The sequence below is a fragment of the Microtus pennsylvanicus genome, chromosome 3 (genome assembly GCF_037038515.1).
Source record: "Microtus pennsylvanicus isolate mMicPen1 chromosome 3, mMicPen1.hap1, whole genome shotgun sequence".
Lineage (NCBI taxonomy): Eukaryota > Metazoa > Chordata > Mammalia > Rodentia > Cricetidae > Microtus > Microtus pennsylvanicus.
This window is the reverse complement of record NC_134581.1, coordinates 117,793,598-117,937,776: the sequence shown is the minus strand read 5'-3', so window position 1 is coordinate 117,937,776 and position 144,179 is coordinate 117,793,598. Positions and strand designations below refer to the sequence as shown.

The 144,179-nt window shown below is 40.4% G+C and overlaps 1 protein-coding gene across 3 annotated transcripts; it reads right to left on the bottom strand.

Annotated features, from left to right (window-relative positions):
• Window positions 1-32,950: 32,950 nt before the first annotated feature.
• Slc26a7 (solute carrier family 26 member 7) lies at window positions 32,951-142,404 on the bottom strand. 3 transcript variants are annotated; one of them, XM_075966933.1, is made up of 20 exons: window positions 142,284-142,404; window positions 141,812-142,035; window positions 117,026-117,136; window positions 112,531-112,703; window positions 88,562-88,726; window positions 75,310-75,462; window positions 71,909-71,991; window positions 69,738-69,885; window positions 67,709-67,822; window positions 61,277-61,354; window positions 60,288-60,383; window positions 54,628-54,734; window positions 53,410-53,476; window positions 52,202-52,309; window positions 50,195-50,332; window positions 48,656-48,704; window positions 42,449-42,549; window positions 38,408-38,462; window positions 38,223-38,326; window positions 32,951-36,870 (listed from the first exon to the last, which is right to left on the bottom strand). In XM_075966933.1, exons 2-20 carry the CDS (start codon window positions 142,002-142,004, stop codon window positions 36,835-36,837), a joined length of 2,079 nt encoding a protein of 692 aa, XP_075823048.1. In that variant the 5' UTR covers window positions 142,005-142,035; window positions 142,284-142,404; the 3' UTR covers window positions 32,951-36,834. The 3 variants fall into 3 exon arrangements, with proteins under 3 accessions (XP_075823048.1, XP_075823049.1, XP_075823050.1); XM_075966934.1 differs by having other exon boundaries at window positions 141,812-142,032; window positions 142,284-142,398; XM_075966935.1 differs by lacking the exon at window positions 52,202-52,309.
• Between the last annotated feature and the right edge of the window lie 1,775 nt (window positions 142,405-144,179).

Sequence of the window (144,179 nt, the reverse complement as noted above, 5' to 3'; positions counted from 1 at the left end):
AGATTTTAAAATTAGGATGGACAATTTTTAATGTAGCTCTAAATTCATTGTAAGAAGTTGTTTTAATTCAAAGAACACATTAGAACTGCATTGGGAGAGTATTATATGAACACAGAAAGATGTTCTGATATTTTCTAAAGCAATAAGGGACAAAATTTATACCAAGAGCTGTTCTGATTGCTATCAATAGCAATTTAGCATTGAAATAACAGGCAACAAGCACGGTGTTATTTTTTGCCTTTATTGCCTCTTCCCCCATCAGACATTATGTGAATTAGAATTAAGTCACTAAAAGCTAATTCAGCAATATGCTCTTGATAGTTATTTCTTTTAAACTGAATACCAACTGCTGGCTTCCTAATTTATATAAAATTTCACAGCAGAGGAAGAAACTTGGAAATGAGATACACTAAGGAAGGAATGTGTTCCGGGTATTCAAGTGTAACAATCCCAAGACATAGTCTAAGCTCTTTTTATTCAGGGTTCATTTGATCAACTCTGCTGTAATAACAGTCTACTAGAGTCGAGAACAAAAACTATGGCAGCAAATGGGAACCTGACGTCCACATTCAGAAGCATAAAAATGAGGCTTAGAAATTTCCTATCAATGCTAAGGATCCAAAGTTCTAGCATGTTCTCTATATAACATTGTCAGTAAAGATAATATCTAAAAAATTTTACGGTTTGACACTGTAAAACCTGGATCCACTGTCAAGCACTGGGCTGAGTGCTGGGAATTGAAAGAGAGAGGAAGGATATGAACATTGGGAGGCCTCAAGATCACGATGGGGAAAACCACAGAGATAGCTGACCCTAAGTGGGAACTCAGGGACTCTGGACTGAAAGCTGGGGAACCTGCATGGGACTAAACTAGGTCCTCTAAATGTGGGTGAAAATTATGTGTTGCGGGGGCAAGGTGCCTGGAAGTGGTACCAGGACTTATCCCAGGTACATGAACTGGCTTTTTGGAGCGCATTCCCTATGGTGGGATACTGTGCTCAGCCTTGATACGGGGGGAAGAGCTTGGTAATAATAAAACATATTCAAAGAATACAGAGGGGAATCCCACATCATCTCCCCTTTTTCTGTCTAAATAAAAAAGAAGGTTTTAATTTTAACATAGTAAAATTACATATAAGAAAACAGGTATCAAGAGAGAATTGTAGTTACAATGTTTAACCTATTTGTATCTTAAGTTTTATATCTAATTCATCTTTTATCATAACTAATGAAAACTATAATTGTCTTCAACTCCATCAAAGACTCCAGAAGGATATAATATTACCTAAGTAAACAGGAAGGATATTGTAAGAAACTTCCAAACCTCTAGAATTGATAGAGAGATCTTGCTGCCTGGACAATCACCTAAAGTTCTTTTGTAACATTGGGGCATCCATCTTCAGCCCACAGGCCCATAGTATCCAGCAAATTTTCCCAAGAAGCAGGAAATTTGATAGACTGTTTAGCCTATATTGACAGTTTGTCAGTCACTTTTTTGTGTGTCCTGCAGAATGTCTGGCAGACTCTTTCACAAAGCAAAAACACTGAAGAACTGTCTCATCTTCTTTAGGCAAGTTTATCAATCCTTTTTCTGTGAGTCTTGCATGTCCAGTCTATATAGCACTATATCCCCCTTATTTTTATTTATTGTTTTTTAGTAATTGACTGTGACCATTAATAATTTATAATCAACCCCCTTTAAATAAAAACAGACATTTATAAACAATCACTTTTGGAGTTTTGGCATAGGTTTTTCCAAACTACTTCCTACTGTTAGTTGGGTGAAGTATCTTTAGGGTTCATGGAGACCTTTCGTGGGGGTCTTGTTCCACAAAACCACATTAACTTGGAAGAAATCCATACATTCTTATCTTCTGTGGAAACAAAAAAGCAGAACCTCTTTTCCAAAGTAATATATCCTTAGACTCATGTTGGGACTAATGAGTCCTGGCCTTCAGCTGCCCTTCCCTCCTAGAACCTTCTAATTGAAGTTATTAGAAGCTGTGCCTAGCTTAGAGGATCAGAGGATGGGATTATCACCTGTTGGCCATTGACTGCAGTGTATTTAAACCTCCATGGTGCTATTAAAAAAGGGCTTTTGGTATCAGTGTTGGAAGGTCTGTTTGTCAGTCTGTCTCTGCGTGAGTATTCTCAACCTCCAGCCCCTTTCCCAAAGCTTGCTAACTGGGGTCTAGCACATAGACTGCAGACTGGGGCTGCCGTGCACAGCAGATTCAAATTTTGAGGTCAAAATACCTTTAAAATATGTATATCAATTTAACTTAGCAGAATCAAATGTCTTTCTTCAGTCAAAAAATTCAAAGTAAATACAATAATATAAATAATTTAGACTCTCTGTGTATATTCTATCCTTATGTGGCTTATTTTTTTACTCCTTCAATCTATGACTGTCTGTACTCTTTTATATTACTTTCATTGTCTCTTTAAAGATTTTGTTTTATTTTTTAAAACTATCTCTTTTTATAACTGTCTATACTCCTTTTTTTTTCTCTCCTCCAAGCCTATGTAGATTTCTTAAACATACTGTGACCCATTCAGAGGTTTATTTTTGTCTGAATCTGTCTTTATTGTGTATCTGTAATCATTTTCTGACCAGAGGTACCTTTTGTGTAAATGCTAAGCTGGTATGACTAGGACCAATTCCATGGCCCTGCCTGTTGGCTCCAACCCATCTAACATGGCAGATGGATGTTCATCACCTCTGAAAGCCATGCTCACTGCTCCAGCTCCAGGGATGCAGCAGGTCTATGCTGCCGTTAACCAACTAGTAGCACACTAGTCACAAACTCCATTTAAATACAGGAACTCTCCCAAAGAACCAGAGTTCATGCTTCCAGCATGAACCAAAAAGTTTAACTCAGTTTTTGTTGCTAATACTGAATCAGGAAGCCTTTTCATAAAGGAGCTGCCTCTCTGGTCACTACTGGCAAACAGGGCCTATATGAAAAAAAAAACGTGTAAAGCTTGTTTGGAGCTTGTTTTCTTCTCTAGCAAAACTGACCTTTGGGCAAAAAACTGCCCCTGCCTCAACCACTAGCAAAGAGCACAGTGTCTAGACCAGACAAACAGGATACAAGAAAAAATAATGCCAAACTTTGCCAAGATAGGGTAAGACATTTTTGAAAACTTTTCTGCCTCTGCAAATGGTCTGTCAGATACTCTAGGCCTTAACCAAAGTCTTTAGTCCAATGTTGCAAATGAGATTTTGGGTGATTGCCCAGGTAGCCAGTTGTCTCTGTCATTTCTTGTACCTTTTGGAAGTTGCTTGGTTGTTCTTCCTGTTTACTTAAGTAATATTGCTTCCATTCTCAGGTCTTTGATGGGGTTGAAGACTAGATAGTCATAGTTACTTTCCTCTCATGATTCAGCCAAGCCATTTTAAATATAAACACATGCATAAAACTTTAAAACGAAAAATAGTCACAGTTCATGATGGAGGAGGGAGAAACTGATGAGGCCCTGCCCCTCCCAGTAGGTAAGCACAGTTTGGCATATCTGTTGAGTCCTGTAATAGGAAGAAAATTCTGAGCCGTTCAATTGCCTGGTGAAGCTTGAAAACATGGAAGGTAAGTAACATATCCTGGCTCGCCTACTTACAATGTTGACTTGGTAAATATTGCCTATCTCCATTGGTGGTATGAGATACCTAGAGTAGCCAGATTCATAGAGCAGAAAGTACACAGATATTTTCTCAGAGTTAGGATTCAGAGAGTGGAGCATTATCTAAATGAGACTCTTGTTTCAGTTAAGAGTACCCAAATTTCTGGAGATGCCTGATAGTGATATTTACATAACAGTGTGCATATTTACAGGACACTTAGGGATGGTTAAGGCTAAACTTTATGTCATGTATGCATTATTTCAGAAAATATGTGGGGTTTAAAGTAGATAGCATGCATGGAACTACTAGCTCAAAAATGTCACTCATGAAACAGAGCTCAAGACCTACATTGGGTATCCTTGTGCTAGGTCCATTGTCATTCAGAGAAACAGAACACTTGATACTATAGGCTGTATACTAATACTGATGCTATAAAATCTTGTATAGTGTGACAAGGCAGACAAGAGCAAGTGCCACTTGCTGGGTGACTGATAAATTTTCTCACAGTTCAGGATACTAGAAGGCCAAGATGAAGAAGTTCGGAGAGTTGGTCAAGGGACATCTTCTGTACTTGAGTTTTTCTCTTTGTCTGCTTAGCTGATCTTTTTTCTATGCATGCAGTCTCCTAATCTCTCTCTTTTTCTTTTAACAATGCCTGTCCTATTTGATTAGAGGCATATCCTTACAACTCTATTTAACATTATTTCGTTTCTTGAAAGTCTTATCTCTAAATAGAGTCACTTTGTTGGTTAGGAGCTTTGTGGTGAGGGGAGCACAACTCAGTCTCTAGCAGACAAAGATTGACTGTTGCAAATCACTCCGCAGCCCCGTATTAGACAACCACTGACCAAATTCTAAAAATTCATATGCAATCAATACCACAAAATTCTGTTTGGATAATGAAGGAACCAAGATTATACTGCCAAGTGAATAGAAGGTTTGAATATAGTAAATTAGTTGAAGACATGGCATACAGTGGTTCTCTGGGGAAAAGTGCAAGCTCAATTATTCAATAAGAAAGCAGATCATGGCACCTTTGCACAGAGCCTCATCCATCAGATGAGATAATTGCATCTTCATCCATCACTTGGTATAGCAGAAATAAAATTGTTGGAACAGAACATCAATGTGGGCTGCTTTGGAGAAAAATGCATCATTTCAGTAAGTGCCTTGGCTACTGTTATTATTTCATCCTGTGATGTACTAATATTAGATGTGGTCCAATTGTTAATATTTCATCCTGTGATGTACTAATATTAAATGTGGTCCACTTGCTATGTTGCTCATATGCTTCATTAATAAGTTTTAAGAACATTAGATTGGGTAAGATAAGAGCTTCCACACATCTGTAGACTGTACATTTCAATATATACAGCTCCTGACTTATAGTACAGCTTTCAAAAGGTGATTAGTTTTGTTTTGTTTTGCTTGCTGGCCACATTGTGTCTTTTCTGATCCATGTTGACCCAAGATCCACAGACATTAATGTGTTCTTATCCCTTAGGATCTGTCCAGTTTTTTTGTTTTGTTTTTTATTTCAATATATTTCAATGCTTAAGGGCTGTTATGAACCTAGTATACACATTATTTGTCGTTATACTATCCGAAAAAAACCAGAACTTTCAAGCTTTTTATATTAAGAAGTCAAAGCTTGGCTGCTGGAATGGCACAAAGGATAAAGGTTCTTGCTCCAAAGGCTGACAACCCAAGATAGATACTGGAATTCTGTGATGGATGGAGGCAGCTGACCTCTCAACGACACCCTCTGGCCTGCACATGCACACACTAGCGTGAGTGCACACGGGCTGTCCTCTCTCTCTCTCTCTCTCTCTCTCTCTCTCTCTCTCTCTCTCTCTCACACACACACACACACACACACACATACACATGCATGCACACACACATATGTATGCATGCACAAATAAATGTAAAATTAAACAAAGAAAAAATTGTGAACTTACTTATGGAAAAAATACAGTGTGGGAAATGCATTTATCTTACATATTTAATGAACAAAGTAAATGGGTGACTATTACCTAAAATACACATTACTCTTTTATCAAAATTTAGGTTGTTGTAACAGATGCTCGTTGGTTTGAGCACTATTTCATTCAGTTGTTTTCTGTTAGGAACGCCTCTTCCCTCAGGTACCTAATAAGATGTGTGCATTACAATGGCAGGTAGATTCAAAGTATTCAATAGAAGGTAACAATTATAATAAAATAATGATTACATTTATATTTCCTTTATTTTGTTCCATGATTAAGATTCAAATAAAGGTGATTTCCATATGAAATGGGTGTAATTCCCATCTTCAAAGAGATATCAACAACTGTTGAATACTAACAATCTGCAAATCTCATAAGTTACTGTTTTGTTATGTTTTTGAGACAGATTTTCCTGTTTAGGCCTAGCCGTCCTGGTCCTCATTTTGTAGACCAGGCTGGCCTTGACCACAGAGATCTATCTACCTCTGACTTCTGAGTGGGATTAAAGGTGTGCACCATCATGTTTGGCTCATAAATTATTCCTATAATGCATTTCTGCATCAGATAGTAGTTTAGAAATGGCTAGTAAGAAAAAATAAAACATAGTTTACTATTCACACATTCATGCCATTGGATTTTTCTTCCGTACAGCATAAACCCATTTGCATCACTTACAGTTGTAGTATTTTAAGGTTTCTCTTTCTCCATTCAGTGTCCCAGGATCACCCCTTAGATCACGTTATCACAGTGTCTGCCTCTTCCTGTGTACTCATACCATACTGGTGTGCTAAGTGTGACAACTATATGTCAACTTGACACAAGCTAGAGTAACCTGAAAGGAGAGAATATCAATTGAGAGAAAGTACCTCCAAAAGATCTGGCTGTAGGGCATTTTCTCAACTGATTGATGGTTCATTAAGAACCACTGGTGGTTCATTAAGAAAACAGGCTGAGCAAGCCATGGAGAACAAGCTAGCAAGCAGTATTCCTCAGTGGCCTCTTCATCTGTCCTGCCTGCTGATTCCAGTCCTCCCTGAGTTCCTGCTGTCCAGACTTCTTTCATTGATGGACTACAATATAAACCAAATAAACCCTTTTCTTCCCAGCTTGCTTTTGGTCATGGTGTTTCATCACAGCAATAGTAACCCTAACTAGGACAACTGGCAACCTAAGGAAAGAGATCTGTTGTTGGTTTCCTACTGCTCTTCAGTTTGTCTCACTGGTTTTTTATCCACTCTTCCTGAACCTCCTAAGAGAGAAGAATGCGAGGAATTACTAAGTTAGGGAGGAGTTGTGATCATTGTGGGTTTTTTAAAGGATCAGCGGACTTTCACATACATGAAAAATGGGTCAAAAAGGAAAGGAAAAATTAAGTTCAAATCCACCCTTCCTGTAAGCTGTGATATCCAGTTTCTCCTTCCATCCACCACAACAGGGTTTGAAATCAGGGCTTTCTGCATGTTACACAAACCTCCTACCACTGAGCATATCTTTTCAGGACACAAAGACAGTTTGAATTTTATCCCATAGGTTAAGGAAAGTAAAGGGAAATTTGAACAGAAAACTCATAAATCCTACTTCCTATAAATATTCCTAAACCCTATAAATATTTATAGTCCACAGGGGATGATAAAGCAAAGAGAGAAATCAGAACAACCAGTTGATCTTGAAGAGGTTATAATATCTATGTGTGAAATATTGATGGCTTGATATAGAGCAATAATTACAGTAGCTTAGGAGAAATATAAGAGAATAAATAGAAATTAATATTCACTGGCTACAGGTGGTTGAAAGAAAAAATTATATAGAAAGATTATAAGTTTCTGACTTTGTAGGCTACACAATGGTATTATTAAGTGTGAAATTATGCAAAGACAAGAAATGAATTCATTTTCAGAGACATTTGGGAGTCATATTAGATAGATCCAGCAAATAAATGTATATCTATAGCTCATGAGATAAATTAGCTAAACTTCATGTATAGAGTTGGAGAAAATTCACAAGAAGGTGGTGGTTAAACCCATGAGGCAGCTCAGGCATCCAGAAGAATGTGAACAAGGAGAAAGTAAGTTCACAAACTCTAGACTTCATGAGGGTGTGTGATGGTTTTCAAATATGTCCAGTAGTCTAGGGCTGAACTATATCTTCTTCACTATTCTCCTTCTTTCTGGTGTGCTCTAAGGTTGAGCTGGAGTCTCTTATTAGAGTTGAAGGGAAGAAAGGAGGTGACCCCATTTGGAAATACTCAACGTTGTAATAATCCCTAGCTTAACTCGGGGAGGGGGTGCTTACCCATGTCCTATTTGCTTTTAGTGTCCTTGACTCTTGGACCAGCTGTGTGTGTGTGTGTGTGTGTGTGTGTGTGTGTGTGTGTGTGTGTGTTAAGATTCAGAATGAAGCGGCCAAGTTTTTGCAGGAGATGTTTACTATTAACATCAAGGAAACAAAAGACTTGGATGGAGCCCATGTTGGGAGAGTTTCAGTTCTTTGCTCTTGGGGTTTATAGTTAAGATTAATCTGACAGGAAACAAATTTCTGGATACATCTATGACATAATTTCTAGGTTGGTTTAATTGAGATGAGGAATCCAAATCTAAATACGGGTGGCACATTTTATCCTCCAAGTTTTCTGACTGAGCATATGACTTGAACAACTACCATAAGCTCCTGGACCACTCATTCCTTATGAGGCAAACAATGCCCTCAAACTGTGAGCTGAAATAGACTCTCCCTCCCTTAATCACTCCCTGAAGATGTTTGTAACAGCAGCAGGTGAAGCCACTGATGCAGAGGGCAAGCTTGCAGCCTTCCTTCCCCGAAAGCTGCCTCTCACTTTCATGTCCCAGTATTAGACACAAAGACACTTAGTGGATGCAATGGATTCCAAAATACAATTCTGTAGTCAGTAGATATGTTGATTACAGTGCATATCACACACACACAAACATACACACACACCACACACATACACACACACCACACACATACACACACCACACATATATACACACATACATACACACATATATACATACATGCATACATACATATACACACATATATATACACACATACACACCACACACACATGCAAAATGCATACGCACCACACACAGGCACACACACACACAAACACACACAAAAAACATGTACAACTCTTGTTATTCTTGTGTTTGAATTTTGGTTGTTTTCTGGGGGTCAGTGAAGATCAGAAACAAAGGTGTGTCCTTTAACAGTGGAGAAGGAATGGTTTGCAACTGCCACGGATACCTTGCAAAAGGAGAACTTGACAAGGGCTGCAGAGAAACTCACTGAATACAACCCAAAGCCGTCTGTTTGTACTTAGCAATTATGACAGTGGCTGATATCTACTCAAATTATGGCAGAGGAATAACTGGAGAGGGAGCCAATTAAATGGGGCTTAAATAACACATTTAGAAATAGTGAGAAAATTTTACACTAATCTTACAAAAAACTGTGAAGAAGTTAGATTGAGTAGTTCCAGGATTATGTTAGAGTTTTTTTTGTGTATTTGTTGACTTATTCATTCATACCGTGGTCAAAAACATATCACACAAAATTACCCTCTGAATAATTTTTAGTATAGTGTAGTGTAACTATATGCACAGTATATAAAAGGTCTCTAGAAAGTATGTCTTGAACATCTGAAATTCTATGCCACTAAAGACCTAGTAAGCTTTTTGCCCTCCCTCTAAGCCCCTTAGTAGCTATGATTCTGACTTCCTACAGTTTTGTCACTGTAGAAATCTCATACAAATAAAGTCACATATATATATATGGTCACTGTCTTTTGTGACCACCTTTGCTCACTTATTATGATATTCTCAAGTCTGTATTTCCTTCTTTTCAAAGACTGAATGAAATTCTGTACTATGCATATATTAAAATGATATATTCTTTGTTCATTTTTCTGCTGATGGACATATAAATTGCCTCCACCTCTTGGGGCCATTGGAAGAAATGTTGCAACAAACACAGAAATACAAAAACATCTTTGAAATTTTATTTTCAGTTCTTTTGAATATGTAGTTAGAAGTAAGATTGCTAGACCAGATAGCAATTCTAGTTTTAACTCTTGTGGAACAGACATCCTGTTTCACATAGCAACTACTTCATTTATATTATTGCCAACCATATCCACACCGGTGTTTTGATGTACACATGTAAATATATACATATATGTGCATGTTTACATATATATGATATTCTAATCGTTTATAAGTAATATTACATTACAGTATGTCTTTACTCTACCTTTATATAATGAGAGAATCTGCATAGTTTTCATCTGTTAACCGTTTCTGTCTGTTTTGAGAAATGTTATCAAATCCACTGCCCACTTTTTAAAAATAGTTGACTTCTGTGCTTTTGGGTCCCAGGAGTCCTGGAATAGTTCAGGCACTGGTCCCTTAGAGATATGGTTGGAAAATCAGTTTGAAAGCTTTCTTTTTAACATTTTTGATGTTTTCTTTGCTGTATGAGAGTTTTAAAGTTTGATCCAATCCAATTAATTTTTATCTTATTTTTACTATGCAGGTATCATGTAAAGGTCATTGCCAGCACCAGGATCATTTCCTTCTAGAATTTTAGCATTTCAGACAACACAAGTTCCTCAACATCACATTCAGGAAGGATGGCATTTTCTCCTTTTTGTTGCCTGGGGAATTTCATTGTATTTAATTTGGCCACACGCGTGAAGGTTTATTTATGGATTTTTATTCATCTAAATAACTGATTTTTCTGCCAGTGTCACGTAACTGTGACTCTGTAATCTTATAAGACAGTAACTTATTCTACAAAAATGACAAGGACAGAGCAGGAACTTAGACAGTGGTCTCCTAATCTCGTCTGAGAGACTGAGAGCTGTGTTTGTGAGATGCTGAACGGATTAGGTGGTGCCTGGCAAAGAGATCCAACATTCTGCAATGTTTTAAAACTCTGTGCTTCCCTGAACTGTTTTGTGGATAATTTGTCACCACTGTTAGGTTGTGTTGCCATAAAGGAGAGTATACTAGCTAAAATATAAAGATTTGACTTACTCTTATTTTATTTTTAATTTCTCAATGTAAATTAACAAATACACTAGAATTTGTATTGATATACTGATTTAAAGAATTAGTTTTCTGGTCAGATGTGGTGGTGCACACCTTTAATCCCAGCACTCAGAAGGCAAAAGCAGTAAGATCTCTGTGAGTTCAAGGCAACCCTGGTCTACAGAACAAGTCTCAGAACAGCTAAGGCCACACAGAGAAATCCAGTCTCAAACAAACAAACAAACAGAATTTGTTCTCTTGTGCAGAGACCTACACCGAAACTGTATGTGCTCCTCTGGGAACCCCAGGAAAGAAGGGATTGTGGGGAGGGGGGGGGGGACACCAAGAGAATTAACCAAGATCCCACAGAACTAAGAAGGGCTCATGGGGCTCCCAGACACTGCAGAGCAATCCAGGAGCCTTCATGGATTTACACTAGGCCCTCTGCATACATGCTGTGGTTCTTTAACTTGGGGTTTTTCTTGGACTCCTAACAGAGAGATTAGGATGTCTCTCCCTCTTTCACCTGCTCTTGGGACCTTTTCCTCCTACTGAGTTGCCTCTTTAGCCTTGATATGAGGATTTGTGCCTAGTTTTATTGTAACTTATTTTGTCATATTTAGTTGATATTCCTGGGGGGACCTGCTCTTAGCAGAAAGCAAATGGAGAAGCAGTGGATCTGGGCACTAGGGGAAGAGGGGGATGAGGAGGTTTGGGGGGAAGATGAGACTGCAATGGGGATGTATTGCATGGGAGTAGAATAAACAAAAATAAGACATAATAAAGAATATCATTATCTAAAAAAATCATTTTTTTCTCAAATCAAATACAGATGCTAATGCTCTCATATATAAATCCACACAATTTCACAGTGGATTTAGAGCTCTGAGGGACTGCCTTCAGTACCAACCTATGAGCCCCTCTAGAGGAACTTTTCTTCTTTAGCCGAGCTAGTTACAGATCAGTGTCTGCTGAATGAATGTGCACATACACAAAAGGCTAGCCAAGAGCTTTAAATGATGTCCTATTGTACAGTTCAACAACATGGATTATATTATGAAGATTGCAAACTTCTTTGAGGCAAAAATATTTGAAACCAAATACATGCAATCAATCAGACGGAATAAATGTAATCTTCATGTTACTTTGGAAACATTTTTGCAAATTCTTGATTATTTTAAAAAGAATTCTCATAAAAGTTTAGAAGGTGAGAGGCTAGAGAGGTGCTCAGTAGTTAAGAACATTTGACTATTACACAGAAGACTGGAGTTCAGTTTCCAGCAACCATGTAGTGACTCATAACTGTCTGTAACTTCAATTCAAGATGTGATTTTCTTCTCTGGTCTCTGCTAGGATGAAGCATGCACATGGTACATATTGATGCATGAAAGGCAAATAATAGATAAATAGATACTTAAATATTTTGAATAAATATTTAAAAATAAATAGATCCGTTTTTTTTTAAATAACAATCAAATGTACTCCTTGCTGTGCTCTTATCACAGTATTGTACCAAAACAGATTAGGGAGGAGGGTCATACAGGTGCCCTCTAGACATTCATGGTCTCTGAGCAGTTAGAGAGAATTGTGAATTTACAGACTGATTCCTTAACCTGGGCTGGTAGGGGTTTGATTGAATTCAAATCAACAAAAAGTTTATTACTTCTACAATTTTTATCCTCTACAAAAGAAGTGTTGGTTACTAGCTTTTCTTTAGAACTTGTTGTGCTTTTCTTAAGTGCTTGTTACATTTCAGAGTGGAAAGAGGTGAGACCTGGGAGCAAAGCAAATGATGACCCACTTAACGAGTTAGCTTCCTGAAGTTACAAATCCACAAAGAATTTCTTAACCTTTCAAAAGAACAATAGGGAAAAGTGGCTTGTGCGATGTAATCTATTTCATATTCCCCATGTTCAATGCAAAACCCGTATTAACTAAGATTATGGCTGCATTTGCCAACTCTTAAAAGGAAACTTAAGTACATACATATTATAGAAACCTTGGTCTACTTGGATTAAAGAAAATATATAGACCAGGCTATCTAAATTTCTCTGGTTTAGTTAGGGTACCCGAAGCAAGATGGAACAGCTGAGTTAATCACAAGCTTCAGCTAATTCTTTTTGCATCCTTATTAATCAGGTTAGGGTTTCTCCCTCTATTAATGTAAACAGAGAAAGGTCAGAAATTTCACTGGGGGCATGTTCCAGGGCATGGGAATTAAGCGAAAAGTCATCCTTCATCCCTCGCAGGACTGAGAACAGTCCCAGTCCTCCGTTCTGAGCATTAGATCATGTGAATGTGCTGAACTCACAGGGCGTATGGTTTCTGTGCAACAATGAAGGTCATTTATTACAGGATTGCCGTCCAAGTTTGCAATGATTCTTTGATTAGTGAAAAGTGGTTATGCATGCTATGCCTTGGGATATTTTTTTACTATTTTTTTTCTCCAAGAGGATTTTGTGGATTGCACTAATGCTCCACAGGAGAATTTTCAGCCTGAGCTTTGTTACTTGTTGTGCCAAAGGTGGTTAACAATGAGCAGATAGCTTAAATTAATTTAGACAGATTTTGTTTTTGTCTCTAAGGAAAAAGCTGGGCTGATCCTTTAGACTCTCTCATAAAAGAAGGCAGAAGATGCTGTGTGGAAAACTCTTCTTCGTTGTTAAAGTTTAACTGTGTAATGACTTAGGAGAAACGTGCCATCATAAGTGAGGTTTTGTCCTTTGCGCTTCTGCTACTCCAACCTCCCTGGCCATAAGCCAGCCTGCTATCTTGTGACACCCAAACACCAGAGACGGCTCAGTACTGCAGAATCAGCCAAAGGAATTTTAAGTGAACACACTCCGCACCTCCTCACCACCGCACCTCTGCCAAGGTGTTAGGCAAACTGCTTCATTGGGTCAAACAAATGAATGTGAACATTAAGAAACAATCTCTCTCTTCTCAGCTATTCCCTTTTAATTTTTTAATCTTTTGCTATCCAATTCCCTGATGGTTTGGGCATTTAGCGGGTCTCAAGAAGAGGAGACCATACCTAAGGCCACCTAGGACATTTGGTGATCACCGTTCTCCTCTGTTGTCATGGTCTTGACGAACCAAACATTGAATCAGTGTTTACTGAGTCCTTCTTCATACTAGCCATTGTGTTTTAGATTTGAGGTAAGGGTGTTTGAAGGAATGGGTGCGAATACAACACACATATTGGCCCTACCCCCTTGATGAAGTGTATGGATTAGCAGGTCCATGAATATAACCTAGCCCAAAGGTTTCTGGGATACTTTTATCCAGGAAGCCTTAAGCTCCCTCAGATCCAGTTGGTTACCTAAGTCATGCCAAAAACATATCTTGATATCTCCCAAACCGATGACCACATGTCAATAGGACTGGCTGCTACTGTCTTTTGAAGATGGGCTCTTTGCAGCTACAGGTATGTGAGACCCCAGATACAGGGCTTTCTGGCAGCTTTTTGGTACTCTGTAGGCTCAGGCCCAAGGACAAAGGAACCACAGATAGTCAACCGTTCGTTGAGCTGCAGCTGCTGAAAAAAAAATAAAAACAAGAAAGAAAAGAAAAGAAAGAAAGAAAAATTCCTAGCAGAGCCAAAACCCTGGCTGAATGAAGCTGAAGCTATGAGCTGCCCACAGGGGTCACCGGCACAGATAGAAAAGTTTACCAGTTCCCCTACTTTTGCAGGAGAGAGATGTGTGCACCTGACTGGACATAGAGCGTGTTTTTGGTGTTCCAAAGACGGGTGGTGGGGCACTTCTCCAATTCCCCACATCTCCTCTGGTGTGACAGCTCTTCTCCGATTGGTCCCTCCCCCCTTTTTTAACTTTCCAAAGTCAGCCAATCAAGGCCCAGCAGACAGCTCCATAAATTCTGTTGTGCTGCAGCTGCAGTGTTTAAAGGTGCTGAGGAGCCCGGCGGTGGTGGCGCACGCCTTTAATCTCAGCCCTTGGGAGACAGAGGCAGGTGGATCTCTGTGAGTTCGAGGCAAGCCTGGTCTACAAGAGCTAGTTCCAGGATTGAATTTCCAATTCAAAAGCTACAGAGAAACCTTGTCTCAAAAAATCAAAAATAAAAATATGAATTTTTAAAAAAGAGGGTGCTGAGGGAGCCAAGAAAGGAAGAGAAAGAAGTTTGGAAAGAATCAGCCTCCACGGGGCTTCTGCTCTCTGGGAGAAAGAGATGCTTACACATTGCAGGGCTTCTCACCTGGGTCTGCTCACCGGAACTGAAGGTTCTGGCCCTGGCAGGGAGCTCAGGTGTCTGAATTCCAGTGGTGATGGGCAGATATCACTCACCCGCTTGCCTCAGGGGAATGAAGCTTTGCATTCCGCTGGTCTGTGGGAAGGAATTCTCCTTTGCAGCTGTTTGTAGCCTCCAACAGCCATGTTTCTGAGATGAGAGGCCCCAGACTTCCAACCCTACACTCGCAGAGACCCTCAAAATCTAGCCTTTAAGGCCCGTTTAATGAGTGGCACTGGTTTCCATGAACGATTCCTTTGCCCACGTTTTGTGACATTTCCTGGGGTGACACCAGCAAATGCCTTTTCACCCCTGATAGGCACCAACAGTGAACCAAAGACACAATTCCGTCCAAGTCTAGCGTCATGTAGTTTCCTGAGGTCACAGCAGTTCAGCCTATGTGCAACTTTCGGGATCCCTGTGAATTTTGTTTCAGAAACTTCCTAGGATTGGTTGTCTACTTTCTGAGCCCTGTACCTTTCATCTACTTCTTCAGGGTTGGATGTTTCTACTCAGAAGAGCTTGCTACACAACTGTAGGGTAGATAACTACTAGAATCTTTATCTGGAAAGGGAAATGGACCTAAGATTTCAAACTATGTCGCTTTTCTGCTTGGGCTGCCCTGAAGACTCAAGGCTGTGGCTAATCCTTGTCACTTCCATCCCTCAAACCTGAAACAGAAATAGTGAATATACACTTGGTTTCTTTGAAAAAAATACAATTAATTAAAAAATACTTATACATTTTTAAAAGTTACCTTTTAATCCAACCAATGTGAATCATGACAAAGATAACAGAACACTAGAATACAGCAAGGATGTCAACAAAAAAAAACTAGTCATAGCCATATGTCACTCAAGGGTCTTTCAAGTATTATTGCTCAAGAAAATGTAAAATGCTTTGAAATGCCTCAGCCAGTTTATGCACACAGTTTGGTGGAGGGTTTTTCAACTTTAATGACACCCTACATTTCCCATCGATTCTTCCCATAAATTTTCCATAGATCCTTCTCCCATACAATACATCCTGACCACAGTTTCTCCTCCCTCCTCTCCTCCCAGCCCCTCCCACCTCCCCTCTCCCCAAGATCCTCTCCCAGTCCATTTCCTCTTTAGAAAAGAGAAAGCCTCCAAGAGATAACAACCAAACAGGACAAAACAAGGTACAATAAGAAAAGACACAAGCCTTCCTTTTCACATGACGCCACATGCAAACTGTAAACTTAACAGACTTTAAAATTACCAATACAAAAATTTATTTTATGTGAAATCCTGTTAAAGGAAGTAATTAATTTTCTCACCTCTCCTCTTCAAAACTGTTATATGGTTGTTAGCATATGGAGAGGGCTCTAGAATAAGCAGAAAGGTGCTGAGAAAGATGCCATGAATTAAATCTGGAGCTTTAATTAATTTGAAGCAATGCTACTTTTTCTGGGGGTGTTTGTGTGGCATTTTTCACCTTTTTTAAATGTAATGTTATTTTTTATTCATCCTAAATAATAATTTATCTACCTAATTCACCATTTCTTCTTTCTTTCTTTCTTTTGGCTTTTACTTTTTTAATTTAGAAAGTTTGGGGGTTATTGTTGGTTGGAACAAATTTCCAGTATGAAGCTCAGACTGGTTTAAAACCGTCTCTGCCTCTTCAGTGATGGGATTACAAACCTACACCACTCCCCACCCCCTCACACACACACACATGCTTGTCTGAGATCATCCCCAGCATTCCAGAGCCCACACCTATTTGCCTTCACCCTAGTACCTTGCTTAACGAGCAAGGCTAACTGGGGTACCTTAGCTCCCACACAGTAAGCTTTTATTTTAAATAACTAGAAACCATTCTCTTTCTTTAGGCACTAGCTGGGGACTTGGAGTTACTCAGACTTTTGGTTTTTTCCACACAGAAGTTTAGAGACGCTCCACACCACAGCATGGTGGAACCTTGTTGGTTCCGGGGACCCTACGCTGCTGTTTCCTAAACACATTTCACTGTCTGTTTTGAGCAAAACTTTAGCTTATAGACTACAGGGCCACAATAAATGTTTAATGGTATTGTTTTCATAAATGTAAAATATTTGAAAGCAAATAAAGCTTTATTAACTTAATCAGAGGAACAGAAGTGCCAGCTGTTTCTGCTTTACTTTCTGTAATTAAGTTATTGTGGCCAGTCCAGATAGTGGTATTTGATTTAGAAAGCACTCCCTGAACCTAAGATACATGCCCAATAGGACTATTCTCCCATTGACCTCAGGCAATCACATCCCCGTGAAGCCTAGATAATATTCATTCATCTATTTCATTAAGGAGTCTGGCAATACTAGCTTCTACTGCATAAAAAAGTAAAGCAAATTAAACAATCATGAATAGTTTATTTAAAACAATTCCAGGCTTTTGGGTTGTCTAGTCATTGATTAATATGAACAACCAAACTTACATACAAACTTCCTACATCTTATTCGACCTTTTAGAAATGGCCCATGTTTCAAGATATTCAAGCAAGACACAAATATGACTTAAAATTCAAAGCTTCTTCTAAATGCTAGTCTTACAAATTCATTGTCCTAGTGTCTTAGAAGGAAAGGAAGGGGAGACCTACGTTTGCAGGTGGCAGTGCATACTCAAAAAAGCAAATGTTCTAGACATAAAGTTCACATCAATATAAAACTAACGCTAAAATTTTAAAGCAGTCATTGGTCAGGAGAAGAACAGCTTAGGCAATGATTTGGATTTGGAACCAGGATGACCTGTGTTCATCTGACCTGATGAAGTTATTAAGGCAGGTAAGCCTTTGTTAGTGTCCCCATGTGTGCAAATAATTTTCTCATTAACATCACTGAGATGATAAACAAGAAAAAAAATGTAAGCAATAGGTAAAATTAGAACAATAAATTTTAAAATAAATGTTATACGTATATACTGTTATATGGAAAACACATTCCATTGTTTACTGTGCTTTGACAAGATACAGTATTTAACTGATTGGGTCAAAATAAATTTTTAGGTCTTTCAAAATGCCTTTGCTATGGATTAGCTCCAATAGTACTGGAGAGCGGAAGAAATAAGCCGCTACCATTTGTAGATGCCACGTGCATGCTAATAGCAATCACCAGAGCTTCAATACAGTGGTGCTGGGTCCTAGCTATTGGATAAGCAGCAAACAGACTTCTTCACAAGCAGTAATGATCCATTTGTGGTCATGATGTTGTGTAAAAGTCCCTTGGCTATCCCAAAGACCACGCAGCATCAGGAAACACATTTTCATATATATATGGAGAAATATCTAGGGTTGTTCTGGGCTAAGAAGAACCACTTCCCTTAGCAGTACTGATTCCAATAAGCAAAAGTCTTCCTTTGAAGCTGAGAAAAACTTTCTTGTATTATTCGATGACTCTGGTAGCAGCTCTGGAACTATTTCTTCATACTGCTTACCCGGGGTCACCTAATTAGTCTTTACAGTGAATTATGGTATTTCAAACTGGAATCAAATTAAATACTATACTCTTCCACTCCGAAGCAAATATTTTATTTGGTTATCATATGCATATTCACATGGACACGCTTTTGTTTTATCTCTTTTGGTCTCCTGCATACCCACAGGAGGACATGCTAACAGATAATACTCCATAGAAAACCCAGTAACAATCTGCAAGGAATTAGTAACTCAGAAACGGGTGTTTTGGTCTTGGGTTCTCTCACAACCTCAGCTTCAGAAAGTTGTTGACAATCAAAAAAGACACTAATTTCCTGCAAACTGATCGCTAAGACTCGGCAGCCTTTTAAGCATCGAAAATGCAAAAGATAAAAAGAGTATGTGAGATTATGCTAAACACCATTTAACACCATAGGGTTTCAAAAGATCAGCTGCCTGATACGACGTTAAATATAGCTGGATGTGGTCCCACATCTCTGCGCGGCTTTGCCAAGTTTCCATCGGATGCAATTTACAACAAGCAAGATATTAAACCCCCATAAATAGTCATTCTAATGTAAACACTGAACACTCCTTATTACAGCCATGGAGGCAGCCTCTCCAAAATGCATAAAACTGAAAACAAATCCTTGAATTTCATCTCAGGGCAGAAGGTGGATTTGAATTTGAAGATGTGCCAAATGGGAATTTGGGGCACAAATATTTCAGACAAAACTGCTCTACCAAGAGTAATAACAGCATATGCTAGCTTCTAAATCAGTCTGCGTATGTCACAGGAAACACACCCAATTAATATGGGAGGCCATTTACACTTCAGCAAAGTTACTACCAGTAAATCATAAGCAAGTAGGTGTGCTCACGTGACACACACGATGTGAAGCATCCATGGAAATCTGGCATGGTAATAGTTAAAGAGGACTGTCTGAGAATTAAATCTGAAAATTAACTTTCTGTGTCCTTCCCCTTCTTTTACTAGCCCACTATTATTTCTGTTTTCTTTCGCACGGGTAGATTCTGCAGCTCCTCATAGTCACCCTTCAGCTAACTAGGCTTGTAAGCATTAAAGAAGACATTTGGCCTTTACGGTTTTCTGTGACTGAATGTGTATGTCCTGAGGAAAAAAAATGAACCACGCAAGAAGCTATTAGGCACCAATGAGCAATCACAAGGAACACTTGAATTATGTTCACCAAAACAGATGTTGTGTCCCAGAATTCCCGGAGCTGCCTCGGGCTTTTGCTGGTGTCAACCCTGTGGTAAATGGATTTTCATAATGAATTTACCATTAATTCCCTCTCACACACAAACCATTAGAATTGCATTAAATCGCTGAATAAATGCCACCAAGGAAGGCTCAGAGCATGACTGTCTTTTGTTCATTTGAAGAAGTTCAGAAGAGTCCAGAATCTCAAATTAATAACTCATTATAATTTGAGAGGTCAACAGACTGCCCATTGACTGGAGAGGGCAGGTCCTGCGAGAGACTCAGAATTCCATTCATAAGGGTGGAGATTCTGTCATTTCCCAGAAAACCACATGAAGATTATTGCTTTTAATTCCAGATACACGGTATCTTACTGAACTAACCCCATTGTAAAGTCATTGCATTGGGACATTCCAGTTTTTAAATTAAAAATGAGATTTTTTACTAAATTAGCAAAAATTGTTTGAAATAAATGATGTGAATGTCATCAAGAAGTCTATATTCTGTATGAGATGCCAAGCACATATCGCTTACAGGCTAGCCAGCTTAGTTCTGGGGTTCAAAGGCAGGCATAAAACCCAGTGAAGACAGTAACAGAAGCACCCATGTAGTAGGACTTTATCTGAAGGAGACAACATAAGTATCATCTGCTTCTCAGATGACACCCATGGTACTGGTACCTTGACAACCAAGGCAAAGGTCGATCCTATTAGCTGAACATACAGTGTGTTTCAATCACTGGGGCATTTTTCTCCAATCTCATCTTCTCTCTTACAAATAAGAATTGTTTCCTCTTCCTTACACTGTAAACAGATCTGGCACCATTTATAATGCTTCAACTATGACAAACTCTGTTCTTGCCCCTATAGCTACTTTCCCAAGCCATACAGTGAGTGATCTTTTGACATTTGAACACCTGAGCTATTTACAGTTTTTGAGACTTGGTGCATGAAATTTCCTCCCCTTCAGTTCTGTCTTACTGTGTCCCCATATCAGTCCTGCTTTGTGTGGGTGTTTGGGAGTGGGATTATAAGTGTGTATGTGTATAGTCATACGTGTAAGGCCAGAGGACAACACTGAAGATCTGCCTTGATCACGTGCCGCTTCAGCTTCTGCGACATGCTCTCTCACTCTTCCATGTTGGAAGCCTTGAGCTCCAGGCATCCTCCTGTGTCTACCCCTGTGATGCTGGGAATGCAGGCGCATGCCAGTGCACACAGTTATACCTGAGCCCTAGGGATTTGTACTCTGGTCCTCTTGCTTATTTAAAAAAGATATCACCGACGAAAGCGTCTCCTCAGTTCTCACTCTTGCTTTTTTTCTTGAGTATTTTCTTGTTGCTTGCCACATCACACTTTAAAATGTTCTTCAAGAAGATTTTCTGAGTTTCTTATTCTAATGGTATGAATGAGAATGGCCCTCATTGACTCATATATTTAATACTTGATCCCTACTTGGTGGAACTGATTGTGAAGGATTAGGAGGTGTGGCCTTGTTGAAATAGGTGTGTCACTCTGAGTGGCCTTGGAGATCTCAAAAGGTTGCACAATTCACTGTTAGCTCCTTTCCTTCCTACTTTTGGATAAGGTCTCAGATACTGCTCCTGTGCCTTGCCTACCTGCCAACTACCATGCTCGCTGTCATGATGGTCATGGACTCTAATTCTATGGAACCATGAACACTGACAAACATTTTCTTTTATAAATTATACTGGTCATGGTGTTTTCTCATGGCAATAGAAAAGTAACTAAAACACTACCTAGAGGAGTCTCCACTCTCTCACCCAAGCACTCCTCTACCTCTGGAATATTTTCTACCACAATGGTGCTCAAGGACTTTCCCAGTTATGATATGTACAAGGTATATACACATAAATGCATACATACATACATATATGGAATATTCATGTGTGCCTTTGTTACTAAAGTATCACAAATTCAAAAAATATAGTTCCTTTTCATTTGCCAATATATATCAAACATAAGGCAAAGTACCTGGTACATAATAGGTACTCAATAAATTATTTTTGAATTATATATTTGAAGCCATTTACATAGATTGAATTCTTTTAATATGTTTAATGTCTTGTCACTCTCAAGATTCTTGGCTGGATGTACATATATGTGCTATGTGTGTGAGTGGGGGCTGCTGATGTATTGTGTAATAATTTCTCCAAGATTAAAGCCTTTGATCTTGGAGGGAAAGCTCCTTAAGATATAGGATTTCAAAGGGGAGGTGGAGCATTCCATCTCAAATGAAAATGTCTTGACCCCAGGAAGTAAACAACACAATACTTTCAGGAAATCAATGAAACTGACCAGATTCACTAGTCACCTTCTTCTAAGCTTATATAAGCAATAATGACTGCTACGAGGCATTTTCTGACAAGCCAAGCTGCCAGAGAAAGGTTCAGACCAACTGAACTTCCTGGAAAGGACACTCCCATCCCCACCCCCAAATTCTAGAGCTGCCTGCGGGTTGTTCACCGCTCTTCAGGTTCACAGGTTTCATGAGCTATCAACCTGGGGTACACTTTTGGTGAGGCAGCCGATGCTGAGTTATTTACCTCCTGAAAATAACACGTCACCAGTATTCCTGTAACTAACTCCAATCTCATTGGCTCACCAAGTTGGAATTTGGTGGTTTCCTTGCTTTGTTATGGCTTTGGTTCCTTATCCAGGATGAGTGAAACCTGGCCATGTTTCCCCAGGTATAGTGGTATCACACAACATGCATAAGAGGGTGGGGGAGAGAGAGGGAAGGGATGGAAGGGAGGGAGAGAGAGAACGAGAGAGAGAGAGAGAGAGAGAGGGAGAGAGAGAGAGAGAGAGAGAGAGAGAGAGAGAGAGAGAGAGAGAGAGATTAACAGTAAAACAAAGATGTGTAAATCATTGTGGATATCCTAGCCAAAGATTTGACTAATATATTTTTGAGCTAGGACCAGCACAACTAATTGTTAATGTCACAGATTGGGAAGAAGAAGGAGAGAAAAAGAGGCTCCTGAGTAGCATGGTGTGCAGGCACTGGAACAAAGGCTCTGGCAGTCCCTCCTCCCTGTTTGATGATGACACAATGTGGTTCCTTCCTGCTCCGCCGCATCTCAGTGACTGGAGTTGGCTGAATGAGAGGGTTAAGTCTGAATTGCTAAGCCACATCTGGATGTCGGGACGCTCTGTGTCTACATCTAAATCATCGCTTTTGCAACACACGTCAGTGGCCAGCTGCTGCGCGCCACAAGCCCCTGTTCTAAGAACTGGAGCTCAAGTCTTGGGTAGAGCCGTTCTGTTCGGGCGGAACTTACTTTGTAACATAAGAGACACAGGATACGGGTAAATAAGCGGTGCATGCAGATAAACTAAGGGTGAAACCCACAAATTATGTGATTAGTAATATCCCGCCATGTAATCAGTGTACTTAAAGATCAAGAAAACGGGAAGAGAAATGCCCTGTAGGACTTTTTTTTTTAATTTGTTTATTTATTAAGGATTTCTGCCTCCTCCCCGCAACCGCCTCCCATTTCCCTCCCCCTCCCCCGATCAAGTCCCCCTCCCTCATCTGCTCAAAGAGCAATCAGGGTTCCCTGACCTGTGGGAAGCCCAAGGACAGCCCACCTCTATCCAGGTCTAGTAAGGTGAGCATCCAAACTGCCTAGGCTCTCCCAAAGGCAGTAAGTGCAGTAGGATCAAAAACCCACTGCAATTGTTCTTGAGTTCTCAGTATTCTTCATTGTCCACTATGTTCAGCTAGTCCGGATTTATCCCATGCTTTTTCAGACCCAGGCCAGCTGGCCTTGGTGAGTGCCCAGTAGAATATCCCCATTGTCTCAGTGTGTGGGTGCACCCCTGGCAATCCTGAGTTCCTTGCTCGTGCTCTGTCTCCTTCTGCTCCTGATTTGGACCTTGAGATTTCTGTCCAGTGCTCCAATGTGTCTCTGTCTCTGTCTCCTTTCATCGCCTGATGAAGGTTAATATTCATGAGGATGCCTATGTGTTTGTCTTTGGATTCACCTTCTTATTTAGCTTCTCTAGGAACATGAATTATAAGCTCAATGTCCTTTATTTATGGCTAGAAACCAAATATGAGTGAGTACATCCCATGTTCCTCTTTTTGGGTCTGGCTTACCTCACTCAGGATAGTGTTATATAGTGTGGTGCATAGAGCCTCCTCTGTCCAAATGACAAGAAGGAGCCCGACTAGAGAGGGAGAGCAAGCCTTAGAACTCCAGGAAAAAGTTTCCCTCAGCTCTGAAGTAGGTATTTTCATGAAAGAGAAATAAAATTCACTTGGTTAAGCCACACTTTGCCTGTGGCAGAAAAGAAGGGGTCTCTTAATTGTACCTAACTAACAGAATACCTCTTTCCACCCCTGAGTCTACAGCAGACAATATTTACCCGCCACATGACTTCACACAGAGTACTGGGTTAAAACATGTCACAATAAAGTTCAGCTTTGTTATATTTAATACTTAGTTTGAAATGTCACTTGATTTGGCTTATAAAATATGTCAGAGAGTGGTATATCCTGTGAGCTCTAGAGCCTTGGCCCCCAAACGTTCCTCAGTTTCTCTTCTTACACAACACCTAGGCTTTGTGGTGATTTGTTCATAGAAATAACTTATTACTAATGAGTTTAGAGATACAATTACTGAGACTGCCAAGCAGTATTGAAACTGTTACTGGGAATTTTGTTTCGTTTATTTTGTTGCCATTGATAAATAAGAAGAGATGAGCTGACAGGGAATAAATTAGTTAAGTTTGGGTGAAGTAGAGAAGAGCTAGCAATCACTATGCCGAAAAATAAAATGTATTCCCAGTTTCATCCTGAAGAGGTTTCTTAATGTGAGAAATTACCACAGGATATGGGCCTAAGGATGTATCTACCTACCAAACCCTTTTAGATATAAGAGAGGCATGAAGTAAGTGGAAGCTGGCCAGGGGACAGAACATAAGCTTCTAAAACTCAACATTGCGTGCTTGTCCTGCAGTCCTCTGCCCAAAATAGGCAGAGGCCAGTGCACAGAAGAATTATGGGTATCAATCACTTTTGAAGCATGGCATTGATCCAGTGCATTTCCCAACAGATTCAAGAAAATGGTGAAGACATAAGCTGTGCTCTCTTTGGACCAAAAAGAGCACAAAGAGAAAACAAAAGCCTTGGGGCCTTCCGCTTCCTATGAAAATGAAGCAGCTGAGATTCATCAGTAGCAACAGCTACTTCTGATCAAATGTGAAGCCATTTTAGAGAAAGCCGAAAGGGCCTTTGGTGGAACTGAAGTGCAAGGGAAATGGGCTCACTAGTCACTGAGAATTGTAGAACTATTCAAGGAATACCCCTTACCCACAAGGCAAAGGGGTTAGATTTGGACACATGTCCTTTTGTTTTTCAGTATTGCTACATAATCAGGGTTGCCACGTTTCCCATTCTGACTTTTAAAGTTAAATTTTGTGATTTCTATATTTACTGAAAATCCACAGATACGGGCTTCTCATATACTCCCAATTTCATTACCCTTAACGCAATTCTCTCATAGTCTTCCAGTCTGGCTATATTCTGTCAAGTCGATGACTGAAAACAGCTTTATTCATTAAACACACACACACACACACACACACACACACACACACACACACACACATACTGGAGATACACAGAGATAAAAGGCCAGAAGGAAAGCAAGGTCAAATGAAGGTATTTCAAAAGAAACAACAAGATAACCTGTTTCAATAGACAATCACTACCTACACTCTTAAAAAAGAGAGCAAACAAACTGGGAAAAAAGGGGGGGAGAGAAGTTTTTATTTACAAAGTTAAAAGTGATGGATTCCAGAGTGAACTTTGTATCAGTGCACTTGCCCAGCCTATTGGACATCTTAGGTTGGATTTTCAATATTGTGGAAAAGTGAGGAAAATAGGAACCTAATGAGTGAGGGTGGAGAAAACTGATTTGAACTTATTAAGAGAAAGGACAATTCAATCAGTGATGCTCAACTAATACAAATCTTTTTCTAAAACCATGTGTGTGTATGCATGAGGACATGTGTGTATGTTAATTATAATTCAAAATAAATTATAGAAAAATTGGAAGAATTAAAATGCATAAATGTTTCCTAAAGATGAAGGCAATGTTACTTGTGGAGAACAATCAAAAGCAAGTTTTAAGAAGCACACATACATACCACAGAGAGAAGGGAAAGAGGAGGAAAGAAAAGAGAGGGGAGATCAAGTATTTGATTATTGATTAGAATACTAGAAATAGAAATGGTGAATCAAGGATCGAAAAGATACTCCACTATTAAGAGCACTTGTTGCTCTTCCAAAAGACCATAGTTTGGTTCCCAGCACTCACAGCAGGTAGGCTATAATCACTTCCTGTAACACCACACACACGTGTGTTACACAGACATACATAAATAAAACAAAATCTGAAAATATATATATATATAAAGCTGGGGATCCATAGAGTGGAAAGAAGTGAAATCCTTTGTAAGACAACATTGCAGGTTCACTTCTGCACAAATGTGTGGATTCCAATTTATTGACAGTCTGTATATAGCACAACACTTGTAATCCAGGACCTAATAGTCACAAAGAGCATACATGTCTCCACTTTGATTCGTGCTCCAAATAGTTTTCCTATTATATTCAGTTTTACTTTCTTCCACATATAGTCCATAAAGTCTTTAATCTGGGTGATGAAGGGCAATGTGTAACATGTATAATAGGCTTTTATCCTGGACCTCTTTGAAACTTGGGCTGCATTCCTTGTGGAACAATTTCTGACTTGGTTTTTGGACTCGGAGATGGAACTCATGTGCATATTTTATTAAATTTTGAATCTGTTGGACATTTAATACATTTAAATCCATTATTGCATTACCCAAAGCAATCAGTTAGAAGGCAAATAAAGAATAAACCAGAGCAAGCATAATCCATAAAATAAAAGTTGAAGGCACATATTCCCACATCTGGCAGTGATTAATATGTGAATATCATTTTCTCTCTAGCTGTGAGAGTTTACATCAGCCTTAATCGCCGAACAGAAAGTAGCTGAGTAATAGTGTTGACACCATCTCTTTATTCCAGCACCATATGTGTGGAAGAAAAGGTTCAGCTATAATTCACTCTGATACCATTGCCCAGGGAATTACAATGAAGGTGTTGAAGGAAAATAATTACATCTGTAGCCTTGGGCTATAAGAGAACCTCCTTCCTTTTACATTGGGCTTTTAAAGGAGATATGTGGAAGCAATCCAGAGGACGGGATCGTTATCTTCTGCGGCCGCAGTAATATATTAGGGATGGTACAGGTTCATAAAATTTCCATGATGGAACATACTAAGTACAAGTTGAAGTGTTAGAATAATTATAGAAATTAGCCCATAAAACATTTGTAGATTTCACGTGTTTTCTGGTACTGGAAGACTCATTTCTAGTGATATCCGTGGTCATGATGAGAACATGAACACCATATGATGCATTCCTTTTCATTGCGAAGTAACTACACAATCACATGACATAACGACACAGTCAAATTCTGTTCCCTAAGAATAATAGAAGGGGCATCTGCAGAGCCACAATTCATTGCGGCTGACCCATAAACTGAAAAAGAGCAAGAGCTGAAAGTGAGGAGCTAAGAAATATCAGACTGAAGGAAGTCTTTGTGATTATGATCCTAAGCTTTAAAACCCCCTTTGTTTCTAACTACTCATAGGAGCCTGATTGCTTGGGCCCTGTGTGGGCTGTCTGAAGGTGGATGCTTGGTAAATCCTACAGCAATTCTTGTGTAGGTATATTATAAAACTTACATTTCCATTATTTAAAAAAAATGTGCAAGCATCAATTTAGTTCTTAATTCTATTAAGTAAACAGGTGATATTTCTATATTTTCATGACATGTGAATAAAGGAAATGGAAAATGGAGGGAACAGCTGAAACAAGAATCCTAGATCAACTGATTTTGGCAGCCACACTGCTTTTCTCAAATTTTAATTCCATAATCAAAGCAAAGAACACAGATTCAAAGATCAGACAATGTTCCTACATAAGAGGATTATATTCTACGGCGTGAGCTTCAGTTTCAACATGTCTATGTAGCTAAGTTGGGGGTGAAAATACAACCTGTTGCCCATGAATGTCAGGGACATGACTCATCCCTTGTCCTGCCTTATGACCAGCTTGCCACCAAGATCACATTACCTTTCTCAGCTCTGCTCTAAGCAGGACCCGGACATCCTCAGTCATCTTTCCTCAGCAATGTGTATGCTCTGCTTTGTTCTTTAGGTGATAATGTCTTTCGAGCTATTTAGATCAATTATTCTTCAGGAGACCAATATACCAGACTAGTTTCTGTGTGCATTTTATTTCTTATCCTACTTACTCCACCCCAGATAAATGATGAAAACGTTAGGCTAATGGTGAGAAGAACTTCAGGCCAGGGAAGTAGATACCTTGACTGGGAGAGTATTTAGACAGTCTGGAAATCCTACAACGATACATTCAGTCATCCAACCAACTTCCTCTTTGGAGTGCTTCAGTCTTTCTGCCTGTGGCCTTGATCTTCACATCCTTCTGACCATCCAGACTTCATGAGCTTAAAGAAAGGCACAAGGCCCTCTTGCTAAAACAGCAAATTCCTCCTAACTTTTTAAGAATATGGGAAGCTCGGAAACTTGTGCAAGGCAGAGGGGAAGGAACATGGAGTGTGGAAGCTTGAAACCAAGCGGGAGTGGAAGAGAAGACCCATTAACCCCTCCTCCCCCATTTCACAAAACCATAAATTGCATTAAAACTAAGAATTTGGAAAAAGCCAAAATTATAGGTGAAGGAAATAACAACAGAATTCCAGTTTTATGTCTTTATTGACTGATTCTAAAGGCAGAACATCTCTACCAGGTTCCTCCTCATGGAGCTGAGAAACCCCCACAGAACAGGGAAGAAAGAATCATAGGAACCAGAGGAGTTGAAGACACCAGGAGAACACAATCCATAGAATCAACTACGTGGGGCTCGTATGGGGCTCAAAGAGACTGAAGCGGTAAACATGGAACCTGCATGTGTCTACACTAGGTCCTCTGCGTGTATGTTATGGTTGTGTAACCTGGTATTCTTGTGGGACTCCTAACAGTGGGACTGGAGGGTGACTGACTCTTTAGCCTGTACTTTGGACTCTGTTCCTCCTACTGGGTTGCCTTGTCCAACCTTTATATGAGGGTTTGTGCCTGGTCTTATTGTATCTTGATATCCCTGGGAGACCTGTTCTTTTCTCAAGGGAAATGGAGGAGCAGTAGATCTGGGGAACAGAGGAGGTGGGGGGTTGGGAGGAGTGGGGGAGGGGAAAATGCAGTCAGGATGTACTGTATGAGAGAAGAATAAACAATAATAATAATAAGACAAAAGCAGAGCAACTGCCCTTCTCAAGTATGAATTCTCAAAGTATAAACTAAGTACCCATTTTCCTGGAAAAGCCAGAGGCTTCAGATAGAAAAAACACACTGGACAGCTTCCTATACTTATACAGAATAACCACTTTTTGCTAGCAAATCAATAGAAAACAACTTTGGATTTTCAAGTACTAGATATTTTGGAATAGATTTAGAATGCTTAACTATTTAGTGCTAACTTAACCTTTCCTGAAAGCACAGAACACACCACAAAGCAAAATACATACATACATACTTAAATAAATAAATACCCCAACTATGGTGGAAATTTTTTAAGATTCTGTTATGTAGCTGCCTCTGTCATTGGTGAAACTGTCTAGAATAGTTGAGGAAACGTTAGTCTACCTTCGTTAGATCAGTCATCATTACAGCCATTGCCAGAATATGGCATCTAGCTTCCAAGTCATTGGTCTATTATGAACCCAGTTCTGACAACCTGACTTTATTCCATAATCCAGCCACGTCAGATTAGCTAAGAACAGCTAGTCATGTCTGTGCTACTCTGCCGAGTAGCAGGTTAGTTGATAGGTGGGTCGCTTGATTTTACAGCACAGAGGACTGGACCTAGGCCTTCTGCTACTAAGCATCTGTCACTGTGTACTTTATAGGTTCTCTCTATCATCTCTCTATCTTTATTTTTCCTTTACAGTTTATATATCCTAGGAAATCTTTTAAGAAACATAAAAATGACATGGCTATGTTCTATTTTCCAAGTGAATGATTATAATGAATACAGGTGAAAAGCAACAGGCTTCCCATCTCCCTGACATGATTAAACAGTCTATGTATTGCAGGTGAAAAACGATTATCCCCAAGAGCTCACATTCATTTGTGTCCAAGCAATTTATTATTGATGAACAAAGTGTCAGCAAGCAAGGCATTTTTCTCAGCCATTTCTTTTACTGGCAGGCTGCATTTTGCCGTTATAAAGAAAGGATCAGTCACTTTATTATTTATCTCAAAAGGTAATATTATAAAAAAATCTTAAAAACTTTCATATATGATAAACAATCAGCTCTACTTTAAATCCTCAGTGTGCATAGCCACTCACCAACCGTTCTTTTTTTCAAATTAACTATTTATTGATTTTTTAAAATGGATTTTATATCACTGTTTACTTTTTTTGAGCAAGGAGTCAAGAAGTTGCCGTGAATGGACGTGAAGTCATTCTATAGCTCAGGCAGGCTTTGAACTTCTAATTCTCATACCAGAATGTTTTGAGTACACCCCCAGGATCAACTATTGTATTCTTATATAAAATAATATAGATGGAAGTAACCCATTTTCTTTGTGTTTAATTAACATATATTAGTTATGTACGATAGTGTTTCCTTGTGAGATTTTCATACAATGTATGTAATATATTTTGGATTTTAGATTTTCCAGCCCTCTTGCTTCCGCTGGCCCTTCCCTCTTTATTACTAGTCATCCTATTTCATGTCTTTCTAACTTTTTTTTGATAACCTAATGAATTTTATTAGAAGTGCTTATAGGAGCATGGAGAGGAGGTTATTTACAGGAGTAAGGGCAACTCACCAGTGACTAATAACTCTGTGTTTTGTTGGCATGAAAAAGGGAAATTAGTAATGTGTAGAAAATGTGTAAGTCTTTGCTGTGGACTAAGTTTTCTTCTTTCAAAGCTCATATGTGGAAATCCAGCCCTTTAGTGTGTCTATATATGGACAAGATCGTACCAGGTCGTGAGTTCGAGTCCCCAATCTCAGAAAATTAGTGTACATATGAGAAAATCTAGTACATAAGAATCAGGTCTTACACCATGATAGGCGCTCAGAGAAAGCATTTTCTGTGGACCAAGAGAAAAGCACTCACCAGAAATCAAGCTGGCCTGCACCTTAACTGTGTCTTTCTAGCATCGAAACACTGAGAGCTGAATCTAGCAGTCAGAAGCTGTAAGTAACCTGCAAATTTGCCTCAATAACCAGGGATGGAAACTTTCCCTGGAGTTCCCTACCCGGACAAAGACCTCTGGGTCTGACTGTTAACTTAGCAATTTTTGATAATTCTGCTTTCCCTGCTTCCTCCTATGCCCAGCTTTTGAGACCCTGCCTGTCACCATTTTCACCTCATTTACATACCGACATTCAGCCAATCACTTGAAGCTTCTGCCCTGGGTTGGGAGCTCCACCCAGATGCCTGGACCCCACTCGCAGGTGCAGAAAGAGGGAATTCTTCCTGCCCCAGCCAACAAAAATCCTCCTTGAAGATCGGAAACCATACTGCAGGAGGGAGCTTGTCCCCACAGCTGCCTCTACGAACCATGGCTTCTGAGAGTGGAAGCCCAGGTTTTTCTGCTAATGCCTGCAAACTCCTGTGCAAAGGACCACTTTTAGTCTGGGTGCTCTCAAGCCCTCAGTGCTTTTGAGGCGTAATGCTTCTCAGAGCTACAGCAGCTCTTGGCTAGCATGCTGCTGCTGCTCCAACTTCAAACCTGTCTCACTTAAGTCCCAAGTGGAAATCAGTTTTAAGGTGTTTCATTCTGTTTAGAAGTTGTTGATCCTAAGCTGACAACAAAGCAATCCCCTGTTTGTACTCCTCGCTGTCTGTCCAATCCGTTCTTGGAGGAAGTGGCACAAAAACCTGATGGGGACATAAAATGGCCACCACTGATTGTTTTGTTGTGAAGTTAATCCATCACCTCAGCAGGAGTAGAAACTGAGTCACACCAATGCCCACACCGCCAGTGTGAACTGCAAGAGACAGTGATGGTTCAATTGGAGCTGTGGAACTATGTTTTGATAGTTTGTAGAGTCACGGGGTTTGGGAGCAAGTCTGGAGATTTGGAGGCAAGGTTTCCACTCTAGAGCATCCAGAATGTGGAGAATCAGTGGACTATAGAGGATAATTTTCACGATTTAAGATTTACTGCATCTGGGATGCAAACAAATGGCTGGATGGATAAAGATCCTTGCTGTGTAGACTAACAACCTGAATTCAATCCCTGCAATCCTCATGGCAGGAAGAAAAGAACCAACTCCCCAAACCTGTCTGTCTGTCTGTTTCTGCCTCTCTTGTGCATGCATGCTCTCTTACACACTTGAATATATACACATGCGCACACAGTTGATAAGTGAATAAATATTTAAAAAAAATTAATGAACCTGAATCTAGAGCACTTGGCATGCTGGGTTTTTTTCTTGGTTGGTGCCTATTGTTCCCTTCTTTCATTTACGTTCTTTAGACAAGATCTTCCTTCTTCTGCTTGTCCTTTTACTGTATTTCGGAGGCGGGGGTTAGAGCTTGCATTTAGCACAGGTTTGTGCTAAATAGAGAACTTTGGTGTAGAAATAAATCACACTTTGAATTCTGAGCCACATATGACTAAGATAACATTTCAATAAAATTTGGGGTGTCAGAGTTTAGAATTAGTGCTAAACAGAGGTAAGACCTCTGGGTCACAGAGTTTTAATGAATTCATTTTTAAATTCGAGGGGAAAACAAATACAGGAGATGTCAAAAGAATAAAGCTATGCATTGAATTCTACTTGGAAACAATATCTATAAGGACTGAAGTAAAGTTAACCTCGGTGTCATGAGGGTGGATCCTTATACAAAGAAATGCTGAAGGCTTTTCCCCTTTTCACTGTCCCCAATAGTGAGAAGGCACAGCCTACAAGGGAAGAAAGATCTAATAGAACTCATATCAGCTACCTCCATCCTGGATGTTCCACCTCAGGTACTGTAAGGAAGACCAGACAGTGTCTAAGCCTGTCAGCCTGGTCACAGTAATCTACCCTGACTGTTTAGACACTCCCATTTGTATTGCTATCCACCTACGGAGAGTGTCTAACCTCAGGATGTACATTTAATTGATTTTCTTTATCATGTTCTTGGCATATAATTCAACTCGCAATAGAAATGTTGTAAACACATCCTGTTTATTTTCTGAAGCCCTGGTTAGAATGCAAACACTGGAGGGCAGGGATGTTTTTGTTTTTCTGTTTTTATTCTCTACTATATCTCCAATGAATAAGGAAACAAGGCTTTATTTTCTTGTTTTTGAACAGTCTCCATTAAAGTTAAACTCAGCCTCAGAACCCAGGAAGGACAAAAACACATAGCAAAGAACACAAGCAGAGAATAAAAAGACAGATACCAATTAAAATTAGAACAAAAAAAAAGAAGCCTGGCACAACAATGTTATGCAATTACAGTACTAGCAAAAACAAAACAAAAAAAAAAAACTAAAACCAAAGGAAGAAACAACAGAAAAAACATGTCCCTTTCAGTGGTACATAAATCAAGACACTGACATTTGTAGACCCAGGCTGAAACTTTGTAAGAACAAATTGCTAGGAATAAGGAACACTTCCAAGAATTTCCAACACATTCTATTCTGCGGTCAGAGCAAAAAAGCAATATGTACAATTTGCTTTGCAGGGGAGTACTCTGAAATGATAGACACAAACCCACAAAAAATTGTACTTATCATATTTCAATTTATTTCCACGTAAATTGGTTGCTACATGCTGAGTTAGTACAAATAATTATAAAAAACAATAATTAAGTGCATGGAAAAATATAAAAATAAGCGCAGCATATTGGACTACATGATTTTTAACTACGTCTTTGGAATGAGAAAGCACCACTTAACTCCCTCTTTGAAATCTATCTGGCAACAAACTCACTGTCAAAGGCATATTTGGTACTGAATTGGATCAACCCACAGAACATAAAATTGGCATTTCAGAGTTGTCTGTATGTTCAGCAACATACCAACATATTTCAACGAACATTAAATGTCAGGCGTTACTCATATGTGATATTAACACATTAATGTTTTCATTAAAAAAGAAAGATCTCTCTCCTCATCACACTGCATGGGAGATCTGTCAAATAAATTATTGCAAAGTAGTTTAAGCTAAACTTTATGATGTTGAAATTATATAATTGAGGGCAAATAACCTTTAAAATGGAAGACAAATGGCAAAATTTAAGGGCATTTAATTTGCATAAATGTTAACATCTTTTCCTGGTTACATATTTCATATCTGCCATATTAGTCTCACAACACCTGTATAGGTCAGTTTTGTTTTTTAATGCTATTTTATTATATCAGGTACTATGGGAAGAGTTCATCATGTAAAAATGAGATAGCCCATTAGAACAGGTCGGTGTGCTGACGGAAGCATTGCAACAGTGGAGGGGTCTTGTGGCTTCTCTGTTTTCTGCTTCTTTTTTGAAATAGACACTTGTATGTCTAAAACTTATATTCAGCTTTTGGACTCTCAGAACTTAATTCAAGAGACTTTCTTTGGGCAAACAGTCATCGTGGTCTTGGAATAAACTATAGCACAGTGGACTTAACACAGTGTGTGATTTGATCTTCTTTGCCTTTGAATATAACATTAATATTTGACACTGAAATTAATGGTGTCAACTTTGTATGCATCAAACTTATACTATAAATACTTAAATGTACTCACACGCAATTTCCTAGACAATACTATCTCAATACTATAACAACAGAGAACAAATCATCCAACAATTAGCTGTGATGGTTTTAATGTCAGCCATGGCCCATAGTCTACAACAAATTTAAAATGCCTATAATTCATGAGCTCAATTATAGGCCAAACTTTTATAGTAAAATATCAATTTATATGTACCATAACATATTTATTTTTTCGGCTTTTCATGGCTCATGATTATATGGCAGGGATCAATGGACTGAAGATAGAGAATATCACCACCATGCACCTTTACAATAATGCAAATGGATGACGCAGAATAAAACTCCTTTTAATAAGGAAGCTATTTATAGCTCTCCCTCGATCTCCACTTGGAACCCTATATGATAAGCAGTGCTCACCTGCCTTGTTACTAACCAGATTGACAATGAAGAGACGGTGGCTTTGGGAACCAATACTGCTCTGTTCGGTTTGTATCGGTAAAAATTAAAATGACCATGAAAATTTGGAACACTATTTTCGGTATTTTAATTTTATTATTTCATCTTACCAAAAACTGAGGTGCTAAAATTAGGGATCATATGAATGCTTACCACACACTTGCTGAGTCATATTTCAATATGTCACTTGGATAGGAATTAGGTTTTGTTCATACAGATGCCCTTGAGTGGTGTGGGATTCCCCTCTGTATGCTGCGAATACCATTGGTTAATAAAGAAACGGTTTTAGGCCTGTGGTAGGGTATAGTAGAGCTAGGTGGGGAAAACTAAACTGAATGCTGGAAGAAAGGAGGCAAAGCCAGAGAGAAGCCGTGTAGTCCTGCTGGAGACAGACACCAGGACTTTACTTGGTAAGCCACAGTCTTGTGGCGACACACAGTGTTAATTTAAGATATGAGTTAGCCAGAAATATGCTTAAGCTATTGGCCAAACAGTATGGCAAATAATATGGTTTATATGTGATTATTTCAGGACTGAGCAGCTGGGAATAAACGAGTGGCCTCCCTACAACACTTATAGGTGGTCAATTTTTAATTTCTATTTTTAACTTGATTTTCAAACTCCCTGGCTTTTTTTGATAGTGTTACTCTCTAGAATAATTCAATCGCCATTAAGAATAAAGCATAATTGTAATCTATGACTTCTTATGAAAGATAATTTGTTAGAAAATTGTGAATCAAACACTTGTATATAATTAAAAATAAAATATACAAGCATAAAAATGCCTACACTTCTATCCTGCTCTTAGTGTTGCCAATTATCCTGTTATTTCGGTAAATTTACAGAAAAATCAAATCCAAGTTTATCTCTAACAAAAGAAAGTGGAAATATACAAGGGAGACCCATCTGCCATCTGTCTGTCTGTCATCTATCTATCTATCTATCTATCTATCTATCTATCTATCTATCTATCATGTATCTATGTATGTATCCATCTATCTACCTATCTATCCATCTATCTATCTTGGCAAAGATAAATAAACGATTAAATTTTATTGACTTGGTGTCTCTCAAATAGAAAATTCACAATTTCAAAAGATAATCTTGTATAAAAACAGCATAAAACCACTCAACTCATGATACTTTGTCATCTAAAAGAGCCTATCTGAAAAATATTAGATGCTAAATTCTCATAGTCTCTGATTGCAGTAAAAAAAGGCTGCAGGCAGAACGTCTTCCATGTGCCACTGCAGAGAGGAGAGCTATCCAACAGGACACCCGAAAGGCTTCCAGTACTCACAATGAGGCAGACTAATGGCAAGAACTCAGTTTTGCTAAAACAGCAGTTTTCTGCCACACACAAAGCATCGGTGAACACAAGAACATTGCCAGAGTGATGGTGTGGATGAGTATTGGCGTCACTGTCTTCTAGTTTGTCTTTTGTTCCAATGGCTTTATTTCTGTGAATTTCATTCTTCACTGCAGATGGCAATACTTTACCTTACTGATGTTTGAATATCTTTGGAGTAAAAACTATGGGAAATGGCACATTTGCTAACTTCTTTTTATGGATTAGTTACATGATCTTATTTTTTTTTTTTACAGATGGCTTATAAATAGTCCAAACCACTTCTGATCAAAGTGTTCCTCCATTTGTTAGCTTACAACAAAATAGAAATAAGACCATACAAAATACTCTCATAAAAGGAAATAAATGCATCTTTACTATTTAGTAAACTAAAGCTGCATGCATATTGTTCTCTATATAAAATAACTAAATGAATCTGTTTATTAAGAAAGATTAGAAAAATAAAGGGCCAGCAAGTCCTGGTCACTGACAATGCAGTTGCTAACTCTTATCATTCTCATTGGAATAGAGGTCGTATACAACATCCATAACCAATATTTGTGCAAAATGTCAACATCCAGCCCCTTCAGGGCAGTTGCTGAGGATGAGATGTGTACTTCATCGCGTGGGCCTCAGACTTCGCTATGATCGCTGGCCTTGCTCAGATTCTGAAAGAGGAAGAAATAAGCACCCATCACTCACAAATCTCCTAATCATAACTACACTGGAAGACAGGCAGTAGCAGAAGGCAGCCACAGGTCGTGGTACGAAAGTGGACATCTCAGAGGTGTAGGAGCACAGCAGTGTGGGAGGAAGCCCCAAGCCCAAGAGCCATGACTGACTATCACAAGCTAAATGGAGTGACCTCCTTTGTACTTGGTATTCCTTGTTGGTGGAAGCTGCTTGCTCATTCCCAGCTGCCGAGACTAGAAATAACCACATAGAAACTGTATTAATTAAATCACTGCCTGGCCTATTAGCTCTAGCTTCTTATTGGCTAGCTCTTATATCCTAAACTAACCCATTTCTATTAATCTCTGTATCACCACATGGCTGTGACTTACTGGGTAAGATTCTGGCAGGTGTCTGTCTCTGGTGGAGGCTACATGGCTTCTCTAGACTCCACCTTCCTTCTCCAAGCATTCGTTTTAGTTTTCCTGCCTACCTCTGTTCTGCTAAGCCACTGGCCAAAAAAGATTTATACATTAACCAATAAAAGAAACACATAGAGAAGGACTTACCACACCATTTCCTAGTTCTAAAAATTGGCTAAATGAGAGTATCTACCTCATACGCAGTGGCAAATTTACTTAATTAATATGAGCGAGGCATTTAGACTGTTCTAGAACACAGTAGGTAATACATGCTAATAATGGCAGTTATTATTTGGGAACTGCATATTGTTCTGACTGAAAATGACAAAGCTCACTGGAGGAAGCACTAATGTCACCCTGGGTAAGAAGAAGGCAAAATGATACAAAAGTTGTAGGAAAATTGCAGGAAACCACAGCTCTGGGATTCATTGTAAAACTAAACCCAAAGGCCCAATACCCCACAGTAATTTGTCTTCTTGAAGTCATGTGACCACTAGACTCTGTAAAGGATATTTTTAAAAATAACAACATAAATGATCATAATGACAAGACTATCTAAATATAAAAATATATTTAAATATCTATATTTAGTATTTCTGCACTGGAGAAAGCCAAGATCAGCTTTCTGGACAGTGGATCTTGAAAGGCCATTAAAGCAAAGAATCTGCACTTGATAGGTGACATCAAAATCTCTAATCCACGACAGCATTAAAAGGTCCCAATTATTTAACAATTGTTCATAACTTGTCTACAAAGTGGAATAGACTCATTCCTTTACTTACAGTAAACTGTCAGACGCAAAAGGAAGGAATATTCATGGATTTTTTTGGTACCAGTGGGAAGGGAACCACTATAATATTCCAAAACCCTTGATTGTGTAGGCTAGTTTTCCTTACAGTGCGTGCTTGCTAGCTTAGCCAACTCACCTTATTTGCCTGGATGATACTTATTGCAGCAGGTACTGAGTCAAAAAAGATTGGCCTCTCAGTGTCTAGGTCTCCACAGTATGTCATCGCTTTGATCAAGGATGCTGCAGGGAAGCACGAGATGTGTGAAGACAGGTAGGACATCCAAGGCCGTCACTTGGTGTCAGCCGACGACACACTCTTACCTGTGCAGTTGGCTAAGAACATATCGATACCCCTGCTCTTGCAATCCAGGTAAAGCTGGAAGAAGTAAAGGAACATGCTCATAGTTAGTTCAGGGCAGCAGACTGCAGGGAGGAACTAGGTTTGGGCAGGGAAGGATAATTCCCAGGGAAGACAAATGATAAAAAACAGTGTCTCTGAAGTCAAACCACCAGAGGGAGGCATTGTTACACAGTTAAGGCCATGTCCAGTAAGCTCCAGAAGATTCATACAGTGAAACATGTATTCTGCAGAGACTAAATGTAGCTGCTCATATCATCATTTCTTTAGAAAAATGAAAACAGTTTTTTTCTCCCCTGTAGGAATGATTAATAAAATGCTGTCAACATCTTTACGGAAAGTCAAGGACCAATCTGTGGAAGTGATAAGGGTGCTAGCCCGCTAACTTTAATAATTTAGGAATATTTCATTGACTCAGTAAAACCCAGCTATTAAACCTCATTATAACCTGAACCAAATTTCCCTGCTTTAAAAGTCCATTAAGGTGAAAAAGTTTAACTAACACTTGAGTGCACTAAGGCCTTAACACCTAACTCCTAGACACCTCAACCAGAATCAGTTTATGAACTACTGGTCTTAAATTCATCAAAAGCAAAATAAGACCATGAAGTTTGCCTAATGTGCATGCAAAGGTTCATTTACAGCTGGAACTGGTCATGTGAGAGTGATGCATCTTATATGGAAGACATGTCAGCAGCACTTACAATACAATCTAGACTGTATTGTAACCATATGCATTATAGATACATAATTCCTTTCCATCAGTAAGTCATTCCTTCAAAACGAGAATAGTAGATTAATCAGAGTTGTTTCAATTTGAGTATAAATTAAAGAACACGAAAAAATAAAACGTGGGCTCTGACTTTGTCATTGAATGAATGACTCCTGCTTCTGTAAGTTAATGTGATTAATTCAAGGTGACCTCTCAGTGTTTGACTTTCTCTAAAGCCCAATGGAGCACAAGCACAATGCTATTTTGGGTGACTTGTTGATGTTGATAAATACAATCTCCATTTCACCAAACTGCACCCCACTCCCCATCCCTTACCCCTGTTCCCAGTGAAAAAATAAATAGAAGTCACTTAGTTCCTTTCACTGCAGAACCCCAGGATCACATCAGTGCTCTTCATGATGAAGTAACTAAACAATCCAAAGGGTTGGTCAAACGCAGGGAAGCTGACATGGCTGGAGGGACCCCGCTGTTCTTGTCTCTAGACTCAGCCCCGGAGTAGTTGAAACTAAGAAATAATCTTGCTTGCAAATATATTATTTTCACTTTAAGAAATGGTTTTAAAACTTTTAAATATATGTATATGTATACCCATATACATCTAAACACACACACACACACACACACACACACACACACACATATATATATATATATATAGTACTACTGTGTGTATGTTTGTGCCACCCACAAGCACACAACAGTGATGGAGATTTAAAAAATCTGTGGAATCAGTTCATTCTTTCTATGTTTATGCTGTTCTGGAGATCAACTCAACATGTCAGGCTTCTGGCAAGCACCTTTACCTACCGAGGCAACTCACTAGCTCAAGAAGTGACTTTTTAAAGTGAGAAAAGTAATACTAAATGTTGGCATTTCTGAGTGTTCCCTAACTATGCTGGCCACTTCTTTACTGAGTATTTCCTGTATCATACTTCATCTCTGAGCTCACAGTGTGATGAGCTGGAGCACTCTACTTCTAGTGTATAGAAGAGCAAACAAATGGGAGCCAGGGAGCTGGCTCAGTAGGTAAAGCACTGGTCACACATGCACCAACACCTGAGGTTGACGCCTTAGAAGAGACATAAAGAAAGGTGGATGCCATAGGCAGGACAGTCCACGGCTCCTGAGAGATGGGAGGCAGAGACAGGAAAAGTCCCTGTAACTCCCACATCAGCTACTCCGCATATGACAAAGAAATACTATCCCAAACAAGGTGGAAAGCAAGGGCTGAAGCCTGAAGCTGACCTTTGACATCCACATGTATCATTCATGTGTTCACACACATATGACACACATACAGGGGAAGAGAAAGAATGAAAATAAATTTTATCTCCAAGCACAGAACTAGTATTGGGGGGATGAGACTCCAGAATTTTTCTGTTCTTAAAGCCAGTGTTCTTTACACACATTATAATGTAGCCATGATGCAACAAACCAAACAGTAACATGGTCAAAAAAAATAGAAGCAGGTACAAAACTGACAGCCTTGTATATACAAGGAAAAATACCATGTCAAGTGCAAGTATATTTTCCTGCCAATTTAAAAATAAATTGTATCAATTGTCTTAATCCAGCATATATAATCTTTAATCCATTACCATGGTTCCAAAAAAAAAAAAGCCCTTTATATATTAGCATGCCCAGTGTCTGGATTGCTTGATTCATCTTAACTGTCAGCCTTCAACCCTGAGCTCAAGGGCAGTAGGTAACTTTTTGTCTTCTTCACCGATTCTAAGAAGTGTTTTCAAACATCTAGAGAAGGCAACTAACAATCTCAGCCACAAATTTAAATGCAATTCAACAATGACAAATCCACACACAGGCCTAACTGATCGAGTCCAAACAACATTTCTTTCCATGGTCCGCAGACCACCTGCAGGAGTCTCCTATAAGAGTTTAAAAGGAAGACTTGGGACCATAGCCAGGCCTCAGAAATTAGATTTTAAGTGAGTTCCCAGGAGTTTAACTGCCAGACTCAGACAATACAGAGAAAAGCAAAATACCAGCCACAAAAGGTCTTCCAGTGAAGAAAGACTAGGTACTTAAATGATGTGGGATTCTGCTCTGTATGCTGTGACTACCATTGATGAATAAAGAAACTGCCTTGGCCTGTTGATTGGGCAGAATTTAGGTAGGTGGGGAAAACTAAATGAAATGCTGGGAGAAGAAAGGCAGAGTCAGAGAGGAGCCATGGAGCTGCTGCTGGAGATAGACATGCTGAAACTTTGCTGGTAGGCCACGACCTTATGGTGATTCACAAATTAAAAGAGATGGGTTAAATTAAGATGTAAAAGTTAGCAAATAAGAAGCTAAAGCTAGTGGGCCAACTGGTGATTTAATAAATATAGTTTCTGAGTGGTTATTTTGAAGCTGAGCAGCTGGAAACCAACAAGTGGGCTCTTTCAATACTTAAACCTTGATTTGTGCCATTTTTTCCACAAAGGAATTAACAGATTTCAACCAATGGATGATTCCCCAGCACATAGCTGGTGTGTGACAGATCTAGCCGGATACCCAGGTTTTCGGGATAAGCAGTGTCCTTCTAAGCACTCACCTTTGTGCTTCTTGGACAAGAGATACCCAATGGTGAGAAATTTCAAAGTCAATTTAAAATGCAAATGAAGAGATACAAAAGTATATAGGATCTCAGTCTAAATTCACAGTGTGAAGCTGTATCAAGCAGATTAACCTGAACTCCATTGATCCATTTTTCTGTTTATGTATTTATATATTTATTCAGGGGAGTGAACCCGAGGCTTTGATTGCTAGTCAGCGCTCTGTCATTAAACCAGAGTCCCAGAGCTAACACAACAACCAAACAAAACAAAACATCAGGTAGACAGAAATAAAAAGAGGGCACCTCTGTGTGAGTTGAACTTCCATTACAGTTCCCAGCCACAGCATGAAAAGGGGAGTGAATGCAGCGGTTTCAGGGAGTGGAGCAGGCAGAAGCGGAGACCAGGAGGATTAGCTGGGTGGTGCAACCCTGAGGCGGCTTTTCTTCATCGCAGAAGCATTGAAAACTCACTTCCTGGCAGATATTATGCCTGATACCACTCCAATCTCAGCCTTCTCGCTCCTACGACTTTGACCCCCTAACCTGTAGGTCTAGAATCCAGATGGATCTTCTGAAACAACCCTACTGTAGCATGAGGTGCACTGTCCTATGTCCCCTGTGAGAAAGGGGCTTCGACTCTGTCACTGAGATGGTTGAGGAGAACCCCTGCTACTGAAGGGAAGGAATCAGGGCTGACCCAGGCCACGTAGATACCTCAACAAGTGTAGAGACTCCCGTGTAGTCAAAAAAGGTCAAGCCGTTGCAATCCAGGACCAAAGAACACTTCTCACCAGGGCAGGGCTGGGAAGCTTCCTCTGTAAGAGAGACAGAAACCTTAGTTAGAATTTGCATTTCTTCTGTTGCTGCCTTGGTTGAACGGTAACAAAGGAACGGCAGCCTCACGGCGAACAGTAATTCTGAACTTTCATTCTTAAAATTTCGGTTAGTTACCAATGATTTCTGAGCTCTGCTTTTGTTTGTTGTTTTTATTAGATGGACAGGAGAACTCTAAATGAATCTGAAAGGATATCCAGCAAGCTATCTCTAAGCACAGTGCAAACATTCTGAATGGTGCCCTATCCTAATCTACTGCTTCTTTGGCTGGTAGGTGATGTGGGATTCCCCTCTGTATGCTGTGACTATGTTTTATGACCACTGTTTAATAGAGAAGCTGCTTTGGCTAATGGAAGGTCAGAATAGAGTTAAGTGTGAAAAACTAAACTGAATGCAGAGAGAAAGAAAGTGGAGTCAGAGATGCCATGTAGCTGCCAGAGAAGAAAGACTCCAGAACCTTACCAGTAGGACACAGCCTTGGTGATACAGAGATTAATAGAAATGAGTTAATTTAAGATATAGATGCTAGGTAGGAATACACCTGAGCCATCAGCCAAAGCAGCTTCTTTAATGGCCAATGGTAATGAAATATATTCACAAGATACAGAGGGGAATTCCCCCATCAGATAGATCCAGAGTAAGGGCTAACATTAATTTGCAGTTAATTCACAGTGAATCTGCATTTGCTGTGTCCCAAGTTCCCCCAACCCTATAAAAACCAACAGCAACCAACTAAACAGCATGAGCCTGCTGTATAGATATGAAAACAGGTGATCAGGAAATATGAAGCATACTGAAAGTTGTTACATAAGAGTTATCACCCAGAAAATACTACAAAGTGCCTGGTGTATTTGAAAAGTCTTGTCCCAATAAAGGATTTGTTTCCGACTTACAAGTTCACTTTAACCAGTTGACTAAACTAACTGCAGAGAATGTAATATGTTTGAGAAATCTTTAAATATGTTGCAGGTAATAACAAGCATTAGCCAGAGCCTATTCCTTTCTTCAAGGAGCTAATAAATTGGATAGAACTGATATAGACATGATCTAAAATTAAATTAAAAATATGATAAGCAATAGGAATTTATAAAATAGGGGAAATATCCTTGGAGTGATCAAAGAAAGTTTCCTTCACTGGCAGCCTTGATAGAAATGTCTGTTCTAGCCACAGGAGGCACTTTAACACGTGAACACCCAAGATCCCCTGCTCCTCCAGCTCCTGTTTCCCTGTTCTCCCAGAAAAAGAATGCAAAGCGTTCTTGGAGACTTCCACTGTCCCTTCATTGCCTAAGACATTCATCAGCACCTCAAACAATACAGAAAGCAGCTACAACTTAGGTCCTCCTGAGTAGGTGTCTTTGTTGTCAATATTAGCCTAACCGTGATCTCCACACCACAGGGATTCTTGTTTATTCTGTCCCATCACTGTGCTCCTGGTTCAGAGATGGGAAACAATTGAGAAGCAGGGAAAGTGATAATGTTCATTCCAAGTAAAGAATATTCATTCCACTTCACAGTGGAATGTTGATGTGATCATAAATACATCTACACAATATAGAAACTTTTTATACTCTCAAAACATAAAAGTCTCTAATAATTAAGTATCAAGTAATTAAAAATAAATAAGTGTGTGGCACACATGATATATGTGTGTGTGTGTACATATATTTACTAAGTTAGATACTAAACTTTTATCAGGACTAATGTTCACAGCATACACTGGAATTCCGTATTTGAGGGTTTCCTATAAAAATTTTGTTGAGCATAATGTTTTTAGAGAATAAAATTATATGTATCTTGTTTACGGTAGCAGTATGCTAGAAACAGCTCATCCCATTGGGTATGCATCTCCTCAGCTCCTCTCTTGGTGAGAGAAAGAGAGACACACACACACACACAGAGAGAGAGAGAGAGAGAGAGAGAGAGAGAGAGAGAGAGAGAGAGAGAGAGAGACTGAGAAGAAGAACCTAGGAGTGTGATCTTGCCAGCAGACTTGGAGTAAGTCAGATATGCCGTAATTGGAAGAGGTAGCTGAGCCATGTGGTAGAACATAGATTGAAAAAATATGGGTTAATTAAGTTATAAGAACTAGTTGAGAAAAGCCTAAACTAAGACCAAGCTTTTAAAATGAATATTAAGTCTCTGGGTAATTATTTGCAGGCTGACAAAGATGGTCCAAAGACAGTCCAACAAGGAAGCTTGCTACATTTATTGCCCAACATGGGGACATAAATCCACATAAAGACTGAAAAAGTTGTAAATGTCCCAGACACCGAGCCTGCTGCTCATGGAGTACAGAGGCCCCTTTAAAAGGTCCTAACTTGCAACAACACATCGACTGTCAGTGCACTAGGTAAAAATGCCTGCCACGTTGTGGCCACAACAGCTGCCCAGAGTTGCAATGGTTAGGTGCGGCTGAGACAGTTAGGAGCAGCTCCTGCTAGTGTCCACTAACCCGGAGGGGGAGGAGTCAGCCACCAGTGGCATGTGCTAGGCAGAGCCACTCAGCCGTAGTCTGGTCTTTTCAGGATCATCTCATGCAGTCACAAAAGCACTGCAGATGCACAGAAAGTCGGGTCCAAGTTTAGAAAACCTTTGAGAAGATATAATATGGTTAAATGTGCTTAGATGCTGAAGAAAGAAAAGAAAATGGGTATAGACAGTCATAGAAGAATAACAGTTTAAAATAATAGTCTTTAGAGAAAGAGTAGAGAAATATAAAAGAAATACACCACCTAAGGATGAGAAATACCATATTACAGGGCATGTGGACCATATTAGTGCTTTGTTAACTTTTTATTTTTTTAATTAATTAATTAATTTATTTATTATGTTTTAATGTTAATAAGCAAGAAGTGGCAGATGCTGAGAAAGAAGGATTTCAGAAGGGTAGAAGTTTGCTTAAACTTTGGGGTTCATGACAACAGAAGCCAGGTCTACTTTCTTAATCACTGAATATATAGCACCTCTTACTATTCCTAAAATCAAGAACTCTTAAGAAAATATGTGCAAATGGATGGAAATAGAAAACACTGAGTGAGGTATCCCAGACCCAAAAAGAAGAACATGGGATGTACTCACTCATAATTGGTTTCTAGCCATAAATAGGGGTCACAGAATCTACAATTGGTGAACCTAAAGAAGCTAAGTAAGAAGGTGAACACAAGGAAAAACATATCGTTATCCTCTTGGATAAGAACTTTCATCTGGTGATGGATGGAGATAGAGACAGAGACCCACACTGGAGCACTGGACTGAGCTCCCAAGGTCCCAATGAGGAGCAGAAGGAGGGAGAACATGAGCAAAGAAGTCGGGACCACGAGGGGTGCACCCACCCACTGAGACAGTGGAGCTGATCTACTGGGAGCTCACCAAGGCCAGCTGAACTATTACCAAAAAAAGCATGGGATAAAACTGAACTCTCTGATCATGACGAACAATGAGAGCTGATGAGACGCCAAGGACAATGGCACGCAGTTTTGATCCTATGCAATCTGCTGGCTTGGTGGGAGCCTAGCCAGTTTGGATGTTCACCTTCCTAGATATGGACGGAGGGGGGAGGACCTAGGACTTACCACAGGGCAGGGAACCCTGACTGCTCTTTGGACTGGAGAGGGAGGGGGAGAGGAGTGGGGGGAAGGGGAGAGGGGTGGGAGGAGGGGGAGAAGAGTGGGAGGAGGGGGAGAAGAGTGGGAGGAGGGGGAGGGAAAGGGGAGGCTGGGAGGAGGTGGAAATTTGTTTTTTTTTCCTTTATTCTTTTATCAATAAAAAAAAATAATAAAAAAAAATATGTGAAATTTTCGCCATGTGAATAATGATATGAGAACTGAATGAACGACAAGAAGCAAGAGTTATATGAGTAGAGACCAGGAGGGAACCTTGAGGTTTCCTTAAGTGGGTAGAAGACGACCATGTGGAAGTTCACCATGGCAACAGACACTCTACAGAGCTCCTGTAAACTTTATCACCAGATGACCTAAAATACTAAAAATACTTTTAAAAGATCTGCTTACAAGTAAACAATTATAGTTTTCATTCAGAGAAAAATGCTATGGCTTCCATCTTCTAATAATATAGATGGTTTTATAGGTTTGTTTACTCTGTTGTATGTCAACCATGCATCTGCAAAGGCTGTTGGAGAAAGGGAATTTCTGACTCTTTTCTCTTACCCAGTGCTTTTCTTGCTCCATGTCTCACTTTGGTTGAGCCTCTTTGGTTCCTTTTTTTTATCCCTTAAACCAGCTGAATGTCTCCTAGGTGGCTGCTTATCACATTTAACTTACCATCCTGTAATTTAAACACAGCTACCTTTACGAACACACATGGAGTCCATTGTTCCCTGTTTGAAAGTTTTTACCTTTAGCGCCATCATTTGTCTCACAAAAGAATAAAGCAAACTGAGAGTCATGCTGATTCATTTTGAATGAGACTGAGGACAGGGGGTCACAGAAATGACACCATAAGGTAGTGAGCCCAAGAAAAGGTTTAGTGATGAAACTGGGAACAGGACTATCCACAGAAGGCTTAGAAAAATGAGGGCAGAATCCTGTAGCTAAATAAGAGGGGCGAGGAGGACAAAGGGAAAAGGAGGAACAGCTGATGATGATTTGAGGATAAATTGGAGTCGCCAAAGAAAGGAGAGAATGAATATGGTGAGTGAGTAGGGTGGGTGAGTTTTCTACCAGTACCATATAATTTTATGTGTATTTTCTTATAATCTACCTTCTTTGTTTCCTACTATGACTTCTTCTTAAGATAATTATAATTACAAGGACTATCTACTAATTTCCAAATACCATGAGACTCTTGGGTTATTTTCTCATTCTAAATTTCTTTCTATTAAAAACTTACAGCCTAGGAGCAGAAGTCTTAGTGGTTAAGAGCCTGTACTAGTCCTCAGACAGGACCTAGGCCTGGTTCTTAGAAGCCCTGAGAGGGTGGTTCACAACTGCCTCTAAGTCCAGGTCTAGGGATTCAGTGTTGTCTTCTAATCCATGCAGGTACCTGTATTCATGTGCACATGCCTCACCCTCAACCTCCCCACACACATACCCATAATTAAAAATAAAATGAATACATCTTTAAGTGATTTAGATATTCATTGCATATTAGCAAGTAAATCTGCATACATAATTTCCATTATTTGAAACATATTGAAAATTATTTTATAGTCCCAGTTTATGATCACCAGAGAAAGAGCCAGAGAGACCTCAAATCATGCCTGTGAATCATGCCCACATTCACTGCAACAGACTTTTACAATTTTATCCCTCCCATTGTTCTTTTTCTTTCTCACCAACTAATTATACTGAAATCATGTAATGTATAATTTCACATCAGTTTATTGAGAATTGAGTCCTCTGACTAGATGTGATTTGGGTCTTATGAATTCTATCTTTTATCACGTGGCTGCTCTAGGCGCTTACTGCTCTGTGGTGTCACTCATTCTCCCCTGCGCATACTGCACAGTTGTGCATCACTGCCTCCTGTGTCTTTCCTTGTCTATACATTGAAGGAAAGTCAACTCACCTCATACTTTTATAGGAGAATGAAGTTCTAGAGAATAAATATTGACCTGGACATTTTATCAAGGACATATAATCAACATTGTTGCTGTCACCTGACATTTATCCTAGGAAAGCGTGAGCCTGTAATTGATTTAGTTGTGAGAAGCAGAAATCTAAAATATATGAGAAAATATTTGGGGGAAAGGTTGATCTATATTAAGACTATATATAGTTGAGATATTGAGTTTAAGGAGAAGGAAAAGGAGATCGATAGAGGCAAGAACAGGGGAAGGGGAAAGAAGTGGGAGGTGAAAAGAGATGGAAAAAAGATGGGGAGAGGGAAAACATTGAGAAGGGGGAAGAAGTGTGAGGAGAGAGGCAGAGGAATGAAAAGGAGAAGGAAGAATGAGGGAAATGAAAGGGGAAGATGGAGAAGGAGAAAGAAATAGGGAAAATGAGGAGATTTTAGCTGAAGAACAAGGAAACCCCTGAGGCCAAGAGAGAAGGAAAGGAGAAGGGGATTTTGGTCCTCTGTGCAAACTCAAGACGTTGAGACCACTTTTGCTTAAAGCAAACTCACCATTGCAATTGCCATTGGACAGGGGACTGAGCAAGGTGTTCTGTTCACACTGAAAGAAAAATAGATGGAAAGCGTGAAAATGCTGTGGAGCTATAGAGCTAACACTGAACACGCCCCCATTCCTTCCATTCCTTTCTCCACCATGAGTGACAACAACGAGCGCCTTCAGATGTGTTTCTCAAGGCTTGTTTCAGATGCTGTGTTCACTGGACCAGGAAATGAAGAAACAATAATGGTCTGGAAGTAAGTATACATGAGTTCAGTGGGGACTTTGCTCACTGAATCAGATGTGAGAACATTTTTTTGAAAGACAAAATTTGTTATGATCTGAGGTCACAAATTATTTCATACACATGAGCCTCATGAAGATGCCCGAGAAACATTTATGAGTTGATAGATGTCAAGGAGTGAAAACAAAGCGGTTCTGTACCATGGAGCTCAGCTTCGCTAACAGTGAGGCCTCAGAAATGGCAGCTATCTGTTTATTGAAAAGTGTGCTTTTTTTGGCTGTTGATGACAGTGGGTAGTTTTCAGTGTTTACTATATGCCCACGTCATGATGACAATAACAGCTGAATCATCAGAAACATTCATCCTGTGAACTTACTAATCTTCTGTTCCATTATGAGGGCGTCAAGGATGACAGAGTTAGAAGACAGGACCAAAGTTACAAAGCTAGGGACAGCTCACACTGGAATCGAAGCCAATATCTTTCCAAGTTTCCACTCTCGATCACAACTTTTACAGTTTCACTGTGTATTCATCTTTAAGGCTGAGTAAAGAATCGATTTCCTCTGCGTGTTGTCCAGTGCAACAGATCACATACTTCTATCAAGTTTTTCTTACATTTCCAAGATTCAGTCTTTCTTTTATATGGAGTATGGTAAACAATTTCAGAGAAGCATAAATTGTTGTGGACATTTTAGAGAATTTGAAGATTCAGGAGGAAATTACACATTCACATGGACTCATTCTGGTGCATGGATTCAGTCTTTCTGATCACTGAGACTTAGTACAGAAGTAAATAAAGCTGAATGTTAGTGTGTGACAAGAAACCTCTGTAACCCAAGCACTAAGGAGAATGGGACAAAATTACATAGGAATTACGCAGGGAGACCCTGTCTCAAGAATGAAGCAGAATCACATACGGATTACAAAAGGAGACCCTGTCTCAATTTTAAGAAAAAAAAAAGGTGTAAGGAAAGAAAGAAAAGGAAATGAGGGATGAAGGGAGTGACAGATAATTTCATAATAATATTATAATCACAACAATTTATGCTTCTCTGAAATTGTTTACCATACTCCATATTCTAAAAAACTAGATTGTCACATATTTATTTTAGGGCCATGATGAACAAATTTCTAAAAATACTTAATATTGTCCTATTCTCAGGGTATGTTGGAATGAACAGACAAACATACAGCATTAAGCTTTTTTCTAGGACCAGGTCTATAAACCCATTTAAACTCCATGATGTCTCCTTGAGGGCATCTGTAGTGATCTGTAGTATGGCACACATCATAGGCTTGGCATGCCTACCTTGCTGACATCATCAAGTGGTTGGCTGCTCTCATCTTCCTTTAGGATGATTTTCATTAGATCAGTATTAAATTTCTTTGCATTCAGGAAAACAAGTGGGTTGTTTATTGAGATGATTTTTACCTGTTGCAAGGTTTCCTTTTAAAGGGGAAAAGAGGAAAAGATTCAAAACTCTGAGTCAAGTCAGAAAAAAAAAATATACCCAATCAGAGTAAATCTTATGAGTCAACCCATCACTTACTTATGGATGCAATCTCTCTCTCAAGTCTTTATTTTTTTGTATTTATTTACTTTTGTTTTTACATCCTGACTGCAGTTTCTCCTCATTCTTCTCCTCCACGTCCCTCACTCACCCACACATCCCCTTTTCCTCCTCTGTTTTGTTTCAATAAAGGGCAGACCACCCATGGATATCAACCAGCCATGATATATCAAGTATGAATGCAATTTCTTAACTAATACTTTTGTTATTGAAATTTATATGCGAGTCTTAATGGAATACCACATATATCAAGGAAATACACACTTTTCCGTATTGAGAATCATCAGTAACAGAAGACATTCACAGCTTTTCAGAAAGAGTCTTGTACTTCTCTGTTCACTGGGTCCTCTGAGGCGAGAGCCTAGATTGCCCACCTCCCACCAAGTCCCTCTTCCATTCAGCCTACAAATTAAAATTATCTTACTGTTGTTTTCCCAATGATGTGGGTCAAACTGGAACCTTTCGTGCTAGGCAAGTGCCCTGCTACTGAATTCATCAGTTTTGATACAACTGAAAATGTTTCTCAAGGCGTCAACTCTTATCCCTTTATCTAACACTGATGTAAGCTCCTCTCTAGCTAAAGGACTTTGCAAATAACTAGCAGTCCTGATTGTAAGAAAGCCATGAGAGACCATGCTTGGAACACAGGTTTCCTAGACCAGTGGGGATTACACTGCACTGCCAGACCGTATGTGAAAGATGCAGAAAGGGAGAGGAAAGGTCTTGACACAAACTATACCTACTTTTCCCATCTTCTCAGATAGTATTGACAGCACTTGGTGCTGTCCGATAAAACCTCCTTTTCTGTGACTTTGAGACAGGTTGATTGAGAAGATGGCAGATGGCCAATCCTGTGCAATGAGAGCTCCTTACCAACCAAGCAAGGCATTAACTCCTTCAGGCTTTAGTAATCCCATAGAAGAAGAGATGCAAAGAATAGACATGCATGCATGCATAAGAAATAAAGAATTAGGTAATGTGGGTAATTTTCAGACCTCATTGTTTGCTTATGTTGTAAATAAACGTTTGAAATAATATATATTTCAGGGTTTCGAAAACAAAAATAATTCAATCTGGGGTATGAGGAAATTGTAACAAACAACACAAGGAAGCAAAAAAAATGGCTGCCAGTGTAACTTTTAATCGAGAGGCAACCACTTAGAAACTGAAAATAAAGCGTTAAGGTGATATTCCAAGTTAGAATGGGCATTCTGCATGAGCAAGAGGTAAAAACCGGGGCGAGGGGGAATAGCACAATTCTAGTAACGTAAACTTTTCATTCAACAGCTTTAATGCAAATTATGTTCAATCATAGTCACACCTCTTATTTTTGTGGAAAATATTAGGAAACTCCTGAGATGTAACATTTTAATGAAACTGTGATTTTTATGAGCAAAAGTTATTACTTGAATGGATAATAAAAGAAACAACCAAGATTTGAGAACATGAGAAATTTCTAGCGTTTGTATCTGTCCTAAAAATCTCTCATTCACACTAAGTTATATTTGGCCCAAGAAGGCAAGGATTATGCATTTTTTAAAATGAAAACTCATCAACCTAAAATCATATTCTATCTGGAAGATGACGACATCAGTAGGGGATGATGGGACTCTAGGTTAAATTCCCATGGAAAAATCAAAAGAAAAGAAAGGCTGACTTGCTTGAAAACTCGAGCCTGGGACACCCTCCAAGGCTTTGAATCACACAGCCCTCTGTGAAGGAAATCTCTTATTAAAAGAACAAACCATTCTCCTGGGTGTCACAGAAAGACTCCTGACGTTACTTCCTGTCATCAGGCTACCTGGAAAGACCTTGACATTGGTCCTCTTGGAAGGAGGCCAGTTCTCTGTGTTCTGAGGGGAATCATAAGGCAAGGGAGCAAGTGAATATAAAATAAAGGAGAAAATGTTAACCAAACATTTATCAAACAGGTTCAAAGTGAGGTCAACTCTTAAAAAATGGGCAAAAATGATTCAAGAGAACACTTACATTGTTATTATTTTCCCCCCACTTTAAACTTTTCTGGTTATTCTTTAAAACAAGAAATTAGAACTGCCCATTCCTGCCTAGTGGGTGCTGTGCTTGGTACACAGCTGCAGGCAAAGACCCTTGTCTAAACTCAGAGGGCCATAAAAGAGGAAGAGGAGGATGTGGGAAAGGAAGTGAAGCAAGGGATGGGTTCATGGAGTTGAGAGTGATAAGAGGGGGTAAGGTGAAAGCAAGCCTGCATGAAATTGTCAAAGAACTTCAAATTCTACAGCATGAAAGAACTCCAATGCTCATACAGCACCTTTACACATGAGCAAGGCAAATCGGTTTATGTAAATTGCCTTTTAATGAAAGTACTCCACTCTGCCCAATTCCACGCCTACTGACATTCTAGAAAGCACCTCAGACTTAATTACTCTCAGCTAATAATTCAGTATCACTGTATTTCCAAAGAACATTTTAAAAGTTCCTTGAGAATTTCATGCATGCATCTGTCTGATCATATTCCCCAACAGTGACTAGGTTGTTACAGCAGCAGTGTAAGAGTGACTTTGGTTTTTTGGTTTTTTTTCTGTTCCCCAAATTTCTTTATCACTTAAGGAAGAAAAGGCTATCACTTTGATTTATTTTATACAATCTAGTAGTGGAAAAGACATTTACAGATTCCTGAAATAATCTCTCCCAGAAGTCAACTGTGATCTGAAATTCTAGGAACCATGATGTGATTTAATTAGACACTAAATTCAAAGAGGTTATTCTTTTCCTCTTCTGATTAATGCATGTCCACTGTCCTGTGTGGTGCTCTCATGTATACCTCTGGAAACCAATATCTATAAAAAATGGAATGACATTAAAATGGAATGAGATTGTCAAACAACATCTTTTATCTAAGTTGATAACCTTAAAAACTGTCTCATCCACAAACGTTAACACCTGTGCAAGAAAGAAAGGGAGTTAGACTTACATCTTGCATTTCTGTCTTCACCTTAACTTCCATTTCTTTCATGTTTGTTATGCTTAAAGTCTTTGCCCTAAATTCAAGGCAGATGAAAGTTATGAGTCATTTCCTGATCACTATATTAGCAGAGAAAAATCAAAAGCAGCAGTTTGGTTTATCTTAAAAATTAGAAATTATTTGGTTTATACTCTATGGAGATTTGTCTAGAAGATATTGGTAAATCTACACTTTGTAGAGAATAACAACAGAGGTATCTCACTAAAAATTAGTAAGTAGAGTTTATCTTATTTAATTCCACCCAGAATCCCATAGCTCCAAACTTAAAAAGTTACAAAGATTAAAAAAAAAAACCTATGAATTGAGAAAGGGCTAAAGATTATATGGTGTCTGAGTGGAAAGAAAAAAAGGTGGCAAAAATCTATGATAACAATCTGTATTTGAGGTTGATAAATTTGAGGTTGTATTTGAGGTGAAAGCATATTTTATATTTTATTTTTAGTTTTTAAAGTTATTATAGATAATCCCAGGGAACCCATGCGAATGGAGTGTGACAGTCAGGATCTGACCTCTGGGAATTCAGGAAAGGAATTGTTCAAATCAGGTGACAGGGTTGAGCATGTGCAGTCAACAGACAAAGCGATGAAGAGTTCCGCAACAAATGACACAGATTCAAAAAGTGAAAGTGGTCATTTAATTTCTCAAATGATGATAACCCTATGAAATTAGTTGCAGTTTGGACTTTAAGAGACTCTGTTCCAGCTGACACTGCTCAGAAGGCAGTAGAGCCTTTAAGAGTTTAGGGACAGTAGAAGGCAACTATATCACTGGACAAGTGCCCTTGAAGGTGACATGGGCACCTAACCCCTCTCTCTCTTTGTTTTCCAGACATTTAGGAAGAGTAGATTTATTCCACTACTCACTTCCACCTTGGAAGCACTGGGCCACTTCAGGCCCAAGGCAACCTCCAAAGTCGTAGGCAAAACAAAGTTGTCCCTTTAAGTTGGTTTATTTCAGCGAGCTGTTAGAATATTGATGATTCTTTCTATTATGACCGGTATTAGTATATATCATATATAAGTAAAATATTTTGCAAATTCTGTTTCCCCACTGGATGCAAGAGGATATTAAATTATAGAACAATATATATTGTGTAAAAATAAAGGCAACTATAAATCACGTGTTTTGCTGTGGAGTAAAGGAAACAATATTTAAATAAAGCCTTACCTTGGAAAGCGTCCTATCACGATGGCTATGGTGCAGACAACACCGAACAACAAGCCCACATTGGCAGCAAAGCATATTGTAAATATGTAAGTACTGATCCATATGCCCTAAGGAGACGAGGGAGAAAGGAGACACGGCTACTCTCTCATTTTCCTCAGAGCTGCAAGTCCCTCACAAATGTACTCAACAGCACTTCAGTCTCTCTCTCTCTCTCTCTCTCTCTCTCTCTCTCTCTCTCTCTCTCTCTCTCCCTCCCTCCCTCCCTCCCTCCCTCCCCTTGCCCCTGTGACTGTAAAAGAGAGAGCCAGGGTGGCAGAGGACCTGCAAGATGAGAGAGACCATGATGTGAGTTGAGTATGGTAGGCCAGATGGAAGCTTATTAGAGTAGAAGCTCTCCATGTGGGCTTCAGGGATCGAACTCTGGCCATCTGGTTTGGCATATTATCTAATGTGAATAGAAATACAAAAATACAGAACCATGCCGAGGCTCTAAGTGGTAGAAGAGGAGATGCTCTTTGTTTAACCTGTAGGAATGCCAACCCTTAGTTCAAGACTCAAGTACTATATATCAGATCTATATGTATGTGCACAAAAGTATGTCCAAATGCCCTGCTATTTCTTGTTGAACACAATGTGGTGCAAGCAACTCTTCGCAGGTCTCTTGTCCTTCTCAACAGCTTTCTGTTTTCTGTGATCACTGTACAAACAGCTGATATTGTTTGCTAAAATTCAAGGTCAGTAAAGCCTAGCGTAAAGCTAACTGAAGAAACCAACACTGCCAATGATTTTAGATCAACTACTGGAAAGATCATTTATTAAAGCCACTTCTTAAAAAGCTACACTATCAGAGTGGACTTAATTCTTAGAAGGATTTCAGAGATTTTTTTTAAGAAAACTAATTTTCTTTTCATTGTAATTTTAAGTTTATTGTAATTTTACCGACCACTTACAGTTATCATTGCAACAAGAAAAAAGGTGGATGTTTCTAAACTTAGTGATATAAAATACCTTCAAAAGCAAAAATAATTTACAAAATCTAAAAACGTTATACTTCTAAACATAAAATCATAAATTTATAAAATTCTAGATGAAGAATTATTTTCAAATTATTTTTCTCAAATAAGTATACCATTTTGCCTATCCATGCAATTCTAACTTGGTTTCTTTCTATGTCAGTGTTTTAAAGTACCTTCAAAAACATAATTCATGTCATGCATGAGTGAAAGATTGAAAACTCGCTCTGTAACCTAAAGATTGTATAAAATCTTTTATTTATACAGGTCCCCCAAAGGACAGAGTCAACAAGACAAAACGGCAGCCCTCAGAATGGCAAAACATCTTCACCAACCCCACATCTGACAGAGGACTGATTCCCAAAATATATGAAGAACTTAAAAACCTAAACACCAAAATGCCAAAAGATAGTATAAAATCTTGGTGACAGCTCGGTCCCACACCCCCTCCTAAGGCTGAGGGATTATCTCATCACTCCCTTCTCTCCACCTACCTGTCTTTCCCTTCTGAGCTTGCCCGTAATTCTACGGTCCTTCCCTCTTTCCTCTCTGTATTGTCCTCTGTCCTCTTCTCTCAACTACATCCCCACTAGCCCCTTCCCAGCATCTGTGACCTACTGTGACCTGTCTAGAGCATCCCAGCACAGTCTGGTATAGAGTCATATATAAAAGTATAGCTCTACAACCACAGCATCATCTTCTATAGGTCATCCCAGCACAGTCTGGTATAGAGTCATATATAAAAGTATAGCTCTACAACCACAGCATCATCTTCTATAGGTCATCCCAGCACAGTCTGGTATAGAGTCATATATAAAAGTATAGCTCTACAACCACAGCATCATCTTCTATAGGTCAGACTCTCCAAGTGATTAGCAATTTCCTCTGGTTACTTTATAGCTAATATTATCAAATGTAAATTAATAATAAACTGTCCAACAATTCCAGACCAGGCAAACCCAACCAACCGATTGTATGAGGGGGCCTTGGCAAACTTTAAAGGGCCAGAGAATAAATATTTTAGATCTCAGTTGAGAGCTCCTGATTCTGCCAGGGTGAGGTAAAAGTGGTTCTAGACAACATGTCACTGATGGGTGTGTGTGGCTGTGTGCCAATCCAACTTTATTTTCAGAAACAGGCAGTGTGCTGTGTTTGGTGCAAAGTCTTCTGAGAGTCTGTTGTGTTTTTAAGTTTTAATTACTGTGCCTAAGAGACCCATGAAATAAAAATTCCTCTAGCCTGTAAGTCTTTTGCCCAAAGACAGATAATTCTTGAAATACTGGAGGCTATGATTTATTTTTTCACTCCCTTAAATAAACTTGTTTGCCCCCTCCAAAAAAATGAATAAGTCCCAACAGTGTTCTGTAACAAATAAAGGCCCAAATATCAGTTTTGTATCACTGATTTCAGGAAATAGTAAGCTCTTAGCACTCACACTCTTTCTCAAAGAATTGCTTGGGAACCATAACCCCTAAACACAAGTTAACCTTAAGCTAACTAAACTATAGGAGACATTTGTTCTCATCCCTTCAAGACAATGAGTCAAGAGTTTAGCAGCCATGGAATGACTTTACTCTCCTGACCTAGGTCATGCTAGCCCCTTGGATGGTGAGCACCAGTGAGATTATATACAACTGTGTCAGCTTCTCAACTCAGATCTGAAGTGTGCATGAAACTCCTGTAGAGTTTTGTTTCCTCATTTCTTTGCAGGAGTTTTACACACAACTATAGATAGAATCAGTCTAAAGCTAAAAATACATACGAGACTTCTGGGGGTTTTGTGGGGGGAGAGTGCTTGGCTTTGTTTTTGTTTTTTTCAGAGAGTTTTTTGTTTCTTTGTGTTGCTTTTTTGCTTTTAGTCGTGTTTTGTTTTTTTAGACAGAGTTTCACTGTAGTTATTGAGCCTGTCCCGGAACTAGATCTTGTAGACCAGGTTAGCCTTGAACTCACAGAGATTCACCTGCCTCTGCCTCCCGAGTGATGAGATTAAAGGTGTGTGCCACCACCGCCTGGCTGTTTTTTATTTTTGTTTGTTTGTTTTTTGAGACAGAGCTTCTCTGTCTAGTACTGGGTGTCCGGGACTCTCTCTGTGGACCAAACTGGCCTTGAATTTACAGACATCCACCTGACTCTGCCTCCAGAGTGTTAAGATCCAGAGTGTTGGGATTAAAGGTGTGCTGTACCACTGCCCAGCAAGACCTCTGTTTTTTAAAATGGTGACTTCTTACATAATTTTTGCTTTGAAAATCACTTCATATCTGTTGGGAGCTGTGAACCCCCAGATCCTGAATTTTTTGTAAACAACTTTTTTTTTTTTTTTTTTTTTTTTTGCTTTGAGACAGCTTGCAGCTGCTTTGAGCATGAGACTCTCAGGAGTTTTTGATGGCAGGGACTGGGTTTTGGTGAGTTTGGCTGGGATGTGGCTATTGGTTAAGGATCTCTATATAAGAGGCTCTGGTACACAATAAAGGGAGGTATTCATGTTTTAAGGATGACCTGTGTCTCAGTATGTCATTGTGTGTTTCAAACTCCAGCCTCTTGCCCGGTTTACGAACTGTATGGTAATGCATGGAGCATAGACAGGTGTGGTGCACTGCACACATCACTGAGACAAAATGACTATTAACGGCCTTTTTCTTCACCTGGTCCCCAGCGCTGGGGATCCATTCCACATTCAGTGCAAGTCTTTGCATCTTAGTTCATCCGCTCTGGGCACAGCATGGCAGACACACCCAGAGTTTACTTTACTAATCTCCGGGTTTCTCAGTTCACTGACATTGACAACCGAAACTAACAGTCAAAGCTAGAGATGACAGAAGACAGAATGCAGAAGTGACTGTGTCACGGAACCAAGCATCCACCGCTCAGCTAGGGACATATCTTAAGCAAACATGCCTGACTCCGAACTGCCGGCTGCACCAGGTTACCTGCCAGCTCCTGCTGCTACCACATTGCATGCAGTCCTATAGGAACCGCTGAGACACCCAGCCAACTAAAGGAAAAGAGAGACCTGCGACAGAGCCAAAGCGTTGGGCATGCAATAAACATCTCAAGAGGGAAAAAACCTCATGATACACAGGGAACTCCAAGCATACACTTACACTTATTTTTTTAAAAAATAGAAAATTTGAAGAAAAAAAAGCAATCTGGAAAAACTAAATAAAGTAACTGATTGCAAATAAGAACACATTCATATAAAAACAATATTTAAGGTTGTAAAGCAGGATAAACATAACTAGACATACATAACAGAAAAGGAAATCTAAAGACACTGCATACAGGAAAAATAAAAATACTGATAAATATACGGTTCACGAAGGAGAAAGCAGATCATATATTTGCAGAACAATATTCAAGTGCAACCAATTCCTACCCTGATGTCAAACATGAGATTCACAGAAATTTTATACTTACCCTAAGCCACAGAAATAGTAAAAAAAAAAAAAAATGAACTTTGTGGGCAGGAAGAATGAAGGTCATGGAGTATTAATTTAGAGAAGCACGTTCACATAAATTACAAGAGTTACATTGTCTGTGACTTCTCTACCTAATCCATCAATATCTGAAAATACGGCCAGCTCTAAGAGGCCCTGAGGGAAAGCGTTTTAGACAGCCGGACATTTTCTTATGGTATATAAAATTATCAGTATTTTCAAAATGAAATGGCTCAGGGAGTATAAACTCCATGAGATTTCCTAGAAAACTACTTGATAATGACACACAAAATAGAGATGAGTGATTCCTAAACTAGTCTTTAAAAAAAAAAAACTCATGGTGAACAATACATGTTTCTGTGTTTCTGTGCCTTCCTCCTGAACAAATGGTGTCAAGAAGGTTGAGGATTTACCGGGCTATGCCTCCCTCATGCATTGAGCCTGTGCTCTCCTCAGACACACAGGCGACATTATGGAAGTGAGAGCCAGCGTGCTCAAAGCTTCCTTGCACAGAGGGCCAGAAGAGACAGTTCAATAGGACAAGTGCCATGAGGGCGGAGCAGGGGCTACTCAGGAAATTCTTCCATCGCCCCAGAGAGAGGGAGGACTTCGAGATGCTTTTACGGAGGCCGGTTTCTCTAGAATCTGAGTACACTAAATATTTCTGTTAGCCAAAACACACTTTCTCAGTGTTTAGTGTTATCTAATCTGTTCTGTTCCCAGAGGTATCTTATTAACGTGATCCCCTCCGCAGTTTAATGCATTTGGAAGTCAAGCTGTAAGACGTTTGGGCATTAGTGTGGACACCGCTGAGACCCACCTTGCGTCCATGTACCATACAGTTAATGCTGGGCTTTCATGCACACGATAGTTCATCATACTCCTCAGTGTGTGCTTTCTGAGTAAGCTCTGCCTTCAAAATCATCCCATAATTTAAATTGGGGACCCTCAATTCATTCAAATTAGCTACTCTGTCTTTGAAATTTATCAAACTACATAGTCATCAAAATAAGACAAAATTGGAAAAAAGAAAAAAAAAACAGAATCAGACAAAATTCTGTGTTCATGTTTTCATTTGACTTGTGAAAACCTAACTAGGCAGACGCAAGCCTCAAATGGTTAAGTGTGTGTGCTGCCAATGCAAGTATTAGCGTGTACTTGGTAGCATGTGCTTCAGCCAAAGAGGAAAATGTCCGGTCAAAATGCAACTCACCCAATCGATTTTATCCACATTCCAGTATTTTTTTAAATCCCGGAACTGTATTAACATTCCCTTGAGTCCCACGACAATAATGCTTGCAAGAACGCACTGCCAAGAAAAGACAGGTTGGGGAGGAAACGGGACAAAGACTTCAATGTTGTTTTTTTTTTTTTTTAAAAAAAAGTAAATTGTAGAGAAAAGCTGTCACCAATTAGGTTAACGTAATATTTGTTTAAAATTAACTTATTTTGTGCTTTAGGGATACAACATCAATTTTAGAAAATCATTGGCTAAAACTGATCAAGTTGAAAAGAACAGATAGGAAAAAGAAAGTGAATTATGAGGGAGAATATCACAAGGCTGGAGGTTCCTTTTACTTGTTCTGTGTTTTGAAATATGTTTGTTACAGAAATTATACATTTGTCTCATATATTTCTTCACAGGGTCCTGACAGTAGTCACTGTTTCTCCTAGAGATGCTTATACCCGTGAAAAGTGAACTTGAGTACTAAGCAGTTATCGTATGGAAACGGTGACTCTCCCAACCCAGAGGCTAGGACTGGCCTGGTACCCGGGATCGCCGGGGAGCCCCGGGCTTATGTAGAGGTAGATTCAACACCAGCGAGGAGGCCCTCAGAACAAAGGATGTGTCTATGCTGGGGAGATGGATTTTTGTCCTCTACACCATTTCTCCAGCCCGCACTTTCTGGAGAATTCTCTGAAAACCTCTCTTTTTCCACTGCTGGGGAACAAACCAAGGAATTTGCGCATGCTTAGTTAGTGCTCTGACGTCGAGCGACACCCCAAGTCCCGGAAGTCTACTCTTCATGAGGTTATTCCTAGTTCTGTTCTCCCTCATGAAATGTGTCCATCCTTCCAACCTTCACTTAGGTAAAATGGCTTTCACATTTAGGGTTATTGTATTTATTCTCCCAGGATATTTAATGCACAATAATTCTAATTAAAAGTCCAGAACTATTACATAAAAAAGCAATACTGTACCATGGGCAGCCAGTACAGCAAAGGTCCAACTGCATAGATGACTATAAGGACGCAAATGCAAGATATTAGACAAGCCACCTGTAAAACACAAGACAGACAACCAAGAAGGCCGTGAACTGTATTGCTATGTCAAAGCTACGGGAATAGGGGCAAGAAACAAACGGTTCGCGTGTTGTTAGATTGCACGGACTGTCGTTATCTGTGTTCTGCCCTGAAGAGACAGCAAATGTAACAGTCGACAAACTGGTACAACCAAGTAAACTCAGTGGTGAGACAGTCACACACATGTGTGAGTGCGTGCACGCGCACACACCCACATAGAACACCATTTATTTGTACAGCACATCATAGTGATGGGTTGTTGCAAGAGGGAGACCTCCGAGGAAAGTCCTATAGCCTGACTCTACTCATTATTTTCTAGAAGGTCACGTGGGTAATAACTGAAGAATTCACAGCCTGGGGTTTTCTTCTATTTATGACAGATTTGCACCAAAATGGTTTTCTCTCTCTCTCTCTCTCTCTCTCTCTCTCTCTCTCTCTCTCTCTCTCTGTCTCTCTCTGTGTGTGTGTGTGTGTGTGTGTGTGTGTGTGTGTGTGTGTGTGTCTGGAATTCCTCACATGGAACTCTGGCAATGTAGTGGTCAGATGGAGTTGCAGGAGCAGTCTCTCTGCCAGAACTACAGATTTCACTTTACTAATCCCAAGAAGTCTTTAGTATCATGCTCTATCCCACCGAGCCTGTTGACAAAGGTCAATAGGAACCACCTGCCTCCCACAGCCATGAGAAAATCTAATTTTCCAGAAGCCGGAGCCCCTGACTCCATAAGAAACATTTGACTAAAGTGCCATCCTAAGAGGCCTTCACCAGTCCTCAAAGATACCTAAAGTATCACTATGAAGGCATCAGAGGGAATCTTTTGTGTTGGAATGGTTTAAATTTAAATTACAGGAATAATTTCAGAATCTGACAAGGACAAGAGAAGTCTTCTCTGCCAGTGCTGTCAGGGCAGCTGTAGAGACTCGGAAACCAGTCTGTTTCATATGAACTTAACACACACACACACGCACACACACACACACACACACACACACACACACACACATACCGTAGATCTAGAAAGAACAGACAGGTTACAGGGCATCCTCCAAACAGCAGCATAAAGCAGATGTGTGGAACTCAAAGCCACTGTGGTAAAAAGACACTAGACACAAAAGATACAATTCTGGACCAAAGACAATCTTTAAAAGAGAAAAAGTATAGGATGCCAGGATATGGGGGTAAGCACTAAAAATTAAATATAATTAGACAAGAGGAAATACCCATTTTGAATGGTAGAAATATTTTACATATTGATTTTGTGATTCTACAAAATTTAATGTCTTGATCGGTGAGCTTTACACATAAAACGTGGTAGTGTTTACGAGAGCTAGTAAGCCCTATAAGACTGATTCTAAAGAGAGACATTGAAAGCCACTGAAACAACTGCTGGCGTGCACACAAACACACCTGGGGCCACCTGCCTGGATGCTTGTCTTGGACTTGGGTCTTTGAAGGACCTGCTGTAGGAGGAGAGGTCCCCAAATAGAAGCAGGTAGATGACAGCTCACCAGACATTCTGATAGGTTACAAGCAGACACTTGTTTAAAGGAATAGGAAAATACACTAACTGCCAAGCTTTACTCGGGTAAGAAGTCAATGCTTTCAATCCCACCCTTTCGATCTGAAGCACTGGAGACTGGTGCCTCATCCAAGGTCAGGGAGCAAGGGAGGTGAAAGGTAAGAAGGCCACGTGAAGCCTTCACTGGATCCACATCCTTACAATTTGGGGGTTTTGTTTTGTTTGGTTGGGCAGTTTCTTCCCCTTTCTCTGGATTGTCTTTTCATTCAGTTCGTTGTGTATATATTAACCACTCAAAAAAATGTGATCACTTAGAGAATATCAACCCCATAATTTTTAAACTTTATTTATCTTACGTGTATGGGTGTTTCGCCTGAATATGTTTATGCATTGTGTACCTGGTGCCCATGGAGGCCAGAAGAGGATGTCAGATCCTGTAGAGCTGGACTTACAGATAGCTGCCATCAGGTGGGTGATAGAAATTGAATCCTGGTCCCCTGGAGGAGCTACCAGTGTTCTCTCCAGCCCAACGCCTTATTTTAATGTGAAAGTTGAATACAACACAAGCCGACACGTTTGGGAAATTCTTCTAGCTTGTCAGCAATTGCTAGTGGTGGTAAAGTGGGGAGGGGGGAGCATCCCTCTCTTTCCCTGTCTCTCTGTCTCCCACATAGTCTCTCTCTGTAGGAGATTAAACGGCAATCTTATTTCTAATAGTCTTTAAATACTGACGATAACCTTAATGAGAATAAGCCCAATGCACAGACGTTGGATTTCCGAAGATTTGCTTACTTTTTGACTTCTGTTTCATTTACTGACAATGTGCCCTTCTGTTTTCCCCTTGAACTGGAGTAGGCCAGTATCACTCTTCCAGTTTTAGGTATTGTCTCAGATTTAAAGTGGAGCATTTGCTTCCCAGCACGGGCAATGGAGATTGCGCGAACACATAATCATTTCGGTCTGACATTGTTCAAAGTGAGGTCGGGCCACAAGGTTTTCGGAGCTATTTTTTAAAGTCCCCGGCAATCACTAAGGATGCTATATGAACTACACAGCAACTAAATAATAGTAAGCAAAAGGCACCTCCTTGAGGCTCTTCACAAAAAGTATTTTATTTATCTCTTTGTCATGTGAGAACAGAAACAGAGCATAAGTAAGTCCTCAATATATTTTAGAAAGATTAGGTTATAGCCGGGCGGTGGTGGTGCACGCCTTTAATCCCAGCACTAGGGAGGCAGAGGCAGGCGATCTCTGTGAGTTCGAGGCCAGCCTGGTCTACAGAGCAAGTTCTAGGACAGGCTCCGAAGCTACTGAGAAACTCTGTGTCAAAAATAAACACAAAAACGAAAAAAGAAAATAAAGAGAAAACTTTAGGTTATTAATGCTGAAGGCAAGTGTTCACATCCTTACCGTCCACAAGCCAATTATTGCCCATGTATTTTCCCCCTCCGAACCTTCCATGTCATGCTGACTAAATGCCTCGTGATATTTTTTTTTTTAATTTCCAGCAGTCATATCTAAGAGCTAAGTCTGTATGAAAGTTAATGAAATCTTTATTTTCTTCACATTTTATTACAGGGTTATATACATAGAAGTGTATATATGTAAACATTACACATAAATTTTGTTTCAGCGGGATAGAGAGAATGACACACAGCATTCATCTGTGCTGTCAATCTCAGTAGCGCCATTATCACCGCTCATTACTGACAAAGATGACCACTAAAGGCATCAGCATCCTCATACATACATGATGCTTTGCTTCCTAAGCAGAGGTCAAATGATGCACAGATTTATGGGAAGTGGTGGAATTGAAAAAAGATAGGAAAGGGCAGGAAGAACGGATAAGAGGCAGGGCACTGGGCAACACAGCTAAATTAAGAAGGCCTTGAAGAAGATGCAAGCAATGAGCCAACTTCTGGTAAAACAAAAGGAGCACGGTTTTGCAAATTAGAGCCCAGAGGCAATCATAGCGTTGCAGAAAAGCCTGCCAGCTGCTGTTTTCAGTTGTGGCTGCACAGCCTCTGCAGCAGATGCTGTCTGGCTTCCCTCATGGCTCTGTGATCCCCCTGAAGCCCCTGAGAAGCACGGATGCATCTCCGCTGTTGGAAGTGAAGAGAAGCGTGCAGGAGAGGGAGTCAGGGGACACCAAGCTCCTGCCCAGAGTTAAGGTTTCAGTTCAGAAGGGAGGGAAGTCAGAAACAGTATCCATGTGCACTGTTTGTCTAACTCTCCCAAAGGCTGTTCTTAGAGTCACAGGCTTTGGGCGTCCTAGCTAATGGAGGGCGCAGCTGAGAGAATTTCCACATACGGAAGGTGAATCTGTGTCTGTGTCTTTGATCACAGAACTTGCTACTAAATGATCAGTATCTTTGTTATTTCTTTTGAAACAATTCAATTAGTTTTTCTGAGACCCCCAAGTCTTTATCCTCCACTCACGCACATAAAACAGCCCTGGATTCCCTGCCAACCACCACCATGTTAGCTCTGAAGTGTTTGAAGTGTGTCTAGTCCATATTGAAGTCAGCTTGCACATGCAAAATATATGCCAGATCCCCAAGCTTTATTGGAGAAAAATGCAAAAGGTATTGTGTGTAGTTCTGTAATCCATATTGAAATTATCATAACTTTATTCTATCAGGTAAGTTAAAGTATGTTAAAATCAGTTTTGATAGGTTTTCTTTTTTTAGATACAGACACTAAATAAATTACTTGGGTAGCTCATATTATATTTCTGTTGAGCAGGACTGCTCTCAAGTATGTGATCAAATATCTGATTTTAAATAGAAGTTTTCCAGCAACGATGCTATAATCTATTTAAATTTTATTAATGACAACACAAACTGCCTTTGGTCTGTCTGATCAAACTCTCACAGTTGACAATGGGGTTCTCGAGGGTGAACTATTGCAAACTGGATCCCTGGACTGGCGAGATAGCTTAGTTGGTAACGTGCTTGGCATGGGAACACCTGAACTGAGGTTTTGAGCCCCAGAACCCACACAGAAAAAACTAGATATGGTAACACAAACTTATAATTCCAGTGGTGGGGGAGGAGGCAGGTGGATCCCAGGGGCTTACTAGCCAGACAACCTAGCCTGCTTTGCAAGACGGAGGCCAAAGAGGGCCCCGTCTCTAAAAAACAAGGTGAAAGGCGCCCATGGAATGACACCAAGGTTGAGTTCTGGTCTCTTCACACACATATGTATGTATATCTGCAAACACACATGCATTTACATACACATGAACAACCTGCAAACACACAGAAAGGCACGCAGACGGGCAAAGCTACGTGGCTGAGAAGATTTGTCTAAGAAAGCACTAGGTGGGAAGGAAAAATCAGCTCCTTTCCCGGCTGTTCTGGCGCACGCCTTTAATCCCAGCACTCGGGAGCCAGAGGCAGGTGAATCCCTGTGAGTTTGAGGCCAGCTGGGACTGTTACACAGGGAAACCTGTCTCGAAAAACAAAACAAAACAAAACAAAAAAAATCAGCTCCTGAACCGAGCAGAGCAAAGCCTTCTGTGGAATGGAAGAAAGAAATAAAATGATGGTGTTTTTCTCTTGTCAGGAAGGTCCCTGTATTGCCATTGTCTGTAGAGCTCGGGAACAAATCCTGTGTGTGGCAGAAGTGCGCTATTATTAACTACGCCGCCAGCCTTCAGCAGGTAACTACACAAAAATATCTCCACAAAGTGTTCCTGTGAGAACACGGAAACTGCTGCAGGTGTTACGGTAATTACTAAGGGTAACGTGATTATCACCTGCGCTTGGAGGGGCCGTAATTAGATAAAAAGGTGAAGGGCTTTTTGTGCTCCAGGTTAATTCAGTGGGTCTGTGTCCCAGCGCTGAGGAGAGGCAGGCAGGCGGTTGAAGGGTCTGCGCTGGGAAATCTTGACCTGTGGGGAAAGGCTTGCAAGGGTAGCGGGTAGCTGAGTGTTGGTGAGTAACTGTGTGCTGGCTATCCCCAGGAAAAGTTATGTCACACAACATCTGGGACAATTACTTACTTCAGCCCCCTTTCCCTCAACTTTCTCACCTAGAAACTGAAGAGAGCAAGTTTCCATCTTTCCCTGAGGGGCCTAAAGGACCGAGTCTGTTTCTCTAAAAAGAAAGACACACGATGCCGCACACACAGTATCGTTTGCACCACCATCCAGACCATCCTCTCCATCATCACCATTCTGCCGCTATGCAGTATCCTGCCTAGCACAGGTCAGGCTTGCAAAAAAAAAAAAATGAATCCATTTGAGTTCCTAAAATATAAACAATGTGTAAAACAATGGCTTCATTAAAACCCCTCCAAATATTCACATATAGAATATTTGACACTTTGGCACATTTGCTCACTGCTATACATGGAATGTTAGTGTCAAGAACAGATTCTGCATATTTTATTTTATTTTATTTTATTTTATTTTATTTTATTTTATTTTATTTTAAGGAAGTGAGCAAAATAGAAGGAAAAAAGTCACCCGGACTGTTTAGGTTAACCAAGCCACCACTAGAGGGAGCCCAGGCTTTAAAATTGCCGCTAATGAAACTGCCAGGAGTGTAGAATTCAGTGGTTTGCTCCTTGAATCACCGACCCTGTGGGAAGCCCTTAACCGGAAAGATAACGCGAGGGGGGGGGGGGCAGGAGAGGGAGGGGTTGGTTCTTAAAAGCTGCTTCGAAAATACAAATTAGCAACATTTTCAAAGCTGGGCACCTCTCTCTCCTACTGAGACGGGCGGGGGGAGGGGTGGAGGCGGGGGGGGGGGGGGGGGAGTTGACGGCCGTGTGCACAGTCCGGCTTTCCCTGCAGGGAAGGTGTTACCTGTGTCTTTGCTCCTGTGCTGTACAGTCCAGCCGTCCTTCCCATGGCAGCAGCACTTGGGATACAGAAGAAAAACGAAGGGATCACATTGCTGAGGCCGTGGGCCAGAAATTCCTGCAGGATTAGTTATGGGAGAATAGAACATGTCTTTATCACAATCCCCTTCTATGGTCCCAGGTCCAGTTTGTCAGGGAGTGGAGCCTGTTTATGTTCAGTTGCTATTCTCCTCATTCGCTGAGATGTTACCCTTTACAATAAAAATCACCAACATCCATTGACGGTTACTTTCTTTCTAAGCGCGTCCCTCTTTCAATTCTTACAACCAACACGTGAGGAAATTGTATTAATTCATAATTTCCATATTCTAAGTCTTCCCAGTTGGGCTTCTATTCCCACCCTTTCCTCAACGACTTCTGCCCAACAAGTCCAACAGCTACGTCTTACCTTACCTGTATAAAGAAGTATTTGCCACAGTTGCTTTGTCCGCCCTTCTTAAAAGGTCCCGTCAATCGGCGTCTAGGACCTCACACTCCAAGTCTGTCTCTAGATCTCAGTCTGTCACCTGTCGGTTCCCTTTGTCACCTAACCAATCGCAAATGTAGGACTATTTCTCTTGTGTATCTACATCTTACCTACGCAAATATAGACTGGTACCTCCCACCCCTACATCTTCAGCGTGGAGTCCTCTCCTGAACTTCAGACTCCTCTATCCAACCTGTTATCTGCCATCCGCATCTGACGGCTAACGGGAACTCGGTAACTGGTCCACAGGGTTCTCCCATGCCCATCACATCCTCCCAGGTCTAGTCTCAGACTGTACAGTCATCCACGACTCTTCCCAGAAACTCCATATGCAGTTCAGTGCACAGCCACATGCGCCCCTCCCCCACAGGGCCTGCTCCAGCCATTGTGTTTCCAAACACGAAACCCCTCCTAACACCTTGTCTGCCCCTCTTGGGATCAGTGACTGTAAACAATCTCTGGCCTCAGAGAGATGTGGTTCTGACCAGCAAATGTAGATAGCGAATAGACAGTTATAAAGCAGGCTGGGAAGGGTGCAGAGAGGCCTGGACCACAGAAGTCCTGTGACGTGAGGATGTGGATGACGAAGTCGTACAGACTTGTGAAGGGGTAGGAGTCACAGGAAATAGAGCCATGAGGGCAAATTCCCCCAGCCAGAATCCTGGAGTTCTAAGGAGAAACACAAAGTGTGGCTCAGACATTCACAAGAGACCAGATAAGGAAAGGGACCCTGCAGACAGACAGCCTCGTCACCATGGTAGTGAGGTCTGTGAGCTGAGCATGAGAGCTCGGAGTTCCTGTGGATGAAAGCATTCATCTGTGCATGTCAGCATGTCACTATTTTATCCTTGGACCTATCGTAGGACCTAATGCACACATATCCAGAGAGTCATATGATCCCATATAAAGTCATATGTTCTCCGTGTGAGTTCTGCGTACAGGTGAGAATGTGGGGCCTTGGGGCATGGAAAGGACACTGGGGGGAAAGAGAGTCAGTGAACAAGAATGAATGCCCTCTCAGGTATGTCGGAACAGACTTCCCACCCTGTAGGGTCTTAAAGTTAGTGTTCTACTTTCGGATCCCTAAGCATTCAAAGGTATTTATCATGAAATGATAAATAAGCTTTGATTCTCTCCTAAAACCAGATAAAAGAACATGAAGGTGCACGCCTCTAACAATGTATTTTAAGGGTCAGTAAGATGACTCAGCAGGTGAAGGCACTGGCTACAAAACCCAATGATCTCCGTTCAATCCCAGGACCCACACGGTGGAGCCAAGAATTGAACCCTGGAGGTTGTCCTCTGATGCACACGCAGATAAGCAGAGGGAATGAGCAAATCAATGGAGTGTAAACTGTGAAAGTTGAGCTCCCCGCCTCCTTCTCAGAGGCTTTGCTGATTTGTTCTGCCCATTCTTCTACACATTCAAACATTTGACATTTTCAGTATCTAAGAGTCTAGAGAAGAGTAACACACTGGCTCGGGAGGGATGGGGGGCGCACTCCACCTGGTTGTCATCCACTGAATATTTGAACTTCTTGGCAGACCCTTGAGCAAGAGCCAGTGAGGCCACGTAGCCTACAAGCGCAACTCCGAAAGCTTCAGTGAGCACTGCATTGAGGATGTTCATCGGTGGAGCACGGGGCGGAGGAATCCTAGCGAGAGAAAGACTGAATTGAAGCTGTGGGCCTTCCTAGTATTTCTGTACAACTTGCCATGAATCCCACTGCAGTAACAAGTTACAAGGTTACAAGGAATACGTGAAAGTCCCAAGGGAAAAACTAAGCCTTCTTTTCCAGAGAAGCCCTGTGTTTTCACCATTATTTAGCAGAAAAGCAAAATTGTAGGAAACACCACAGGGAGAGCCCTGTGCATTTAACGGGCATTCCTACCCAGGGAATTCAGGTCATACCGCAGAAATTCTGACTTGACAAAAGTTTGTTGTAGAAAACAAAAGCTATCTGGGCCTTCTTTTCATTTGAACTTTTTCAAATATTTATTTGGCTGGCGCTGGAGCTGTGTTTGCTCCCGTGAACGCTGCAGAGTTTCAGGCAAATACTAGTTTACTTTACCGTTGGCTAATCTCCAAATATGCCATTGACTTCATTACGTTAATTACATTTTTAACTCCATCTTTTCATGAGACGGTTAATCACGGCTTACACAAACTTAAGAAACTATGTGGGAAGATCTCATCTACTCTCTATTACAAAATAGACCACACTTAGCTTCATTTCAAAGTCTTTAAAACATTTCTCAGATAATACCCAGCCATTACGTCTATTGTCCCTTGAAAACCATGGAAGCCAAATGTCCACTTACGTATCCCTTGTCATTTTGGGAGACTCCCCCCCAAAAGAATCCCTGTGATTAAAGAGAAGAAAGGGGGACGTGTCATCTCATTCTGGCTGGTGTCTTGCTATCTAGTGTGCGAGTAGAATGTGGCTTCTTTCTCGTTACCTGTTTCACTCCATTTTCCCAACAACCCCAAATCAAGTACAGTGCACCCATGCAGGGATGAGGAAATGTTTGGAAGAAGGTTACAAAAACAGCTGAGCTGGGGTTCGCTCTCAGCTTTTGGCTTTCAAAGCCAATTTTTTTTTTCAGTTGCTTAAGAGGGTTTCTGAAAAGAGAATTCAGTCAGGATAAACAAGAATGGATGGAGGACAGCCATGAAGGTTTGTCACCCAATCAAACTACCCCTTACTGCCAAAACATTGCTATGACTACACAGCCTAAGATACATACTATACAAAACATGAAATGAAGAAATGGAACTTGTATTTCATTCAGGTTAAATGTGATTGATAACAATGGGACTGAAGAAGAATCAATGAGTTGGCTTTCAAAGGCAAAGCAGAGGAACCTTTGGGAAAGTAGAGTTGATTGAAGAAACCCTCCTTTACCTGCATCTACACAGGCCAGCAAACACGGGATTTCTTCAAAAGCATCCTTTTCTCCAGTTTCTGAGACTTTTTCTACTATTTCTTTGTTTTAAGGAGAATAAAATTAAAATATAGAAGACCCCAAACTTAGACTTGTCTCACAATTTTTATGTGTCTGCTTTATACAGCCTATAAAAAGGAGACTAATTCCTAAGGTTTTAATTTTTCTCTACTATATCTTGTCAGCCATGCTTTGGAAGGTCCTTCATCCTGTTACTGTGTTACACCTGTGGAACATTCTCTTGAAATCCGGAGGAAAACTAGAGAACCAGGTCAGCTCTACCTTACCTCCTCTACAACTCTCTACTCCGACCTGTGGGCTTCCATTTCCACAGGATGCTTGTTTACATTAGTCATAACTTAAGTGAAGTAAAAATGACCACAAGAACATATGTGGCTGAAAAATTAAACTGACCCAAGTTCAGGAGTTTGCAAATTTAGCAACTTCCATTATTTTATAGCCAAATTTTTTCAAATACTTTTGGCGTCTTTTACTTGAAGCAATGCTGTGTAAAATAATTACAGTAGCTCATAGAATAACAGGTTAGCTTATTACCTAAAAAATTACTATTTTTCCACATGTTGGGTTTGTCATTTATCATAAAAATTAATTAGAATTCTGCCTCATATGGCAACAAAAAGAAATGAAATCCATACGTATCCAGGTCCAGGCCCTTTGAACATCAAAAACAAACACTCAGATAAACACGTATTAAAAGAGAGGCTACATTACCCCTTTGGAATGTGTCCAACAACTTCTAATCCATATGTGTTTTCCATGTTGGTACAATAGCAAGCAAATGAGGCAGCAATGATCTGTGTAGTTCCATTCGGGAACAAAAGAAAGAAAGACATATAAAAGTGTGTGCGTGTTACTAGAGGGCTTCCAAGTGCCTATGATCACTTAAAAATACATATTATATGTCCCAGAATTACTATTTATTAATGAAATACTAAGAGTTAAGTCAGGGGTGGTGTTGCATGTCAGTAATCCTACAGACAGGATGCCAAAGCAAGAGCATTTCAAGTTTGAGGGCAGCATGGATTATACAGTAAGGTCCTGGGAAAAATGAAAATAAATAAAAACATAGGGGAGAGGGATAAAGAGAAAGTGGTTAACAGGCACACGGTGAACTTGGCTAGGAAGCATTAACTTCTGATGTCTTGGAACACAGTTCAATAAATATCTTCCATTGATAATGATTAACCATATATTTTAAAATCCCTAGTAAGAGAATGCAAAATAACCAAGACAATGGATATGCCAATGATTCAGATCTGATAATTAAATTGTAAACAGTGTCTCACTGAGCTAATTAGTATATACAGTTACCAATCAGGAGGCAAATACAATTCTAAAATAGACTTCTTAAACTCAGGTGCCCGTCTCAGTTTTCAGGGTATAGTATGTACAGTCTCATGGTTATTTTTCAACACGCTGCTTAGTACCCACCCAATTAGGTCCAATTTTGAAGGCACAAAAGACACAAAATGTAGTGGTGTGTGTGTGTCTGTGTTTGTGTGTGAGTGTGTGTGTCTGTGTGTGTGTTTATGTGTGTGTGTCTGTGTGTGTCTGTGTTTGTGTGTGTGTGTCTGTGTGTGTGTGTGTCTGTGTGTGTGAAGCACTGCATTTCAACTTACTTTTCTCTCATGACATGAAGAGGTCTTTGTGAGAACATCACTCTGTTAGTAACAAATGTTGATCTATAGCCTCTTTAATTTTTTTTAATTTGAGGTTTTATCTCTTTCATGAAGTAAAACATGCCACTTCCCAGTCTGATGACTTTCAGATAGCCGTCAAGGAGGCTCAGATATCTTACTTAGATGTTATTGAGATATTCAAGCAAGGTCACTTGTTCAGTCTATAGTCATAGTCAGTATGTCTACGTGTGTGTGTGTGTGTGTGTGTGTGTTATATGTGTGCACACATATTTGCCTCTGTTGTGGCACACATCTGCATGTGTGCAAACGCACATGGATTCATGAACACGTAGAGGACCAAAGTTGATGTTTTTTGCAGTTCCTCCTTATTTATTGAGATAGGGTCTCTCTGTCAAGCCCAGAGCTCCGCTGTATGTCTAGTCCGGATTGTCAGTTTGTCCTGAGGATCCCCTATTACCACCTCCCAGGGCTGAAAATGCAGGTAGTCTGCCTTGCTTGAGTGGCATTTCTAGGAGTCCCGGAAATGGAAACTCTAGTTCTCACACTTAGGTAGTCTGCCTTGCTTGAATGGCATTTTTAGGAGTCCCGGATATGGAAACTAGTTCTCACACTTACACACTTAACCAATGAGCTCTCTCATCTGCCCCCAAACCATCTTTAAGCTGATACCAGAGCTAGGTCAGCCTCTGCCGTACTGGCCACGCCCCCGAGAGTCTCCCGCCCATTTTCAGATTCTGTCATCCACTAGTGTTTTTAGTAGGCACGGGATTTCGAGGTTGTCTGACCTGAGGTCTCTCTTTACAGTATGTGAATTTCTGTCCCCTGAGAACACAAGCTGAGACTTTCAGGTAGAGATCTTCGGTTGATTTGAAGAGATGTTGGTGAACATAGTTTATGTCAGTTATTCGGACCTGTTACAATATACTTTCATAGCCCACTGTGTTTGGTTGTGGTCAAATTATATTTGAGATCCTAAATACATGAGGCAAAGAATGCTATTAAGTTGGGCTACTATAAGAATAACCATTGGGGGAATGTAAAAACTAGTTTTATCACCTAAAATGATACTTGTGAAATTTTCTGTGGACAAATACAAACGAACCAATAAAAAAACGGTTTGTAATGATTCATGTTCTTAAAATGAATGCATCAGTCATTTATTTACAGTGCAAGTTCCCCACAATCATGGCCATAAAATAAAAGCATAACAAAATTAAATGATCAAAGAAGGAACATCTAACAATCAATGCTCAATAATACATAGCAACTTCTGTAGTTATGTTCCTAACTATGTCTTTGGTTGATGTTTGAACTTATAACTTTCTAAAACATCAAATGAACTTAAAAAGAAAAATGCTATTTTGGATTTAAAGAAGAAAAGGCAAGGTTAAACTATACAAATATTAATGTGATATAATAGTAATCTTTAAATTGCTGAAATGGTCACTGAGACAGCATCTGCTTCTTTGCTCTATTTCTCTGACATGATTCAGCTTCTTCATCAGTTCCTCTTTAGTACTTTATGTGGGATTTCCCTCTGTGTTCTGTGATTACATTGAATGTCCATGTCATTGGTGTCAAGAATATCATCCATTTTAGAATGATCCTTACAAGTTTTCTAGAGAGTGCCAGTTGCTTTATGACTATATTAGGGGCCTGTTTCCCTACATTATGTTCCAATTTTGGTTGTATAAAACTTTTAATACAGCTTTCTAAGATGCAATAGGCATTTCTTAACTTCTCCAGAACTTTGAGATAAAATGGCATGGATCTTGCCCTAAAAATTTCAATCAATGAAGTTATTTAGATACTTTTTGTAATATACATAAAAATCCAAGGACCATTTAGAGTTCTTTAATGTAAACTGTGGTCACATCAATGTGATATTTCATTAAGTGCTCCCAGGAGAGGCTCTTAAAACTTCAGTCTTTAGAAGCAAGATATGATGTGTTTTTCCAGCCACAAATATATTTTAAAGTACCAGCCTGTGCCAATGAAAATCCTGAGTATCTTTTCAGACAGGTAAAATGAGTTCAGTAACAGGAAAATCAACAAACTTCCCAATCACTAGTGAGAATTTTCTAGATAACAGCTCTATGTGTGTCACAGAGGTTTCAAGGCAATAGAATAGGGGTATCATATTTTATTGTTTTGCATAAGATCATACCCAATATCATTTGAGACTCATTCTTACACATGTCTCCTATGAGATCTTAAGCGATATGTCCTCTTATTTTTATAAAAAATTAAAAGCATATGAGAAATGTTGTATGAATTGGAAACATATGCCCTTCCTTTTTAAAATTATTGACTCAAAATGTTTCTTACATTAATGTATATCCATGCAAATTAGTCTTTCATTAATGAGACACAGAAACGGCTGTGGGTTACTGTTGAAAATATAGCAAGCATCTGCAGACTTACCTCCTCCCCCCGCCAAAAACAACTAAGTGTTATTCATTGCATACTTACCAAAACTAAGTCGACAGGAAGAACAACTTTAATTTTTCTCTTAAACTGTTCATTCAGCTCTTTAACGAGAACAAGGACAACAATGCTCAGCAAGGATAAGAGCAGCGCCTCCAGCTGAACAGACTTGATGTTCTCGAAAACATAGGCATAAATCTGCAGGAACGAGAAAGGAGCAAAATCAGGGTTGCCCACAATACACCAGAATGCAAATATGGCCCTAAATTAATTCCATGATGCTTTATTTAAAAGTCCTAATGCCCGGAGGATGGAAAGGTAGGAAGAAGGAGAGGGGCTGGAAGGGGGAAAGCCATGTTTTCATGCATAAATTTCTTTGTCCTTGGTTCTTCCATCCAACTCAGGTCAGTCTCTCCCTACACATGACACTGTTAAAGAGAACAATGCCCCTGGCTCCTTCCTTGACACGTGAATGGGCAAAGAGGCACTCACCTTTCAAATTCCACCACCCTTCTAAAGTTTAACAGAAACACACACATACAATACACACACACACACACCCATTTCAAGAGCTGGTATTTAATCGACATCAGATGCTTGCCTCACTATAATCTATCATGTTCTCAGTCACTCAGCATTTGTTAGCTTATCAGCACATATATATAAGGCAGTGCTTAGGTTGACAATGATGAGCAATTTAGAAAGAGCCTGAGTATTCATCCACTCCACTATAGAGTATAGGGATCACTACTAATCAATCAGTTAATACAGCATGATGGTAATAACACAGATTGGATATCTGAAGTATATTACTTAATGTGTAAAAAAATGATGGTTGTCCTTCCAAAACCAGTAAGCGGGAACTGAACAGGCTACAGATAGGAGGATGTGGAGGGAAAAGTCTGTGGAAGTATTTTACATCGAGTTCACATTTAAAGAGTCAGAACATAGGCTATAAGGAAAGAAATGCGTGATTTCTGGAAATGTATGCTCACGAAGCAAATACAGGACTGGGGGAGATGGCTCTGATGACTCAGCATTCAACAGCCCAGACCCACATCAAAAAGCCTGAGCAATAGCAGATGCTCATCAGCCGCACCCCGGAAAGGTGGACTGGAAGATCTCAGGGGCACGCTGGACAGCCAGCCTACACACATCTCTGAGCTCCAGATTCCGTGAGACCCTGCCTCGAAAAATAAGGCAGAGAGCAATTAGAGAAGACCCTGATACTGACCCCCAAATGCCTGTGCATCCACCAACATACACACACGCAAACACGTTCACACATATGCTACCATCAAACTATTTGTGACCATGAAGAAGTTACGATAATAACACATTAATATTAGATTATCAATGTTGCTAATCTCAGATGGCAGATAAATAAATTTAGAGAAAAGTCAAGGAAACAAATAACATTAAAGCCTGCATAAAGTTGAGGCCTTGTATTTATTCAACTAAGTGCCAAAAACATTTAACTCAATAATTTAGAGTCTTGTGAGTATATGCCTACCTGCCAGGTCAACTTGCATAGGCAGAGGGCATATTTTGAGAAATCTTAAGTTATGTGTGAAGGAGAGAAAAAAATAACTAACTATATCTAACCTTTGGTCTATATAAGCATTTGATGTTAAGCAACCTAATTTGAAAATTGTTTTTAAATTGGACTTTGTGTGTATACAGACTAATGTTTATCTTCCACCTTCTTGGACATACCTCTGAATTGTACATATTGAGCAGGGTCACTAACTTTCTAATAATTCTGACAAAGAAAATGCAGTGAAGCTTCGCTTGGAGAAAACAACTCGGGTAATGTCAGGTTGTTTGAACTGTAACTCACAGATGAAACCATAATAATACTAATGATAATCACAATAATAATGACGACAACCACAAACCATCCACTGTGGAATCAGATACACTTAGAAATGCATCGTAGAACATGGAGCAGGTAGTTTTGCTTCTTACTGCTCAACACTGCTCAACATGGCTTCATGAGAAACAGAGCATGCTTTTTCTGCCACTACACACTGTAAATGAAAATCATTCGCAGCGCCCCTACGAGCGACAGAAATCCAGTCAGGAGGCTGTACCGTGATTAAGAGTACTGATTGCCTTCCAGAGGTTTGATCCCCAGCACCCACATGGCAGCTGGCAACTATAAACTCCAGTTTCAGGGGATCCAATGCCCTCTCCTGACCACTACAGACACTGCAGGTGCTTGGTGCACAGATAAACACTCAAGCAAAACATCCATGAACATAAAATCAAAATTGAACTAAATCAATTTTTAAAATTTTTTAAGAACTATAGTTTTCCTCGGTGTGATATATCTCAATGAGGATAGGCACGAACAAGAGTGTCAGGAAATTCTCTCAAAATACATGTCTCTGTCCAGTGGTTTGAGGGTAATTGAGAATAATACTGAGATTATTCATCCAAGAGCCAATCATTCAAATGTCTTAAAGCCCTGCGTTATTCCTTATGCCTTTCCCCCATGAGATTTAAAGTATGCCATGACAAAGAGGCTCCCAATCCATACCAGATTGTTATGTGATGCGCACTTGGAGAACATGTGTTTGCAGTCATACAAATGACCACCCCAGAATGAGAGGAATGAGAGCCCCCCTCGGGGATTTTATTGTCTGTCTGGATTAAACTACAGCTCGTCAAACAAAGCATGTCTCACAAGATGCTGCAGAAAAGCATGGGGGTGGGTGGACAAGGACTCATTAAAATAAGAGCACAGGCATGAAGAGCATAATGGGAGAACAGGCTGGGAGGAGTCCTAATGACTGTCATGTGGACCCACTGAGAGAAGTCACAAGCTACATCAGCTTACAGGATATGGGTGGCACAGGCAGATCTGCGGAGCTGGAGGTAAGGACAAACGCAAGCGTTTCTATGTGATCACTTAGTGCTCTGGGTATCCTAAACACACGCTAAACACCTTTAAACTCTAGTCGGGTTGTCTTGACACGCCGGTACACACTCACTAAACTAGTTAAAATCTCCTAAAGGGGTCATCATTGACCTCTCAGAGTTCAGAGGAACAACAGCAATGCTGTACAGATGCATAGCCAAGTTTGTAGAACTGCCTGATCAACTTAATAAACAAGCTCGGAGCTTCTGGAACTATAATACTAGTTTGTTATAGGGCATATATGGAAATCCATATATACATAAACAAACCCATTTTGAGACAGTTCAAAGAATGAAAATTACATATTCATATCCATTGCTACATTTAATTTAAATAGATGTCATGTTTTTATGAAACACTACATAGGTATTTTTACACATACAAACACACACGTTTTTAGCTGAGTTGGCCATTTTTTATAAGTTTGTCTATTTTTTCAGTGATGGCTTCTCAACTCCTTGAAAAGTATTTGAAAGAAGGTAACACTGTTGAGCAAACTAACATTCTTTTCTGATATGGCAAAAGCAAAAATAAGCCTCTGAATGGGATAGAGTGGAACATAAGACTGAACGAAAAGGCCGGGTTTATATAAATGCCTTCTTTCCTCACTGTGGAGACTTAGGCTAAGCCCCTGGGGTGGGTCTGGAGCGGTAGCTGCATCCACTCACGCTTACTGGGGTTCTAGTTTGTGGGAAGCGATGAGATAAACGCTACTGTTACCAGCATAGAAAATTCCAAGTAACCTGCCTTTGGTGCGGTCGATCTGAACTAGATGATCAGATGTTTAGTATCAGATTTTCTAAGAATGAATCAACACTGAAGGCAGAAAAGGCTGACAGTATGAGTTAACAAAAAAGCCAAAGGCCTCCCTGAAGTCACCCCCAAACAGCTGTTTTTCTCTGCGCAATAGTGACCAAGGATCTAAGACCCTGCGTAGAGACACACTCATGCAGGGAGAGAATTCCAGGATGTCCACCTACAAAGCTCATGACACAAAACAAAGATCTCATGCTTAGAAAATATGAACAGGTGTTAAATACATAATGGACTGTTTCTTCAAGCCTCAGCTAACTAGAAATATCTGTCACCCGAAGGTGTCTCCTTTCCTAGCATCCTGGTTACCACAAAAAAAAAAATATATAAAGGAGGAAAAGTTAGTTAAAATGTCTTAAAGTATGAGAACAACATTGATAATAACTCTCCATTGGTAATTCTGAACTACTTATAAAGGAACCCCAAAGAACATTTAAATACATATTTCCATGCAAAATGAAACACGTAAACCCTTCAATATTATTTACTATGCGTGTGCCATCTCTGTACTCAGGATCTGTCGTGAACAAGATTGCACTGCACTAGGAAAATAGAAGTATCAGTAAAACCAGAAAATTTTGTTAAATGTCAGCTTTCTATTTGAATAGTAGGTACAAAGTAATAACTGTCAATCTATTGGTCTTATTTTTAAATATATATTTTAAGTTAGTCATCAGCCACAAGGCCAGGACTGTTTCCAGAGGGGAAAAATGCTAACTTTTACATATGCTCATTCAGGTGCAGACTTTTGTCAGAACGCATCTGACCTGATCTGTGCACAAATACATGTCTGAAAATGTGGACGTTTCCTACATTTTGGGAAGAACGTATTCTGAAGAAGGACCCACTAAACTGTTGTGATCATGTGACTGCCACAGTCTCACAGTGGAGAGAGTTTGCTGAAGGGTCTGTCTGGTGGAACACTGCTGCAGCTGGGAACAGTCTGCACATCTGCAGGCTACGTCTCCTAGGCAGAGTTCAGGAGTGAGGAAAAGAATCACACAATTTCTGGCTTTCACTTAGACGTGTTCTAAGAAAAGAACTCTTCTGTCTGCTCCGCCATCATGTCAAGCTTGTATCTGTGAATGGGTGTCTCTCAGCTCTGGGAAAGACAGAGAGATGAGAAAGCCATGTTTTCGGAAATAGGTGTATGACCACCTTACGAACACATTCCTCCCTATCATACCACTTCTGTCAAGCAGTGACCCATTTTTTCCATAAAAGTACATGAGATTCTTGTTCCTCTGTTTGTCTTTGTATCAAACCACCTGACTTCATACCCCTCCTCATAAAAAATAAGGAAAGTATTAATCAGCTGCATCCTCAATGCTTATGGATCTGTCAACAAAAAGTTAGTGAATATATCTGTTCTATTAGAGTTTTTGTTTGTTTGGTTTTTATTTTGGTTTTTCAAGACAGTGTTTCTCTGCATAGCCCTGGCTGTCCTGGAACTCACTCCGAAGACCAGACTGGGCTTGAACTCACAGAGATCTGCCTCCTCTGCCTCCCGAGTGCTGGGATTAAAGGCGTGCGCCACCACCGCCCAGCTCTAGCAGTTATTTAATCAAGGATGAATGCTCCTTTCTTCATCATTTCATGGCAGTCAGAACAATATTTCTAGATTGCTGCATTCTTACTTAAAGCAGCAATCAGGCCATTGGTGCATTTACCCAGGAGCCTCAGCTGCCCCAACATGACCCGCCATCACAGCTGTTTCTCGCCTGATGATATTTGAATCCAAGCTCCTGGTAAGTCCACAAATCCCCAAAGCCTATCTTTCATCATTCTCCAACAAATGTTTAAACAAGTCTCCCTGCTTCGAAGATTTGGATGTCTCCTATCAATTTTGCCTACATACCATTACATTATTAAGTATTTCAAGATCAGTACTGATAAGCTTCTTATAATTCTTTCCTGCAAAGCAGTGAACACAAATACCAAAAGAAAGGAGAAAAATACTGAGTATCGGTCTCAGGTTACATTGTCATAAGTACAAACAAAGCATCAAAAAGGACAGGAAAACAACATTCTATACATTTTTACATTGATTTCCAATCAATTGGATCTCTTGCTGGGAATCAATCCATTCACTCTTGCTTCAAGGGAAAAATGAAGTCTCAAACCAGAATGGGAAGCATGGTATGTCAAGCAGCTAGAAACAACATGGGCACACAAAATTCTCTTGAACCAAACATTCAGCCAAGCATACCACGGCTCACGTGGCACTCAGCCATCCCTTGTTTAGAAAAATAAGCTTAATTTGAATTACTTGAGCACTGGGTTTGCGGTGGGGCATTTTTCAGTGAACTGTGGGGGGAAGGAAGGCACTTAGCCCAAGATGGTTGAGTTGCAAAAATATTTGCTCTCTGATTTAGAATTCGAAAGTAACCTTGACTGTAAATGTCCATGTAGTCTCATTTGCTATTCCTGCACTACTGATTAAATCAGGCTGAGAATGAACACTCTGTTTCCCTTTCAACTTGTTCTGTCAGTTTTTTTTTTCTTTTGCTATATTGGCATCCATGCAACTCACAACAGAAATGTCACAATGTCTGCAGAGAAAAAGGGGCCCTTCATAAGCCACCAGAGTGTATTCTTGATGTGGAGTCCCAGAGGGCCTTTATCTTTAACGTAGATTTGTTCTCCAAATATAAACTTCATTTGTTCATACTTAGTTGTGATCTCATTCTCTATAAAAGAAAATGTTTCCTTGGCTCTGAGTTCCCTCTGACGTTTCGATTCCACTTTATTAGCATTCTTGGTTTTTGCTTTTGCAGTCTGTGGACAGCAAACCAGAGAAGCATTGTCCTTGTACTTCGGGGTATAGATGCACACAAGACTGTTTTTCATTTTAAAGTCTACATTTCTAAGGGTAGAAGTAAAAGCTTCCAAGAAGAGTCACTGGAAATGTGGCCAAGTTTGCCCTCTCTCCTGAGTTCAGTGCACAGAACTGCGCATAATCGTTTAGAACAGTGTTCACGTAAAGCCAGGCCAGTGAGATGAACTTGGCCAAGTTTCTCATAGGCTGCAGTAGGCTCAGCACTGGCGCCTTCTCAAGGAAATCCACATGTGCAAAGATGAACGAGGAATTTCTGTCATTTTTATTATGCCCTTTGGGAAAAACACCCTTCCTAGTAAGACATACTTCATTATCTCTCGGTTCTTAAAAAAAGCATTTTTCATTCTGAAGAATTAAAGCTTTCTGTTCTATGTTTGGAGACACAGCTCACTAACACAGGAGTCAAATGCCTGGCTCTGCAGAAGATGAACATAGATCACTTTCACTGTGGAGCCTGCGCCCCAAGACAGAGTGACCCTTCTAACATGACTATTGCTGCTTAATCCCAAATATATCAAAGGACAGCACATAATTTACTAAGTGACATTATCATTGCTGAGGAGATTTGGGACAAAATTAGTGGACAATTGTAAACAAACTTTAAAGTACAGATGTCCTCAAATCTCATGATAAGCTCTCGTTAAAAGTAGAAATATTTACCTTCAAGGTTTATAAGTTTCAGTTCATTGTGACTTTTGAGCTGCAAAGAGACTTGTGAGTTTATTTTATTGTTTTTTGTTGTGCATCCAACTGAAAGTCTTTTAGGGAGGAGAGCATTGTTATTGATTAATTAATCAGAAGTGTGAAGAATCTAGAGTTTTATATCTATTCATCACCAGTAAGAAGACAGTGATTGGCCCTTACTGGATAGCTATGATCCAGACTTTTCTTTTTTAAAATTAACCCTCCAGAGTATAATTGCCATCAGTTAACAAAACTGGCAGCCAGAGTTTAAAGGCGCCGTATCATTTGTTCAGTCCCTAGCTGTACCTATGGTCTAATTCTGAGTTTCTTGAATTCTAACATTCAAACCCCATTGTCACTTCTATGAGAAGAAAACAACAACAGATTAATTAGTTACCTGGTCCTAATAAAGTCATGGAAACTAAAAGTTAACCCAGAACAAAAGTTAATTTTTTACCCTTCAAATAACTGGAGAACGGATTACAATGTCCTACGAAGTCTTTACAAAACAGCTATGTTTAACCAAGGAAGAACATTTTCTAAGAAGCAAAATATAGATAGAAATTTGAACAAAGAGAAAGGCAGAGTTGGGCATGAAGGAAATACGGAAGAGAAATGATAAATGGATAAATTAGACCTAATTGCATCAATTCTTTTTATAACTGTGAGGCCGTGATGACTGATCAGGGCTGTTAACTTAACTGCTCCCATCTGGAATCAATAAAAACCCAAGCAGCTGGACATACCTGTGAAGGACTGTCGTGACTGGATTGCTAGGGGAGAAAAGACCCCATTAAGTTTGGCCACACCTTCTGGTTGCCAGCCTATACAAAAAGGCAAGTAAGAAGGGAACGTTCGCTTTTCCCTGCTTACCTTCACTCCTGATGTCAAGCTCATCTATCCTGAGCTGAGGCATTCTCTCACTGGAGGAAGAGCCTACTTCTTCAGGATTCCAATGAAGACTGAAGACCAGCTAAGATATCCAGTCTCAAGGATTCAACAACATCTGGATTATTGGCCTTTTGGTTGTTGAACTAGCTGCACCACAACTTATAAGTGATTATATTAAAGTGTGTGTGCATGGGGGTGGTGTCTGAATCTGGATCTGGGTCTGTGTGTGTGTGTGTGTATTGTGGTGACTTGGAAAATATGATCCCCAAGGGGTGCATAACTATTAGGAGTTATGGCTTTGTTGGAGTAGGTGTGACCTTGTTGGAGGAACTGTGATACCATGGGGGTGGGCTTTCAGGTCTCCTATGCTCAAGCTATGTTCAGAGTGATGCGTTCAGTTCCTGTTGTCTAAAGGAAAGGACATAAGAATCTCAGCTCCTCCTACTCCAGCACCATATCTGCCTGCATGCCACCAGGTCCTGCCATCATAATAATGGACTAAACCTCCAAAATGGTGAACCACCTCAATGGAATGTTTTCCTTGATAAGAGTTGCTATGATCATGGTGTCTTCTCGCAGCAACAGAAACCCTAAGACATGTATATATAAATGGATTCATATACTTTTTTCATTCTTTCAATGCTGTTCCTCTGACGAATCCTGACAAACACAGAGGGTTTGAGAGTTATTATAAAAAGCTTCTTATAAATATAAGGACCATTTAAATTCCAGGGGGTCACTCGGAGTAGCAAGCAACATTTATGAAGCTTTGCTCCCATGAGTAGACTTGTTAGCAACTTCCACCTACAAATCAAAGAGTAGCCAGGGATGCTTGGCTGGAATATGTGTTGTGTGCTGTGGGACAATGGTTTTACCCTGTAAGCATTTGTTTCTTGTACTTGTTTAATAAAATGCTGATTGGCCAGGAGCCAGGCAGGAAGTATAGGCAGGGTGACCAGGCAGGAAGTAGAGGCAGGGCAATGAGACCAGGAGAATTCTGAGAAGAGGATTCTGCAGTCTGCAGTTGTGATCCAGACACAGAGCAAGCAAGATGTGACTACCTCTCCAAAAAGGTACCAAGCCACGTGGCTAACATGGACAATAATAATGGGCAAATATAGGTTATAAGAGTTAATAAGAAGCCTGAGCTAATGGGCCAATCAGTTTATAACTAATGCAGACCTCTGTGCATTTCTTTGGGGCTGAACAGCTGTAAAAGCAGGTGGGACAGAAACCCAGACAACAGTTGTGCCAGCTTCCCATTACTGCAACAAACGTGATGCAGTCAACTGATGGATAGAAAAGGATTCTTTCGGCTAATAGTTTCAGAGGTTTCCATCTATGTTCATTTGGCTCCTTACCAGTCTGCAGCAAAGGCAACAAGTTATGGCAGTGGGCAAAGTTGCTTGCTTTGTGTTCTGGAAAAGAAAGAGAAACTGGCCCCCTCTCACAAAGCTCTGCTTCTTAAAGATGCTACTACTTTCCATAAGATTGTGGAACAAGCCTTTATGTTAAATCTAGTCCTTTCAGACATGTTTCACATTCAAACTGCAGCAATACCTATCACTCAAAACAATTGGAAGTCCTTCCTATAATCCAAGAGAGCAAAATAAACGCTATACCACTTCATGGATCTGATTTAAACCATCTGCTAAAAGTGTTCCACTGAGGGGAGTACACTTTCAAGCCCAAAGACGCCAATGGACAGAGATGTTACAAATTCAACTGAGATAACAGACTTCCTTTATTGTACAGATCAGCAGTCCTATGGAAGGAAGGAAAACCAACGTTGTAAGCATCAGGAAACACCTACTACAAACCAAAGGAATAAAACAAAAGAAGACTGTTTTCTTTCAAAATTGATAGTAAAGGTCAATGCTACTGGAATGAATTAGAGGACATATAAGCTAAATTTGATTTTTAAAAATAAAAACCAGTGTCCCAAACTATTAAGATTTGTGACAGGCTCATTATGCAAGCTTATAAAATATTCTATACATTAATTTATGCAACAATATACACCCAGTGATGTGTTCTTTTTTCTCTCCACAGCCTAGGAACTTTCAAACAGGATATAAGAGTGTTGAAAACTCAGAAGGAAGCAGTCAGAAAGAAAAAAGCCCAAATTTCATTCAAGGACTTTCCTCCAAGTGCTCTGACCAGATGACCAGAGCCTTGAATGGTTTCATCTTCTCTGTATTGTTACACTGAGTTCAGACCTCCCATTTTAGATACAACTTAAATAATCAAAAACAAGTTCAAATTTACATTCTGATCAACAGGTTCTCTCAACTGAACTAACTATACTAAAACTCATTTTCAACTATCCCGGTAAAAGTATCCATTGTGAATGGCTTAATTTTCAACTGATACTCAGCTTACTACATTTTCTTCTTTAGACAGAGTAGCACTATGCACTGTATGTTGGCTGTTAATTCACTATGTAGCTCAAGGTAGCCAATGGCTCACTATACATTCCAGGCTGGCCTCAGACTCACATGTTTCCTTCTATAGGATCTCAAGTGCTGGGCTTATTAGATCGCCTCTTTCCTGTTTGGAATCATGACTATTTTTGATACAGAACTGTTAGCACACTGACCAAGAACAATGAACCACCAATTCCAACACACCTAAGAGCATAGGATCCTCTGACGTAGGCCAGCAAAAGTAAGATTTTTAAATATTCTCCATCAGAACAAAGCATTGCATCTTCTAGAGCTAAGTAATGTGGATGAAAAATGTGCAATCTCAGCACACACATAAATCTGATGCAGTTTCTGTGTGAGGTCTTAAAAAAGATCTCCAAAGGCCTTACGGTATTTGATCTAGATAAGAAAAAGTGACCTGCAGTTCACCTTACAAGAAAACAATATACAAGAGAAGGCAATGACATACATAATACTTCAGGGAGCGAGTCCACACAGTAACAAATGGGGGAGGAGGAAATGTTATTCCCAAGTCAGTGTGGCTTTTTTTAAACACACTCCTGTAAACAAAGAGAATAATCAACATGCACAGATATGACCAAACAGGGCCCAGTTCTACCACACATATATTTTCTCCTCTGCCCATGTACAGATTAACACGCCATTCCCAGGCAGGTCACGGCAGAATCTCCTCCAATTTTGTTCTGTCCTGTAGACTGGGCGTCACCAAAGGTCTTAATTCCCAGCCAGTCATCTGATGGCTTACAGCTACTTTGGTCTGTTTTTGTTTGAGTTGGGAGCATGGAATTATGTTGCTTCCAGGCGCAGTTCCAATTTTAAGCTCTCTTGCAATGAATGAAGCACTGAGCCTGGATATTACCTAAGCAACAACACTTCAGAACCAACTGACAGCCCCATACCATCAATACTACATCTTTGTTACTACTTTACCTCTGACGCAGACAAAGGGACATTAATACAACGGAGAACTTTTTTTCAAATACCAAGTTGATAATTTTTAAATTTCATAACATTTACTCCAATTTGTGTTTATTTGTGTGTGTTTGGTCACTACTGTTTGAAATATTAAAAGTAGAGCTTGAGGAGGGCAAGGATTCAGACCCTCTTCTCATTAGTGCTAGGCACATGTCCCAGACACCACCTGTATACAGCACCATGAAAGAGAATTTCCACATGTCTCTCTCATTCTCACACTTACACGAGAGTGCTGTTATTAGCTCTGAGAATTCCATATATGCATGCATTGTATTCAGAATCTTTTTTCCTTTTATTTTTGAGATTATACTATAATTACTACATTTCTTCTTTTTCTGTCTTCCTCTGGCCCAGCTATCCCACTTCCTGACGTCGGCCCAAAGGACTTGACAGCCCACTCCACAGATATTGGTACTTTTTAAAAACAGAAACAGCCAGAACTGGCAATGATACAGTTGAAGTAAAATATCAATATGTTGAAATTTCCAGTTAGAAATTTGGTAAAAATATTAAATCATTTTGATAGAGTAATTCCACAACTTGAGACGTATATTACATAAACAATCACTGGGGCCTAGGAGATAGTTCTGGAGTTAAGGTGCTTTGGATGCAAGCGTGAAGCCTGACATTCAGATCCCCAAACAGTGTAACTGCCACGTAGGCAAGGGGCTGGCCTGTCATTCCAATGCTTAGAAGACAGAGAAAGATTTTCAGAGCAAACGGAATAGGAAATGAGCCATGGTCGTGAGCACTGGGCTCAGTGGGATACCCTGTCCAAATGAATAGAGAAAAAGGGGGAAACTTCTGAAGCCAGACTCAGTCTGCACATACATGTCCCCACACATGTGCCCACACACATGAGAACACACATACACACGAGAAAAAGGACCAAAAGGTCAACAATGTCATGCAGATAACAATATGCAACTGAGGTGAATTCCTGCTACAGAATGGAAGAATGAGATGCACCTGCAACAAACCCCACACTAGACGTGAGCCCAGTCAGTTATGCGCTTCCGTATATCTGGTCGCTGTTCAGACAATAGCGTCAAGATTAAGGCCAACACAACTCCTGCTATGACACATAGATATTACTGAGCAAACAGCAATGCCCAAAATTAAGTAAAGTGAAGATTAGATTTTTTTCTGTGAAGTTCATTACTTGAATGTGTTGTTGTTGTTGTTATTGCTATTGTTGTTATAAAATTCAAACTGAGTGCAAAGTCCTAAGCTCTCATGGATTTTAAGCCTCCAAAGAAGGCAGGAGCAATGGAATGCTATTGTGGAAATATGCTGAAACTGGCCAGCCATTTGCCTCTCAAGTTCAATTGGCTTTTAATAGCTGATTCTCGGCTACTGGGCTCCGGTCAGCAATACCAACCACAACTCTGTCTTGATCCCTCCTGGAGTTCACAATTCTGCAAGAATGTGATAGAGTGTGCTGTTGTTAGTGGGTCGAAAGCCCGGTGGATGGATTTCATTAGAACTTGGCAGTAGATCTGACTCACAAAAATACACGACCACTTTTTCTCACCAGTCAACTTCTACTGTTATTCACTACATAAGAAATGAGTACCAAAATAAGTAGATTGTGCTCATTAAACTAGTTTCATATACTAATCACACTTAAGACATCCTTTTTTTACTCAGTACTGAAGTAGGCTAAATTCAATTTTGTGAAACAGGTACTCAAATCACACAAACAGAGACACTTAGAAAACTTACATAAAAGAATCCCAGTGGTCCAGATATGTATGGCATTTTAATTCCCAAGAGATACTTGACTTGTGAAGTGACAACATGGGTGGCGGCCCCCGTGGTCATCGCACTGATCACAGGCTCTGTAACCAGGAACGTGGCACTGCCCAGCTGCAGCACAAACATAGCCACCTAAAAGGACAGAGGAGAGTTGGCCGTCACATTCAGGTGACATCCTCCAAGTTCCTAAAGAGGTGAATGCTAGACACATTTTTGTTTATAGATGCATAGTGAATTGGGGAATGGGTTTCTTTAAGTTGATCTATTCAGTATTTGTGTGTTTTGAGAATATTACAAGGTTTAATAGTGTCCCAAGTTTTACTAAGTACAGTATGCATGGTTTCATCAAAATTAGCCCAACAGTTTTCTCTCTGAATGTTGACCATTCTTTTCCTTATTGTGCTGCTGGGAATGCAGTCATCAGATCTGACCAGGCTTCTGCATTAATTCCTACTGGAGTTCACAATACTGGAAAAAATGCAATAAAACAAACTGTTGTTTAACTGTGCTGCAAAATTAGGAAACTATTTCCTTTAAAGGTAAAGAGAAAGATGTACTAGAATAACACGTGCATCTCTGTGAAAGAAAAATCAAATTCGCATTAACATACAAAATTTTCAAAGTATCAGAAAGAATCATGATTCACCACTTGATACCCAATAAATGTATAACTTCAAAGGCATTGAGGAAAGAACTTCTTCCCTGACCTTCTGAAAAGCTTGATAAGATATCCTGAGCTCTAAAGGCTAATGCTTCTTAAGAAGACAGCAGACCTGTCTTCAGGTAGGAATACAGATAGGGACAGATGATACAGATAGATGAGAATACAGACCGGGAGGGAATACAGACAGAGATGGGAATAGGGATGGAAATACAGATAGAGACAGTGTCTTAGTTAGGGTTTCTATTGCTGTGGAGAGACACCGTGACCACAGCAACTCTTAGAAAGGAAAACATTTAGCTGGGAGTGGGGCAGCTTCCAGTTTCAGAGGTTTAGTCCATTATCATCATGGTAGGACCTGGTGGCATGCAGACAGACATGGTGCTGGAGCTGAGAGACCTGAATCTTCATCAGCAGCCAACAGCAAGTGGTCTGAGACACTGAGTGTGGCTTGAGCATATATGAGACCTCAGAGCCCACCCCCACAGTGACACACTTCCTCCAACAACACCACACCTACTCCAACAATGCTACACCTCCTAATACTGCCACTTTCTATGAACACACACATGGGGAGCAATTACATTCAAACCACCACAGCTGGGTACTACAGAGAGAGAGAGAGAGAGAGAGAGAGAGAGAGAGAGAGAGAGAGAGAGAGAGAGAGAGAGAAGAGAGAGAGAGAGAGAGAGAGAGAGAGAGAGAGAGAGAGAGAGAACAGATGGAGATGGAGAATAGGGATGTGTGTAAAGAAGCAGGACTTTATAGAAATCACTATAAAAAGTTTCCTTAAACACCTTTTTATGACTACCAGCATTGCTGTGGGACAATGGTTTTACCCTGTAAACATTTGTTTCTTGTATTTGTTTAATAAAATGCTGACTGGCCAGTAGCCAGGCAAGAAGTATAGGCAGAGTGACCAGGCAGGAAGTAGAGGCAGGGCAATAAGAACAGAAGAATTCTGGGAAGAAAATTCTGCAGTCTACAATCATGATCTTGACACAGAGCAAGCAAGATGTGACTGCCTCGCCAAAAAGTACCAAGACACGTAGCTAACACAGACAAGAATAATGGGCTAATATAGGTTATAAGAGTTAATAAGAAGCCTGAGCTAATGGGCCAATCGGTTTATAACTAATGTAGATCTCTGTGGGATTTCTTTGGGACTTAACGACTGCAGGAACCTGGCAGGACAGAAACCTCAAACAATACATCATATTCTCTTTCAAAATGAGCTCATAAGGCAAAAACATGCTCCTGCCATTTCTAGGATTGTATCTTTTGCCAGAGGAAATAGTAAGGGGGCTTTAAGAAGTTCTTTGACCATTTAAACTCAGTCACAGAATCAGTAAAAAGTAACATCTATTAGTTCAAAAGTAACACTAGATTATATTTGTGAGTATCCCTTCCAGAAAAAAAGAAACAAGTAATGGTTTAATAATAGTATCTAGGTCAAGTCCTAAAATTCCTGTTGGAAAATGAAATTAAGAAAAGACCAGAAAGAAAAATAGCAGAGAAATTTCCTGCAATCCAAAGGTTAACAGTGAGACTTAGACGTTCAAAATGTTATCTGCTACCACCAGAACATAAATTACAAAATGCATGACATCTATATTATGATAGCATCGCAATTCATGTTTGGCTGCCAGCAATAATGCTCTCATATAAAGTGGAGTTTCCTGGGCAGAAGCTGGAACATTAGCTTTACGGTCCTCTTTTCTCCCACATCCTAAATATATGGTTGTAGAAAATCTACTTCAGTTCTTTGAACTGAATCATCATCCGTAAGTTATTAGAATGATGTGTGTGCCCTGTCCATCTTTTCGGGCTGTGGCAAGGTGCATATAAAATAATACATGATACGCAGAAATCCTTAAATAAATAAATAAATTTAAAAAATAAATAAATAAATAAAATAAAAAAATAATACATGATAATGCTTTGAAACCTGTAAATCATGCAGGATGGGAAATACAGAAAGATGTCATGAAGTATTTTACATATCTGTTCTGCACAGAAAACAAGCTATTAGTTTTAAAGATGCAGATATGGCCACATCATATTTTTCAACCCTGGAAGCTTTGATAGAATGTGAGTGCATTGGAATTCTTGTGGCTTAGCAGCCACCTTTCATTCAATATCTGATAAGAGAAGAGAGAGAGGCATCAAGACAGAAATGAGGCCAGTTCCACTGCCAACACAGGAAGAAAAGGCTATGGCTTCTGTTACTATGCTTTGTTTTAAAAAGCCTTGTGTCAGTTCGGAAAGTAGCAACAAGACCCTGTTGGAAACTCCAATGCAACCAAGCTTACGTGGGCACTAAAAGAACAAAGTGATCTTTGTGGCCTCTCTTGACTCTTGACATAGTCTGTTGAGTTTATTCTGAAAACACAATCTAGAAAGACACTGAACCAAGAATTCCCAAGTATCTCTGTATAAGCAAGATCACAAATTCCCACTTAGGGCACTAACTCTTTTAGGTCATGATGGAGAAATTAGCATTTTATTAAACTCCAAAGAACACCAGCTTTGCATCTTCGTTTTATCTAAATGAATCATACAAGTAGTTCATTCACACCTTTAAAACTCTGGAAGCTATTCACATAAATAAAAGGCTATGCTCCCCTGGAAGGCTGAGAAGCTCCCCTCTGTGTGCTTAGGAGCTAATCATTTAGCAAACTCTTAGAAGGCTTTGCAGGACCGTCAACACTTCAACTACTGCCTTTGCTTTATGTCCTAAACTACAAAGTCTCTTCAGATGGGTTCATGGCTTGCAACGTCTGAAAAATCTGAAGTGGCCACTAACAGTAACTGCCTAAACCATGACCTTTCTAAAAGCTTGGTCATTTCTACAACCTACGTTTCCAAACTGAAAGGTCCAGAATGACTCTAGGGTGCCATAAGAGTCCAACCATTTCAAATGCTGAAAACATTGAACTCTACTAAGCCATAGAAATCAGAAACAAGGGCCTATCCTCTTTTAAAACACCGGAACCTCAACGATTGTAATACACTACATACCCACAGATCTATGCCTTTAAAACATCCTGCCAGCAAGGGGCAAACATTGGGAACAGAGAGTTCTTGAGTGGAAGGCCAATGGGTCCCTCAAGAACTCTTTATGACATGGACCACTGGGCAGGGATTGAAAACATACAGGAGACAGTACTTTCTTTTGTCTTACCCTTTATTTTCAAGTTTTTGGAAACCTAGCTGTACTTACTGTATCTGTAGCCTTACCTTCTTAAGAGTGTCATGTGAAGGGAATCATACTAGTAACTTTTACTTAAAATATAAATTGAGGATTCATTCAGGTCTTTGAATACTTGAAGTTTCCACAGCATTCTTCCCAATCCAGATCAATGGCAGATACAAGGAGGAGGAGAAAGGGATGAAGGGAAGGAGAAATGGGCAAGGAGAGAAGTGGGGAAAGGAGAGTGTTAAAGAACTCCCTTTTCCCATCATCAAAACTGCACCAGTTTGTTCATGGGGGAGTTGATCTAATACACAGAAATTGGTGTCTACAACCTGAATGCAGCAAATTCTGGAACAGGGCAGCATTGGAAAGGGAACCCACAGGCTAGTCCAAGATCATCTACAAACTTAAAATGTAAAGTGGGGATTCTCAAGAATATTTCACTTGCGGCCCAGTATTAAGGATTTTGAAGCTCCTTTTACCAAAATGGATGATGATGATTGTATTATGGTTAATCAACTCCCCCAAATAGTCATGCAATATCTAAGGAGAGCACAGATTTCATGCAATATACTGCAGCAGCTCACAACAATACCAATGTTCTAGGCTAATGCTTAAAACCTCAAACATGTATTATCAAGATTCACTATCATGGTATTATTTAGTCATAGCTGTATAAAAACCATGTGTTATATGCAAATTAAATGCATTTCAGATTTCGGTCAATTCTTTCAAGTGACCTTCAGTCAATTTTTAAAGTTTGGTCAGGAAATGTCATTGTGATACAGCATGCATGGATGGCAGGTGTGGTTGCTGTTCTGGGTATCTAGCCTATTCACTATGGCAAATCACTGACTTGTCCATTGATTGAGTACTTATGGAACACTGAGTATGAGATAGGCGTAACACTGCTGCAAATTAGAGAATTTAATACATAGTTCACAACTCAAGATATAGACTAAGAAAAGGTAAAGTTTCAGTCTGCAATCATCACCCAGAGGAAGCAAGATGAGATTGCTAGAAAGGTACCAAGCCATGAGGCTAACACAGATAAGAATTATGGGCTAATATAAGTTATAAGAGTTAATAAGGAGCCTGAGATATTAGGCCAATAGGTTTATAATTAATGTAGGCCTCTGTGTGATTTCTTCGGCACTTAACGACTGTGGGAACCAGGCAGGACAGAAACCTCAGTCAACACATGACTTTCTAAATACATGGAAAAGAACAGGCAGATGTCCTCTACATAATTCCAAAGTTGTATGCAGATTGTCCCCACACCTTAATTCCCATTTTCTACAACATCCACTCAAAAACAGGCTACATGACAGTGCCTGTGGTCAATGGACTTTACAGATATATAAATTAAAATGCCAGAATGGAGCCCATTGTGAATCATGACTATAGGCTAATAAAAACTTTGCTTACAAAAAGAAAGAAAAAAGAAAACGTGACATTGGAAACTGGAGGAAGACAGGAATATTGCAGGAGAGGTTTTGAACTGTCTGCTACTCTTGAGACATTCAAGACAGAACATGCTAAGAAACCATTCCAGGAAGGGAGAATACAGATGTACCATAGTTCAGCTGGGTCATATTGAGAGGGCAGCTCTGTTTGCTTAAAAGGAGCAAAACCAGCCGAGAGGGAATAGCAGAAAATTCAACAAGAAATGGTGAAGTCAGAACACACTGTACTCTAAACGCAGTTAAAAGGGAGTTTCTCGGGAACAGGTGACATCACTCTTCCATACATTTATTAAACACCTAATTTTGCCAAGACTTGTACAGGTCTGGCTCCTACATCAGAGCCTGGCTTTGGTAGGATTGATCCAATGTTAGAATGTGGGGCAAACGGCCATTTAAAAGTAGGCATGACGGGGTGGCCAGAGTAAGAAAGACACAGCCCAAACCAGACAAAAAGAGAAGGGATCACAGAAAGTCTGGACTACCCCATAGGCAAATGCAGCACGTGTTTGCCAAACATAGTTTGACCTTGAGTGCCACAGAATGTATCAGAAATCCGCTTGCCTTGAGAGTTTTTCTATTACACTTACGTGGTTGAAGAATATGCCATAATATATTGGGTGGTCAGACCTTTCCTGCCATAGTAAGAGACCATGAGGGTCGGAGCTATCAGGGATTTACTGCTTGGCTCTTCTGCCTTCCTTTCTACTCCAGCCAAATGACAACATGGAGTCAGCTGGAAGGATGGAGGTGTCATGTTACTAAGAGACGGGAGTGTACCAAGTTGAAACATAGCATGGCTGTAATTTTGAATTTCTATCATGTATGGGAATAATTGTGAACAGAAGAAGTAGGAAGTAGGGGATTCTGCTGACTCAGCTGGTATATTTAAAAAGAATAGGTCAAATAGAATATATGACGAAATTAGAAAATTCTAAGCTTTGTTAACCTGCCATAAAATTTGAAAGATAAAGAATGATTTCCTGTCTTTTAGTTTAAAGGGGGGGGGCAAAAAAGAGCAAATCTGAAAAGGTAAAAAAAAAACAATCATTTAATTTTGATTATTTAACATAGTGAAGCCACTAACATTTAATTGACCTTTCCCCCCTTTAATTTCTCTAACTCATGGCTATAGGGCACCAGCTGCTGGGATTAGGGAAGTAAACAGTCTATGTTTCACAGAGGCCCACAATGCATGGTGGAAGGCAAACATGCAAATACTGTTTTCTGATGTGAAGAAGCCTTAGAAGGAAGGGAGAGAGCAGTGCCTTATGGGAACACAAAGTTGCGTGACCGCCTCCATCAATAGGGAAGAGGCCGACTAGTGGCTGGAGAGAGACGTTCACCAGCCCACTGAGCAGCTGAGCAAGCAAGGAACCCAGATTTCTACCCACTTCACAGTGTGAGCCGGGAGCACAGGCTGTTGGAACTGTTCAGGAAGTGACATATTGGAATGAGCAAGAAGAGGGCTGAGCCAGAAATTGGTGGCTTTGCTGTCCCTCTTCCCTTTCTCAATATCAGCCTAGAAAGCAGAGTCTGGTAGCACCCACCTGCAGTCCCAGCACTGGGCAGACCAAAGCAACGCAGCAAGTTCAAAGACAGCTTGAGCTACAGAGTGAGAACTTGTCTCAAAAATAAATAAATAAGACTGTAAGCTGTGCAAGACAGAAGTTATAAGAATCCAGACTGTAGTACAGATTCTACTATGCCGTCGCTTAGTTATAATATTCTGTCTGAAAGCCTAAAGGTGGTTGGAATTCAGTACCATACTTCCCTGAGTGTGGTCACCAGATTCTACCCGGCTTTAACAATAGTTGGGCACGCATTTGCAATCCGGTCCTGGAGAGGCAGAAAACAGACAGATCCCTGGGGTTCGCTGACCAGCCAGTCTGGTCTGTGTAGCAAGTTCCAGGTCAGCAATAGACTGTTTCAAAATTCATGGTGGATGCTGATAGAGACGCAGCACTGATGTTGTCCTGTAGTCTGACCACATACATGCATGGGTACACATAGGAACAATACGCACAAACATGCACAAATACACAAAAATTATATAAGGCACTTGCTTATCAGTGTCTCTTTATGTGCATAATATGGTATATTACTTATTTTCAGATGTCAGTGAGGACTGAGTTTATGAGCTTATGTAGTAATCCTAGAATGTGTAGATAGCAAAGATTGTTTTTTAACATGAATTTCCCTTTTATACTTTTTTGTATATTTTTATTGAGTTCTACATTTTTCTCTGCTCCCCTCCCTGCCTCTCTCCTCCCCTTCAACCCTCCCCCAAGGTCCCCATGCTCCCAATTTACTCAGGAGATCTTGTCTTTTTCTACTACCCATGTAGATTAGATCTATGTTTGTCTCTCTTAGGGTCCTCGTTGTTGTCTAGGTTCTCTGGGATTGTGATTTGCACGCTGGTTTTCTTTGCTTTATCTTTTTTATGTGATAATTGTCTTTTCTTTTATGCTTTTAAGAATGTCAGAACTCTAACTTTATTTAAATAGTTAAATTGTTTGTGATTTCAGTCTTTCAGGTACAAACACAGCTGGATAAATTTCAACCAAACAGAATAATGATTTCCTGACTCAAATGGTTGTGAACAATAGAATGATATCAGAAGAGAATACATCATTCTCCTCCTTTTCAGAAAAGATTAAGTATGATACATGGACAAGAGAGGGAAAAATCTTTTATCTTAAGTCCTGTGCTCATGAGCATCTTATTTCTATGCTAAGTATGATTAGTGCAAAACTACAAGTAGGTGTAGTTTGTCATCCCTGAAGACTTACGGCCATGTGTGTCTGGAAGCCACTGGGGCAATAACGCTGGGCTCTGTCACTGAGCCACACCCCCTTCTGCCGCCAGTGCTTACGCAACTGTTAAACAAAGGAGCTGTCTATGCCTCGTCCTCCAGGGCAGAAACCTTGTCCTGTGGTTGCTTCAGAAAAGTAAAGCTTGGGAAAATTTCCAAAATGAAATGGGCAAAGGACAGTCCCAGGCCTCTCAGTTCTTGGAAAAAGAAGCAGGCAAAGTGCCCGTCCTGGAGACTAATAAAAGCTACAGGGACATCCGCGGCTCCGAACGTGCTATGGCTTTTACTGAGTGCTTGCTTTTCTACAGAAACATGTGCTGATCCTGCATCTCAAAAGTTCAACTCTGAAGTTAACAGCTTGTTGCTGGGGTGTGTGAGCAAGTCAAGAGAAGATTCATTACTGCTACTGGCTTTTGGCTAGAAAACTTGGTTTTCTTTTTCTTATCTGTGTTTCCTCTGAAGCAATATTAATAACACATAATTGTGCCAGTTACACTAAAGACTGTTCTTTACCAATGACAAAGTGTTTTAGAGAGATATGATAGAGAGGCAGGGGATCTGAGTCAGTGTGATATGAGTTAGTGTGCCCGAGAGTGTCTGCTGAACAAGCCTGAGGACCCGTGTTCAACTGCAGTGCCCACATTAGAATGCCAGGCATGGCCATGCGCATCCCTGTGCTATGGATGGCAGAGCCAAGAGTTCATTGCCATTGCTGGATGTCAAACTAGCTCCAGCCTCAGTGAGAAAGTCTCTCAAGAAAGTCAATCAGAGAGTGAAAGAGTAGGGCCCTTGACATGCTCCTCTGGTTTACATGTATGCACAGGCATTGGACCTGGGCACATACATTCACATACAATGAGAACATGGCTCAGTGAATAAAGTACATACACACAAACATGAGGACCAAACTTTAGACCCCCAGCACATATGTGTCAGTAGGCAAGATGGCCCTCCTGTAATTGCAACACATGGGAGGTGGAGAAAGGGATCCCTAGAGGAAAATGGCTACTTAAATGGGTCAAGTCAGGAAGTTCTGCTATTAAGTGAAAGACCCTGCCTCAAAGAGTGGAGAAATAAATGAGACTAACACACAATGTCAACCTTCAACCTCCACATGTACGCAAACATACATGTGAGTATCGCAAATGTGCCAAGACAAATACCACACATACATTGCAAAAAGAAAACAAAGAAATGGATGATATTAGAGTAAAAGCATTAGCATTGTGTCAATAAAGCTACTGTATTGTGTATAGTAAGAAAGTAAATGAGTTCTAACAGTAATTCCTTCCAATGCTAAGAAGCAATTGCAATGATCCTACAAAATCAACAACGGTAAGTGATGCCTGGAGACGGAAGAAGGTCAGTGATAGCAGTGAGTGATTACTGGACAAGGAAGTGGGTCAGGGATTGCTATGGCATGGGGTGGAGATTCATGTAAAGAGTGAGAGGAAGTGATTACAAATAGTCAAAAAAATGAGGTGTGCGCAATGGATATGTGTGACTGATGCTATGATTACATTGGCTATGATTTCATGGATATATATAGGTATCAAATTTTACCACACTATATAATCTAAATATATGGAGTTTAATGTACAACAATTACACCCCACTAGAAGAGTTTTTAAAAGGTCCACAATCTAATTCACAGCACAAATGCACGTCACATTATATTGCTGTGACTGCACAATCATATTTTTATACAGTGTAAATAAAGTAGTAAAGAGAGGTTTGACATTGTTTGAATGATTATGACTGAGATGTACATACACACACACATAGAGACGGAGACAAGGAGAAAGACAAAGTGAGAGGGAGAGAGAGTACCGAACAGTTACGAAAACGCTATTCAGGCAAAAGTGGCCAACAGTATGAATGCATCATTCCTGGAGTAGAAATGAACAGTCAGGTTGTTAAGACCGAAAAGATTAACCACAGAAAGAAGGTAGAATTCACCACTGCATACAAATCTGTAGCCTCTGAAATTATCAGCTGCTTTTTTTAACATTGTCTTACAATCATTCATTGCTAAAGTTTATTGTTAAAATGAATAGATTAATTAGGCAATGAAGAAATATTACAAGCAGCACTCCCTCAACACAATGCTGTTATGCTACAAACTCTCAAAACTAAAAAGCACAAAAGGCCCATTCATATAAAGAAAAACAAATCCTTTTAATAATTGTTAGTTTAAAAAGGAAATACAAGCTGAAATCATTGAAAATTTATTTATAAAAATATAGAGGAAGCAAAGCTCTAAATTAGAACCCACGGGATATGTATGGAACAATAAGTAAAGAAAATGCATAGCACTAAACATTCTTAATAAGTCAATAAAAATATAATAAATAATTGATTTATAAGTTGTAAATAGAAAATGAACAACAAATACTTCCCTAATAGTCAAAGAAGGAAATAATAAATATTAAAAGCAAAAAGAGAGATGGAAAAAAATCAATCTACTATTCCAAAATCCTATTTAGAAAAAAATGAAACTAGGTTTAGAAACATGATTCTCCCCAGATCATCGCTTTTCTACTACTGAGATAAATTGCACCACAAATGGGAAAATGCTATTTGAGGATTTTAAAAGTTAAATAGTAAAGATGATGTGTGCCTTAAAGAAGATCAAAGAACCCTAGAGAAAAAATGATAAGAACCCGGAGCAAAATTAATGAGAAAAATCAGAAGTATAACAAAAAAGAATGAAAGGGGAAAGAGAGAGAGAGAGAACAACACAAATAAAAGCATAGCTAAAGTCATCAACAATAAACTCAACCAAGCATGCAAATAATATCAGAAGGAATGGAAGAATGGAGGACAAGATCAAGGAAGTACTAATTTCAAATATCATTATGTCAAGAAAAATATATGTGAACGTGTATTATAGAGAAACAAATGGACGTCCAAACACAAGAGGCATTTAGAATTCCCAAAAGATAGGACCACAAAACAACTTTCTCTTCAAAGAATCACAGCAAAGCCATAAAAACACAAAGGAGAGAGGCTGGAGAGATGCTTCAGTGGGTATGAATTCTTGTTCTACAAACAAGAATTGAATTCAAGTCCCCAGCATCCGAGTTTAAAAAAAAAAGAGGAGCCATGACAAACATGTACATATAATCCCAAGAGTGAGGGTAGAGGCAGCTAAACCCTGAGAGCTTGCTAGCCAGCTGGTCCAGATGAAACAGTGAGTTTCTCTTGCAGTGAGAGATCCTGTCTCAGGCAAACAGGTAGAGAACAACAGAGGAAAACACCTGGTGTTTTGCTGCCTCTGCACGGCCATGCATGGAAGCATGCACACAAATGCATGCACACACACTCACACACACACACACACACACACGCACGTACGCATGCACACACCCTCCAAAACTAAAAAGAAAAAGACAAAATAGAAAAATAATATTAAAAGTTTTGAGAAAAACACCAGCTCACCCTCAAAGATAAATACATTAGCTCTTAAATTATCAAAGTCCAAGAAAGAGTGGAATGATGTATTTGCAATCTCAGGTAGGAAGCAGCTACCAACCAGACACCTATGGGCAGTGAAGCTAACATTAAAAGCTGATGGAAAAATACACTTTATAACAAACATAAACTAAGGAAGTTCAAGACCTACAAGAAACACTACAGATGGTATCCAAAGGAGAACCTCAGAGAGCGCAGGGAAAAATAAAGTTTATGAAAGGAGCAGATGAACAAAGGAGAGCTGGGATGAAATCCACAGTGTCCTGCCCAGGAAATCAGGAAAAATCTAATACTAAGCTCTATTACTAATAGGAGAGAGAAAAATAGTAAAATTGAACAGTCAAATAAACAAATCACTAAGTTACTATATAAAACCTTAAATATAAATGGCCTAAACACTTCCACATAGACAGACAGACTAGAAATTGTCTTTAAAAACAAACAGAAACAACCAGGCGGTAGTGACACATGCCCTTAATCCCAGCACCAGGGAGACAGAGGCAGCCAGATCTCTATGAGCTCAAAGCCAGCCTGGTTGACAAGAGCAAGTTCCAGTACAGGCTCCAAAGCTACAGTGAAATCCTGTCTCAAAAAACCAAAACAAAACAAAACAAAACAAAATAAAAACCAACAAAAAAAAGAAAACAAAACCAACAACAAAAAATCAGGTCCAACAGTCTGTTAAATTATGTCTCACTAGGAAAGACACTCCCAGAATGAAAGTTCAAGGACTGACGTCAACCAAGAAGCAAATAAAAACCAAAACTAAGCCAGCACAGCTATTTTATAAGATAAAGTAAACTTTAAAAAGTGAACCACATATAAACAAAAAGAACAATTGATCAAGAATAAGAATATAGAACAACTATAAAAATAAGTACTCTGAAAGTTGGCACTTAAGATTGTCGTTTTAAAACATCACTACTGCCCACTGTTGGGTTCTGAAAGAACAATACTGACTGGCTTCAATTGCCCAATCTCATCTTTGCTTACATCATCTAAACAGGAAACTAACACAGGGCCTTCAAAGTTAAGCTATGCCATAGCTCAAATTAAACAGATTATGCCACCAACATAAATGGAATACACATTTTCTTCTCAGAAGCCCAAAAGAAGACTCTCTAACTAGAACACATTTTATGTCACATAGAAAGACTTAGTACATATAAAAGAAGTGAAATCATTTCTTGTAACTTCTCAGCTCACAGTGTGTGAAAACAACAACAAAAAAATGGATACCAGATGGAACCACACAAATATTAAACACTGAGCAATGCTCTTCAATCATAAACCATTCATTATGGAAGTTTGACCTAGCAACGTTGAAATACAACTAAGGCAGGTCTAGCAAGAAAATTTACAACTGAGAGTTCCAGCTCTAAAAAGTAAAATCATGAATACATAATACAGTATGGCAGCAGATTTTAAAAACAAGAACCCTAAGAGAGGCATACATAGATCTAATATACATGGGAAGTAGAAAAAGACAAGATCTCCTGAGTAAATTGGGAACATGCGGACCTTGTGAGAGGGTTGAAGGGGAAGGGAGAGGCAAGGAGGGGAGCAGAGAAAAATGTAGAAATCAATAAAAATCAATAAAAAAAGAAAACATTGAAAAACAAAAATGAAAAAAACCAAAGCAGTAGGTCACAAGAAACAGTAATAAAGATCTGGAAATAAATTAATAAGATAGAGACTAAATGAACAACACAAAGGACCCATCAGACATAAACTCTGTTCTTTGGACAGCAAAATTTGGAAACTGTCAGCCAAACTAGCCAAAAGAAATTGAGAGAAGACCCAACTAATAAACTGTGAGGCTGAACAAAAGGGGTGATACAAAAATTTCCAGGAGAAAGCAAATAGTTATTAGGCAATATTTTGAAAACTTACATTTCAATGAATTGAAATATCTACATGAAGCGGATAAATTATTAGCAACATATGACTTAACCAAATAAATTAAGGTGACATAAACAGTTTAAACAGATCCATAAAAATGAACATGAATGAAACAGTAGTAAGATATTTCCCAAGAAGGAAAAGCTCAGGGTCAGATGGATTTATTGACAAATTCTAATAAACCCTTAAGGGTAAACTAACACTAATACTAGTACTCCTCAGATCATTCAAGAAAACAGAAATGGGAAGAATACTACCAAAGGCCTTCTGGGTAAGGTCATAACAATGCTAAGAAATGATACACCAATTTCTCTGATGAACACAATACAAAAGTTCTCAATAAAACACTTGGCATCATGTTCAAGAACAAAATAAGAACTCATAGTCATTCTGAATCATTCCCCATCCATGTTCATGGAAGCCACCATAACTAAACACAGTGAATCTGCAGGAAGACAGCAGAGGACCAGGGATCTGGTGTGGAAGAACAGTTTCAGCAGAAAGAGATGGGCATTAAAGACAGTAAGAGGTCCAAACTCAGCATCTACATGGAAGAACCTGTTCAGAAATAAACATTTTAAATCAGATTTAAAAATATCAAACCCCAAGACCAAGTTGGTTTTATACAAGGGATACAAGATTTGTTCAAAACAAATAAATAACCATATTAAAACATATAGACTATGAATGGTAATGAAAGATTATTTTAATATATGCTGAAGTCCAGTAGCCATTCCTCATAAGAGAGCCTTGATGGAATTTTGGAATTAAAAGACTATGTCTCAACATCATAATGTCTAGCTATATAACAGACTAAGTAACTAACCTTAATCTAAATGAAGAGAAGCTGAATGTATTTAAAGAAGTGAGACAAGTGAACCCACTCTATTTTCATTCAATATAGTTCTCAAAGTATTAGAGTGGTAAGACAGGGGAAAGTAATAAAGGGGAGCAGAGTAGGATAGCAAGAAGCTGAAGTGTTCTTACTTGCAGACAGTATGATTCTATACTACAAGACCTTCAAGATTCAAAAACGTTGTAGTATACAAAACTATGGTAATTTAAATGAGAATGGCCCCAGCAGGCACAAACTTCTGAATGCTTGCTTCCCAGTTGAAATTAGGAAGTGTGATTTTTGTCAGAGGAGGTGTGCCGCTGTGGGTTGGTTGTGAGATTTCTGAAGCCCACACAAGACCCAGTGTCTGCCGGTGAATCAGGATGTAAGCGATTGATACTATGGAGACCTGGTTCCAAAGGTTTTAGACGGTAACAATACTAATACTGGCAGCTGGCCTACAGACCATTCTTGTGATATTTTGGCAAAGACTGACTTATTGTGCCCTTGTCCTAAGAGTCTGCCTGAGGCTCAGTTGAAGAGTTTTGGATTAATGTCACTGGCAGAGATTGCAAGGCAGCCTCCTATTGACTGTGCCATGTAGTTATGAGCGATCGCTCATGTGCAGATCTACAAGCTGGATTGGAAGAAACACAAAATTACAGAAGAGAAAAGGAGCACCTGGAAATGTGATGCTGGAGCCACGTTCTGTGCGCCAGGAGATAGAGAGCTTAAAGGAAAGGCCTGATGCTAAGTCAGAGAGTCATACCCGCAGGGCAAGACCCAACACATCTAATCCTGTACTCCGTGGAAGGAACAAGCCAGAGGGATTTCCTTGGCCTAGAACCTATCAACAAGTCAAAAGTTTACACAGGTGGCCAGGTTTCAGCCCAAGCAGGCAGCAGAATTCAGCAGCTTTGGCCACATGGTTCAGAATGTAAAGTCAATAACGACAAGGGAAAGGGCTACGTAACCTTCCTCCATGGTCAAGGAAAGCCACTGGGGTCGAGGCATCTGGCAGGGCAGTCCGTGCATGGAGGCTTAGAGAAGCCTGGATTGAGCTGAGACTCCACAGTGTTGGAGATAACTAGACCTGCAGAGAAGAGCTGCTAACAGGAGAGGAACCACCCCAAGAGAGAGAGAAGTGTGCTGTACTCAACAAGCTGAAAGGTGTTGGTGATCTGGAGAGCCAACTAAGGCAGAATTTGGAATTTGTCCTGCAAGTTTGCAGTCTCGCTTTGTCCCAGTATTTCCTTACTATGTGCCCTTTTCTCCCTGTGGAAGGCTAATGTATATTCTATTCCATTGTATGTTGTGAGCAAGTGACTTGATTTTTTTTTTTATTTTACAAGGGGTTACCATTAAGAGCTGGCCTTGAGTTTCAGAAGAAATGGTAGACTTTGAAACTGTGTTGAAACTGAAAGACTACAGGACTTTTGAAGTTGGACTAAATTCATTTTACATTATGATAGGGCTACCACCTTTGGGGCAGGTCAGGGCGTGAAGTGTGGCAGTTTGAATGAGATGGTCCCCATTTGGCTCTTATGTCTGAATGGTTGGTATCTAGTTGCTCTAAACTACTGGGGAGGTGTGGACTCATTGGAGGAGGTGTGTCACTGCTGGTGGGTTTCAAGGTTTCAAAAGGCCATACCAGGCCCAGTGCCAGCCTCTTTCTCTGTCAACTGCCTATCGATCAAGATGTACAGTTCTCAGCTACTGCTCCAGAACCATGCCTAGCTGTTTTCTGCCATGATGGTCATGTACAAACCCTCTGAAGCTATAAGAATTAAATGCTTACTTATATACCCAAAATATGCTCAATCATACTACAAAGACATTTGTCCAATTATGTTCATAGCAGCATTATTTGTAATAGAACCTGGAAACAATCTCAATGCCCCTCAACTGAAAAACGGATAAAGAAAATGTGGCACAATTACATTAGAGCACTACTCAGCAGGAACAAAAAACAAACAAAAACAATGACATCTTGAATTTTGTATGCAAATGGATAGAACTAGAAAATACTATCCTCAGTGAGGTAACCCAGTCCCAAAATTATGAATATGAACCTTCATACAGCAACTGATGGAAACAGGCAGAGACCTGCATCAGAGCGCTGGACTGAGCTCCCAAAGACCAGTTGAAGAGTGGGAGGAATGAGAACATGAGCAAAGAGATTAAGACCATGATGGGTACACCAATGAAACAGTTTACTTGAGCTAATAGGAGCTCACCAACACCAGATGAACAGGGAAGGAATAAGCATAAGCCCAAACTAGTCCCTCTGAATGTGGTTGACAGTTGCATGGCTGGGACAGACTGAGGGGCCACTGGCAGTGGCACCAGGATTTATCCCTACTGCATGTACTGGCTTTTTGGAAACCTATTATCTTTGGAAGCATACCTTGCTCAGCCTAGCTATAGTAGGGAAGGCCTTGGACCTTTCCCAAAGCAATGTGCCTTGCCCTCTCTGAGGGTGGATCGGGGTGGGAAGTGGGGTAATGTGGAGGGAATGGGAGGAGAGAAAAGAGTGAGAACTTATTGGCATGTATAATGAAAAAAGATTGCTTTCTTTTTTAAAAAAATAAATTTTAAAAAAAATGCCTTGGTCATGTATTTCTTCAAAGCAATAGAACAGTAACTAAAACAAAAAATAAAAACCAATAAACTTTATGAATACAAAAAATAGCTTACTGAAAAAGAAATCAGCAAAAATTCCCATCTGGAATAGTTATTAAACATTATAAAATATCTAGGAATAAGTAAAATTAACTAAGGACATGAAAGACCTCTACAGCAAAATCTTTAATACAATAAAAAAATAAACTAAAGAAGATACCAGCTCATAGGGAAATTCTCCAATGCTTACAAATTGGCAGGCTTACTACTGTAAAAAGTCTATATTACTGAAAGGAATCTATAGGTTCAAATAAATCTATTTTAAAAATACCAATGACGTTCTTCACAGAACTAGAAAACACAAATCTTAAATCCACATGAAGCACAAAAAAGCCTCACTAAGCAAGGCAAGTCTATGCAGAAAGATCAGCAGTGGAGATCCTTATCTGCACAAACAAACGAAGTCTTTCAAAGACCTTGATATAAGACTTATAGCTTTCAAAATGCTAAGGGGAAAATAAGGTAAACAACTTCAAGATATGGGCATAGGCGAGAACTTTTCAAACAGAATTCCAGCTTGGGAAATAATCCAAAAATATGTAGCTAAAGTTCCATAGCTTCTGCAGAGCAAAGAAAGTGATCCTCAGGGTGAAGAGACACCCTACCGAAGGGGAGAAAATCCTCGCAGCTACGCATCAGAGATGGGAGGCATGCATATAATGCATAAAGAACAGTGAGACAGAAACAGAAAAGGAATCAAGCTGTCCAACCCATCGATGGGAAAATGGACTGAACAGACCATTCTCAAAAGAAGAAATACAAATGGTTAACAAATATTGAAAATGATCAAAAGAAAAGGAAATGTTTTAGAGTTGCTTCCCATCACAGTCAGAATGACTATCATAAATAAAACGAATAACTGCAAATAGTGGTGAAGATATTGAGAAAGTTTTAGGGGAGGACAAACGAGTAAAGAAACACGGCTCAGGGGTCAGTGAGGAGGTGTGAGGCTCCCTAAAAATGTACAGGATCATCATATGACCCACATATATGACCCGAGATATATCGAAAGGGCTTTGAGTTAACACACTACAGAGACTGTTTCACATTCAAGTTTATTGCTTCATAATTGACAGTTTTCAGGATATGGAACCTATACATCTGTCAATATTTGAACATATAAAATGGAGTATATGTACACAATAAAATTTTATGTAGCCATAAAGAGAAATGAAATTGTGACATTTTCAAGTAAATTGGTAAATGATTATGTGAAGTGATATGAGCCAGATTCAGAAAGAAAACTGTGACATTTTTTTTTCTCAGATGTTGACTTTTGATTTGAGTGGGTACTGTGAAAGGGGAGGAAGAGATCTTAGGGGAGCTGCATATAGAATAATATAATGGAAGATATGTAATAAGAAAGCAGAGGAAACCAACTTAGGGGGAGGAAAGAGATCAAAAGGAGGGAGGTAGAGAAATAGAAGAGAATAGCAGGGATGGAGAATGAATTAAAAGTAAAATGTGTGTGTGTGTGTGTGTGTGTGTGTGTGTGTGTGTGTGTGTGTGTGTGTAAACAACAAATTAAAACAATTATTTCCCTGTATGATAAGAGCATTAAGTCTTTGAAGAACAAAATTGAGGAAGATATTAGAAAATGGAAAGCTCTCCCATGCTCTTGGATAGGTAGGATCTACATAATAAAAATGGCAATCCTACCAAAAGCAATCTATAGATTCAACACAATCCCATACAAGAAAGGAACTTCTGATGACACCATCATCCCTGACATCAAGCTCTATTACAGAGCTATAGTAATGAAAGACACCTGGTAATGGTATAAAAACAAAGAGGTTGACTAATGAAATCAAAATGAAGATCCTGACATTAATCCAAACATCCAAAACACCTGATTTTTTAAAAAGAAGCTAAAATTATAAAATGAAAAAAAAAGAAAACATCTTCAACAAATGGTGCTGGCAAATAGATCCATATCTATCCCCCATGAAAATGGATCAAAGACCTCAACATAAATCTAGCCACACTGACCCTCATAGAAAAGAAAGTGGGAAGTAGTTTTGAATGCATGAGCACAGGACACCACTTCCTAAATACAACACCAGTAGCAGAGACACTGAAGGCAGCAATAAATAAATGGGACCTTCTGAAACTGCGAAGCTTCTGCAAGGTAAAGGACACAGACAATAAGCCTACTGAATGGTAATAGATCTTCACCAACCATACAGACGACTGATCTCCAAAATATATAAAGAACTCAAGAAACTAGACATGAAAACTCTAATTAACCCAATTAAGAAATGGGGTACAGAACTGATCAGAGAATTCTCAACAGAAGAAGTTCAAATGTCCAAAAGACACTTAAGGTCATGCTCAACCTCCTTAGCGATCAGGGAAATGCAAATCAAAACAACTCTGAGATACCATCTTACACCTGTCAGAATGACTAAAATCAAAAACACCAATGATAGCCTATGCTGGAGAGGATGTGGAGTAAGGGGAACACTCATCCATTATTGGTGGGAATGCCAATTTGTGCAACCACTTTGGAAATCAGTGTGGCAGTTTCTCAGGAAACTGGGAGTCAACCAACCTCAGGATCCAGCAATTCTACTCTGGGGAATATACCCAAGAGATGCCCAATCATACTACAAAAGCATTTGTTCAACTATGTTCATAGCAGCACTATTTGTAATAGTGAGAACCTGGAAACAACCTAGGTGCCCCTCAATAGAAGAATGGATAAAGAAGGTGTGGCACATGTACACTTTAGAGTTCTACTCAGCAGTAAAATACAATGACATTTTGAATTTTGCATGCAAATGGATGTAAATAAAAAAATTACTGAGATAACCCACCCAAAAAGATGAATATAGTATGTACTCACTCATAAGTGGATTCTAGCCATAAACAAAGGACACTGAGCCTATAATTCATGATCCTAAAGAAGCTAAATAAGAAGGTAAACCCAAAGAAAAACATAGTTATTCTCCTGGATATTGGAAGTAGACAAGATCGCTAGGCAAAAGTTGGGAGCATGGGGGTGGGGTAGGGGGAGATGGGGAGATAGAAGGGAGAAGGGGAGAATTGGGGAGAGCTTGGGGGAATGGGATGGTTGAGATGGAGGAGGAGTGGATATGGGAGCAGGGAAGAAGATATCTTAATCAAGGGAGCAATTTTAGGGTTGGCAAGAGACTTGGCTCTAAAGGGGTTCCCAGGTGTCCAAGGAGATGTCCCCAGCTAGGTCCTTGGGCAGCAGAGGAGAGGGTACCTGAACTGGCCTTATCTCATAGCCGCACTGATGAATATCTTGCATATCACCATAGAACCTTCATCCGGCGATGGATGGAGATAGAGACAGAGACCCTCACTGGAGCACTGGACTGAGCTCCCAAGGCCCAGATGAAGAGCAGAAGGAGGGAGAACATGAGCAAGGAAGTCAGGACCGCGAGGGGTGCATCCACCCACGGAGACGGTGGGACTGATCTAATGGGAGCTCACCAAGGCCAGCTTGACTGGGACTGAACGAGCATGTGATCAAACCAGACTCTCTGAATGTGGCTGACAATGGGGGCTGACTGAGAAGCCAATGATAATGGCACTGGGTTTTGATTCTACTGCATGTACTGGCTTTTGGGGAGCCTAATCTGTTTGGATGCACACCTTCCTAGACCTGAATGAAGTGAGGAGGGCCTTGGACTTCTCACAGGGCAGGGCACCCTGACTTCTCTTAGGACTGGAGAGGGGGGGAGGGGGGGAGGGGGAAGGAAATGGGAGGAGGGGAGGAGGTGGATATTTTTAATAAATAAATAAATTTTAAAAATCATTAATAATTGTATGTATTGAGCCTTCGGGGGAAACATAAAAGGAAGAAAAATGACCCAAGAATGGTTATAAAGAAACCTGTGTTTGCAGAACACTTTCCTCATTGCCCATGGACTTAGGACAGAGACGGAAGTGATGACGTAGGAGGTGATTCCAAAGGATCTCACAAAGGCCAAGGATCTAGCCCAACAAGGGACTGATGGGTGCGGAGGTCAAATGACAAACTCACAGATACACACACCCCCAGATACACACCCAGGACCTGGTGTTGGGGCAGAGGAAGAAAACCAGATAGATGTCTGACAAGCTTAGAAGAGAAACATACAACAATCTGGATCCCATTTTACAAGCAATAAAAGCCCATGAAATGAGATGATTTTATTATATTTAATAATAACCTGCTTTACTCTTAGCTTTCTAGGGAGTTGCGGTAAGGGCAACGTGACTTCGTTTTCTTGTTCAAATCTTGGCCTCTGCTTTTGTATTTCACTATGCAAGTTCTTCATCCAAATATGCTTCAGATACTAAAACACGAGCTGGTGGTTTGAGACTCATGGAAATGGTTAAGACGAGACTGAGAAGACAGTTACTCGTCTGTTAATAATAACAGATCTGGGAAGCACTAATGTCCAGCTGTAACTGCTTGTTTTGTGCTACACCGGGTAAGAGAAAGAGGAAGGTAAACAATGGAGCAAGAACAAGCTTCATTATTTTTACCATTGTGATCTTCTTCCCGCTTTAGTACAGAGATTTTCATACAAATGAGCAGGAATTAAGAGGAGTCAATAAATTCAACACAACGTATCCGAGCTTCCGTCACAAGGCCACACAGCTGAAGACAGCGGTGACTCACAGCTCTGCCCCGTTGTCATGATTGTGTCTGAGACAGAGCCAGGGTTGGGTACTCCAGAGTCTTCCAAGGAGCATGGAAGCAGAGGTCAGCAAGCCTGCCCACACACGTCTCCACACATGCTGGCACTGTGCATGCTTGAGAACACTCAGTGAAGGTCACGGTGTCACACAGCCGGGCCTTGCCTCCTGGAAGACTGCTCTACACACAGAATAGCTGACAGGCCCGCTAGTCTGCTCAGTCATCCTGGGGAAACAGCTTCTGTTTCTCAGTAACTATCAAATTCTTATTACATTTCACACCTTGACTCTTCAGCCCTTCTGCAGTATCAGAAGGCAATATTCTAAGGATTTTCGCTTCTTTTTTCCAAGATCACATTTTTTTTTCATTCCATGTATTCACATAATCACCAGCTCTTCTTCCTTTCTGCTGCTCATATATGATATTGTATACAATAGGACGCTATTTCAAAATAGACTACCAGCCCAGAATGCAGACACTCAGAAAAGTTGTAAATACATCATTTAGTTTACAAGAAATGAGTAAGCAAAAATGACCACTAAATTGGAAGTGTGTGCCTGATAGTGCCTCCCTGTGTGTTTATAGTTTGAGTGTGAAATGCATCTTCTAAACTAATGTATTGAAGATTTTTTTTCCCCAATCCACGTTCAGAGTAAAGATTAGATCATTACTGGTGACCCAGTTCACAGACAGAATAAGGGCCTCGTGGTGTTACTGGGAGGTGAACATCAAATCATCCAGCATCCAAATCACTCGCCTTTTCTCTGCTTTCTGTCTACCCCATGATGCTCTTCTGTGATGTTCTGTGTCATTATTGGCCCCAGAATAAAGCCAAGCGATGGTGGATTGACAGTCCTGTGACTGTGGGCACAACCACATCCTTCCTCTTCTAAGTCATTTTAATCAGGTGTGATAGCAGTTACCAAAAGTGACTGACTGGCACAACATGCCCATCTTAAAGTTGCTTCTGAGGGATCTAAGCATGATCATTTCATTAAAAACAACAAATATCAAATGTTGGTATGCTGAGGAGAATGTGACAATAGCCAATATGGCCTCATCAGACATTCAGAGTTGTAAAAGAGGCAAAGACTGATAGTGTCTGAGTCCAGAAGCCTCACACCAATACGCTGAGGGTACAGACCAAGTCCCATCTCCTGCCCACCTATACAGTAAAATCATAAAGTGTTTAAGTAGAGAAGCATTCAAGAAAGTTAGCTGAGTCTTCCTATTGTAAAGTTTCACCCACAACATCCCTTCCACTGATACTCTGGTCATGTATGAACACAGCATGGACTTACTGTGTTACAGGGAAGCCCATTCAATCATTTTTAAAATGTATTTATGTTTTTAGCTTATGTGTATTTTACCTACATGTGTATCATACCATGTGTGTGTGCCCAGTTTCTACGGAGGCCAGAAGAGGGAGCTAGATCCCCTGAAACTAGCTGGGCAGTTTTTGGCCTCCACATGGGTGCTGAGAAGTGAACCTATATCCTTTGCAAGAGCACTAAGTGTTTTTGACCACTAAGCCAACTCTTCAGGTCATAAAATACTCCTTTTAAAATTTTTTTCTATTATTGTTTATACATTTATTCAGCATGTGATATTCTTTTTATTTTATTTTTTAAAAAAAATACAAGCTATTTTTTTCATTTTACATACCAATCCCAGTTCCCACTCCCTCCTCTCCTCTTATTCCCTCCACTCACCCCCCCACACCCTACTCCCATCCACTTTTCAGAGAGGGTAAGCACATTGCTTTGGGGAGGTCCAAGGCCCTCCCTTCTATATGAAGGCTGAGCAAAGTATTCATCCAAAGAGAATAGATTCCCAAAAATCCAGGACAAGCAGTAGGGATAAGTCCTGGTGCCTCTGCCACACTTTAAAATATCAACATTTTACATAATTTTTTATCTTTAAAACTTTTCACATAATACATTTTATCATATTCTTTCCCCTCCTCTAACTCTTCCTAGGCCCCCAACACCTCCCTACCCATCCAACTTCAGGTTCATCTCCCACTCAAAAAAAAAAAAACTTTTAAAGTTTTGATTTTACTAAATGTTTCTCTGTGCCTTCAATTTGTTGAGTCTTCTTCATTTATCTAACCAGCATTTACAGAACCACGATATATTTCCATAATCATAAAACACATCTAGAGAGAAACCCACAGTTAAAAACCCAAATGCAACACTGCTCGCTCTCCCTTCGTTCCTGTCCCTCAGCCCTCTGCAGTCTCGAAGCTGCTCACCTGAATCACGCCTCCCAAGAAGGAAACTGCCGCAGCCACCCCGATTCTCTGTAGCTCGAAGTCGGATAAGCCCAGCACGCTGGAGTTGCTCTGTGTGGTGAGATTCCGGCTGCTCTGGGGGACCAGCCTTTCCACAGCATTGGCTGATATCAAGGATGTCAAGGCAAAGGTCCCTGAAAATGAGAATGGTTTAGAGAACGTCCATGTAAACATTCAAAAGTCATTCAATTGTTCCATGAATATTGAAAAGCCAACAAAAGCCATTAGGAATAACTCTACTCCAGTGTACCCCATTTCTCTGCCTTTCCTTCCACCCCACTCCATGAAAGAAACAGTACATCTGACTTACTGCGATGTCCACCGAGCCACCGTGTCTTTCTGAGTCACACGCTTTCCTAACTCTCTGAATAGAGAATATTTAAGATGCAGGATTGTGGCCTAGATTTACATTCAACCCTTCAATATATAAAAAATGCCGCCTTCAGTACATCACTCTAGGTCTAACTCGTCTTACCCACTAAGTGATATTTGTACCCAGAGTTTAGGGTTTGAAGAGAACGAGAGGAGGAAAGCTTGAAGACCTTGATGGATAACGACACACCTGCTGTCTAAAATGTAAGGTCCTCTGATCGAAACAAGCTTTCATCTTCCAAGATGGGCCTCAAATTCCAGTCACAACTAGGGAATCCAGTTCTTTCTCACCATGCTATGTGCTTTCTACCTCTAATGACTTCATAATTGAGTACACTTTTTATTTTCATGAACAAAATGCCAGGGCCCATAAATTAATCATGAAAATTCAAATTGCTAAATAAACTAGCACATTCAACATCTTTATACTTTGGCTTCAGGAAGTAATTGTTTTTCAAAGATACATGAACTCAGAGCAACTGTGCTTTCTTCCACTGGGCCTACACAAGAATGAACCTGTTAATGGCCAACCACAGATGGTTGGGGGACTCAAGAAGCTTTGATGCCCTCCTATTTTGCTAGTGAACATTGATGAACTATGGGAGTTGAGGAATAAGTGATATCATTTGGACAACCATTGGTGAACTCCCTATGCTCCAACAGAGAATTCCAAGCTCACACTGTTGGTTCCAATTATATATGTTGCATCTTAAAGCAAAAACTTGAATATGAAAAAAAGATTTGCAAAGAGAGTGTTGATAGGGAAGAAAAGGAGACAATGAAAGGTGGAAGGGCAAGGAGTGATCACATTGTTTACGTGGATGAAAATGTCAAGGAACAAATTTAATTTTTAAAATGATTCATATAATGTCTTATTATCATTAGCAATTTGGTATTGCCTTCCAAACACCTCATGGGGAGGCGAAAATTCATGATAAGTTGCTTGTCTTAAAAAAGTTTCAGGAAACATAAATCTCCCACCTACACTAAAATATGATCAAATAAAAGAGAAATATGATTTATATGTTAAATATTGTGGGCATCTTTAAAGATTCAATGACCCTTGTAGTAAGATCACAGGAAGGTTCCAAAAGTCATTTTCTGGTTCCCCTGTCATTTATATCAGGGTGGAAAGTATCACCTGTTTATTACCAGTGCTGATGACTAGTATTTACTAGCTTTCAACCAATAGCAACGCTGGCAGGCTCTGAGAAGTACAAATTTAAAAACAGGATGCCACCCACATTTACTGTACAGTAGAATGCCTGTGAAGTCTGCAAAAGGTGTATTTTGACATATCTGTAGCTGTTAATAACTTACTAAATAACTTTTTAGTTGTAGAGTCTAAATAAATGATAATTTTGAAACTATGCAACCAGCAGAATATGTACAGCAAGTACCTATAAAATGCAATTGCTTATGTAATTATACTTTTCAGGATTATTAAATTATGTATTTTTTAATTTGTTGTTTTGATACAGGAGTTCACTCTGTGATCCAGACCAACCTAGAACTCACCATGTACCTCAAGCAGGGCTTGAATCTGTGGTATTTCTTAGAATCCCACAGAAGCCTCCCACGTGCTGGGATTCTGAAGGCTAACTGCCACGCATGACGTTAACTACTAGACTAATTATGGTCTATTGGGAAAGTCTGTTTTGCCTTTTTCTTTTATCTTGTGTCAAAAAGAAGAAATGTCTGTGAAGTCAGTTCTAAAACCTTCTGCTCTTTCTTGCTACAGACATACTTAAATGCTCTGTGACAAAGTTAGAAGGCAGAACAACTAAAAAACAATAAAGTATCTGTAATTCCAGCATCCCAGAGGTCGAGTTAGGAGGATCATTAGTGAAACCTTACTTTAAATAATAAACAAGTAAAAAGTGAAGAAAATTATTAATTCATTCTGTGGTTTTCTCCTTTTTATCTATCTGGAAGAAAACTCTAATTCAATGAGTATTCTAAAACATTTTGTTGTCTAGAAAGAAAAAAAAAAGAGAGAGTTTGGGTTTCATACTTGTGTAAGCTGTATGTCTGTGACTTTAATCTGTGTTGTCATAAGAAACTTGGTGAGGTTTTTTCCTAGTTCACCTGAAATATACATATATATATATTACAAATTAATGTTCACCTAAAAGGTGCATTAAGACAAGAACATGTAAATTCTTGATGTGTACATATTGCTCTGAGCTATATACATATATACAAACAGATGTATGTGCATGTGTACACATGCACACATATATACTAAATATGTATTTTGTATATAGTTGTATGCCTCATAAAAGTAGAGATACATTTTGAGAATTCGCTGTGGCCAGTTCCACTGCTGTGGGTACATTATAACGCACTACCCAGATGACTCCAACATGATGCCCAATGTGACATGACATGATGAATAGTTTGATGTGATATGCTATTTTCATTGGCTGAAATATGTCATTATGTAAAGACGCGTGTGTGTGTGTGTGTGTGTGCAAGCACATGTATGTAAATCTTTTTGTGAAAATGCCAGTTCTAATCCAGCATGTCTGAAGTGGACCCACCCGTATGTCTGCTTCCCTAACTAGCTCCCTCAGAATATTGTTGCACAGAGGACTTCTCAGGTGGCAAGTCTAAAATGACCGCCAACGTTTGCTCTCTCACTCATAGAAAAGGTTAATGATATAAAAGCCAAATTTACACAAGTACAAATCATTTTATGAAAAAAAGCATATATTTCAGTGTGATAATAAAAAATATGACCTCCCAAGATTTCTATCCCAATCTTCAGAATCCAGAAGGACGTATGCTCCGTGGCAAGAAATAATAAATGCAGCAGGCAAAATTAAGCTCACTACTAGGCTGGTCTTAAAAATGCAATTATCTGTCTGGCTGTCTGGAGACAGCCGGCACAATCACAACTTCTTGTAACTACAGAAGACAGAAGCAAGAGAGCAGGGCTGGGAAGATCTGAAGATGCCCCCACGGAAAGGCCAGGGGCTCCAGGAATGCAGGACGCTTCTAGAAGACAGAGAAGTCAGGGAAATGAACTGAAGCCGGCGAAAAGAAGCACGGCCTCACTGAGTGCTCCTTTGGGGTCTGGAAGACCTAGTCAGAGCACAGACCTCCAGAACTGTGGACTTCCTTTGTTCCAAGCCACTCATCCCGTGATGATCTCTGACAGTAGGAAGCGATACAATCAATAACAACTGGCCACAGAAGACAGGCTGTAAGAGTTGCGCCCAGAGGCTGAGATCTCACACAAAATGAATGGCTATGTTTGCAAATATTTTCTGCTAAAAAACATTATGTTTTTAGCTGAATACTTAAGATTAAGGTGTCTTTTTATAATAGGAAAACTCAATAAATGCTGCATTAATATAAGCAAGTGTTAAGTTAAACACAATATACTAATCGTGGAGCTCTTGCTATCATAAGAAATGGGGGAGACATCTTATTTAAAAAGTAACAAATAGAGTTTCAAAACTGTGTTCAGGGTCATGCAGGTGATCACACATGGCGCATGTGCTTAGGTGGAGCTCACACGGAAATGCAGCCCATACTGTCATCAGAATAATCATGACCCACCACCCTCTGTGTTCATTCTTGTGTTGTTCAGAAGTGCAGAAGGAGGTAGGATAAGATACACCAATTAAGTCAGGCAGTGGGGGTGCATGACTTTAATCTCAGCACTCAGAAGGCAGAGGCAGGTGACTCTCTGAGTTCAAGACCAGCCTGTTCTACAGAGTAAGTTCCAAGACAGTCAGGAACACACACAGAGTATCCTTACCTTAAAAAAAAAAAAAGATACAAGAACCAAAGAAATACACCCAAAATATTTTTCAATATTTGAGAAACTATTTTCTTGCAAATTTTTATATTCTCTTATTCCATTGTAAATTCAGCGATACTTCTATTTTCAGTTTCTTTCATAACACAGGAATATGGCACTCAATCATAGTGTGTATCTGATAAATAAACATACCTCACATATATCAGTAGGGTAGAAGGGCTTTGGACAGGTAATTAGGAGTTGATAATCACCTTGAGTCCCTTTTGTTAGCTATGTGAGAACATATAACTAAACATAGACAGTGATTCTTACCTGTAGCAACATGGCGTCCCATTCCAAATATGGCATAAATGATGGCTGGAAACAAAGATCCATATAAACCAAACACTGGGTGCACAGATGAGAGAATAGCGAAGGAGAGCCCTGTGGAGAAGTCCAGAGTAGTTAGGACCCTCGTGTCCCAGGATACAGCACACAATAAAACAGGAACTGATGGGACTTAAGTCAGAATGAGTATTTTCATTATTCTACTCATCAGCAAAATGAGTACTAGCAGTATTATCCTAATCAAGGGGAAATTGCTCATCTATTCATGTGCATATTTCAATTCTCAAAACCATGTGCTTTTGCACTACGGCTTTTTCTCTTGACTGCAGAGAAGTAAATGGCGATTTGGAGAACCTTCTCAGTGAAAATTCCCATGATAATGTTGAAGCCAGGCATCTCTAGGCACACTCGGATTTTAGAAGCATCTTCACATGCCATTTTATTTGTGCAATAGCGTCGGTGGAGTAGGCAGGAACCGGAGTTTTACCACTGGACATAAGAGAAGTCTGAAGTGGATAGGGGCCTGGGCTTGAGGCACAAGCATAACTTAACGCTAGCAGGGGCTGCCTGGTGGACAAGCTATGGTGAGTACAGGAACATGGCCGAGAACAACCCTGTCCACTTTCTACTGACTGAACGCTAGACCGTATGCCAACTGGAGGTTTTACAGTGGCAAAACACTCAACTTTGGTTACATAAAGTGCATACATAAAGTATAACTCACAATCATTCATCTTTATTTTTCATGGGTACAACTGTCTACACAGTTTGTATGTTACATCTACATAGAAAATTTTCCCATTGCTGCTTAAATGACCATTGATGGTTTTAATGATATTAACACAAGTTCACTAAGATTTCCTGTCTGCAGCTGTTCTTGGCATCAGATCCTATCGGGGAAGATTCTGAGAGTCCATTTGAGTTTAATATTGAGCATTAAATTGGACAATAACAATATATTAAAATATGTGGAAGTTCTACCAACGCTTCCTTTGTAAAGCTTGATTATTGGTGATGGAATTTCTAAGTCTGATGAAAATGTATTACAGAAGGGCCAGCAGCAGAAAGGGCACTGGTGTTTCATAGAACAGAGTGGGGTGGGGTACCATCAGGCTGGTGGGAAGAACCCCATTCAGGTGCAGTTCTGGAAGCCAGGTTGGCATTGGAAAGCTAAATGTCCCCAACTGTATCAATCATCCCGTCTCAGTAGCTTCCACACAAATGACTTGGTAAGAAGCACGGTGTTTACGTCAATCCCATGGAGGACTTGCAAGCAATGACCACTCGTTATTTCCAGAGTGTGTTTTAGTCATCCACTTCACCAGAGCAGGAGAAGCAGTGGGTGGCACCGTGTTTGCCCAGCATGGCTCTGAGTTCACTCTCTGTGGGAGTGGGGAGTGGCCAGATAATAAAAGAATAAAATAATGTGCCCATGTAAACCAGGTCACTCTAATCTTTTATATTAGTAGAGGTATGAAAGGGAAGGGCACGAGGCATGTTTAGCAGAAACGCTTCAATCCCTCCGGTGACATCAAAGGATGCTAGAGCCTGTGGTCTGGCTGACAGGATCTCAGTGTAAACCATTTGGGCCGTATTTTCACTACTATCTGCAATGAGCAAACGTGAGCGTTGAGCTAGAGTAGTTAATTTCCTCTCCCGCCTTCTGGATAATCACCTCTTGATTAAAAACCTAATTAGAAGAACATTTGTCTTTCTCTTTAGTTTAACCCAAATAAAACATGTAACAAAAAGAGGTGGGAGAGTTTGTTTCAGAGCTGGAAGGATGGTGCAGTGGTCAAGAGCACTGGCTGGTCTTGCAGAGGATCCAAGGTTCATTTTCACCACCCACACTGGGCAGCTCACAAATGCCCACAACTCTAGCTCCAAGGAATTTGATGCCCTCTTCTGGCCTTTATGGCCACAACACACATATGCACATACACACACAGAGAGATTCAGACACAGAATTTCTTTAAAAAATCTTTTTTTACAAAAAAGCTTCTCTGTACCCCACACATATATGAACTTAAGAAGGGAATAATCATAGAAAATATGTCTCAAAATAGTGTGAGGTTATTTGCTTCCTTGCTTTTAACTCTGCTTCGTTGTTTGTGACAGCTCGTTGAACAAGGCAATGTCTCCGGTTCCTCATATTGAATGCTGAGATAAGAGGCATGCATGGCTATGCCCAATTTAAGATATTTTTAAAAGATCATAAATCTATAAAGTAAATATTAAATGTCATTTTTTGGCATTATTCTTCTTATAGAAGAATAACCTTGAAGACCAGAAATGATGTGCACATTTCCTTTATCATATAAAACTCTTACACTTTAAATAAACCTTTTTTTCTTGCTAATGTGGCAGTGAGAAACAACAAGATTAAAAGAAGAATAAACTAATTTTATTATATGACACTGTAGTATTTCAATTACAATTTTTATAAGAATTACAAAAATGGTATTCACTACAGATAAGAGCAGAAATGCAACTCCATAATGTATCAATTAGAAAAATATTGTTACTAATGCCTGTAGATACTCTATATTACTTAATCTTTGGTAAGAGTAAAAGTAACACAGATATTAAGATATGGAAACAGAAATTCAAAAGGGTGGAGGGAAAGAAAAGAAAGAGAAAGATGCACAGAGAGACAGACAGACGGATAGGTTGATAGTACACAGGTATACTATGGGTGGATGGAAGGATAAACAGATGATGTTGAAGAGAGATAACAGGCAGACAGACAGATCGATGGATAGATAGATGATAGATAGATAGAGACAGACAGACAGACAGACAGACAGACAGATGGATAGTAGCACTGTAAATCAATTTTCTCTAAGATAAAAAAAAAATTCAATTTGGAGAGATCATTGAGAATCAGGCTGCTCTAATGGAAGACAAAATGTTCCTGTAGGGAAGCTCATTAAAAAATCGGGACATCAAGAGTTCAAAAACTTCAGGAAGTCTCTGAAACTGACCAGATTCACTGTACCCAACCATTTAACTTTTATGAGCAGTAAGAACTCTCATAAAAGAGACATTCTCAGACCAGCCAAGATGCCTAGAAAAGGCTCAGATCAGCTGAGTAGTCTAAAAGAGACTGACTCCAACCTGTAATGCTGATCTCCAGCTATTGCAAGCTGCCACTCATACTGGGATACTCTCTTGGTGAGGCTAATATCTTTGATCATGTCTGTTCCTATAAATTGCCCCCATCCATATCCTTGTAAATAACGACAATGAAACTCATTGGTTAAGCAAGGTGAGCTGGAGTTTAGTTTGTCATCTTTTCTCCTTTTGGAGTGAGTAGACATTTGGTGACATCTCCCCAGGAAGAGTGTCACACAACGGATAAATGATAGGTAGGTAGGTAGATAGATAGATAGATAGATAGATAGATAGATAGATAGATAGATAGATAGATAGATAACAGAGATATTCTATTTCTGGTTATTTGTAAATCTCAAAAACCATATTTGGCAGCATGAAATACATAAAATCATATAAGTTTGATGCAAATGGTTTCTAGGCGGCCTTAAAATATGCAATTCTTTTTTTTTTTAGTTTAGTTTAGTTTTGTTTTGTTCTTTCAAGACAGGGTTTCTCTGTGTAGCATTGGAGCCTGCTTGTCCTGGAACTCGCTCTGTAGACCAGGCTGGCCTCAAACTCACAGAGATCCAACTGCCTCTACCTCCCAAATGCTGGGATCAAAAGCGTGCACCACCACTGCCCAACCAAATATGCAATTCTTAAGGAGGAATGTTTTGTAAGTATAGCAATGGTTCATAAAAGGGCAGAAAATACTCCAGTACTAGATTCTAGTGTTAACTCTCAGGAGGTGAGCCCTGGGTACTGGGCCAGCCTTTGGAGAAGACCTGGGGTTCAATGGGAAGATATCAGCCTGCCTTCCTCTCCACCCCAGCATGCACTGAAAAGAGTTTCCTGACTGCCCTTGCCTGCTGGCCCAGAAGGACCTGAGAACTGGCAGATAACCCAGTCTCTGCTTCTGCTTTTACGATAACCTTTGGCTGGGGTGACCACAAAGTGACTCAGTCTCTATGAGTAAGAAGGAGAACAAGAAGTCAGATAGAGAGTGATTTCTATGTGCAGGAGCCGCACTTTGACTTCAGTTTCAGGGCCGGCCATTCACTTGACACTGGCTGCCTCCAGCAACTGAGCGATTCAGGACCGTGACAGGTACTAGGGTGGCACCTGTAAAGCCAGTCTACTAGGGGTGCTACGTTGTGAGATCTGTAGATGTCCGTTTAGTGACTCCACCTCACAACTGCCAGGCCAAGCACCGAGAACTCAGAAGCACAGCTTTGCCCCCCTATGGTATTACAGTGCGTTTTCTAGACGTTCACATTTGGTTCTAATAAGAACTAACTACAACCCCCAATACAGCTAAAACAGCTCACTCCCAAAAGAATGCACTGTCCTAACTGCCGATCCTTATAACAGCATGGTTAGTTATCATGGTGGGTTGACTTCTGTCCCTCATATAAGTAAGTCCTAACCTTCAACTGCTCCGAATGTTGAAGAAACATTGAGACTGCTACAGACACTTACTTTAAATAAAGTTTTATTGTAATGTGGATATGGGCTAACTCAATTCGAATGCTCTCACTTCAGTGAAGACTTGTACGGAACAAGAGAAGCACACCCAAACACCAGAGGAAGGCAGAAGGAGAAACTGGGCATTCTTTCTTTTTGCCAAAAAAGAAATAATAATAATAATAATTACTAAGGACTGCGGCAAAACACCAGAAGTAAGGAGAGAATCATGGTATCTACTCTTCTTCGTGCTTTCAGAAGGATTTAATCCCACTGACACCTACACCCGGGACTTGTAGACTTAAAAGCTGTAAGACAGTGATTTCATGATGTTTTACCACCCAGTTTGTGACACTTTGCCATGGCACCCTATGGAAGATATACAGTGTCACTGTTTAGAGGGGGACAAAGCTGAAGGCATCTAATAGTAGGACCTCAACCTCACATTCTGAGCAAGGTCAAAATATTGCTCTTGATAGACAGCAAATATCAAAACCTTCAGGTTTCTAATTCATGAATCTGTGTAAGTTCATTTAAATTTTGTGTTTTGCGTAAGTGTGGAGAGGTTATGGGGCTAAATGTATAAAGGCAGTCTTTGGAATGTGTGTGTGACCAGTGCTTAGAGAGGAAACCTCATTCCATCTTAACACATGATGCCGTAATTAGGACTGTGCGCTCAGGACTCAGCATGGGGAACTTAGAGAAATGTAAGCCAAAGTGGAATGGCATACACTTACTGTTACAATGGTAACAGTAGCCAGTATGTGGACGCATCGAGAACCTGACTTTCTACCTAAGAAATGAAGCGACTGTCTTTCGTTAAACAACATCTTTCCAGTTTCCAGGACCTACGAAAGGAAATGGTAGCCGCCCATCAGGATTGTTGAATGACCAGGTCATAGGAGACCCTGGCGGCTCCTGGTCTCCTGCTCACCTCTACTGAATCTACCCTGAACAGCTACAGCGTTAACATGTGTGTGATTCGAAATATTTAGCCAGGCAACCTAGGAGGTTTGAGATTTTCTTTTGTTTTTGTTTTTTTGAGACAGGGTTTCACTGTGTTTCAGCACTGGTTGTCCTAGAACTCACTCTGCAGACAAGGCCGGCCTCGAAGTTACTGAGATTCGCCTGTCTCTGCCTCCCGAGTGCTGGGATTAAAGGCATGCACCACCACCACCTGATGAGATTTTTATTTTAAAATCAAAGTTGTTAACTTTAACTTAGCAACTTTATCATTTGATAAATTATAATGCTAGTCAAATAATCTTTTTTGAAAGATAATTTATATAAGTAAAAGCTAGCCAGTGGTCAAAACTTACTTGCTTCTTATAAAAACCTGGAATGTGGGAAGTGGCTGATTGACTTAATCAGCATCAGAAGTATTGTGAATTAATTCAGAACTCATCCTGAAGCCAGGTCAGCACTGGAAGGCTAAATTCCCTGCGCCAGCCAGCACCACTTAGTACTTTCAGCAAAAACAGCTATTAAAAAGTATTTTAAGGAGTCTATGATGGGTGAATATAGAAAACAGAGATAAATAATAGACAGGTAGACAGTTGGTATTCTCATTCCAAGGAATAAGGGTTAAATTCTTTCTGTGAGTTTGGAATCTGGAGGAAATACAGCAATGGGACAAGAAGAAAGAACAGAAAGGCTCCATCCTGTGTTCCACATCACACTCCAGACGCCTGCTCAGTGAGCTTGGAAGGACACTGAACAGCAGGGAAGGGTTTGCCTTCCTATTTCCTTCAGACTTAGGAAGCAGGGAATCCATCCCTTGGAGTAGAAGGTGCTGTGTAAGTTGGTTTTCCTCTGCCTCTCCCCTTCCATTTCCTTTCTACCTTCTGTTGCTTCCAAACCCTCTTCTCTTTTCACCATATTTCATATTTGCTTTGTTGGGGGACTAAATGAGAACATCTGGACTATTTTAACGTTGAGGCAGTTGAAGATAAGGACCTAGAGCCACCACGGCTACATAGTCATTTCCTTTTCGATACCAGTCTTAAGGTATTTTTATTTATACAGCAATTAATTGTGCTCACATTTATTTATTATTTTGTACGTGTGCAAGCACATGCACATGTGTACATATAAGACAGAGGTGGGTAGCGGTGCTGTCTTCCACCTTTTTCTACTTTAATTTTCGAGACAGTGTTTCTCACTGTGACCTGGAGCTTCCCAATTCATGACCCCAATTCTGCCACTGGAATTACAAGCCCACACTAAAGCATGGTTGCTAGGGACTGGACTCAGAACCTAAAGCTTGAACAGAAGCAGTTTACCGACTGAGCTGTCTTCTTTTTGTTTGTTTGCTGAGACAGGGTCTCTCAAGATCGCTCTGGCTATTCTGAAAATTCACTCTGTACACCAGGCTGGCCATGATGTCACAGAGATCCACCTGCCTCTGCTTCTCAAGTGCTGGATGACCTATCACATAAGTGCCCTCAAATCCCTTCTTCATTGTGCTAGCTCAGTCTGTATTTCTACAGTGCACACTGAGAAATGCCCAACTGGTATTTTAACTTCACATATGCAGTTGGTAGTAACATAAATATTATATGCTTCTTGGCTAACTAAACATTAAGTCATGTAACAAATGACTGGCTCCTAAGAAGGGAAAATATCTACACTTATTATTGAGTGATAAATAATACAATTGGCAAAGTATAAGGAGAAAATGGTTAGAGTGAGGTTGCGACCATTTTACACACAAGAAAAATGTCCAAAATATAGAATCCTAGCAAACTGTTTCTTTGGTTGATGGGATAGAAAAATGTCTAATATGTTCCTATGATAGGAAAATGGTACTTCAGAGTGCACAGGATCTTATGACTGCAGCAAGTGCTACTATCATATCTGTAATTCTGAAAGACAGAAATTTGAACTGTCAGGAGCTCCTTTACCCTCTAACTCCCTCAGTGCTGACTTGAAAAAAAAATCCAGGCCAGGAAGTAGCATCTTCAGTCCATAGCTATACCTCTTAGAGAGTCAACACCATTCTCTTTGATGCTCCATGAGACAGTCAACCAAAGGAGAGAGAGAGAACTTGCCTTCTGTTTAAAGTTAGAGTGATGGCATTGTTTGAAGAGAAAGAGGACGGTTTGATTGACACAAAAGTGCTATTTCTGGCAAAGTAGCTGTCTCGCTGATCAATTGTGACTATGATCCATAGACCTGCTGATCCCAGAGACCTGGACAGGAGCTTCAGCAATGCATAGAGCTCCCACTGAAGAAACCATCTACTCAGGCTAAGCCAGCAAAGAAGGTACTCTTCCTTCTATGGCTTCTTGTTTGTTCCTCCATGAGAACTTAGCAGCCACAAAAACTAATTTAAGGGCTTCCATCAAATGAAAATTAATGAGAGCTGGACGGCAGCTGCAGGGAAATGATGGGCTCAGATGTGTGCAGAAGATTCTAGAACCACACACCATGCACACATACACATAGACACAGACACACACCCACATGCACGCACATGCACACGTGCATGCACGCAGACAGATAGATTTGCAAATAGAAAGACAGACAGACGGGCAGGCAGGTAGACAGACAGATATAAAATAAAAATAAAAAAGTACAAGCCCTGGATACCATCTGATGAGGGAGAATAGATAAACTGAGGGCAGCAGTCTGGTTAGCATCTAACAATGAACAGTGAGGAATTACCAGATGCAGAGAAAACAGAACAAAGGGGCGAGAAGGAAACTGGGAGCAAAGGAGTGTCAAACCCACAGAAATATTCTCCTGAAGAGGAGATGTGCCCTCGGGTCTCATAATAGGCTGTCATGCCCGAGAACAAGCCCTCCCTTGGCATACTGAGTATGGGAACCCAGGAGAGACAGGGGGAGGAACCAGAGAGGGAGCAGGCAGGAAGCATGAACTAACTTCTGAAATAGTAGAGAGGAGAGAAGATCTCACTGTCAAAGGGCACCGAGGACCAAGAACGGCTGAGCTTACTTTTTAATTGTGTTTAAGATAAAAATATCTTGAGCTAGATGGCACTTTTGTGAGTTCTAAATTTTACAATTTTTGAGGCACTTACTAGAAAAATAAAATTACAACGTAAAATTAGTTACCTTAAACCTGAGGCTTGAAACTGAAACTACCAAAACCAAACCCAGCAGAAAAGCCCTGTGTTATGGTCTAGACAATGGATATTTTATACATGTTCCCAAAGTATAGGCAAAATAGGAGAGAAAAAAACTATATCAAAGTTCTGAATAGCCAAGGAAAGTAAGGAGAAAGATAAGTCATGTGAGAGAGAAAATATTGGCAAACCATACATTAGATGAAAGATTAATATCCAAAATATATAAGGAATTCATTTCAGTATCAGGAAAGCAAAACTTAGGCTGTGGGAATTGCGCAGTGGTGAGAACTCTTGCAGTGTGCACATGATTTGAGTTCGTTCCCCAGACTCCATGCGGAAAGACGGCTGTAGCCCTGATAACCCCAGGGCTGCAGCGCGAGGGTATGGAATCAGGGCAATCTCGGGATTGCTGACCTCCATTATAGCTGCAGATTCAGTGAGATTCCCTGTCTCAAGGGAATAAGGTGGAGAATGACAGAGCAGCACACCCACAGCCTTCTCTGGCCTCTGCGTGTACACAACACACACATGCATGGCTCAGCTCTTAAAAGCATGTACAGTCCTTGCAGAGGAGCGAGGCTCAGGTCCCGGTACCCACCGCAGGTGAATAACAACTGCCTGTAACTCTGGTTTCGGGCGATCTGACACCCTCTAGTCTTCTTAGGCACTGGGTGCAAGTGGTGCACATAAACTCATGGAGGCACACATACACCTAAATTGAATATAAACCTTTAAAATTAAAATGAATGAAGAACTCGAAAAGAAATTCTCTGATCAAAGACATATACACTGACTATGATCTAAATTGCAGGCACTAACTAATCAGTATCTTGAGAGTGTTTTCCTAGTTCCGTTGAGTCTTGGATGTTGTTTACGTTTGTTTTTTTGAGACAGCATTTCTCTGTTTAACAGTACTGGCTGTACTAATACTAGCTCTGTTGACCAGGCTGGCCTCAAACTGAGAGACGTGCCTGCCTCTGCTTCCTGAGTGCTGGGATTGAAGGCATGTGCCACCACTGCCTGGCTCCACGTGAGTTCTACTTTAGCTCTGCCCGTGTCAGTATTTGACAAGATCCTTAGCCAAATACCAAAGACACTAGAGGCATGGCAATGGCCTATGCTGAAAGGTGTTACTGAAGTTGTGTCGGGAAGAAATGACGTTCTCACTAAATTTCCATTAAAATATCTTACTTGGAAAATTTGACAAAGATGCATGAAAACCTGACAAAAGGAAACTGTAAAAACATGGAAATACATGCAAAATGTGATCCATGCATTTCATGTCCAAGGGCACTGAAACACGAGAAGCCTCCCTCAGAGAGGACCAATCAAGAGAAGATACATTGAGAGAGAAAGCTGGATTCTAAGAGTTAGAGTATTTTAAATTCTATTATCAAAATAGAGTGCATTTCTTAAGAAGCATCCCTGGGGTACTGAGGAAAAGGGCTGCTATGATGGTATCACTTGTTCAAGCCAGATGGGAAGAAGGCACATGATGAACATCACAGGCAGAAATGTTAGAATCAGGAGCACCCGCACCCATGGTCTTGGTTAAGAGCTCAAAGAATTGCCTCTACAAAGTGGAGAAAGGAATACTCAAGGGTGATCGCCAACAAGTATTCTAACACATGGTCAAATACCAATAGTCCGCTTACATAAAGGGGGAAAGATGGCCAGTTCATGACCACATGCACACTTCAAAGGAAGCAATGACCTTGGCACTGGAAGGGTGATGTATAAGGATTTTTGATGAACATCTGCTACCACCATTCCTAGTACCTGCTGGAACTGCAGCTATAGAAACCAGGGCCTACCAGCATGTAATGCACCACATTAAAATAAAAATTAAATACTTCATTTTAAAGTTGAAATGTCAAATGCATTCAATTTAATAGTAACAAAACACAAAGGAAAGTTAGTGGTGAAATTGCTTTTTCAAACAACTTTAAATCTCAAGAAATTATTGCTTAGAAATGACTAAGAGGAATGACAGAGATTTCACCTTGATAAATCGTGTGTGTGTGTGTGTGTGTGTACAGGTTCATGCATGTGTACATGTGTGTGTAAGTGGAGGTCAGAAGTTGATGCCCCATATCTCCCTCGGGGTCTCTCAATCAACTTAGAGATCACTGGCTCCATCACACAGTCTGGACAGCAAGCTGCAGCTGGGGGTTCTTCTTCCTTATGCCTCCTCATTGCTGGGCTCTCAGGCATGTGCTCTGTCTTTTTACGTGTGCACTGGGGACCTGAACTCGCGTCCTTATGATTGCACAGCAAGCACTTGACCAACTGAGTTACCCCTCAGCACTGACACATTTTTTTAATATTTCTAGAAGACAGGAGGCTATGTTGTCACATTCATTACTGAATAACAACCATACTGAAGATTGCAATGGAGTGCGGTGGGGTAATTGTTTCACAGAAAGAATCTATAGCACACATTAGACCATCTGTGTAAGAGGATACTCCTTTGCAGAGTGGGGTTGGATTTTCTTTTCAAAGATAGATTCGACACAACCATATTACTCTCAAGGGCTTAATTTCCTAAGGATAATCTCGTTACTCCCAGAGAGGATTAGTTAGCTCATATGATTCAGGAGGATAAGTATTTTATACCAAACACTAAGGCCCTTATGAAAATGAGGAAATCCCCCAAAAAGAGAAAAAGTACACAGTGCCAATCTCTTGTTCTGAGCAAAACTAAGCAGCCTCTGCCGGCGCAGACCATGGCATGCTGCCCCCCTCTGGGCTGGTGTTTGTTTCCTTCCCAGGGCAATCTAAGTAAAGCTAACCTGGACACCCACTGTCATACGAAAGCCTCACTTAAAGGCACTTGTGACCTTGCCACACACTAACTGGATGCCCAGAATGTCTCTCAGCCAGCACTGCTAACTCCCTAAACTCTAACTCAGACCCCTTTGTCCGCGAAATCTTAGAGAAGTTCAGATCTTGAGTTGTAACTACACTAACAAGTAGTTTTATCTTTTCAGTTTGGCCTCACAACTGATACTTGGATGATAAACTTTACACTCCTATCCCCAGGTGGCTGGGTTTGTCTTAAATATTCCTTGCCACGCACTGCACCCCGATGTCTGCACTCTGTGCGCTGGCACCCAGTTCGCAAGCCTCGAGCAAGGGGGCTGGAGGTTAAAATACAGCCAGACGCAGAGACAGACTGACACACACAGACCTTCTTACACCGACACCAAAGCCCCAAGAATGCCCTCTTTATTGTTTTCAGGGGAAGATTATATAGAGATAGCCACACCCCAGCCAAACCCACCAGAAACCACTCTCCTGCCATCAGGAACTCCTGAAGGTCTCGTGCTCAGAGCAGCTGTAGGCACTCAGATCAGGGGATTACAAAAAATTCAGGATCTAGGATCTCACTGCTCCCAACAATTCCTGAGCCCGACATTATTCTTAGGTCCAAGTTTTGTCAATGTCAAAACAAGGTTGTCACCTCAAAGAGGGTAAGAGATGGTTTATTCTGGAGCCAAATATGGATGGCTGTAGCATCGGGATGTGGGTTTAGGTTGTTCCCAAGGTGTTAACAGTTCCATGAAGCTTTTGCACTCAAAGAATAAAGAAAGCAATACATCGTGACACTTCAAAAACACTGGTAGGAACAAGAGAGAGGTGGGCTGTATCAGAGCAGAGAGACCCTCAGACTCTGCACTGGTAGGAACAAGAGAGAGGTGGGCTGTATCAGAGCAGAGAGACCCTCAGACTCTGCACTGGTAGGAACAAGAGAGAGGTGGGCTGTATCAGAGCAGAGAGACCCTCAGACTCTGCACTGGTAGGAACAAGAGAGAGGTGGGCTGTATCAGAGCAGAGAGACCCTCAGACTCTGCACTGGTAGGAACAAGAGAGAGGTGGGCTGTATCAGAGCAGAGAGACCCTTGGACTCTGCAGCTGGCACTTGGGTTGGTGGAAGGTAGCTGAGCTACCGCTTGGCAAAGGACAACTACCGCACTATTTTAACATTACAAATCATTTACCTAATGGTCACACAGCAGTTAGGCCCGGCACAGAGAGAGACAATAACTGGCTATGAGGAGGGCCAATGATGGCCCAGATAACACAGCTCTAGGCCTGCAGCATTCCTAAAATTGCAGTCACTCAAGTTCGGATCAGTTAATCAGCCTGGCAGAGGTTCATCTGAAGGTGCAGCTTCTTTCTGGGAATTCTCAGCTCCAGTTATGGCTTCTCGAAATAGTGCCACGAGCATGGCTCAACATGTGGAAGCGAAGTTCTCAGGTTCCCTCTGCACACCACCATCCCCTTCCCCTCTCAGGAGTTAAAGTTGAACAGAGTGAAGACATTTCCTAGTAGGAGGGGGTCCACGTCCTGGGGGCATCTTTTCTCTCTCCTGCGATTGTATTGTGTGTTGAGTATGAAGAGAAGAGCTCACCTAAGAGCAAACTCTAACATATCTGTCTTGCATTTCCACAGCACCTTCAGACCTTGCCTTTATCAGGGCTGTTTTCCCCAGCTCAGCCAGACTTGTGCTCTGCCTGCTTGCTTAGCTAACAAGGTGGGTGTCATTCTCCAAAGACCCCTGTGTGCACAGAGTTTAGAGAGTCCCTCCATGGGAATAGTAATAGGAACCTGGTTTTCACCAAATCTTGGTAGATTTTTAATAGTTACTTTCTCCCCTCTATTGGTTCAATTCTTACCACCAACCATTCACTTTATGCTGTTATGTTGTTATATTGACAAGATCGTCCTAGTCTTAATGTTCCTGAATAAAAACAGGATTCTTTGGCGGGTCCCTGGGTTATACAATATATTCAAGGTAAAAATTAGCTGAAACCGATACTCCACCAACCTTCAGTTTAAAAAAGAGTTCCCGCCTTTTCAAACCAACTGCAGAATGGTATATTCAAGGTCGTAATAACAAGATCATATTCTCATATACTTTTGTACACATTTCTGAAGAAAAATAATAAGCCCCTTGTGAGATAGCTTGTTGTCTTATGCTTTTCTGTCTCTTCCCATGAACATAGCAAAAGATTATAAATTCTGTCAAACATTTTAATAGAAATGAATGAAGAGCCTTCGTGAGGCATATCTAAGCAATTTTGAAAAAAAAATAAGCCATAGTGGGCACTTCCAAGAACTGCACATACAAAATTGAAGCCCAGGCTCTGTGGGTAATGGTGGACATTATTTCCATCTGGCAACTAGTTTGTGGTGGTCTGAGCCGTATTATTAGCAAGGCGCAGCGTAGCCAGCTGTCTGGTCACACTACCAGCAGGCTTGTGATTAAATAACATTCTCAGTGGGTCTCCCAGAGGAAACAAACACATAGTAAATACACATCGCCTGACTGTGTGGGAACAAATCCCTACACCCTACACACACATTATTCTGTTCTTCACAAGCATGTGCTTCATCAAAGGGCCACTGTCCTCAGGTTCTATGCTCTAATTTCCTGTGCCTTCAGGATCACACGAGCATGAGAACACAGAATCACTGCGATCCAGACTCTTTGGGACTAACAGGCCCGGAGCTTAAATCCGAGGAATGGTGGTGGACCAAAAGCTTCTCTATTTTCCCAGGATGACTCTGGATTTGAAAAGACAACAGACAGACAAGATGTGAGAAAACATCTGAACAGAAAAGAAAAGAAAAGAAAAGAAAAGAAAAGAAGAAGAAGAAGAAGAAGAAGAAGAAGAAGAAGAAGAAGAAGAAGAAGAAGAAGAAGAAGAAGAAGAAGGTGGTAGAGGGAGGTTCTGAAGGCTTGGGTGTCAGAGAAATCTGTATTTAAATATTTCTTCCACTATATAAAAACTATGTAACAGGTTGTTGAAGTGTTATAAAGATCACTATAATATTCGGGGAAGGTTTATCTTGTATGTCATATTTTGAACATTTGGGGAAGGTTAGTCATATTTCATTTTTTAATTTATTTTTTAAAACGATCTTTCCTCATTTTGCATACAAATCCCAGTTCCCACTCCCTCCCCTCTTTCCTCTCCCCTCACCTTTACCCCCACCCCCCATTCACAGAAATTGTAAGGCTTCCATGGGGAATCAACAAAGTCTGGCACATCACGTTGAGGCCAGACCAAGGCCCTCCCCACTATGAGCAAGGTATTCTTCAAAAAAGAATGGGCTCCAAAAAGTCAGTTCAAGCACCACAGACGGCCCCAGCCACACAATTGTCCCCCACATTCAGAGGGCCTAGTTTGGTCCCATGCAGGTTTTGCTGCTATCAGTTTGGAGTCAATGAGCTCCCACTAACTCAGGTCAGCTGTCTCTGTGGGTATCCCCATCATGGTTTTGACCCCTTTGCTCTTACTATTGCTCCTCCCCATCTTCAACTGGTGTCCAGAAGCTTGGTTCAGATCTCTACATCTGCTTCTATCAGCTATTGGATGAAGTTTCTATGATGACAATTAAGGAAGTCATCAGTCTGATTACAGGGAGCGGCCTATCCAGGCACCCTCTCCACCACTCATAACTGGATATTAGACATAAAGCAAAGGATAACCAGCCTGTAATCCATGACCCCAGAGTAACAAGGTGACAAGGGGAACTCTAAGAGAAACATACATGGATCCCCTTGGCGAGGGGAAATAGACAAAAACTCTTGAGAAAAATTGGAAGTGTGGGGGTGCAGAGAAGGGAGGTCAGAAGAGTGGGGAGAAAGGGAGAGAGGGGGAAAACATGAAGGAACAGGATGGTCGAGATGGGAAAACAGAGAGGGAGAGCAAGGAAAGAAATATCTTGACTGTGGGAGACATTATTGGGGTTAGCGAGGAACCTGGCACCAGGGAATCCACAAGGAGGAGCCCAGTTAATCATATTTCTATTGCCAGGGAAGTTGCTGCAAAGACAATGGGTATCAGTTAGAGTAGTTTAGAATGCGGTTAATAGACTATGTCTGGAAAGAGGGAAGGTGAGGACAGTCATTTCTAAGGTTCTGACCACTAGGTAGATGGAGGTAACTTTCATTGTACCAAAAAGTAGAGGATAAGGTCTGGATGGAGGGGAAAAAATAACATATTCAATTTAGCCATGTTGCTGGGAAACATTGAGATGATGGTCATCAAAAACCAACTGGATAGATAAGTCTAGTTTAGGGGAGAAAAAATATTGAGCTGCAAATCTTATTCCATAACACACTAGCAGAAAAGATACAGCTGAAGCCCACAAAAATGGGTCATGAAAGCAGGACGTCCAGAGAATAAAGAAAACATAACCAAGTACACAACTTTGCCTTTTATTTAGAAAAATGTGTGCTAAGATGAAATTGGGGTCTGGGGCTATAGATCAATTAGAAGGGGGCACACCCAGCATAAACAGAGCTCTAAGTTCCATGGCCAGCATTGTATAAACAACAGAATGCCTTGGTGCATGACTGCGTTTCAGCACTTAGCAGATGGGAAGAGGAGAGATTCAAGGTCCCCCTCAGCTACACAGTGAGTCACTCCTCAAGGCGGAGAGGGGAGAGGGAGAGAGGGAGGGAGGGAGGGAGGGAGGGAGGGAGGGAGGGAGGGAGGGAGGGAGGGGGCCTTGCTGTGGAGGCTGGTGGTGGGTAGCAAGAGTTGTGTCTGATGGGAAGATAGCTCTGATGTGAGAAAAGTTAAGAGAGGCAAGCACTACATTGCTGTGCTCAGAATGGGGAGTCAGTTAATGTCTATGACTGTGCTCTGTCCTGTGAGTAATGAAGGTATGAGATGCACCTAATCTGATAGAAGATGAAAGAGCTCGGAGAGAAGGGACAAAATAAATAAAGACTTTTAGTTTCTTGGTACTAGTTATTCATTCTGGGACACGCTCTTTGTGCCTTTGACGGCCCACTAAGTCTCACTCAAGCCCTTTATGCTGTATCATAACTGCTAAGGGGTAAACTCATTCCCTGCTGCTCAGACCGGGGTTAAATCATATATCCCCTTCCTGTGTATCCTAAGATACTGTGGCAGTCTGTAAGAGACCCCTTGCGGAAAGAGCAGTGGTGCAGGATGATGTCATCTCTGCATCAGCTACGCACACTGGGCTTTATCCAACAAACAACATGCACATGTTGCAGCCTGAGGGATCAACGCAAAGGACAGTCCGTAAAGCCTTTCCAAAGTCAAGTTGTGTTTTACACACACACACACACACACACAAAGAGAGAGAGAGAGAGATGGCAACAAAGAGTGAACCCTGGTAAGCCCATGTTGTACTCTATCTTAGCTATGCTAGAATTGAGAGCAACAAAGTTATAGTTATGAGACTCAAACTCTGGACCTTATGAGAATATAAAGTTCAATATTATTTGCCCTGCTGGGTTTCACAAGATTAGTAACAATTTTTCTAACACACTTAGCTTGAGATAGCACCAAAATGTGTCATTAGCCATCAGAAGAAACCAAACCAGGATAAGCACACACAAAAAAAGTGCCTGCACACAAATAAAAAGACAGTGTGTCACCAAGACTGTTTCTCTCTGTCCTGACCTTTGTTGTGTGACTTCATCTTCAATTCTGAGGGGCCTTGGAAGACATCCAGGTGCATTGTCCCTATTGTCATCAGCCCCAGAATGAAGGGAGTCGTCCTTTCCTGAGGTCCACACGTGTGGTAGTTCCCAGGCTAACTTACTGAACCACGCAGTTATTTTTATTGTCCTTTCCATGTAAAAATGATAAATGACTAGTCTGTAAACCCCTGCCCTGTGTGTAGAGGGCGGCTCTCTTTCCTGAATTAGACATTGGCCAGAAGTGTGGAGATGTGCCAACGACCAAGTCTTGAGCCATAGTTAATAGAAGCCAAATGTAATATAACTGTGAGTAGATCTAGTGCCCCACAACTGCAGATTAGTGCCAGGGTCAACAACAGGAAGGAAAGAGAGAAAGAGAAGGAAAGAGAGGGAGGGAGACAAAGACAGACACAGAGAGATGGAGCAGGGGGAGAAACGGGCAAGAGCAAAGAGCAAGCCCATCACCGTGTCCAGGCTTGATACTGCCTCTCGAAAACCATGATTTCTTGAGATGATACCCACATACCATTTTTTTGAGTCTCACCAGTCTCTGTGTGGTTCCAATTGGTCCACAAAATAGAGAGTTCTACTCTAGGCACATTCCGACCTCTGATAAAAATGGACATTATCACCAAAGCCAGAAGTAACATCTCACTTAGCCTAGGTGTACTAAAAATGGATGAGGTCTTCTTCCCCAAAACAAAGAGGAGGGTCAGATATTAAAACTTGTCAAGGAAGAAGCTTCAGTGTCAAACATGGAAGCCAGGAACTATATAGCAAAGACTGCAAAAGCCATCTATTAAGTCTTCAACTTACTACAATTATTGCAAATCTTGTCACAATTTCAGTCCCTACCAAGAAAGGTCCTGACTCTTTCGTGTATATAGTTTCAAACATTTTAATGGTTCTTTAATATCTGATTCTCATCCTTTTATGTTGAGGAAAAATAAAATCAAAAGTGTTACATAAAATCTGGAGCGATTATTTGAGAAAGAAGTCATGGGGTGGGGGAGGAGATGGAGAAGGAGAAGCCAGCAAAATGTCACTAGATCCCCTGCAGATCTTTGTAGAGGACACAGACACTATGCCTGAGACTTCCTGAGGAGTGCCTGGCTACCACTGGCCCTCTCCCAGCAGGAAAATAGCACAATTTACGGAGCTGCATTAGAGAGGCATAGGTAATGATAGAATTCTGTGTCCCTGAGGCTGAGGTATGTTGGGGAGAACCCCCAGAAAAGCCTGCAGTCTTTGCAGGGCTGTAGGCTTCAGGAATTTCCACTCATCATTCCCCACGCAGCTCAAGTCTTCTTGGGAGTGCAATGAAGCTCAGCTTCTGTACACATGTCTTGGTGCCAGGACTGCATTTATTCTGCATAATTATCAGGAATACCCATCTTTGTTCTGCCACCCAAAATGTTGTGGTTCAATCATCAGGCAACCCCACGGCAGCTTCGGGTTTTCATGGGTCAGGAACAAAACATCTAGGTCCCCTCAGGTACAAGGCTAAGCACTCCTGGGAAGCTTTTCAGCGGCTTTGGTTCTCACAGGATAAGCAATCTACGTTTCCTGCTTCTCTCTGAGCTTGGCTCTCCGTGCGGCAAACAGTCACGCCGTAGCAGCCATGAAGGCTAGAGTGTGAGCAAAACAGATCAGTGGTACACCTGTTGACTGGCCAGGCATGTGGGCAACAGCTACGGGGGCTTGCATTCACTACAGGTGTATGCTCATCTATAGAAGGCATTAGTAACGAGGTTGTCTGGGCATCGATTAATGAACACTGCCTATAAGGAAGAGCTCTTGCCTGGGAACAGTAATAAGTAATAAAAGCTCCTGAATTTTAAAACTGTTTTATTCCTACAGATAGTTTCTTGAAAGTATCTTATTGTGAAATATTGACAAAGTTTATTTTTCCTTCTTTGAAAGGAACACATCAGTGTTTATATTTACAGCAGTGAGAGGCAATTCAACCTGAAGCAATCTGGTAAAACCTGTTGAATCTCTCCCTGTCTCCTTAAAGATAAACAATAAAAATGAAAAGGGTATCAGAAAAGCTTCATTTAGCAACAGATGGGACAGATGGGAACAGATGCAGTCCCATAGCCACACATTAGGTGGAGCTCAGAGAATCCTGCAGAAGAGGAGGAGAAAGGAGTGTAGGAGTCAAAGGGGTCAAGGACACCACAAGAAAACTCACAGAACCAACTAACCTGGGCTCATAGGGGCTCACAGAGACTGAACCTACAACCAGGGAGCCTGCATATAGGCACTCTGCATGTATCTTACACTTGTATAACTTGGCCCTCTTACAGAATTCCTAACAGTGGGAGAAGGGGCTGTCTCTGACTCTTTTGGGACCCTACTCCTCATATTGGGTCACCTTGACCAGCCTTAATCCATGGGGCGGTGTTTAGTCTTACTACAACTTGATATGCCATGTTTTGTTGTTATGCATGGGAGAATAGGAGGAGAAATGGACTGGGGAGATGGAAACAGAGGGGTGTGGGAAAGGGGCTGGCATAGAGGTGGGTGGTGAAAGTATGGGGGGATATCAACTAAATAAGCAAACAAAGAAATAAACAAATACAAAAATGCATATATAGGGTATATAGGATTGTATTGGCACAATTCCAAAGCCTACCGGTTCCATGAATGTGGTTTAAGAACCTAAGGCTATGTAATCTCCCTATAAACATTTTATTTAAGGGCAGGTTCAAAGCTTTTTGCCATAGATGTGGGAGATAGTTTTTGCAACGGAGACAAAACCAGCTACCCGTAGGGTGAGCAGGTGATGGGAATGCCTGGATGGGTGTCGGTGGGTGGGTGGGTGAACGGCTGACTCAAAAACTACCCTGTCCGAGTAGAAGGAGGAACAGCTCCCCTCTTGGGGATGTGGGTCCTGTGTTATCACATCCTCTCTCTTTAAGAGACAGTATTGAATTGTTTATATGAAGTATCCATCTTGTTAGTATTGGTTGGACAAAAATAATGATAACAATTAACATTATTTGACACTCCAGGACAGGCCTCACACCCAGGAGTGTCAGCCAATGCAAACTGGGGGTGGGTTGATGAGGGAAGAGGAAAAAAGGAGGGGAAAAAGAAGGCACAGAGACAGGGATGGAGGTGGGGAGCGGCTATCTGGGAAAGTTTGGAGGAAGGGAAGGATACGATCCAAACATGCCATATGAAATTATCAAAGAATTAACAAAAACTGCTTTGAAAAAGAAAAATGAAATATCAACTGTTTGGGACAAAGAAAGAGTCTTTATCAGTTTTGTCCAGAAAGACACAAGAAGGTAGACGACCCCAGTTACTCGCACGTTAACGCCTTTCCCTATCAGCATATTTCTTACATTTATTTTCACAGCATCAGATTTAAAATGAGTTCCACAGTCTTCCTACAGTGCCAGCAGGCCACAAGAGGAGAACCAGCGGCTCAGGGAATGCCTTAAACCTTTCAATATTTACTTAAACCCGACTTCCCTGTGCTAGGTAATATCCAGGTTGGTAAGAACACAAAGAAGGAAACACTGTCTTTGTTTTCAGAGCTCACAGACGTGGAAAGAACTCTATCAGAAGTTTACAATACCATGTATTAAATAAAGCCTATCGCAGAGATATGTAAAAAGGACAAAGGGAGGAGGAGGAAAACATTCCTCCTCCCAGGAGATGGAGAAGGTTTGGAGAGAGAGAGATCGCTAGCGCAGCTTTATACAGTGAGGTTCAGTTTGTTAACCATTTAATAAGGCATGCTGAGTAATTCAATTTTTCATTCTAGCAGAAATAGGCAGATATGAAACAGTTATGCACGGGGAAGCAATATGGTCAGACCGTTTTTATTTTATTTTTTTATTAGCATACTGGCAGCGGTGGGACAAAAGAGCTACAGGAGGCAGAGCAGACAGTGAAGAGCCACGAGACAATGATTTAAGTAATTCAGCCCATTAAGAAGCAGCAAGGACATGAAGTAAGTCTACTTGGCTGGAAAAATAATGTTATGGCTAAAGAGGCACCATTATATGCCAGGCATCCATGTGGACACCCACCAGCCCTTTGTCTCTGACTCCAGTCCCTGCAAGATGAGTTCCCAGTAACCCTGACTCAGTCGCCCCCCGCCCAAAAGTGTACAGTGTGACCACCAACTTGTTATGACTCACTGCTTTTTTTGCCTCTGTAACTTGCTTACGCAGATGCCCAGATTGTTTTGAGTTGCCTTAACCACTTAACCTGGCAGAACAGAATAGATTTTGCTTGCTTGTATAGATATTGAAGGTCTTCATGTGATTTCCCCCCACCTTAGGAGCCCTTCTCCATACCCCTTCTTTCCTGATACCAACTAATCAATAAATCTTAGGACTATACTAAGATTGAGTCTATGGTCTTTCCCCAAGGGTCACAATCTCCATAGCAACAGCTAGAGGGCAGACATTAAGGACGTGGCTTAAAGAAGGAGGGGAAGGTGGCAGGAGAGAGGGGAGGGTTCAGGATACCAAACAGGACTCACTCTAAGAGAATTCCGAGTGCAAAAGCAAGCAGGCGACTCTAGAGCCAGGTTACTTGACGTCAATTGTCCTTTCGCCCTTACATTCTGGGTGGATTCAGGCAACTGATGTGCCTGCCCACTCTAAACCTCTTTCTGGTATGTATGCCAAGAGATCTCTTGACATCGGTAGACATTTGTGTCTACAAGTTCCTTTATGGTTACTTACTGTAATTCTGGTTGGGGTAGCAATGTTATCTGGTGTGTTTGTTTTAGAAGACCAAATGTTCTGTTTGTAGTGCTTTCCAGCCAGTTCTATAGTGATAGGGGGAGCACTCTGGCTTCCGCTGTGCTTGTAGGAAGTCTCGGTTGGTGTAGATTAATACATGGCTCTCAGATTGTAAAGAAAGCTTCCATAGCATAGCTATGGTGTTAGAGTCCTGTCTGCAGACAAAGCCGTCTACAGCCTGCCAAGCATGGGGCCAGGGTTTGAGTCTGTAATATAAGAACGTCTGACAAACATCTCTAAGATGTTTGATGGGAAGAAGAGGAGGTAAAATCTCCAGAGGTTCACTGGGAGAGAAGACCAGATAAATAGGAGGGGGGAAAAACAGTTCACTGCAATAGAGGAGCCAGGTGTGTGAAGAACATCTATCTCACAGTTAGAAGTCTTGAATTAGATCGTTTAACACGACTGTGGTATCACTCAGGATACTTTTCCTTATCTTGATTTTGACTTCACTTCTAGAAATAAGAGAAAGGAAACGTGACTTCTAAGAGGGCAGGATTTATAGGTGAAAGGGCATCGGATTCAGAAATCCCTTATAACTCAGCTGTGTTAAATGACTTAAATACTGCTTTACATAGCAGTGAAGGTGGAAGGGCTCTGATTCTATTGCTTACATTATGGCACAAGAGCAAACTCCACTCTTTCCTTCTTCTAATCTCCCTAAAGGGACGGGGATGGTGGGGAGCATCAGCTTCCAGCAAAATGAACAGTATATGTCTGCAGGGCTCCATCACGGGCTGCTTTTCTGGTCACTTCTGCTGTGTCTCTACCACTTCAGGGCTGAAACTTGAACATGGGCCTTATTTGAGGAGAAAGACTCTCCAACTTTTCCAAAGAGATGTCTCCTGTTACAAATAACATTGGTCTTGCAAAACGTCTGATGGTTTTGGTAGTATAGTGTGTAAAGTGAAAAGGTTGAGCATGTTGGCTTTGGACTCAAGTCCAGACTCCACCACTTCTCAGGTATGAGGGCCAGGGAATTTACCGTTTTGAGCCTCCATTTCCTCCCATGGTAAGGTTAATGACAACTCTGGACTATTTTAAATAGTGAGTCCCTAACAACACGTGGGGGGCTTTTGATATTTTACCTTTGAACTCCTCAGAGTAGAAGAGATTGGAAAAGATTGAGAAATGCATTTTTAAAAGGTCCTTTGAAGAAGAGATTGTATTTTCTTCCAACAGGAAAAGTGTTTACATTCTTCCGGGCAGTGCAACTGTCCATTTCCAGGAGACCTAGCAGCCTGATCCGTACTTCTCCTGGTACCAGGGCTGAGTAAGCTGGTTCTCTCCAGCTGGGAACTTACTAACGCTTCTTCCTGATCAATGTAACAGGTGGCTTGTTAAAAAGAGTCACTCAAAACTGAACAAAGCTAACTACCAAAGGCTTGCACACAAGCTGTATCTTAATGATGAGCCCAAGGAAATTGTATCACCTTTCCAAATGTTCTTGGTCACTGGGTGTTTTTCAAAAATAAAAAGACAAGAACTGCTAAGATCTTCATTACTCCCCTTTCATTTTACACTAAATAGCTGCAAACTCAGTCTATAGGATATGGTAAAACTATTCGGTCAGGGAGGGGAACCTCTAAGCTCATCACCTAAGCTATCAAGTCATGTGGTGTTTCATCTGGAATTTAAAATCAAAGACAAGAAAACCTAGAGATGTCCTGACCTGTTATTAACTTTGCATTTTTTAAAGATTACTATGCTTCACTGTTAGCAAAATGGTCATTAAAAGTACAGCACAGAGTTAAGCAGTAAAATTGGACCCCATAAAGTATGATAGTATCGTGGCTCTTAAAGACCCCCATGCAGATGTTCCTAATCAGACTGAAAACACAAACACACAAACCAGTTTGTTCCAGTTACAGAATAATTTCATTAAAAGCATGCTTATAATTGAACAGAATAAATAATAGTTAAAGCCAGGGAGGTAGTGAAACTGTATTGAAATGTAATCCCAAGGACTCTCTGCCAAGAAAACTGTTCCAACATTTGAAAGCCGGGAAGCTGAGCAATCCTCTCCTGGCTACAGGTAGAAAATTATTACCTGAGTTAGCCAAAGCCTGTGAGAACATACCTTTAGGGAAATCACACACACACACACACACACACACACATGCATGCACGCACACGCGCGCGCACACACACACACACATATGCATGCACACACACACACACATGCACACACAAGCACAAAGAATGCCTCTTTTTGAATCTGCTGCTCTGGGAAAGTTAGAAGTCCGATTTCTCACCGTGTTCACTTCTTACTGAGGCACGCATGCTGCAGGAAATGCGCTGCAGGAGTAAACAGGCACATGCAGCCCACACATGCTCCGAGGACGCAGGATTCTCTTCGCAAACAGTGATCTTGGCAATAAGCCTCCTTTATGTACTGAGAGCTCCATTCCCTATTTAGAGCGAGTCCCAAGGCTACAGCAGGTAAGTGTGCGGTGCTAATTAGGCTCAAAGGTGATTGTATTCAAAACAGGAACTATTCCGTAGCATATTCGATGGAGGTAGGAAATTGTGTCAGCACAGTGAAGTTATAAGAGCTCCTTTCCCCACAATTACCAATCTTTTACTTTGAATCAGTATGAACTTTAACATTGCAAAATATGTAATTCCATTCAAGGGTTGGTGCTTAATTGCTTAATTCCAAGCCCCCCCTCCCTAAACAAAAAGCCAAGTAATTTTAAAAGCAATTAAGCAAATCTTACACAGAAACATCAACTCTGCTTATTTTACTAATGCTTATATCCATCTTATTAAAAGTCTGTTTCATTAACTAGACTGTCACGCCTAGATCATGATCCCCATCCAAGAAGCAAAGCAGCAAGAATTCAACATAGAAGAGTAAACTCGAACGCCACACTCACCCTGTGTCACCTGTTGAACTGCCAACATGAGCCCAGACACAGTGTCTGGCAGCAGGTTTTCCTTCAGACTGTACTGTGGTGCCCATTCCAAAATAGGTAGGCGCCTTCTCCACCACTGTTTAACGTCCTCGCAGTGGGGGGCGTGCACCTTGCCCCACAGCGCGCTTTTCTTTTTCCTCTTTGCTCCGGTCATTTTCCAGATCCCCTCCTGTAGTAGTCAACTTCTTCAAACAAGGGAGAGAGAGAGAGAGAAAAAAAACGGCTGATGAACACCTCCTTTCAATGCCAGGCTCCAGTTCGTCTGTGGTTTACAATGCCAAAGCTGTTCAGAAAACAGTAAGTGGGAGAGGAAGAGAGGAGAGAGAGGAGAGGGGAAGAGAGGTGGCAGGAACATAAATTGATGCAACTGAGCTGGGGGTCTTACTGTGCAGAGTTCAGCTAATTGTTCTAGATAAAAATTAGAGACCCAAACCTTGAATTCTTATCTGAGTAAGAGATGGTTCCTGCTAATGGAACACTTTTCTGGTCTTGGGAAAGGAATGGGTTCAGTGGTGAGATGGCTACAGCTCCCTTGCCAGTAATTCCCCTTATATTCACTGTCGTCTTATGTTTTTGGCTGCATTCCCAATGGTTAATGAGGTAGTGCGGGGCGTGTGTTGGAAGTGGGCTGGGCTATGCTAATGAAACCAGGAAGCATTGGCCAGCCCAGTGTCTCCACTAGCTAAAGCTGATTCCTGACTGCCACAGGGATCTGCAGCGGGGAGTATGCTCAGAGAATGCAGCCATGCTTCTCTGAGGTGTCCATTTCCATTCGCCAGCTCCACAAAGAACAGAAACTACATGAATCCCCGTCATTTTATTCTTGGGGACACGGAGTGTTCATTCATACAAAAAACATTCAGATAGCCACGGTGCCATCTGAGGGAAGACTAGGAAGTTCTTATAAACAAACTGAAATTTCATCTCCTGGGCTAAAGAAATAAGTACCAGAATGAGCAAATATTTGTGGCTAGGATTTATTTTTCTTCCTGTTTCTGCTCATTCACTGTTCACTGATTGTTTCGCAAAGTTTTGAATTAACATACTTATGCCACTGTAAGTAAAATTTATTGAGGGATTTGGTATCATTAAAACTATTGTTTGAAGTGCCACTCTGTGCGTGTGTGGTGTGCGTGTGTGTGTGTGTATGTGTAATACTATCTTTAGTTGGCATGACTTTTAGTAGAGTGTTGTCCTTTTAAGAATGAGTGTTACGTTTTATAACAAAATAGACTGTCAAAGATTTTATGATATTGTTATTTCCCACTGCCTCCAGAAGAATAAGCTAACATTATGATCTGAACCATTGGAACTCACCCAAAAAGCCAATATTCTAAGTAAAACTGTAGAGCCAAAAAAAAGAAAGAAAAAAAGAAAAAGAAGAGCATGTGTGTGGTTTGCTGCAGTGCTTTCTAACATGTTTGTCCGGAGACATCAGATGCTGGAGGTTGCTAGAGCCATACAGAGTTAGAGCCGTGGATTCTCTAAAGGACCCTGCTACGCTTTCTCCCATTACTTAAAATATGTGGAAGAGCCACTTTCTCAGCTTCAAAAGTACAAAATCCTTGTTTTATATCTACTTGGCAATACTTTTTTCATATCTAATGAGTCCTAAATATATAGAGTGATATGCATTTTATATGAATGTATGGAATTTGTTCTGTTTTGTCAAATATCTACATCACTTCAGTTTCTAATACTTTAAGACATTTCTAGCTCAGGATGAAGTTAAAGGTTTATAGAGAAGGAGTCTTATCAGGACTGAGATGAAGCTCAGTGGTATGGTTTTTGCCTAGCAGGCATGAGGCCCTTGGTGCAGTCCCTAACAAAAGAAAAAGAGGGAGAAGGAGAGAGAAGGAGGAGTCTCAATCAGAGAGGATGCTGCAAATGGTAGTCTTTTAACTTGGTATTTAATATGCAAGTTTTTCAGAACACAGATGGAAATCAACACACGGGGTTGGCTCTCCTTTGCCATGGAGATCTCTCCCTTTGCGGCATGTGTTCTACCAGCACGTGTGTACAGTGAATATCAGAAGCTATGTGCACACTCGTTGCGTATCACTTTCCTGCTTAAGATAAACATGAAGTTTTAAAAATAAATCTAGACAATAAATTCAAACCTAGGCTGCAAAACAAATGAGAAGAAAAATCATTGAAAAGTTCGCTGAAGTCACCAATCTCTTACTTTCTGCTAATTCCTAGAAACAAATCATTCACCTGAGCAGAACTTCTGTGAAGAAAAGTGAGTAAAAGAATCCACTCAGAACTACCTGTCCTACATCAGGGCCAGTGACTGTGCTAAGTGATTCCTGCTCTCAAGGGGGTAGAT

Coding starts and splice junctions, on each gene's coding strand:
- Slc26a7 (XM_075966933.1), bottom strand. CDS start 142,004: ATGACCGGAGCAAAGAGGAAAAAGAAAAGCGCGCTGTGGGGCAAGGTG. Junction 88,727..112,530: donor TCTTGGGAGGCGTGATTCAG/GTGAGCAGCTTC, acceptor CTGTCCTTTTAG/GTGGCTATGTTTGTGCTGCA. Junction 50,333..52,201: donor CTGTGACACCCAGGAGAATG/GTTTGTTCTTTT, acceptor CCCCTTTAAAAG/GAAACCTTGCAACAGGTAAA.